Source organism: Chiloscyllium punctatum, chromosome 24 (genome assembly GCF_047496795.1).
Source record: "Chiloscyllium punctatum isolate Juve2018m chromosome 24, sChiPun1.3, whole genome shotgun sequence".
In the NCBI taxonomy this organism is placed as follows: domain Eukaryota; kingdom Metazoa; phylum Chordata; class Chondrichthyes; order Orectolobiformes; family Hemiscylliidae; genus Chiloscyllium; species Chiloscyllium punctatum.
Genome location: NC_092762.1, coordinates 35,968,866 through 36,113,044, shown reverse-complemented (window position 1 = coordinate 36,113,044; position 144,179 = coordinate 35,968,866).

Here is a 144,179-nt window from a genome sequence, read left to right as displayed (position 1 = left end):
TACAGTATAGGTGATTTTGTTCTGCTCTGCGTGGTTCCTCTGTCTTGCAGTATGTGTTGGATTATTGAAATAAAGTTCTAATGCAGCTTTGTTTGTGGGTGTTGGGATGATTGATTTTGTAGTTCAATATTAGGTCCATATGTGTTGTTTTTCTGTGGACGCTGGTTTGAAGTACCCCATTGGCTGTTCGCTCTACTATGACATCTAGGAATGGCAGCTTGTTGTTGTTTTCCTCCTCTTTAGTGAATTTTATGCCAGTAAATAATACCCTTGCTGGCAATAACCTACCATTCCTAGATGTCACAGTAGAGTGAATAGCCAATGGGGATCTTCAAACCTACGTCCATAGAAAACCAACAGATACGAATCAAATATTGAACTACAGAAGCAATCATCCCAACACCCACAAAAGAAGCATCAGAACACTATTTCAAAGAGACAACATACACTGCAGCACAGAGGAACGACAGCAGTGGAAAATCACCAATATTGTGTATTCAAAAAGAATGGGTACCCAATGAACACAGTCCACAGATTTCTCAGCAAACAAACCCAAACAAGCAGACAAAACACATCCAGGAACACTAGCCACTCTCCCCACATCAAAGGTATCTCGGAAATGACTGCCAGACTACTCCGACCCCTTGGCATCACGGTAGCTCACAAACCCACCAACACACTAAAACAGCAAATAATGAACTTGAAAGACCCTATACAGACAATGAGCACAACTAACATTATTTACAAAATACCATGTAAGGACAGTAACAAACACTACATTGGACAAACAGGCAGAAAATTAGCCACCATGATACATTAACACCAACTAGCCACAAAATATATGACCTTCTCTCACTAGTATCCTCACATACAGCGAAGGAAGGACACTACTTCGACTGGGACAACATATCCATCCTAGGACAAGCCAACAAATACATGCACAAGAATGCCTAGAAACATGGCATTCCAACCGGAACTCTATCAACAACACATCAAGTTCGACCCCATCTACCACCCACTGAGAAATGGAACAGGAAGTGAGTTCACCATAGAAAATAACATCACCACAGGAAATGACATCACCAATCCAAAGAAACACAAACCTATAAATAGAAAGCAGGAATTTTCAGCATTGTTTCACCTGAGGCCCACTGAAGATGTGTCCTAGTAGGGTACCAAAATGTCTGGAAATGAACCTTGCAGCTCAGCAAGCAAACCTACATCTAAAACCTCAACCTGAGCTACAAATCTTCTCAAAACTCACTAAAAACTGGTAGCCTTACCAAATCAGCTCATAGACCATTTCTTTTGGTTTGAGGAGCAGGATGGATGGGATGCATTTCAGGTAAAGCAACCATCCAAATATATCACCTCACTTACTCAGCAGTCCCATGTCTCATCCTGCTCTGCATGTGCTCCGTTTATGCATGCGGTAAATTTTCAAACCACCTCAAGGTGATGAGAATAATCAGGGAATGGCTCGTACCCATTAGGGACCATGGTGGCAATGTGTGTGCCAAGACAGTGGGCAGTGAGAAAGTGTCAAACCAGAACTTCAAATTGGGCTTCATCTGGGAAAAGGGTACAGAATTCTATAATATGGATAGTAATCATCTTGTTTGACAAAGGGATTGAGGACATATTGAAGTTTTTGTCAGGCCTAAATGGAGATAAATCTGGAAGTCCAAATGAGATCCAGCCAAGGCTGATGTACAATATGAAAAAAGTAATCATTCGGTCCCTGACCCAAATTTCTTATTCCTTTCTGACCAGAGGAAAAGTGTCAAAGGACTGGAGGAGAGCAAATGCGTTTCTAATTTTCAAAAATATAGTACAGATAGACCAGAGAGCTCTAGATTAGATTTCCTACAGTGTGGAAACAGGCCCTTCGGCCCAACAAGTCCACATCGACCCTCCAAAGAGTAATCCACCCAGACCCATTTGCCTCTGACTAATGCACCTAACACTATGGGCAATTTAGCATGGCCAATTCACCTGACCTACGCATCTTTGGATTGTGAGAGGAAACCGGAGCGTCCAGAGGAAACCCATGCAGACACGGGGAGAATGTGTAAACTCTACACAGACAGTTGCCCAAGGCTGGAATTGAACCTGTGACCCTGGTGCTGTGAGGCAGCAGTGCTAACCACTGAGCCACCATGCCACCCCCAGTGAATCTCACATCAGTGGGACTGAAACAATTTGAGAAAATCCTGAAGTAGAATATACACTTCAAATGTGAATGTGTGACCAGGGATAATCAGCATGATTGTATGAGAGGGAGGTAATGCCTACTAAATTTAATTGAATATTTCAAGGAGATGGTCTGGTGTGTTGCTTAGGTACTGCAGTTAATTCAGTTTGTATGGATTCCACACAGCCATTGACAGACTCCCACATGAGAAACTAAGAAAGAAGTTGAAAAATGCACTTGATCCAAAATTGGCTTAATGGTAGAAAACGGAGGGTGTTGACTGAAGGCTGTTTGTGACTGGATGCATGAAAGCATCCTCAGGCCTTGGAGTTGGGTAACTTATTGTCTTTTAGATATAGAAATGATCTCTATAAGAAGGTGGTGGGGGCTGGAGATGTTTGGGGGAAGGGATAGTAAATAGGTTTGTAGATGGCGCGGGCCATGTTGACAGATTCGACACAAGATTGATAATGTGAAAGAAGGTGTTAGGTTATATGAGGATATAAATAGAGTCGTCGGGGATACATCACTGATGGATGGAATTGAGACCTGATAAGTGTGATCGATGCATTTTGGAAGAAATAACCATGACACAAGAAATGTTGTGTATTTTAGGAAACTAAGAAGTTCAGAGGAAAATAAAGATCTTGGCCTACTTACCCACAAAACACTGAAGGTGGCAGAACGGGTTCGTGGAGCAGTTCAAAGATTTGTAGGGCACCTGCATAACTCAGTCGAGGCAGATGTGATTGCAGCAGGGAGGCTATTTTGCAGTTGATAGTAGTTTTGTTTGACCAGAGCTGGAATACTGTATGCAGTTCTCATCACTGCATTACCTGAAGGATTTATAGTTGGGCATGTAGATACATTTTAACAGGACATTGCCTGTGCTGGCGTGTTTTCACACTGAAGAGAATCCCAATAAGTCCAGGCTGTTTTCTTTGGAGCAGAGATTGAGGGTGGGGCTGAACTGAGAGAAGTGTCCAAAGGATGTGTGAAGAAAAAACAGCTGTTCCCTTTCGTTGAAGTTCGATCATTGAGATGGCAGATTTTAAGCCAAAAGCCAGGTTTTTAGAGACAATTTGAGTATTTTTTTCACTGACAGGGTGCGGACTGATCTGGAATGCACTGCCTGGGAAGGTAATTGAGACATTAAAACTCACAACTTTCAAATAACTATAGGTACTTCGATGAATGTTTGAAATGTCAGAATATTGAATGCTATAGTGTTAGTCCTGGAAAGTGGGACCAATGTAGATTTAGCATTGTTTTGCCATTACAGACTTAATGGGCAGAAGAACCTCTTCAAAACTGTACACTTGCGTGATTCTATGACTAATGTGCGGTTGTATTCATTTTGCACTCTTACATTGGACTCATATATGTTTTGCTGTGCACTGAGTACCCAATGGATCAGATGCATTATTCAAATTAAAGATTCTTGAAATGTGAAAGTTTTTGAAAAGAGCAACATTCGTCTCCATTCCTCTTTTTTCCCTCTGTAGCCAGATTCATACCATCACTCTGTCCGGTGGACACAATCATGCCCACACTGTGAACTAAGCTGTTTCTGATGTTCATACATTGTTTGCTGCTGCATCGGCAGCCGTGCCTATGGCTCCAGATACATGTTCACAATCTGAAGCTGAGCATTATCTCATTTTCTGATCATCTTATGAATAGAAGTGATTGTCTTTGTTATTGCCTCTCCCATCTGCTCGAGTGTGTTTATACTGTCCTGTTGAATATGAAGCTACTCATTCAGTGGACCATTCACTGGGAGCTGTTTTGGGAGAAACCTAATGAAGTAGTAGCATTTAAAAGGCTTGTGATTTTGAATAAATTTGTTTTACTGCAACCAAGTTTGTGTGACTTCTGACTTGTTACACTCCCAGACCAATGCCAGCATCTCCACATCATGCTTATCCTCAGTCCCCCGGGACTGTGTGTTTGTGTGTAAATGAATGACAGGAGATGGGACAGTTTATAATAATTGTCTCGCTCTCTCTGTCTCTGCATTATCCAGTGTTTCAGTTCCCAAATCAAATATCCCCGGGAACAGGAGGTGGAAGGACTGAGAGAGAAATGAAAATTTTTTCTTTCAAACTCCTGCACCAAAAGCACAGCAAGATCCCACTACTCGCTGCCTCCACAATCTACAGTCTCCTCCCAACACAGCCTCTGATATTAAACCCAGGGACCAGGAACGGGAAGGTTACTCAGACTGCCTCAGGACTGTCGCAGTGTTTCTGTTTGAGGGGAACAGGGACAGAAATATTTATTGTCTCTCAGCCCCAAACTCCCCCTCCCCACACACTACCCCCATTCCCACTGCCAGAGTCTGTCTCTCCCTCAGTGTCCAAGGTTCAGTCTCTCAGAAATCCCCCCAGGAGAGAGATGGAAATCGATCAGATCAAAGCTAAAATGTTCTGAAACAAAACTGAGGAGAAACAAACGAGATACCATCACTGACTGACTTCCAAAGTCTCTATGTTTAATCAACACCTCTCCCTGATCTTAAACCCAGAGAATAGGAACAGATTTCAAATGTGATCAGGGGTAAATGCTTTCTGACTGCCCCAGGGTTTATTTTCTGAGGGGCTGGGCAATGACTCAGTGGTGGAGAGTCACTCACCACAACTTGTGTCCCTCTCCCCCTTTTCCCGCCAGCCCCCACCATCCATTGGGTTTAATCTGCCCCGTCCAGCTGGTTCTCTGACACTCCAGGGGGTACGAGAAGCACAAAAAACAAGACCAATGTTCCCCTGACCCACTCCCATTCAAAGGGCATCACCCCCGTGCCCACTCCATCCGGGATTGGTGCAGTTTCTACATGAAATATTAATGAGGAACCTTCCCCTGGTACAGGTACCTCTCTATCTGTGTGTCCCTGTCTCTCTCTTTCACTCCTCTCTCCCTCTGTCTGACACTATCCACTTGTCCATCTCTGTTCAGCTTTCTCCTCCTGCTCTCGCAAATCGATCAATGTCTTTCCTTCTCTGTCCCTTTCTCCCTCTTCCTCTTTCACTGTCCCACCCACACCTCCATCGCTGGTCAGATTTCCCTTTCCTCTCGATAATCTCTTTGTCTATCTCTCTCTCTCTCTCTCTCTCCATTCCACACATGTTTTGATTGAAATGCCCTCTCCTGCCTCACGTTTGCCTTGTGCTCCAATCTCTGTGCCATGTCTCGGAGGGTGTGGGGATGACGAGAGGTGGTGGGAGTGTCAGAGCTATGGGGGAAATGGAGGGATGGTGCACCCTAACCACTATCAGACCATCAGTGACCTCAGCCTGGGGCCCTATGGATAGGCTAGCGTAACATGTGAGGGTGAGCTGCAGGCCGAGGGAGTGCACAGCAAGACGATATTCCTTCAACAACCTGTCAGAGCCCACCTCTGCTTACCATCACTCCACCTCCCCAGTGCCCCTACAGAGAGGGGCTGATATTGGAGTGAAGGGTATTCTGCACAGCTGGATCCCACCAGCTGTCCCCAGTTTCCCCCACTCCACGTTGAATGAAACTGAAGGTTTCTGTACCTTCACCACCCACGTTCAGAACCCCTTGACCTCACCTCCTGAATTTCCTGAATGTGAAAACTGTTGCTCCCTGCTACTGTAAAGGAAATGGCTGCAGTCTATCCCTGCACAGCAAGATCCCACAGGCTGTAATGTGAAAACAACAGCCCCCCCACCCCTCCATCCCCACTAAGTCATCAGCAAATACTAAACTCTCCCGTTTCAACCTGGAGCTGGGCTGGGTGTGAACACTGGAGTAAACTCTCACCCCCTCCCTCCAGATCCGGTACCTAGCCCCCCACCACCCCATCCCTCTTTCCCTCCAACAACCCCATCTTTACCCCCTGCCCCCACACTCCCTGCTGTGCGGGATCCCACAAGAAACAAAATGTGAAAATGGCCAATCATTGATGGAGTGGGTTAATATCATCCCGAATGTTGGCCAGAAGGGAGTGTGGGAGGGGTTCAGATCCTGCATTTCTTGCCCCTTTGCAATGCTGAGGATCCTCCTCAGTCCCAGAGCCTACTCCAAAATCCCAACCCCTCACCAACCCCCATCCCCCAACCCCAGAGACAATAATAAGATCCCAGTCAATGGCAACAATTCCTTCTGTTCATCCCCAAAACCTAACAGTTAGACTGAGAAGGGTAGGAGGAGGGAGTGGGACATGTTGTGGGGGAGATGGGGGGGTGTTGGGATCCCACTCCCTTCCCACACCACTCACCCACCTCCCCATTAAAATGGCGACAAGTCCCAGTGGAGCTTCTCCCAGATATTCCGAGAGGAAATACAGAAAAGAAAATGGCTGGGTGGAGAGACAGGAAATCCAACCCTCCCTTCCCACCCATCCCCCATTTGCCTCAGCTGACCAATAAACTACACTTGAGTGGCACCTGCAACTTCCATTTAGCACTGTCTGAAGTAAAAAACAATCCTTCCACAATGACTGAAAAAAAGCTGCAGAGGCTCAGGACTCCACCCTCACCCCCAACCCCCCCCCCCCACCACCCAACACTTCCATCCTTACCACCCCCACCCCCGCCACACACTTACCTCCACCCCCCCACAACGCCTCCATCCTCACTGCCCCAACTCCCAACACACACGCACCCACACCCTCACCCCCCCAACGCCTCCATCCTCACCGCCCCCACCCCTGCCACACACACACACATCCACCATCACTCTCCCATCCCCACACAAATACACACAACCCCCAGATGAGGGGAATGTTTGAATCCATAAGACCATACGAATGAGGAGCAGGAAATCGCTGTCTGGCCCTTTGAGCCTCCTGAGTCATTCAGTATGATCGCAGCTGGTCTTTTTGTGGGATCAGCTCCACATACCCACCCTCTCACCTTCACCCTTAATTCCTTTCCTGTTCAAAAATCTATCTCTCTTAACTTTAAATTCATTCACTGAGGAAGCCTCAACTACTTCACTGGGCAGGGATTTCCACAGATTCACAACCCTCTGGGTGAAGAACTTCCTTCTCAATTCAGCCCTAATCTGTTCCTTCTTATTTTGAGGCTATGCCCACTTGTCTCAGTTTCACCGGCCAGTGGAAACACTTTCTTTACTTCTATCTTATCTATTCCCTTCAGAAATTTCATATGGTTCTGAGATCCACTCCCACCCCACCATCCCCACTATTCTAGGAAATTCCAATGAATATAATCCCAGTCTGCTCAGTCTCTCCTCATAAGCCACCCCCCGAACTCCGGAATCAACCTAGTGAACCTTGTCCTCTGCACCACCTCCAGTGCCAGTACATCCTTTCCCAAGTACGGAAACAAAACCTGCACACAGTTCTCCAGGTGTGGTCTCCCCAGCACCCTATACAGCTGCAACGTAACATTCCTGCTTTTAACCACAATCCCTTTAGCGATGAAAGACTTTTCTTTTGAATTACTTGTTGCACCTGCAGACTAACATTCTCTGATCCATGCACAAGGACCCCCAGGTCTCTCTGCACAGCATCATGCTGCAAGTTTCTTTCACCATTCAGAAATAGTCCTTCTCACAGTTATTCCAAATTGGATGATTTCACATTTATTCACATTGTACTCCATCTACCAGACCTTTGCCCACTCACTTGAACTATTGATGTCCCTTTGGAAACTTTCAGAGTGCTCTGCACACTTTATTCTACCACTCACCTTCGTGTCATTGGCACTAAATGTGATCCCCCAACTCCAAATCTTCTCTGTAAATTGTGAATAATTGTGGTCCTGATGCTAATCACTGAGGCAAATACTCGTCACTGATCACCAACCAGAAATGCACTCATTTATCCCCACTCTTTGCTTCCTGTCAATTAACCCATCCTGTATCCATGCTAATACATGGCCCGTATATTTAGCTTATGCCAGAACCTTTTGTGCAACATCTTGTCAAATGAAGGAAGATCCCATACGCAGTCTCACTACATTTCAACAAAAGCACATCACGCACACAGTTCGAAACCAGACACTGTCACCTCCTCCCCTCATGTTTGTGTATCTGTCCAACTTCTCTCTGCCTCATTCTTTCTATCCCAGGATATCATCTTCAATCATATGCTGGGAACTATTTCTCCTGCAATTTCAGTGCTCAGTGACAGGAGATTATCACCACCCCCAACTCAGCCCTTGTACCTATTCCTTGCCCCTCACATCCCCACCACCAAAACCCTCCAGGCTGATTCCCATCCCTGCCTTTCCACAACCTCCCTCTCACTGCATCCCCATCCACCTCCTCAGTGGAATCGATGGTCTTGTGGTATTGTCACTTGACTATTAATCCAGAAACTCAGAATAATGCTGTGGGGACCTGGGTTCAAATTCTGCCATGGCAGATGATGGAGTTTGAATTCAATTTTAAAAATATCTGGAATTAAGGGTTAACTCTTGTCAATTGTCGGAAAAATCTATCTGGTTCATTAATGCCTTTTAGGGAAGGAAATCTGCCATCCTTACCTGGTCTGGCCTCCATGTGAGTCCAGAGCCACAGCAATGTGGTTGATTCTCCACTGCCCTCTGAAATGGCCTCACAAGCCACTCAGTCGTATCAATCGCTAGAAACTCACAACAAAGAAATGAAACCCTGGATCATCTGGCATCGTCCTTGGAACCAGAAAAAACAATGGCCCTGTCCTCTATACTGGAATCTGGGAGCTAGTGCCAAAATTGAGAGAACTGTCTCACAGACGAGTGAAGCAACAGCCTGACATAGTCATTCTTATTAGATCATACCTTACATACCAAGACACCACCATTACCATCCCTGGATATGTCCGGTCCCACTGGCAGGACAGACCCAGCCGAGATGTCCGCACAGTGGCATACAGTCAGGAGGAAGTTGCCCTGGGAGTCCTTGACATCGACTCTGGACCTCATGAGGTCTCATGGCTTCAAGTTAAACAGAAGCAAGGAAACCTCTTACTGCTTATCACCTATCATCGTCCTTCAGCTGATGAATCAGTGCCCCTCCATGTTGAACAACACTTGGAGGAAGCACTGAGGGTGGCAAAAAGTACATTGGGTAGGGGATTTCAATGTCCACCACCAAGAGTGGCTCAGCAGCAGCAGTATTACTGATTGGGTTGGTTGGGTCCTAAAGGATATAACTGCTACACTGGGTCTCTGGCAGGTGGTGAAGGAACCAACAAGAGCAGAAAATGTACTTGACCTCACCCTTACTAATCTGCCAGTTGCAATCCCCTCTGTCCATGACAGTATAGATAAAAGTGACCACTGCACTGTCCTCATGGAGACAAAGTCCTGTCTTCACATTGAGAATACCCTCCATCTTGTTGTGTGGTGCTATCACTGTGCTAACTGGGACAGACTTCGAACCAATCTAGCAGCTCAATACTGGGCATCCATGAAACTCTGTGGATCATCAACAGCAGCAGAACTGTACTCCAGCACAATCTGTAACCTCATGGCCTGGTACATCCCCCACTCAACCATTACCATCAAGCCAGGGGATCAACCCTGGTTCAATGGAGAGTTCAGGACAGCATGCCAGGAGCAGCATCAGGCAGACCGAAAGATGAGGTGTCAACCTGGTGAAGGTACTAAACAGGAGTACTTGCCAAATGGCATAACCAGGAAGTGATAGACAGAGCTAAGTGATCCCACACATCAGATCTAAGCTCTGCAGTCCTTCCACATCAAGTCGTGAATGCTGGTGGACAATTTAACAACTCACTGGAGGAGATGCTCCACAAATATCCCCATCCTCAATGATGGAGGAGCCCAGCACATCAGTGTAAAAGATAAGGCTGATGCATTCGCAACAATCTTCAGTCAGATGTGCTAAGTAGATGATCCATCTCAGGCTTCTCCAGTGGTCCCCAACATCACAGATACCAGTCTCCAGACAATTCGATTCACTCCCCGTGAATAGTGAAAAGGCAACCGGCCCTGAGATCATTCTGGCAATGGTCCTGAAGAAGCGCTGTCCAGTACTTACCACTCCCCTAGCCAAGCTCTTCCAGTACATTTACAACATTGGCATCTCCCTGACAATGTGGAAAATTGCCCAGGTATTTCCTGTACATAAAAAGCATGACCAGTCCAACCTGGCTAATTACCACCCAATTAGATTAGATTAGATTACTTACAGTGTGGAAACAGGCCCTTCGGCCCAACAAGTCCACACCGCCCCGCCGAAGCGTAACCCACCCATACCCCTACATCTACATCTACCCCTTACCTAACACTACGGGCAATTTAGCATGACCAATTCACCTGACCTGCACATCTTTGGACTGTGGGAGGAAACCGGAGCACCCGGAGGAAACCCACGCAGACACGGGGAGAACGTGCAAACTCCACACAGTCAGTCGCCTGAGGCGGGAATTGAACTCGGGTCTCTGGCGCTGTGAGGCAGCAGTGCTAACCACTGTGCCACCGTGCCACCCAATCTGCCGACTCTCCATCAACAGGGCTATCAAACAGAGTGATGCTGGAAAAGCACAGCAGGATCTGAATGCTCGGATGCTGCCTGACCTGCTGTGCTTTTCCAACACCACTCTAATCTAAACTCGGGTTTCCAGCATCTGCAGTCCTCACTTTTATCGAGGGCTATCAAACAGCACCTGCCCAGCAATAACCTGCTCAGTGACGCCCAGTTTGGGTTTCGCCAAAGTCATTCAGCTCCTGATCTCATTGCAGCCTCAGTTCAAACATGGACAAAAGAGCTGAATTCCAGAGGTGAGGTGTGAGTGACAGCCCTTGACATCAAGGCTACATTTGAATGGGTATGGCATCAAGGAGCCCTGTCAGAAATGGAATCAATAGGTATTGGGGGCAAATACTCCACTGGGTAGAGTCATACCTGGCACAATGGAAGATGATTGTGGTTGTAGAGGGTCAGACATCTCAGCTCCAGGACATCTCTGCAGGAGCCACTCAGGGTAGTGTCCTAGGCCCAATGATCTTCAGCTGTTTCATTAATTACCTTCCCTCTGTCTTAAGGTCAGAAGTGGCGATGTTCGCTGATGTTTGCACAGTTTTCAGCACCTTTCATGACTCCTTAGATACTGAAACAATCTGTGCTCAAATGCAACAAGATCTGGACAATATCCAGGCCACACAAATCTGTACAATATCCAGGTAACATTCACGCCACACAAATGCCAGACCATGACCATCACCAATAAAAGACACTTTAATCACCACTCCTTGACATTCAACGGTGTTACCGTCACTGAATCCCCCACTGTCAACATCCTTGGAGTTACCATTGACTGGAAACTCACTGGATGCACCACATGAACATAATGGTTACAAGAGCAGGTCAGAGACTAGGGATACTGTGGTGAGTAATTCACCTCCTGACTCCCCAAATTCTATCCACTGTCTACAAGGTACAAGTCAGGAATGTGATGGAATACTCCCCACTTGCCTGGATGGGTGCAGCTCCGACAACACTCAAGGAGCTTGACACCATCCAGGACAAAACAACCCACTTGATTGGCACCATATCGACAAATATTCAATCCCTCTACCACCGGTGCCCAGTGGCAGCTATCTACAAGATGCACTGCAGAAATCCACCAAAGATCCTTCAAAAGCACCTTCCAAATCCACGACCACATCCATCTCGAAGAACAAGGGCAGCAGGTACTTGGGAACACCACCACCTGCAAGTTCCCCTCCAAGCCACACACCACCCTGACTTGGAAATATATCACCATTCCTTCACAATTGTTGGGTGAAAATCTTGGCATTCCCTCCCTACCGGCATTGTGGGTCAACTCACAGCAAGGGGACTGCAGTGATTCAAGAAGGCAGCTCACCACCACCTTCTCAAGGGCAAGTAAGGATGGGCTGTCAATGTTAGCCAGCCAGTGACGCCCAAGTCCCACAAAAGAATATTTAAAAAATGTTTCTGAGATTGAAACCTCTGTCTCTGAAATGTTGGAGTTCCTGTCATTTTGTAAACCTGACTCGAAACATTAGAGCATTGATGGATTAACATGATGGGACGATCTGGAGAGTTTGATGGGGAGGCGGGGGAAGGGGACAGACAGAGGAATTGTGATGGAGAATCAGAAAGGGAGGGTGTGTGTGTGCGTGTGTGTGTGTGTGTGTGTTTGTGTGTGTGTGTGTGTGGAGTGGAGAAGAAAGAGCCAGACGATGGAGAGAGAGAAATGAAGGAAGACCCAAGACTGAGGGAGGTCAGACAGAAGGAAATGGACACAGCGGGACAGAGAGTGAGGAAAAAATGTAAAATCACAGTCTCTGCAAATGACATTTTGACTCTGAGCCACTTGTTGCAATATAGGACATTGTCGGAGAATCGTCCAATTATAAATAGAGGCCACACACTGATCTTGTGAAATTGACAAACATTAGTTTATTTCTCAATATATGGTGGCAAAGAGAAATTGGCAATTCTCATAGAAAACGGACACTTTGCCCAGTGAATTCATGGATTCTTTTCCCCAAGCTGCAGATACAGACAATTTTATACTGTTACAGTGGTGTTACAGTACTGTAATGTTAATTACTAGACAAGATTGGTCAGAGTATTGAGTACAGGTGTTGGGAGGTCATGTTGCGGCTGTACAGGACATTGGTTAGGCCATTGTTGGAATATTGCGTGCAATTCTGGTCTCCTTCCTATTGGAAAGATGTTGTGAAACTTGAAAGGGTTCAGAAAAGATTTACAAGGATGTTGCCAGGGTTGGAGGATCTGAGCTACAGGGAGAGGCTGAACAGGCTGGGGCTGTTTTCCCTGGAGCGTCGGAGGTTGAGAGGTGACCTTATAGAGGTTTACAAAATTTTGAGGGACATGGATAGGATAAATAGGCAAAGTCTTTTCCCTGGGGTCAGGGAGTCCAGAACTAGGGGGCACAGGTTTAGGGTGAGAGGGGAAAGATATAAAAGAGACCTAAGGGGCAACTTTTTCACGCAGAGGGTGGTGCATATATGGAATGAGCTGCCTGAGGATGTGGTGGAGGCTGGTACAATTGCAACATTTGGATGGATATATGAATAGGAAGGGTTTGGAGGGATATGGGCCGGGTGCTGGCAGGTGGGACTAGATTGGGTTGGGATATCTGGTCAGCATGGACAGGTTGGACCGAAGGGTCTGTTTCCATGCTGTACATCTCTATGACTCTATGACTCTATGAATTTTAATACATTCAATGGAATACAATCGGCTGGCCGGTCGGAGCAATCAGGTAATAACTGTAACAGGAGGTTCCATTCCTCTGCGAGAGCAGGTGCTAATGTCCAGTATCCTGGTTCCAATGGGCCTGCAGGGTGGTGCGTATTCTTGTCAGGTATCTGGGTGCCACTCAGTCTAGGGAGGCATTGTAGGGCTTCAGTACCTGAGGGCACTGTGGATGCCCTCGGGGCTGCAGGAGCGGTGATGCTATTGTGAGGTAGGAAGTCTGTTATCAGATCATCTGAGGAGTGTATTCCTTCAGTCTGGAAGCTGTTTAGGTAATGTCTTAGTTCCTGAGCTGGTTGTAGTCAAGCTGAGGGATTATGGTATGCTCCGTTCACCTAAGAACACACATGGTTTCTGTGAACAAGTTAGTGGGCAGGCAGAATGGTTTATTTTTTATCCTACCATTCCCCTTTTTTTCTTTTTGTCAGGGAAGCATTGAGTTAGGGGTAGAGGCAAAGGGGGTGATGTAGCCAGAGCCAGGGGGAGGGTTGGAATCAGTGGGGTAGTATTCAGAGTCCGAGTCTGAAACCACATATTCCGTGTCGGGGGCAAAGCTCTTATCCCAGTGGACCTTCACTAGTTGAGTGGAAACATCAGGGAAGGGGGGTTAGCAGCATTGAGCACAAGCTCAGACAGCACATTTTAATAGCCATAACAAGAACTGCAATAATGACAATGATAGGAATGAGGACTATGAGACCCTGGAGCAAGGCCGTGCCCCAGGAACCCAGCCAGGAGCTTGCCTAATTCCATGGGTCCCATTGTGCTTTTTGGTTGTGAATTACGGCAGCAGCCTGTAGAATATGTCGGGCTGAGTGCATAATGTTCCCACTAGGGCCGGGTATGTAACTGCAGCAATCAGAGCCGATGAGGGCACATGTGCCACCTTTTTCCACCATTTTAGGATGATATTTGGGACTACAGAATTGATTAGGAGAAAGTGAGGATTGCAGATGCTGGAGATCAGAGCTGTAAAATGTGTTGCTGGAAAAGCGCAGCAGGTCAGGCAGCTTCCAAGAAGCAGGAGAAGCGACGTTTCGGGAATAAGTCCTTCTTCAGGAATTCCTGAAGAAGGGCTTATGCCTGAAACGTCGATTCTTCTGCTCCTTGGATGCTGCCTGACCTGCTGCGCTTTTCCAGAAACACATTTTTCAGCTCACTACAGAATTGATGGTAACAAGACATTTGATGAGATAGTATTTGGTAGATGGTGGCAAAATATTTGTAGGAGGGAATGCAACATCTGAGAGAGGGTGATATTCTTTTGGGGTGACTCAAGATTTTGGGAAGGGACATATTATTGTGAGGCTTGGGCAAAGTTGTGGGGTAAACACAAGGGCAAAAGTGGGAGGTAGTGAAACGTGTTGAGAGAATATCTGGGGGGGGGGGGCAGAAAAGAGAAGGCCAAGGTGTGAAATAGGGGTCGTATTGGATCTCAAGATTGGATGGCACAAAGTTCGAGAGGTCACATTTGGCAGGGAGTCACATTCAGCATTTTGGATGGAGAAAAAATTTGGGGGAGGGGCAGGAAAAATGTCGAGAGAGGGAAGGGCAGAAAGGTGCAGACAGGGGACAGAAAAAATGCAGACAGAGACGGAGGGGGACACAGCTGGAGGGAATGGACAGACAGAGGGAGAATGAAATAAAAAGTTGAGAGTGTGACAGACAGAGACACAGGAGTGAAAGGCAGAATGACCAAAAGACAAAAAGGAGGAAAGACTTTGAGAGAAAGATACAGGGACACAAAGTGAGAAACAAAGAGATGTAAAGTGACAATGTGAGAAAGAGACGGGAAATCAGCCAGAGACAGGCGGGAGTTCAGGAAAGACACAGTCTGAAAAGGTGATGCTCACCATTACTGTGGGTCCCAGCTCTCTCTCTCTCGCTGATTTCTCACACTCCCTCGCTCCCATGAGGGATAGGCACTGCCCCTGGGGTTCACTTCAGACAGGGTCTGTTTCATGGACAGGTTGGTAAAGGTTCAAAACTGGAACTGAGCTTCCAGCAGTACCCTCACACACACACACACGCCCCAGACCTGAAATCCACACTGAGACAAAGCTGCAGTTTCAAACCAGCTACAAAATGCTTTTATTCAGACAAGGGAACAGTCTTCTGCAGCCAAGGAACACAGATTTATCCCACAGGGGAACATCGTATTTTCACACTGACAAACACAAGGTGTGAGTGGGATGAACTTAACCAGTAAAGTTAGTGAGATTCTGAGAGTGAACATCAAACTATTTCACAGATGGGCACAAAGGGACTAATGGATCTATTGTACCAGCTCTCTCATTGTTCATTGTACAAATGATTATGAGTTTGTTGGACACATTTACCCCCTCCCTGACAATAGCTGAGGGACATCACAGCACTGTCTCACTCTCATATTGATGTTTCGTCAGGAAAAGCTGGGAATTATCTGATTGACTCAAACGTTTTTAAAAATGGTTAAACCCAGGCAAGTGTCATTTACTGCAAACACAGTCTCTGTGTGTATATGTTTCTGTGTGTCTGTGTGAGCATGTTTCTGTGTATCTGTGTGGATGTGTGAGTCAGTGTGTCTATGTGTGTACATGTTTCTGTGTGCGTTTATGTGTGTCGGTGTGTGTGTTTCTGTATATCTGTATGTATGTCTGTGTCAGTGCATCTGGATGTGACAATGCTGTCACTTTAACAAGCTGATTTTATCCTTCATATTTTTAAAAAACTATAAGTCATAAAATCAGAAATAAGGCCATTCAGCCCATCGAACCTTCTCCACTATTCAATCATCGCTGCTACGTTTCTCATCCCTATTCTCCCTGTAACACTTGATCCCCTTGACAGTTAAGAAATTATCTCTCTCCATCTTAAATATATTCCAAGTCCTGACCTCCACAACCTTCTGAGACAGTGAATTCCATAGATGCATCACTATTTGGCTGAAGACGTTTCTCCTTGACTCCATCTAAAAAGGTCTTCCCTTTACCCTACAGCTGTGCCCTCAGTCCGAGTCTTTCCTACCAATGGAAGCATCTTCCCAACATCCATTCTGTCCAGGACATTCAGTATTCCAGGTTTCCATTAGATTCCCCCTCATTCTTCTGAACCCCACTCAGAGTCCTGAAACATTCCTCGTATGTTAAGCTTTTCATTCCTGGGGCCATTCTCACGAACATTCTCTGAACAGACTCCAGGGCCAGTAGATCCAGGGGTGTCAGAAATAAGAGTGATGAACTGACAGCGTGGATCAGTACTTGGGATTATGATGTTAAGGCCAGAATGGAGACGTGGGTTTCACAGGGGCAGGGATGGTTGCTAGATGTTCCAGCGTTTAGAACATTTAAAAAGAACAGGGAGGATGGAAAAAGAGGAGGGGGTATGACATTGCTAATCAGAGAGTGCATCACAGCTACAGGAAGGAAGGCTGTTGTGGAAGGTTTGTCTACTGAGTCAGTATGAACAGCAAGGGAGCATCCACCTCACCGGGGGCTTCCTGCAGACACCCTCAAAGCAGGAGAGAGATCAAAGAACTCATAGGCGAGCAGAGTTTGGAAAAATGCAGATCTCACAGGGTTGTTGTTATGTGTGACTTCAACTTTCCCAATATTGACTGGAACCTCCTTAGTTCAGATGGTTTGGATGGAGCTGTTATTGTCAGGTGTGTTCAGGAGGGTTTCCTTCCTCAGTATGAAGACAGGTCGATGAGGGGAGAGGCCATTTTGGATTTGGTGCTTGGCAATGAGCCAGGACAGATGTCAGATCTCGTGGTGGGAGAGCACTTTGGTGACAGTGATCACAACTACCTCACATTTACCAGAGTCTTGGAGAGGAAAAAGAGCAGTTACCAAGAGAAGATATTTAATTGGGAAAGAGGAAATTATGATGCTATCAGACAGGAGTTGGGAAGTACAGATTGGGAGCAATTGTTCCACAGAAAGGGTATAACAGACATATGGAGAGTATTTAAGGAGCAGTTGTTGCGAGTGATGCACATATTTGTCCACAGACACAGGCAAGAAGGGATAAGATTAAGGAACCTTGGATGACGAGAACAGAGGAACTTGTTGTCAAAAGGAAGAAGGCAGCTTATGTGAGGTGGAGGAAGCAAGGATCTAGCACAGCTTTCGAGGATTACAGACTTACTAGAAAGGAGCTCAGAAATGGACTGAGGAGAGCCTGGAGGGGGGCATGAAAAAGGGTTGGCAGGTAAGATTAGGGAGAACCCAAAGGCATTTTACTCATATGTGAGGAATAAGAGATTGTAGGGTCAGTCAGGATTAGGGAACTTGTGTGTGGAATCTGAGGAGATAGGGGAAGCACGAAATGATTTTTTTGCTTCAGTTTTCACTGAGGAAAGGGACCTTGTTGTGAATGAGAACTTTGAGGAGCTGGGAAACAGGCTGGAACAGATCAAGATTGATAAAGTTGATGTCTTTGGTGATGGCCACCACACTGAGCTCTGTCCCTACTCTCTCTTGATTTTTTTGGGATATTAATCATATCTTCCACAATAAAGACTGACACAGAATAATTATTTAATTCTTCAGCCATTTCCTTTTCCCCACCACTATCTTTCCGTGTCATTTGCCAGCGGCCCAATGTCCACTTCTTCATCTCATTTGCCCTTTATCTGTCGAAAGAAACTCTTACGGTATTGCTTGATATGACTGGCTAGCTTCCTGTCATATTTCATCATGACTGTTCTTATTTCTTTTGTTGTTGCTCTCTATTGGTCTTTCCAAGTTCCTAATGCTTTGATTTCTCATTACCCTTCCCCAAATGATCCGTTTTCTCTTTTACTTTTATGCTATCCCTGAATTCCCTAGTCAGCCATGGTTGCCTCATCCTCCCTGTACCATGCTTCTTTTCCCTTGGGATGAATCTCTGTTGTGTCTCCTGAGTTACTCCCAGAACCTCCTGCCATTGCTGTTCCACTGTCTTTCCTGATACACTCCTCTCCCAGTCAATTCTACCCAGCTCCTCTCTCATGCCTCTGTAGTTGCCTTTATTCAGCTGTAATACTATTACCTTTGATTCTATCATCTCCCTCTCAAATTGCAGAGTAATTTCAGACATATTATGATCACTCCCTGCTGAGGATTCCTTCACCTTAAGCTCCGACCAAGTCTGCTTCATTCTACATCACTAAATCCAGTGTTGCCTGTTCCCTACTGGCCACAACTGGCCAACTTCCACCACAAGTTGGTCCAAAAAGCCATCTCATAGACATTCCACAAATTCACTTTCTTGCGAACTCTTCCCAACCTGATTTTCCCAGTCCACCTGCATATTGAAATCCCCAATGATCAATCTAACTTTGCATTTCCTACAAATCTTTTGTATTTCCGGCTGTATCTTGTCCCCCATTTCCTGACGACTGTTTGGAGGCCTGTACATAACTCCAACTATGGTATTGTTTATACCTGTGCAGTTCCTCAATTCCACCAACATGGTTGTAAAGGCAGAGGTGCCGAAGGGGCTTGAAAGAGCCGAGGTTAACAATGGCAGGGGAGTGGCCAGTGCGCGCACGCGCGTGTGTGTGTGTGTGTGTGTGTGTGTGTGTGTGTGTAAGTGCATCTGTGTGCGTGTGTGCTTGTATCTGTGTGCGTGTGTGTGTGCATCTGTGTGCATGTGCGTGTGTATGTATGTGTGTGCGCGCACATGTGTGTATTTGTGTGTGTATATCTGTGTGCATCTGTGTGTATGTGTGTGCGTGTGTGTACCTGTGTGTGTGCGCGCGTCTATCTGTGTGTATACATGTGTGTGTATCTGTGTGTGTATATATGTGTATGTGTGTATGTATGCATGTGCATTTGTGTGTGCGCGCACATGTGTATCTGTGTGCGTGTGTGTGTATATCTGTGTGCGTCTAATTGTGTACGTGTGAGTCTGTGTATGTGTCTGTGTGTGTATGTATGTGTGTGTGTATGTGTGTGTCTGTGTGTCTGTTTGTGGGTGCGTGTCTGTCTGCATGTCTCCGCGTGTGTGTGTGTGTGTGTGTGTCTGTGTGTATGTGTGTGTGTTTGTGTGTGTGTCTGTGTGTGCATCTGTTTGTGTGTGTGTCTGTGTTGTGCATATATGTGCGTCTGTGTGTGTGTGCCTGTTTGTGTGTGTGTGTCTGTGTGTATGTGTGTGTGTGTGTTTCTGTTTGTGTGTGTGTGTCTGTGTGTTGTCTGTGTATGAGTCTGTGAGTCTGCTTGCATGTGTATGTGTCTGTGTGTGTGAGTGCATGCATGTGTGTGTGTGTATGTATGTGTGTGTGTGTGTCTGTGTATGTGTCTGTGTGTGTGTGTCCGTGTCTGTGTGTGTGTGTGTCTGTGTGTGTGTGTCCGTGTCTGTGTGTGTGTGTGCATGTCTGTGTGTGTGTGTGTGTCTGTGTGTGTGTGTCCGTGTCTGTGTGTGTGTGTGCATGTGTGTGTGTATGTGTGTCTGCGTGTGTATGTCTTTGTGTGTTTGAGTGTGTGTGTGCTTGTGTATGTATGTGTCTGTGTGTCTGTGTGTGTGTCTATCTGTGTGTGTCTGTGTGTGCATCTGTGTGTTTGTGTGTGTATATATGTGTGTCTCTGTTTGTCTGTGTCTGTTTGTGTGTGTATGTGTGTCTATGTGTGTGTGCATGTATGTGTGCCTGTGTGTGTGTGTGCGTGTATGTATGTGTGTGTATGTATGGTGTGTGCCTATGTGTGTGTCTGTGTCTCTGTGTGTGTGTGTATGTGTGTCTGTCTGTGTGTGTCTGTGTCTGTGTGTGTATGTGTCTGTGTGTGTGTATGTATGTGTCTGTGTCTGTGTGTGTGTGTGTGTGTGTGTGGGGGAGTCAGGCCTCCATTTTGCCAGAACGTCGAGGAGAGAAGGAGGCGTGAAGCGAGGGCTGCTGGGAAGGTATGGGCTTAATTTATATTTGGGCAGTTGCTAAACATGTGTCGTATCTCCCTCCCACACCCCCCTCCTCTAACTGGAAGAAAAAGACCCACTCAGGTAAGGTTTTTATTTCTTATCGTTTTTTTCCATTTATTTAAGTGCATTGTTTGATTTCAGTTGGTTGATATAAAGCTAAGCTTACAATGGCAGGGGGCCTCAAACCTATGGCATGTGCCTCTTGCTTGAGGTGGGAGTTTAGGAACGTGTCTGATGTTCCTGACTCTTACACTTGCATGAAGTGTGTCCAGCTGCAGCTCTTGTTTGACCACATGACGGCTCTGGAGCTGTGGATGGACTCACTGTGGAGCATCTGTGATGCTGAGGAGATCATGGATAGCACGTTTAGTGAACTGGTCACACCACAGGTTAGGATTGCTGAGGGAGACAGTGAATGGGTGACCAAAAGACAGAAAAAGAGTAGGAAGGCAGTGCATGTGTCCCCTGTGGTAATCTCCCTCCAAACCAGGTATACCGTTTTGGATATTGTTGGGGGAGATGGTTTACCTGGGGAGGGCAGCAGTTACCAGGATCATGGCACCGTGGTGGGCACTGCTGTTTAGAAAGGCAGGAAAAGGACTCATAGGACCATAGTCATAGAGGATTCTATTGTAAGAGGAGTAGATGGGCGAGTCTGTGGCCAAAAACAGGACTCCCGGATGGTATGTTGCCTCCCAGGTGCTCAGGTCAGGGATGTCACTGATCGGCTGCAGAGCATTCTAAAAGGGGAGGGTGAACAGCCCGTTGTCTTGGTGTATACAGGCACCAACGATATAAGTAGGAAACAAGATGAGGTCCTGAAAGAAGAATTCAGTGAGCTCGGAGAGAAGTTAAAGAGGAGGACCTCAAAGGTAGGGATCTTAGAATTACTAACAGTGCCACGTGCTAGCCAGTGTAGAAATGAAAAAACAGGCAGGATGAACACACGGCTTGAGAGATGGTGTAGGAGGGAGGAGTTCAGATTTGATGGACATTGGGACTGGTTCTGGGGAAGGTGGGACTATTACAAAAGGGATGGTCTACATCTGAACCAGACCGGAACCAATGCCCTTGGGGGAGTTTTTGCTACCGCTGTTGGGGAGTTGTTGGGGAGGTTTTAAACTAATGTGACAGGGGACTGGGAACCAGAGAGAAAACAAGTAGGCAGTGAGGTGGAGACTGCAGACTGTAAGAATTATGAAGATAGCATTAATAAAGGGAAGAATAGGCAGAGAGCAGGTGAGAGCAAAAGAACTGGTGTCCTGGAATGCATCTACTTTAATACAAGGAGTATCGTGGGTAAGGCAGATGAACTTAGGGCTTGGATTGGTGCCTGGGAGTATGACATTATTGCCATCACAGAGACTTGGTTGAAGGAAGGGCATGATGATTGGCAACTAAATGTTCCAGGATCTAGACACTTCAGACAGGACAGGGAGGGAAGTAAAAGAGGGGGTGGAGTTGGATTGCTGGTCAGGGACGATATCACGGCTGTGCTAAAGGAGGACACTACGGCGGTCTTGGGTAGTGAGGCATTATGGGTGGAGCTGAGAAATAAGAAGGGTGCAGTTACATTGTTGGGGCTGTACACAGGCCTCCCGACAGTGAACGTGAGGTAGAAGAACAAATAGGTAAACAGATTATGGAAAGATGTAAAAGCAATACAGTAGTAGTGATGGGAGATTTTAATTTACCCAACATTGATTGGGATACACTTAGCGTCAGAGATCTGGATGGAGTAGAATTTGTACGAAGTGTCCAGGAGAGTTTTCTAGAGCAGCTTGTCAATAGTCCGACGAGGGAAGGGACCATATTGGACCTGGTACTGGGGAAAGAGCCAAGACAGGTGGTAGAAGTTGCGGTGGGGGATTTCTTTGGGAACAGTGACCACAATTCTGTAAGTTTTAGAATACTCATAGATAAAGATGAGAGTTGTCCTAAGGGAAGAGTACTAAACTGGGCCAAGGCCAATTTTTTCGAAATTAGGCAGGAGCTGGGAAATGTGGATTGGACACAGCTATTTGAAGGGAAGTCCACATTTGAGATGTGGGAGGCTTTCAAAGATTGGTTAAGGATAGGCATGTCCCATTGAAGGCAAGGGATAGGAAAGGCAAGATTCATGAACCGTGGATGACAGGAGAAATTGTACGGCTAGCCAAATGGAAAAGGGAAGCAGACATAAGGTCTAGGCAGCTAAGAACAGAACGGGCCCTGGAGGAATATCGGAAGAGAAGGACCAGTCTTAATTAAGGAATGAAGCAGGCTAAAAGGGGTCATGAAATAGCTTTAGTGAGCAGAATTAAGTTAAATCCCAAAGCATTTCATCCTTATATAAGAAGCAAGTGGGTAACTCGAGAAAAGATCGGTCCACAGAAAGATAATGAAAGAAGGCTGTGTGCCGAACCTGAGAGAATGGGTGAGATTCTGAATGATTACTTTGCATCAGTGTTCACGGAGGAGAGGAACATGATGAATCTTGAGATTCGAGACAGAAGTTTGATTAGTCTGGATCACGTTGGTATAAGTAGGGAAGATGTGTTGGGTGTGTTAGAGGTTATTAAGGTGGACAAATCCCCAGGATCGGATGGGATCTATCCCAGGTTGCTGAGGGAAGTGAGAGAGGAAATAGTTGGGGCCCTGACAGATATCTTTGTGGCATCCTTAAATACAGGTGAGGTGCCGGAGGACTGGAAGGTTGGCTCATGTCCCCCTGTACAAGAATGGTAGTAGGGATATTCCAGGTAACTACAGACCAGTGAGTCTGATGTCAGTGGTGGGCAGGTTGCTGGGGAAGATACTGAGGGATAGCATCTATTTATATTTAGAAAATAATGGGCTGATCAGTGATAGGCAACATGGTTTTGTGCGGGGTAGATCATGCCTTACCAACTTAATAGAGTTCTTTGAGCAAGTTGTTGGATGAAGATAGGGCTACTGATGTCATATAGTAAGGCATTTGATAAGGTTCCCCATTGTAGACTAATGGAGAAAGTGAAGTCACATGGTGTGCAGGGTGTTCTCACTAGGTGGATAAAGAACTGGTTGAGCAACAGGAGACAGAGAGTAATAGTTGAAGGAAGTTTCTCGAAATGGAGCAAGGTGACCAGTGGTGGTCCACAGGGGTCAGTACTGGGGCCACTGTTGTTTGTAATATACATAAATGATCTGGAAGAGGGCACTGTTAGTATGATCAGCAAATTTGCAGATGACACAAAGATTGGTGGAGTAGCAGAAAGCATAAGGGACTGTCAGAGAATACAGGAGGATATAGATAAACTGGAGAGTTGGGCAGGAAAAGTGGCAGATGGCTTTCAACCTAGACAAATGTGAGGTGATGCAAGTCTAATTCTAGAGCGAATTATAGAATGAATGGAATGGAAGAACCTTGGGAAAAGTTGATGGGCAGAGAGACCTGGGAGTGCAGGCCCATTGTACCCTGAAGGTTGCTGCACAGGTGGATAGAGTGGTCAAGAAGGCATGTAGTATGCTTGCCTGCACTGGACGAGGTATTGAGTATAAGAGCTGGTAAGTTATGTTAAAATTGTACAAGACATTGGTTCGGCTGCATTTAGTATATTGTGTACAGTCCTGGTCGCCACATTTTCAAAAGGATGTGGGTGCTTTGGAGAGGGTGCAGAGAAGGTTTATGAGGATATTGCTTGGTATGGAAGGTGCTAGCTATGAAGAGAGGGTGAGTAGGTTAGGTTTATTTTCACTAGAAAAAAGGAGATTGAGGGGGACCTGATTGAGGTTTACAAAATCATGAAGGGTGTAGACAGGGTGGATAGAGACAAACTTTTTCCCAGGGTGAAAGATTCAGTAATGAGAGGTCAAGCTTTCAAGGTGAGAGGTGGAATGTTTAAGGGGGATACTTCACACAGAAGTTGGTGGGCATTTGGAAAGCATTGCCAGCAGAGGTGGTAGAGGCAGGCACGGTGGATTCATTTAAGATGCGTCTGGACAGATGCATGAGTTGGTGGGGAGCAGAGGGACACAGATGCTTAGGAATTGACCGACAGGTTCAGACAGTACATTTGGATCGGCTCAGGCTTGGAGGGCCAAAGGGCATGTTCCTGGGATGTAAATTTTCTTTGTTCTGTGTGTGTCTGTGTGTGTGTGTCCATGTCTGTGTGTGTGTCTGTGTGTGTGTGTGCATGTGCGTGTGTATGTGTGTCTGTGTGTGTCTGTGTGTGTGTATATATGTGTGTCTCTGTTTGTCTGTGTCTGTTTGTGTGTGTATGTGTGTCTATGTGTGTGTGCATGTATGTGTGTCTGTGAGTGTGCTTGTGTGTCCATGTGCCTGTGTGTGTGTGCGTGTATGTATGTGTGTGTGTATGTATGTGTGTGTGTCTATGTATGTGTCTGTGTCTCTGTGTGTGTGTGTATGTGTGTCTGTCTGTGTGTGTATGTGTCTGTGTGTGTGTATGTGTGTGTCTGTGTGTGTGTGTGTGTATGTGTGTGTGTGCGTGTATGTGTGTCTGTCTGTGTGTGTCTGTGTCTGTGTGTGTGTATGTATGTTTCTGTGTATATATGTGTGTGTGTGCGTGTGTGTGTGTGTGTGTGTGTGTGGGGGGGGGGAGTCAGGCCTCCATTTTGCCAGAGCGTCGAGGAGAGAAGGAGGAGTGAAGCGAGGGCTGCTGGGAAGGTATGGGCTTAATTTATATTTGGGCAGTGGCTGAGCATGTGTCGTATCTCCCTCCCGCAGCCCCCTCCTCTAACCGGAAGAAAAAGACCCACTCAGGTAAGGCTTTTATTTCTTATCGTTCTTTTCCATTTATTTAAGTGCATTGTTTGATTTCAGTTGGTTGATATAAAGCTAAGCTTACAATGGCAGGGGACCTCAGACCCATGGCATGTGCCTCTTGCTTGAGGTGGGAGTTTAGGAACGTGTCTGATGTTCCTGACTCTTACACTTGCAGGAAGTGTGTCCAGCTGCAGCTCTTGTTTGACCACATGACGGCTCTGGAGCTGTGGATGGACTCACTGTGGAGCATCTGTGATGCTGAGGAGATCATGAATAGCACGTTTAGTGAACTGGTCACACCACAGGTTAGGATTGCTGAGGGAGACAGTGAATGGGTGACCAAAAGACAGAAAAAGAGTAGGAAGGCAGTGCATGTGTCCCCTGTGGTAATCTCCCTCCAAACCAGGTATACCGTTTTGGATATTGTTGGGGGAGATGGCTCACCGGGGGAGGGCAGCAGTTGTCAAGATCATGGCACCGTGGTGGGCACTGCTGTTCGGAAAGGTGGGAAAAAGACTCCTAGGGTCATAGTCATAGAGGTTTCTATTGTGAGGGGAGTAGATGGGCGAGTCTGTGGCCAAAAACAGGACTCCCGGATGGTATGTTGCCTCCCAGGTGCTCGGGTCAGGGATGTCACTGATCGGCTGCAGAGCATTCTAAAAGGGGAGGGTGAACAGCCAGTTGTCTTGGTGTATACAGGCACCAACGATATAAGTAGGAAACAAGATGAGGTCCTGAAAGAAGAATTCAGGGAGCTAGGAGGGAAGTTAAAGAGGAGGACCTCAAATGTAGGGATCTTAGAATTACTAACAGTGCCACGTGCTAGCCAGTGTAGAAATGAAAAAATAAGCAGGATGAACACATGACTTGAGAGATGGTGTAGGAGGGAGGGGTTCAGATTTGATGGACATTGGGACTGGTTCTGGGGAAGGTGGGACTATTACAAAAGGGATGGTCTACATCTGAACCAGACCAGAACCAATGTCCTTGGGGGAGTTTTTGCTCCCGCTGTTGGGGAGGTTTTAAACTAATGTGACAGGGGACTGGAAACCAGAAGAGAAAACAAGTAGGCAGAGAGGTGGAGACTGGAGACTGTAAGAATTATGAAGATAGCATTAATAAAGGGAAGAATAGGCAGAGAGCAGGTGAGAGCAAAAGAACTGGTGTCCTGAAATGCATCTACTTTAATACAAGGAGTATCGTGGGTAAGGCAGATAAACTTAGGGCTTGGATTGGTGCCTGGGAGTATGACATTATTGCCATCACAGAGACATGGGTGAAGGAAGGGCATGATGATTGGCAATTAAATGTTCCAGGATATAGACACTTCAGACAGGACAGGGAGGGAAGTAAAAGAGGGGGTGGAGTTGGATTGCTGGTCAGGGATGGTGGTACGGTTTTGGAACTGGTCCTCCTGGGTGCAGATACGGCGGAGATGAAGGAATTGGGAATATGGGATGGCGTTTTTACAGGGGGCAGGGTGGGAGGAGGTGTAGTCTAGGTAGCTGGGGGAGTCGGTTGGTTTATAATAAATGTCCGTGTCGATTCGGTCACCCGAGATGGAAATGGAAAGGTCTAGGAAGGGGAGGGAGGAGTCTGAGATGGTCCAGGTGAATTTGAGGTCGGGCTGGAAAGTGTTGGTAAAGTGGATGAAGTGTTCAACTTCCTCGTGGGAGCACAAGGCAGCTCCGATACAATCATCGATGTAGCGGAGGAAAAGGTGGGGGGTGGTGCCAGTGTAGCTGCGGAAGATGGACTGTTCCACATATCCTACGAAGAGGCAGGCATAGCTGGGGCCCATGCGGGTGCCCATGGCTACTCCTTTGGTTTGGAGGAAGTGGGAGGATTGGAAAGAGAAGTTGTTCAGGGTGTGGATCCTGTCACATGGTTTTTGAGCAGGCTGTCAAAGCAATTTGACAGAATGTCTCATCACCAAACCTTTCTGAAAAGCAGGAGAAAATGAGGACTTCAGATGCTGGAGATCAGAGTCGAGAGTATGGTGCTGGAAAAGCACAGTGGGTCAGGCAGCATCCGAGGGGCAGGAGAATCGAGATTATGCCTGATCTGCTGTGTTTTTCCAGCACCACACTCTTTCTAACAGGCACCAAGCCATCGTTTTGGCTGGTGGTGTGAAGGACACTATCTGTGAGATTCTTTATATCTGCCTGGTCAGTCTGTGTTACCACAAGCTGCTCTTGAAGGATGAGACTGTCACACATCTCCCTCCGAGATGTGCTTTCGCAAAAGAAATCTGAAGAGAGATGTCATGGATTTGTCGACATTTGTCCTGAGCAGCTCCGTGACACAGGACTCTGTGCTCTGTGGTGTGTTCCCTCAGATACATGTAAACAGGCCCCAGTACCCAACATTGTTCAGAAATGCAGTTAGATTCATTGTAACTACCAAGAGGTCAAGCCCCAGTGTCATTTTCTTCTTTGTCTGCAAAACCTGTTGAGATCTGAATTTCTTTCGTACCTTATGTACGTAAAAATTTGCTTTTTTTTGTACAAAGTATATTTTTGCAAAATAGGAATTCTAAACAACAGTTCTAAATCAATTTACATTTAATTTTATTACTGGGACATGAGCAAGGTGAGAGAGCAGCATTCACAGCTGTGCTGCTGTGAGAGTTCTCCCACAGCACTGTTCATTGAGGATTGACAGGATTGTCAGACAGCAGCTGTCAAGAAACAGCAACATGTGTCCACAAGAGGGCAGTGTGTGTCTGGGAGGGGATTCTACACGTGATTTCCCCCCATACTCAGTGATCTTGACCTTCTTGGGAGAGGATCTGTCACTGTTATTCCTGTGATGTGGAGAGAGGAAGCAGTCTTATTGAGTATTCCACTGCTCTCACTGTCTTTTCCCATTGAGGGCCCAGGTTCCCCTGCCCTGACGGACATTCGTGAACTAGTTGAGTTTTTATGACAGTCCAATCAGTTTTCATGATCACTATTTCTGAGAGTCTTTCACACAAATTACCAAATTCAATTAACTCCATTTCACGACCTCCTTTACCCTTAAACAGTCCTCTTTCTCATACTCACCTTTTCTTTATTTAAATTTGATTTCCAGAGAATGAGAGAGGTATGTTTATCAACAAGGATTCCAAACAGACACCCCATCAAGATCTGAGAGTGAGACAATTCATCAGGATTTCAACGTTTGCCTATTTTGGGGTTGGAAAGGAATTCAAACATCAGTGTGACTGGAAATACACCGAGACACAGACACCCAATGAGTGTTCCAGTGAACTGACTGTGGACAGGTCTTGACCCAGTTCCACAGCCTGACTAACATCACAACATTAACGGTGGGCAGAAACTGTATCCTTGTCCTGTGTATGGCTGAGGAATCAGCTGGTCCTCCCATATGGAGAGGTATGAGGACCCCTGCTCCATGGAGTAACAATAGAAATGTAGGGACTGCTAAGTCTTTCAAATACCCATACCTACTGGAAATTCATCAACACAGTCACACTGGAGAGAGGATGTACACTGGCTCGGTGTGTGGTAAGGGATTTACTCACTCATCTGACTATCTGAGTCATGAACTCACTCACACCGGGGAGAGTGCCCTGATTGTGAAAAAGGATTCAGTGACTCATTCAGTGGCACACCAGCAAGTTCACACTGGGGAGAAACCATTTGCTGCTCTGAGTGAGGCAGGGCATTCTCCCAGTTTTCCCGCCTCAGGGCACACCAACTAGTTCACACTAATGAGAGACCTTTCAAATGTTCACACTCTGTGAACAGCTGTAAAAGCAGATGTGCAGTGCTCATGTGCCAATGCATTCACACTGGGGGAGAGGTCATTCCCCTGCTCTGCTTGTAGGAAATGATTTGTTCCTTTAAAAACCCCGTGAGACACCAGCCAATACGCACTGGGGCGAAAGGATTGGAACAGTGATTGGAACAGATTCTACTTCTGTTCAGAGGTAGCTTTTTAAAAGGTCAGCATCTTTTCACTGATGTTCTCCCCGATATCTCGACATATGAATTTCAAGGTTCCATCTGTTTTGCTCACTGCTGTCTTATTGTATCCTGCCATCTGTATGGGTCCCTCTGTCTCAGCCAGAAGATCTGGTTTCGAATCCCACCTGCTATGGAGCTGTGCCAGAGGTGTGTGAATTTTTTGTTAGTTCTTAATCGATGATTGAACCATATGCATTGGGGTCTGTTTCCGCTGAAGATAATGAACTCCAGCTCAGTTAAAGGGACCATCGAGGGAAGGGGGTGTGTGGTGGGGAATGGAATAATAAACTCATTAATTTATATACTAAGTCTGTACAATCACCATTCGTGTAAAATTGATTGATTCATTTATAGAATTCTCAAACACATAAAAAGTAAGTTTGCTGACTTGTTCGTTTCAGTTCCATGCATACCTTGTGTTGATCTGTGTGAAAATCCTGTGGTCTCTCCTGAAATAAATTTGTGTCAATTAGTTGTGAAGCCTGTGTTCCGTTGTCTAAATGAATGTGTGTTATGGCTGCTGCTGGTTTGAAACTGCAGCTCAGTCTCTGTGTGGATATTAAGTCTGGGCCAGTGTGTGAGGTGAGGAAGTGGAGAAGGAGAGAGACAGGCAGAAGCAGGTTAAAGTAGTAAGCTGCTATTTTCTCGCGTATCAAATATGCCTCTTGGATTGCTCCATATATGGAGGAACTGTGCTCCAGGTACAGAGCTGGGAGCTAACTGGAAAAGCTGGGATTTGGCCAGAAAATGGTCTTGGTGACAGACCTGATTTTTTTTTAAGTAGGTTCTGGCAGCCACAGTTTGTTCTGCTACTCACCGAGTGCTGCAGACCACTAGGTGAGTAGCAGAGAGCTTATCTCTGTCTCTGTGTGTGAGAAAGAGAGTGGGTACTATAGGAGTCTTTTGTTCTTTTAACCTCCACCCATTGCATCCCCCGCCCAATTCTTGAATCATTCAGACTGACACAAACTCCAGGTACAGAGTCTGTCCCTCATGAGAGCAAAGGAGTGTGAAAAACTATCAAGGAAGTTCGGACCACTGGAATGGTAAGTATCCCCTCCTCAGTCTCTCCATGACTCTCAATAACTTCTGTTTGTCTCTTTCTTCTTTTTCCCTTTCCTCACTCTGTTTCTGCCTGACCCTCTTTCTCCACCCCTCTGTCTCCCTTTCAGGATACGTCTCTCTGTCAACCCCTCTCTTGGACTCTGTGTCTCTCTCTAGATCTCTCTGCTTTTCTTTCTGTCTCTCTCTCTCTCTCTCTCTCTTTCTCTCTAACTCTCCTTCATTCTATCTCTTACATTCTGTCTCTTTCTCTCTGTTTCTTTCCTTTTTTTTGTATTTCTGACTTACCTCTTTTTACATTTTTTCTTTTGCTGTCTCTTTTGACTTCTGTCTTTTCTGCCCCTCCTCCCCAGTCTCTCTGACTCATTTTTTGCCCCATCTCTATTTTTTGCCTGGTGTCTATTCAGACCCCCCCCCCCAGGTTTTGCAGCCCCTCCACAACTTACGCACCCTGAACATTTTTCTGATCTTCCTCCCAAGTTTTGTGCTCCTACCAAATTTTGCAACATTCCCCAACATTGCTCCTTTGCTCAAAATGTGTGCCCCAAATTTTTTCCACAGCTCTAAGTTTAGTGCCTCCCCCAGTTTCTGTGGCCCCTTTCAATTTGCTTGCCCCTCCCAATAATGTAGACTCCCCACATTTTCCATCCCCCATTATTCATCCCAGTAAAATTATGCTCCCCCCTCAGATATTTCATTCCCCAATGTTTTGAAGTGCAGCCCCCAAACTTTCTCCTCCCCAAATGTTGTGCTCAACCCAGCATGTTTTCAACTGTCCACAACTGAACAACCCCTGATGTTGCAGTGTCCTGAGTCCAATTTTGCATCCCCCAATTTTTCTGTGTCACCCAAATTGAGCACCCGTCCCTAAGTTTTGCACACCCAAAGTTTTGTGCCCCTTGCCAAATATTGCACCTCCAAATGTTCCTCCTCCAAGCTCTTTCACTCCCTGATTTGCAGCATCCCCCAAAAATCATACAGCCCTCCACAACATCCTCGCACCAATTTTCTGCCTTCCATTCGTGACTCACCCTCGGTTTTGTGGCTCTTCCTCAAATTAACATCGCAAATGTTGCATCTGCCCCAATTTTGCACCCTTCAATAATTTTCTGTCTCACACAATTTGTAGTCCCCTCAATAGTCTGCAAGCCCTGAAGTTCTTCCTATTTTTATGCCTACAAAAATTGCACCTCCACAAATATTTCTCCCCCACCTCAGACCTTTTTAGCCCAAAATTCTTACAACACCACTCTTAGAAATACAGCACTCACCCTTCCAATTTTTTTTAGAATTCCTACAGTGTGGAAACAAGCCCTTCAGCCCAACAAGTCCACACCAACCCTCTGAAGAGTAACAGACTCATTTTCCCAAACCTATATTTACTCCTCACTAATACATCTAACACACACATCCCTGAACACTATGGGCAATTTAGTGTGGCCCGTGTACCTAACCTGCACATCTTTGGATTGTGGAAGCACCTGGAAGAAACCCACTCAAACAAGGGGAGAATGTGCAAACTCCATACAGGCAGTCGCCCGAGGCCTGAGTCAAACCCAGGTCCCTGGCGCACTGAGGCAGTAGTGCTAACCACTGAGTCACTGTGCTGCTCCAATTTTTGAACTCTGTAAATTGTTCCTTCTCCATTTTCATGCCTGTTCCCAATGTACACCCACCTCCCATTTTGAACAGCCACTCTCCCATTTTGAACAGCCACTCTCCCATTTTGAGCACACACTATTTTTGCCCCCCACCAATTACATGCCCCCAAACTTTGCAATTCTCTACCCCAGAGTCTGGAGTAGTTTTGTCATTGAGTATGTGGAAAGTGGTCATTGAAAAGTTTCTAAATTCCAATGATAGTGATCTGGAGACCATCTGGGAGAAGCCATTACAGTGGAGGAACAGTGATTGTATCAAATGGTACAGCAGGCCCGCTGGGCCGAGTGGCTACTGCCTGGGCTGAATACAATGTTTAAGATTTGATCGGATCATGAGATGGTGATTTTTTTTTAAAGCAATATCCCAACCTCAAGTTGGGAATCTCTGTAATGAACATGGATTTCTGCCTGACCTAACTAGTTATGAGGGCATTTTTCTCATTTACTGATGACACACTGTAGAAAACTTCTGAAGGCTGTAAAAAAGATCAGAATCGGGAAACAAATGCGAGAGCTTCCTCTGAGAATAAATGTGGAAACCTTTCTGGCAAAATGTGATAACTACTGAGGCAGTGAAACTGTTGATGGGTTGTCAATACAGATTGTTCATACTAAAATTTGTGAATGGATTTTAAAGATTGTCCTGCTGTCTGCTCAACTGCATCCATCTCATGGATGTGTTCCAGCTTACTCTGGACCTCACACAATTAATTTTCTCTTCTTGTCCTTCTGTGTAAAGCCTATTGATGATGTATTTGTAATCCCCATTTCAGTCTTCTCCAATCCCTGGCCTCCATCGCCCCCTGCTGTTTCTTCTCTCAAACTATCAGTGATTTCCTGGAGTATGTCACTGGCACTGCCCACTCCTGGCCTCACTCACAAACTTCTTCATCTGGCTTTACCTCGGGGTTGATTTTCAAGCCAATGACTTCCACCACTCTGATCCCAGACAACTTACGGGATTTACATCTGCGAGTCACAGACACCCCAAAAACAAAACAGTCAACTCATCCTGTTTAAGAAAGGTAGTAAGGACAAGCCAGGGAACAATAGACCAGTGAGCCTGAGGGACAGGATATACATGTATTTGGAAAGGCAAGGACTGATTAGGTATATCACTCATGCTGCCCCCACGTCATCTCTGCCCCCACGTCCATCTCCGCCCCCATGATCAACTCCGCCCCCATTCCCAGCTTCAGCCCCACACCAGGTACCAGTTCCCAGGTCCTAGCTCCTAGCCCTGCTGTATTTTCACTATCCCTCCAGACCTCCCCCTCTCTGAGGATGAACGATCAGTCCTCAGCAGAGGCCACACCTTCATCCCCCTTCGCTCCCGGATCAATGAGTTCGACACGCGGCTCGATATCGAGCATTTCTTCCGCCGCCTTCACCTTCACGCCTACTTCTTCAACCAGGACTCTCACCCACCCTCTGACGACCCTTTCTCCCGCCTCCAACACACCCCATCCACCTGGACACCCCGTGCTGGCCTCTTACCCGCCCTCGAATTCTTCGTATCCAACTGCTGCAACGACATTGACCACCTCAACCTGTCCACCCTTCTCACCCACCCAAACCTCTCACCCTCACAACACGTAGCCCTCCACTCCCTCCACTCCAACCCCAACCTCACCATCAAACCGGGAGAAAGTGAGGACTGCAGATGCTGGAGATCAGAGCTGAAAAATGTGTTGCTGGAAAAGTGCAGCAGGTCAGGCAAGCCTGAAGAAGGGCTTATGCCCGAAACGTGGATTCTCCTGATACTTCGATGCTGCCTGACCTGCTGCACTTTTCCAGCAACACATTTTTAAGCTCACCATCAAACCGGCAGACAAGGGAGGTGCAGTGGTAGTTTGGCGCACCAATCTTTACACCGCTGAAGCTAGACACCAACTCGCGGACACCTACTGCCCCCTTGACCATGACCCCATCTCACACCACCAAACCATCATCTCCCAGACCATCCATAAGCTCATCACCTCAGGAGATCTCCTATCCACTGCCTACAACCTCAGTCCCACAACCCCGCACCGCCCGTTTCTACCTCCTGCCCAAAATCCACAAACTGACTGCCCCGGCCGACCCATTTTCTCAGCCTGGTCCTGCCCCACCAAACTCATCTCTGCATATCTCGACACTGTCCTGTTCCCCTTAGTCCAAGAACTCCCCACCGACGTTTGGGACACCACCCACGCCCTCCACCTCCTCCATGATTTTCAGTTCCCTGGCCCCCAACGCCTTATCTTCACCATGGACATCCAATCCCTGTACTCCTCCATCGCCCATCACGAAGGCCTCAAAGCCCTCTGCTTCTTCCTCTCCTGCCGACCCAACCAGTATCCTCTGTCACCCTCCTTAGACTGACTGAACTGGTCCTCACTCTGAACAACTTTTCTTTCCAATCCTCCCACTTCCTCCAAACCAAAGGAGTAGCCATGGGCACCCGCATGGGCCCCAGCTATGCCTTCCTCTTCGTCAGATATGTGGAACAGTCCATCTTCCGCAGCTACACTGGCACCACCCCCTACCTTTTCCTCCGCTACATCGATGATTGTATCGGTGCTACCTCATGCTCCCACGAGGAGGTTAAACAGTTCATCCACTTTACTAACACCTTCCACCCCGACCTCAAATTTACCTGGACCGTCTCAGACTCCTCCCTCCCCTTCCTAGACCTCTCCATTTCTACCTCGGGCGACCGACTCAACACAGACATTTACTATAAACCAACCGACTCCCACAGCTGCCTAGATTTCACCTCCTTCCACCCTGCCCCCAGTAAAAATGCCATCCCATATTCCCAATTCCTTCACCTCCGCTGCATCTGCTCCCAGGAGGACCGATCCCAAGACCGAACAACCCAGATGGCCTCCTTCTTCAAAGACCGCAATTTCCCTTCAGATGTGGTTGACGATGCTCTCCACCGCATCTCCTCCACTTTCCACTCCTCTGCCCTTGAACCCTGCCCCTCCAATCGCCACCAGGACAGAACCCCACTGGTCCTCACCTACCACCCCACCAACCTCCAGATACATCGTATCATCCTTCATCATTTCTGCCACCTCCAAACAGACCCCACCACCAAGGATATATTTCCCTCCCCATCCCTATCAGCGTTCCGGAAAGACCACTTCCTCCGCAACTGGGAGCAGCGGCCGAGTAAAAGCGAACCCGGGAGACATTTCACCGCAGAGAGCGGCGCGAGCTGGACGGAAGTGAGGTTGGAGCGCAGAGCTGGTCGGGAAGGTAAGTGATTAGTATTTGAGTGAGTGTGTTCTCGACCCCAGGCCCTACTTCGTAGGGCCTCCCTCCCACCCTCCTCCTCTAACCTAACTTTAAAGTCCACAGGTAAGCGACTCAGTGTTATTGACTCAGTGTTCTTGTTTTGGAGACAAAGTGTACAGTCATGGCAGCGCAGGCGGTGGAATGTTCCTCCTGCAGGATGTTTTGACTTAGTCTGCAGGAAATGCAGTCAGATCCTGATCCTCACCGAACGAGTTAGGGAACTGGAACTGGAGTTGGATGAACTGAGGATTATTTGAGAGGCTGAGAGGGTGATTGATAGAAGCTACAGGGACATAGTTACACCAGAGAACAGAGGTAGCTGGGTAACAGTTAGAGGTGGGAAGGGGAAGAAGCAGGCAGTTCAGGGTTCCCCTAAATAATAAGTATACAGCTTTGGAAACTGTTGGGGGGGACAGCCTTGCAGGTGTAAGCTGCAGTGAAGGGGTCTGTGGCGTGAGGTCTGGCTCTGAGACTCAGAAGGGAAAGGGGGAGAGGAGGAGACCGCTAGTTATAGGAGACTCTCTCGTTCGAGGGACGGACAGGCGGTTCTGTGGACATGGGCGAGACTCTCGGATGGTTTGTTGCCTCCCGGGTGCCAGGGTCCGAGACGTCTCGGACCGTGTCTTCAGAATCCTTAAGGGGGAGGGTGTGCAGCCAGAAGTCGTGGTACACATTGGCACCAACGACATAGGTAGGAAGAGGGGTGGGGAGGTCATTCAAGAGCTCAGGGAGTTAGGCTGGAAGCTAAAAGCTAGGACATACAGAGTCGTCATCTCTGGGTTGTTGCCAGTGCCACGTGACAGTGAGGCAAGGAATAGGGAGAGAGTGCAGTTGAACACGTGGCTGCAAGGATGGTGTAGGAGGGAGGGCTTCAGGTATTTGGACAATTGGACTGCATTCTGGGGAAGGTGGGACCTGTACAAACAGGACGGGTTGCACCTGAACCAGAAGGGCACCAATATCCTGGGGGGTAGGTTTGCTAGCACTCTTCGGGGGGGGTTTAAACTAATTTGGCAGGGGGATGGGATACGGACTTGTACTCCAGCAAGGAAGCTAGCTGTGTGTCAGGATGTCCAAGACTGTAGGGAGGCTGTGGAGAGGTAGCACTGACAGGGAATACTTGCGGACACAGAGATGGGCTCAAGTGCGTATACTTCAACGCAAGGAGTATTAGAAATAAGGTGGGTGAACTTAAGGCGTGGATCGGTACCTGGGACTACGATGTTGTGTCCATCACGGAAACGTGGATAGATGAGGGACAGAAATGGCTGTTGGAGGTTCCTGGTTACAGATGTTTCAGTAAGATTAGGGAGGGTGGTAAAAAAGGAGGGGGGCTGGCATTGCTAATTAGAAATGGTATAACGGCTGCAGAAAGGAAGTTTGAGGGGGATCTGCCTTTGGAGGTAGTATGGGCTGAAGTCAGAAATAGGAAAGGTGCAGTCACCTTGTTGGGTGTTTACTATAGGCCCCCCAATAGCAGCAGAGATATGGAGAAACAGATTGGGAAACAGATTTTGGAAAGGTGCAGAAGCCACAGGGTCGTAGTCATGGGCGACTTCAACTTCCCAAATATTGATTGGAAGCTCTTTAGATCAACTAGATTGGATGGGGTGGTGTTTGTGCAGTGTGTCCAGGAAGCTTTTCTAACTCAGTATGTAGATTGTCCAACCAGAGGGGAGGCCATGGTACTCGGTAATGAACCGGGACAAGTGATGGGCTTGTTAGTGGGTGAACATTTTGGTGATGGTGACCACAATTCTGTGACTTTCACCTTGGTTATGGAGTGGGATAGGTGCGCACAACAAGGTAGATTTTACAATTGGGGGAAGGGAAATTACGATGCTGTAAGACAGGATTTGAGGAGCATAAGTTGGGAGCATAGGCTGTCAGGGAAGGATGTGGTGGAAATGTGGAACATTTTCAAGGAGCAGATACGACGTGTCCTTGATATGTATGTACCTATCAGGCAGGAAAGAAATGGTCGTGTGAGGGAGCCTTGGTTGACGAGGGAGGTTGAATGTCTAGTAAAGAGGAAGAAGGAGGCTTACATAAGGTTGAGGAAACAGGGTTCAGACAGAGCAGTGGAGGGATACAGGATAGCCAGAAGGGACCTGAAGAAAGGGATTAGGAGAGCTAAGAGAGGGCATGAAAAATCCTTGGCGGGTAGGGTCAAGGATAACCCCAAGGCATTTTATGCATATGTGAGAAACCTGAGAATGACGAGAACGAGGGTAGGTCCGATCAAGGACAGTAGTGGGAGATTGTGTATTGAGTCGGAAGAGATAGGAGAGGTCTTGAACAAGTACTTCTCTTCAGTATTTACGAACGAGAGGGACCGTATTGTTGAAGAGGAGAGTGTGAAACGGACTGGTAAGCTAGAAGAGATACTTGTTAGGAAGGAAGATGTGTTGGGCATTTTGAACAACTTGAGGATAGACAAGTCCCCCGGGCCTGACGGGATATATCCTAGGATTATGTGGGAAGCAAGAGAGGAAATTGCAGTACCGTTGGCAATGATCTTCTCGTCTTCACTGTCAACGGGGGTGGTACCAGGGGACTGGAGAGTAGCGAATGTTGTGCCCCTGTTCAAAAAAGGGAATTGGGATAACCCCGGGAATTACAGACCAGTTAGTCTTACTTCTGTGGTAGGCAAAGTAATGGAAAGGGTACTGAGGGATAGGATTTACGAGTATCTGGAACGGCACTGCTTGATTAGGGACAGCCAGCACGGATTTGTGAAGGGTAGGTCTTGCCTTACAAGTCTTCTTGAATTCTTCGAGGAGGTGACCAAGCATGTGGATGAGGGTAGAGCAGTGGATGTAGTGTACATGGATTTTAGTAAGGCATTTGATAAGGTTCCCCATGGTAGGCTTATATGGAAAGTCAGGAGGCATGGGATAGTGGGAAATTTGGCCAGTTGGATAAAGAACTGGCTAACCGGTCGAAGTCAGAGAATGGTGGTAGATGGTAAATATTCAGCCTGGAGCCCAGTTACAAGTGGAGTTCCGCAGGGATCAGTTCTGGGTCCTCTGCTGTTTGTAATTTTTATTAATGACCTGGATGAGGGAGTCGAAGGGTGGGTCAGTAAATTCGCAGATGATACGAAGATAGGTGGAGTTGTGGACAGTGAGGAGGGCATTTGTCGTTTGCAAAGGGACTTAGATACGATGCAGAGCTGGGCTGAGGAGTGGCAGATGGAGTTCAACCCTGTCAAGTGTGAGGTTGTCCATTTTGGAAGAGCAAATAAGAATGCGGAATACAGGGTTAATGGTAGGGTTCTTAGTCAGGTGGAGGAACAGAGGGATCTTGGGGTCTTTGTACATAGATCTTTGAAGGTTGCCACTCAGGTGGATAGAGTTTGTAAGAAGGCCTATGGTGTATTATCGTTCATTAGCAGAGGGATTGAATTCAAGAGTCGTGAAGTGATGTTGCAGCTGTACAGGATTTTGGTTAGGCCACATTTGGAGTACTGTGTGCAGTTCTGGTCGCCTCACTTTAGGAAAGATGTGGAAGCTTTGGAGAGGGTGCAGAGAAGATTTACCAGGATGTCGCCTGGAATGGAGAATAGGTCGTACGAGGATAGGTTGAGAGTTCTCGGCCTTTTCTCGTTGGAACGGCGAAGGATGAGGGGTGACTTGATAGAGGTTTATAAGATGATCAGAGGAATAGATAGAGTAGACAGTCAGAAACTTTTTCCCCGGGTACAACAGAGTGTTACAAGGGGACATAAATTTAAGGTGAAGGGTGGAAGGTATAGGGGGTTGTCAGGGGTAGGTTCTTTAGATTAGATTAGATTAGATTAGATTACTTACAGTGTGGAAACAGGCCCTTCGGCCCAACAAGTCCACACCGCCCCACCGAAGCATAACCCACCCATACCCCTACATCTATATCTATATCTACCCCTTACCTAACCCTACGGACAATTTAGCATGGCCAATTTACCTGACCTGCACATCTTTGGAGTGTGGGTGGAAACCGGAGCACCCGGAGGAAACCCACGCAGACACAGGGAGAACGTGCAAACTCCACACAGTCAGTCGCCTGAGGCGGGAATTGAACCCGGGTCTCTGGCGCTGTGAGGCAGCAGTGCTAACCACTGTGCCACCGTGCAGCCCAGAGAGTGGTGGGGGCATGGAATGCGCTGCCCGTGGGAGTGGTAGAGTCAGAATCATTGGCGACCTTTAAGCGGCATTTGGATAGGTACATGGATGGGTGCTTAATCTAGGATAGAAGTTCGGCACAACATCGTGGGCCGAAGGGCCTGTTGTGCGCTGTATTGTTCTATGTTCTATGTTCTATGTTTAACTCCCACGTCAGATCCACACCCCCCACCAACCCAACCTCCACTCCCAGCACCTTCCCCTGCAAATGCAAGAAATGCAAAACTTGCGCCCACCTCCCCCCTCACTTCCTTCCAAGGCCCCAAGGGATCCCTCCATATTCATCACAAATTCACCTGCACCTCCACGTACATCATTTACTGCATCCGCTGCACCCGATGTGGCCTCCGATACATAGGAACGTTTCAGAGAACATCTCTGGGACACCCGCAACAACCAACCCAACTGCCCCATGGCTGAACACTTTAATTCCCCCTCCCACTCCGCCAAGGACATTCAGGTCCTTGGCCTCCTCCATCACCAGACCATGGCAACATGATGCCTGGAGGAAGAGCGCCTCATCTTCTGCCTAGGAACCCTCCAACCACAAGGGATGAATGCAGATTTCTCCAGCTTTCTCATTTCCCCTCACCCCCACCTTATCCCAATCCCAACCCTCGGACTCAGCACCGCCTTTTTGACCTGCAATCTTCTTCCTGACCTCTCCGCCCCCACCCCCTCTCCGGCCTATCACCCTCACCTTAACCTCCTTCCACCTATTGCATTCCCAACGCCCCTCCCCCAAGTCCCTCCTCCCTACCTTTTATCTTAGCCTGCTTGGCACACCCTCCTCATTCCTGAAGAAGGGCTTATGCCCGAAACGTCGATTCTTCTGCTCCTTGGATGCTGCCTGACCTGCTGCACTTTTCCAGCAACACATTTTTCAGCTCTGATCTCCAGTATCTGCAGTCCTCACATTCTCCATATCTCACTTTATACAAACATAGATAATAGGAGCCTGAGGCGACTGTTTGATCCCTTGAGCCATGATTCAATATGATCATGGCTGATCATCGAGCTCAATACATTAAATCCACCCTTCCCCAATCTCCCTTGAACCACATGATCTATATCTATTTCCTTCTTTAAAACACACTGTTTGGCCTCAACTGCTTTCTGTGGTGTGAATTCCACAGGCTCACCACTCTCTGGGTGAAGACACTTCTCCTCATCTCAGCTCTAAAAGATTTACCCCTAAACCTTAAACTGTGTCCCATGGCTCTCGACACGCCCCCATCAGGAATATCCTTCTTACATTTAACCTGGCTGGCCCCAGCAGAATTTTATAGGTTTCTATGAGATCCCTCATTCTAAATTCCGATGAATACAATCCTTACCTCAATCTCTCCTCATGTGTCAATCCTGTCAACTCAGGATTCAATCTGGTAACTCTTCACTGCACTCCCTCGATCACAAGAACATTCTTTCCCAAACAAGGATACCAAAACTGCACCCGGTATTTCAGAGGTGGCCTCACCAATGCCCTGTTTAATCACAGTGAGACATGTTATTCCTTTCCTCTTGCTATGAATGCCAACATGTAGTTAGCCTTCTTCACTGCCTACTGCACTAACACACTTCCTTTCAGTGACTGATGCACAAAAACACCCTTCTCCCAATTTACAGCCATTAAAATAACCTGCCTTTCTGGTTTTGTTACCAAAGTGGAAAACTTCACATTTATCCACACAAAACTGTATCTGTCACGCCAATTGCCCACTAACGCAGCCAATCCAATTAGCTTTACATCCTCCTCAAAGCTGACCATTTAACATACCTTTGTGTTATCTGCAAATTTTGAAACATTACATTTTGATCTGTTATCTGCATTGTTGACATATCTTGTGAATAGCTGGGGTCCCAGTCCCAATTTCTGCAGTACTCCAGTCATTAGTCATCACAAAACATTGATCTAATCCTCCCTCACTCACATACAGAATGGCAGATGTTAGTCTGATTTTCAAAACTGACTGTATGGAGATTCAATTAGCAATTGTGATTCACCAAGTTATAAAAGCACAGAAACAGGCCAGTGGGCCCATTGTGTCCAAGCTTTCTGACCATGTGCCATTCTCTTACATTGTTAATCATCAATTAATCATCTCGTGCCCTTGATTGACTCTGCCAAAACCACTGTTCCATGTAATGTCTTCCAGATCTAATTACTCGCTGAGTGAAGTTTCTTTCTCACATCCATTTCCTTCTCTTGCAATGTATTTGCAATCGACCCTCTTATTCTCAATGTTTCTACTACTGGGAGGGATTTGGTTGAGCCCAGTTGTCTGGGTCAATGGTTTGCAGAGCAGTATGATGTCAACAGTGGGTTTAATACCCATTGCCAGTTTCAGGTTCCCATGAAGGGCTTTCCTTCTCAACCTCTTCCCTTGCCTGAGGTTTGCTGACCCTCAGATTAAATCATCACCACTTGCTTCTCTCTTGAATGAGGAAGCAGCCCCTTATGGTCTGGTAAGACTATGGCACCATGACATACTAGTCAGCATGGTGTCACATTATCTACTCTGGGTAGGCTGTGCATGATTTTGAAAACTTCTTTCAAATCTTCTGCCAGCCTTCTCCAATCTAACTTTCTGACTGAAATTTCTTCCAGCTGGAACCATTTATGTGAAGATGGTTTCTCCAAACCACCCAGTACTCCTTCAATTCCTGCTCTTCAGCTGAAAGTAAATTAACCCAAGAACAGTCTCATGGTCCATTCTGGTGCCTGGGTCTCTTCACTCTGATAAACTAACTCCAGTTAAACACCAAGAAGAATGAAGCCGCTGTTACCAGTCCCTGCTCCAATTTTCATTCCTGATCTACTGCCTCGATCCCTCTCTCCTGTAACTCATTGTGATTCACAACTTGGTGCTGCATTTGATTCTGAGAGGAGCTGCTGATCTCAGACCAAAGAGAAAAGAACATAGAAAAATACAGCACTGGAACAGGCCCTTCGGCCCTCCAAGCCTGCACCGATCTAGATCCTCTACCTAAACTTGTCACCTATTTTTTAAGGATCTGTATCCTCCTGCCCCTTGCCCATTCATGTATCTGTCTAGATACATCTTAAATGACGCTATCGTGCCTGACTCTACCAGCTCTACCAGCTGGCAATTTGGTTCCAGGAACCCACCACCTTCTGTGTAAAGAACTTTCCACTGGTAATTCCCTTAATTGTTTCCACTCTTACTTTGAACTTGTGACCTCTATTAATTGAAACCCCCACTCTGGGAAAAAGCTTCTTGCTATCTACCTTGTCCATACCTCTCATGATTTTGTAGACCTCAATCAGGTGCCCCCTCAACATTCATCTTTCCAATGGAAATAATCCTAATCTACTCAACCTGTCTTCACAGCTAGCGTCCTCCATACAAGGCAGCATCCCAGTCAATCTCCTCTGCACCCTCTCCAAAGCATCCACATCCTTTCAGTAATGTGGCAAACAGAACTGTATGCTGTACTCTAAATGTGGCCAAACCAAAGTCTAATACAACTCTAACATGACCTGCCAACTCTTGTACTCAATACCCTGTCTGATGAAGGAAAGCATGCCGTATGCCTTCTCGACCACTCTACTGATCTACGTCGCCACCTTCAGGATACAATGGACCTGAACACCCAGATCTCTCTGTACATCAATTTTCCCCTGGACTTTTCCATTTATCGCTCTTGAACTGGATCTTCCAAAGTGCATCACCTCGCATTTTCCCAGATTGAACTCCATCTGCCATTTTTCTGCTCAACTCTCCAATCTATCTACATTCTGCTACAATCTCTGACCGTCCCCTTCAGTATTTGCTACTCCACCAATCTTAGTGTCATCTGCAAACTTGCTAATCAGACCATCTACACTTTCTTCCAGATCATTTATGTAAACCATTAACAGCAGTGGTCCCAGCACAGAGCCTTGTGGAACACCACTGGTCACAGTTCTCCATTTTGAGAAACACGTTTCCACTACTACTCTTTGTCTCCTGTTGCCCAGCCAGTTCTCTATTCATCAGGCTAGTATACCCTGGACCCCATGTGACTTCACTTTCTCTATCAGCCTACCGTGGGTAGCCTTATCAAATACCTTACTGAAGTCAATGTCTTTGACATCTGCAGCCACTTAAATCAAATTTGTCACTTTCTCAATGAACTCTATTAAACTGGTAAGACATGACCTTCTTTGCACAAAACCATGTTGCCTCTCATTCATCAACCCATTTTCTTTCAAAAGCATCCTATCCCTCAGTACCTTCTCCAGCAGCTTACTTATCACTGACGTCAGGCTCACCAGTCAATAATTACCTGGATTACTCTTGCTACCCTTCTTAAAAAAGGGGACAACATTAGCAATTATCCAGTCCTCCAGTACCTAACACATGTTCAAGGATGCTGCATAGATATCTGTTAATGCTCAGCTATTTCCTCTTTCACTTCTCTCAGTAACCTGGGATAGACCCCATCCAGACCTGGGGACTTGTCCGCCTGAATGCCTTTTATAATACCCAACATTTCCTCTCTCCTTATGCTGACTTGACCTAGAGTAATCAAACATCTATGCCAAACCTAAACATCCATCATGTCCCTCTCCTCGGTGAATACTGATGCAAAGTACTCATTAAGAATCTTACTCATTTTCTCTCACTCCACACATATCTTTCCTGCTTTGCCCTTGAGTAGGCCAACCCTTTCTCTTGTTACTCTCTTGATTGTTATATATGAATAAAATGCTTTGGGATTTACCTTAACCTTGTTTGCGAAAGCTATTTCATGAGTTCTTTTAGCCCTCTTAATTCCATGTTTCAGATTGGTCCTCCTTTCCCAATATTCTTCCAAAGCTTTGTCTGTCTTCAGTCGTCTAGACCTTATGTATATTTCCTTTTTTCTCTTAGCTAGACTCACAATTTCCCCTGTCATCCATAGTTCCCTAATCATGCCTTTTTTAATCCCTTGTTTTCACAGGGATATGTCTGCCATGCACTCCAATCAATCTTTCTTTAAAAGCCTGCCACATATCAAATGTGGATTTACCCTCAAACAGCTGTTCCCAAACTACATTCCCCAGCTCCTGTCGAATTTTGGTACGGTTGGCCTTCCCCAAATTTAGTTTTCTTCACTCTTGTCTTTGTCCATGAGTATTTTAAGAATCACAGAACTGTGATCAGTATTCCCTAAGTAATCCCCTATTGGAACTTCAACCACCTGGTTGAGCTTATTCCCCAACACCAGGTCCAGTATGGCCTCTTCCCAAGGTGGACTATTTACATACAGCTCTAAGATGTTTGTACCGACACAGGGTAAACCTTTCTGCTAATTTCAACCAGACACGGAGAGAATCTCACCTCACGCCGTAACCTGTTACATTTCTGCTGCACGAATTTCTGATGGACAGGTACCTTTCAAAGAGCTATTCTGCAGGCAGTTGTTGGTGCTTGGCTGCTGTTTGCTGTTCTCCACAGCTGTTTGAAATACTCGATTTTATATACCCTTAGGCATCAGACCAGCTCATTGGTTTGATGTCATCCAAAATTGTAAAATACAAACTCGATTGGATTTTGGTATCTGGGGCAGAATTTAAACTGAATTTGAATTTGTTGTGTACAATGGCAATGCATCTCCAGCTATTTGTTGCACAACCAAATGTTACATTTTTGAATTTTTCAGCACACTTTGTGCCAGCCAGAAGTTTCAGCTCCCTTAAAGGTACAGTACACGTCTACAACTTCATAACAATGCTCTTTACAAACTCTGCTACATCTAAACCTCGAACACTAATTAAATGCCAGTCAATATTGGGAAAAGTTAAAATCTCCTATCACCACCACCATATTGCTCCTACATCTTTCTATAATCTGTTTACATATTTGTAACTCTATCTCACCTTCGCTGTTGGGAGGCCTATCGTACAGCCCCAACATTGTTACCGCACCATTCCTGTTTCTGAGCTCTGCCCAATTGCCTCACTGCACGGGTTCTGCATACTGCTCTCCTTCAACACAGCTGTGACATTTTCTCTGACGTTTCATGCAACTCTTTCTTTTACTCGCCTCTCTGTCCTGCCTGAATATCCTGGGATAGTTGCCAATCTTGCCCTTTCCTCAACCAAGTCTCAGTAATAGCAATAACATCATATCCCCAGGAACTAATCCAAGCCCTAAGTTCATCTGTGCATTCTTTCATTTCTACTCTGACTAGTACATGGCACTGGTAGCAATCCTGAGATTACTAACTCTTAGGTTCTACTTTTTAACTTGGCTCCTAACTCCCGAAATTCTGCTGGTGGGACCTCATTTGATTTTTTTATCTATATCATTGATGCCTATATGCACCACTAAGAATCTGAAACCTGAATACAGGCTGAAGTAACTGGTTGTTGTCAGGGGAAACCACTTAACAGAGGCTCTTAATGACTTCAGCTTCAAGAGGGCTTCTCGATGCAAACATGGCAAAATGTCTGAGGCTGCAAACTGACAATTCTACTAAAGCTGCATAAAAAGACTTTTCAGTTACTAACTGCTAATTCTGCAAGAGCTGCATAACTGACTAACCACAGTCTAGTCAATAGAGATTAGCAGACAATGCACTCTTTAAAACACAGAAATAACTTGACAAGATAAGACATTACTGGCCATTCTGAGAGACTTTCAGATGCAGGTGCAATGGCTCGATTAGTGAGATAAGGGTGGCCTGAGAGTTGGAAAATAAAGTTAGTTCCCAGGAAATATCATTGGACTAAATAGCTGTCAAATAAAGCAGTATCGTGTATTAATTGGTAATTGTTTGAACGTACTATGCGATATTGGCCTGTACCCTTCCTTAAGAAAGGTATAAAAATATCTTTGGTTTAAGAATGTGTGCAGGCCCTCCGAGGAACGTGGAACTGCATAATCTCTGTATTTCTGGATACTCTGTGCCTGGCCATATGAAAAGTAAAGATTGAAGTCTAAACAGCCAGACTGATTGTGAATGTTTATTGACAGATCATGGAACCGAGAGGCACAGCTGGGGGTCCAGATCTTCATCTGGTGCTGTGACTCGGACTCGGTATGGATGGATTGTGAGAAGCGTTGTTAGAGCCTTGAGTCCTCTAGTATTGAGTGCAGAGGAATCGGCCGGCCAGACGTGAGTATTTTATTCCGTTTGGTTTTCCTAACATTCAAATCGCGGTTGACTCAACCCCTCACTGTCTATCGTATAAGTCCAGCACGAAAAGGATCGGTCCTGGTAAGAATTTATTGTGAAAAAAAGGACTCCATTAACAGGTCAGGGACCTGCTGATCGGGCATCCAAAATAAAGTTGGGACTCTTAAAAAAGGAGTCAGAGACTCCCAGTCACAGGTTGGGGACCTGCAAATGGGGATCCGAAGTAGAGTCAGGGACTCTTATAAAAAGGAGTCCGGGAGTATTTCAATGAGGAAGTATTTCGAATGAGTTGGGGACTCAGATTGGGTCGAATTGATGTTATCTGAATTGAGTTCCAAACTGTTGTGTGAAAGACGAGATAAGCAAGTATTGTGATACATTGTAACAAGACTGCTGGCGGTTTTGGAAAGGTGAGAAGAGTTTGTGAAAGTCATTAGTTTTGTTGTTTGTTGTCGGGTTGTTGAATAGTGAAGGCCTTAAATCGGGACTATAAAAGGAAGGTTGGTTTAATATGGGTAATAATATAGATAAGACAGAAGATCTGTCTTCGTCATTGGTGAAACTATGTGAAAAGTATCCGGACAAGTCTGAAAGCCTGCAAACACTTTCAGGCCCTTAAATAAGACATTGGGTGATGAGCAGTGGCCACTGGACAGCCCTAAAGGTCCTCAATTGGTTAAATCAACCCAACAACTGATTTGTCGCTGAAAACTAGGCTCAGAAATGAAAGAATTGATTGGATTGTGGCAGCTAGTGGATACTGCCACCAAATTTGGAATTGAATTGAATAATAATCATATCATGAAATCAACCGACATCCTCAAAAATGAACGTTCTCGTGTCAAACGTCAACAGAAACAAAAATAAAAGTCACCGTTGACTGATAAACAAAAAGAACTGTGCAGTTTGATGGTTGGCCTTGATTTGGGTGAGGGAGACAACAAAAATTCAGATTTCAATGATTGGTGTTCCTAAATGCATCTTGCACCACCACCTCCCTATCCCCACCTAACCCACAAGCGAATCTTAAATCAACCCCAGCTATTCCAGCCCCTGCCGCATCAACAAGTCAAGCACCCCCTGCCCTAACCCCTTTCGCACAGATTATTCAACCTCCTGTTTACCAAACTGTTATTGCATCTAATTCACAAATCCCTGTTGTTCCCCTGCCACTGGCCCCTGTCATTCTCCCACCTGGACTCACCCTTGCTATCGCCGCATCTTCTCATGCTCCTCAGATTCCCATTAGTTCGGCAGCTGCAGCTCATCCTCGGACATATGCTGCTGCTGTAGCTATGCCTCTCCCTCTGCCCCCTTCTCAGTTTATCGACTCTGTTGCTTGGAATACTTGCAGTCAACTAAAGTCGAGATCTCACCAGTCTTCTAAAAAGTCTTACCGTGTCTTGCCACAACTCGTCCAGTGATCAGAAACCTCGCTGAGTTCCTTTTCTGAGGATTTGGGAGATGACATGCTTGCTCTGGGCTTGTTCCCAAGGAGACAACTGCCAAATCCACAGGCTAGCGTTGCTGGTCAAAACTCCACTATCCCTGAATGGAATTATGTCCATTCTCTCTGTAATGCTCCGGACCGCCACAAGGCTTCCAACAGTTTGTTGATTTCCCGAGCACGACAATTAAAGTTTATGACAGCACTGCACAAGAGCTGGGCAGAGAAGTGGCAGATGGAGTTTAATTCAGATAAATGCGAGGTGCTGCATTTTGGGAAAGCAAATCTTAACAGGACTTATACACTTAATGGTAAGGTCCTAGGGTGTGTTGCTGAACAAAGAGACCTTGGAGTGTAGGTTCATAGCTTCTTGAAAGTGGAGTCGCAGGTAGATAGGATAGTGAAGAATGCGTTTGGTATGCTTTTCTTTATTGGTCAGAGTATTGAGTACAGGAGTTGGGAGGTCATGTTGCGGCTGTACAGGATATTGGTTAGTCCACTGTTGGAAGATTGTGTGCAATTCTGGTCTCCTTCCTATCGGAAAGTTGTTGTGAAACGTTTCTGAGGACTTGGGAGATGGACTTGGGAAAAGTTTTTTCCCTGAGGTGGGGGAGTGCCAGAACTAGAGGGCGTAGGTTTAGGGTGAGAGGGGAAAGATATAAAAGAGACCTAAGGGGCAACTTTTTCACGCAGAGGGTGGTACATGTATGGAATGAGCTGCCAGAGGACGTGGTGGAGGCTGGTACAATTGCAACATTTAAGAGGCATTTGGATGGGCATATGAATAGGAAGGGATTGGAGGGTTATGGGCCGGTAGCTAGCAGGTGGGACGAGATTAGGTTGGGATATCTGGTCGGCATGGACAGGTTGGACCGAAGGGTCTGTCTCCATGCTGCACATCTCTATGACTCTATGGCCTTTGGGCCCTTATTCAACAGATCCTTATCTGCAATGAATATGCCTGTTCCACTGAACGCGTTGGTTAAAATGATTTTGCTGCCCTCGCCAACGTCATGGTTCAGGGTCAGCAGCGACAGGATGATATCCTTGCTGCTGCATCCACCATACTGATGAAACCTATTGACCTACTCATATCCTCGAACCTCACTCTAAAAGTTAGGAGTCTGCTGAATACTTTGCTGAATGCTTCCGAGAATGTTATGAATCCTATTCTGGGGATCGAGTTTTGAATTTCCATGTTTTCAATGCTAAATATAACTCTGTTATTGAACTGTCTGCCACCCTCTGTCACCATCGCAGTCAAGACAAATAACCTGGACTGGGTCGACACTAATCCCAATCAACTCCATTGTTCCATTAATGCTTTATGGCAACATCAGAGTAAAGACAAGGCGTCGACCCACGTAAAGTCGGAATTTGTTGTCCACGAAGAGACTTCTCAATAACTACCTATGCGTTGTAGTATTCGTCCTTCTCCCTTTTGAGGCCATGGACGTGGCTGGGGGTCCCTCCCAGACAACGGCCTCAGAGCCGTTTTAATCATGGTGACCCATATCACTGTGCTTATGCCTGCCGACGTGTGGCTGTTTCAATTGTGGCCAACCTTTTCATTGGGTTTCTAATTGTTCCAAAGGGGCAACAAGGGGGAGTCAAGGAGGTAGATATGGAAATTACCCCCAGGACCCTTACGATGAGGGAAGCTCCCTAGTAATAATCACCCTTTGATGCAAGCGAGAGGCAGAGGATGACTCACTAATTTTTCACAAAAAACCCCTTTTCCCAATGACTAAGTAACTTTCCTTTGAAGTCTGTGTCTTGCAAGCAGGAACCTACAGTCTTACTTCAAGTTGAAAACAGAAGGTATCCCTTTCTGATTGACACAGGAGCCCCAATGTCCTCAGTGAAATCTGACAAGAACTCTCCAATCTCTAAGAAGACCCAAATATTATCTGGCTTTCGAGGAGAAACCCATCGTTATCCAGTTTCTGATCCAGTTCCTGTCTATTTCCAAGGCTATTCCCTGGACCACCGCCTTGTGATTACTACCACATTATCCTGAAATCTAATGGGATGAGATCTCCTGTGTGCCTTTCAAGTCACATTTGCCTGTTCCCCTGCTGGTGTCCAATTTGATTCTGACTCAGGTGAATGCCAACTGGACATGTCCACTAAACCCCAATGGTGGTCACTTGACCCCCAAAGCTCTGGAAGTCATGTCACCCTTGCTTACAATCGGACAGTCCAAGATTTTTTTCAGGGATTTCATTGGTACTGAATGGACTATACCAATTCTGGCCAGATGGTGAAGCAAATTATGTTCAAATACTCACTCACCTATGGAAACAGTCCCTCACATCACCGGAAGGCCAATCTGCCTCTTCACACTAAAGACCTGGGCTCTTTGATCCACCGTGCAATCACCAGGGCTGATCCACACTGCTATCATCTGCAAACACTCCAAGGAGGGATAACTATCCTCTACTATCCAAATCCTACCTCTCACCGGACCACACTCCTGCACCATGAAAGTCGGGATGTCCTTGATTTGGTCCACCCTGATGTATGGGCTGAAACATCATCTCATGTTAGACTGACGGACCGCTCTAAAACCAAATGTTACTCTACCATCCATCTGCCAATGCCCGCTGAACCAACAGGCAATACCGAGCCTCACTGCTGTAATTGATGACTTTCTCCACCAAGACCACCTGGTCCCTTGCCAATCACCCTGTAACATTCCAATTACGGCTGTCCCAAAACCTGGCAAGCCAGACCAGTATAGACTGGTTCAAGACTTAAGAGCTACCAACACTTCATACCCTGGTTCCAAATCTAGCCTCGGTACCATCAGACACTACATTTTTCACTGCTGTTGACCTGCAACATGCTTTTTTCTCTCTGCCTCTTCACGAAGACAGTCAGTACCTATTTGCCTTTACTTTTAATGGCCAGCAGTTGATGTGGACTTGACTACCTCTAGCTTCATACATTCTCCAACCCTTTTCTCTCAGGCCTTATGGAAACAATTTCGGTCTGTCACCCTAACAGGTGGGTTGCACTGATCCAATATGTAGATGACCTCCTTGTTGCCAGTCTGAATGAAGAATCTAACTGCTCTGATGTCATCCTCCTCCTCAACTATCTGAAATGTCTGGGACATGTTGTCTCTCCCAAAAAGGTCTCAATTGCACAACGCCAAGTAACGTTTCTAGGTTTCATCTTGTCAGCTGACTCACGCTCTCTTGAACAGATCCGCATCACTACTATTGTCAACTTCCCGGTCCCGACAACTGCGAAACAGGTACGCCAGTGGCTGGGCATGATCAATTTCTGCTGACAATGGATCCGTAACACTGCCCTCCTTGTTAAGATATTGACCCCTTTTACTTCCTATGAAGATACCTTCGAGCTCTCCTCAGAGGCAAAGCAAGATTTCGACGCTCCAGCTTTGGGAAAGCCCCTCTATGACACACCTTTCCAACTTCACTGCACTATTCTGGATGACTGCACTTCCTCAGTTCTCACTCAGCTACATGAAGATCGACACCACCCGGTTGCCTATTTCTCCACTAAACTTGACTCTGTTGCCTTAGGACATCCCCATTGTACTCAGATCCTTACCGCTTTTTATCGTTGTTTGCAGTCCGCAGAAAACCTCACACTTCAGCAGGACATTGTCGTCTTCAGTTCTTATGCAGCGATCAATCTGTTGGGACAATTGTAACTCAATATTTGACTGCTGCTCACCAAAACCGTGATGAGGTTTACCTCCTCAACCCCCCAGCTGACCTTTAAGTACAGTACCATCATTAATCCTGCCGATTTCCTTGCGCATCCCCCATCACTTTTATCCACTCCAGATCATGACTGTTTTCTCCTCATCAATGAGGAAATCCAAATTCATCCAGATCTTTCCAACAGCCCTATTCCAGACCCTGACATCAATATGTTCACTGATGGTCGTTCTTCTGCTGACCATGCAGGGACTCACCTCTCAGGCTATGTGATAGTTGATTACCATGGTTCTGTCCTGGAATCAGCTTCTTTTGAGACTCCCTTTTCTGCCCAACAAGCTGAACTTTTTGCCCTGATTCATGCCTGTGTCCTCGGGACAGGCCTTCGTGTTAACATTTATACTGTCTCCCACTATACCTTCAGGGTTGTGCATGATTTTAGTCAGCTCTGGAAGAATCGTGGGCTTTTGATATCTTCAGTTCCTCTCATTTCTCCCCACCAGCTCTTCTCAGAGCTTTTAACCACACTTCTGCTCCCAAAGTAGGCTTCTGTTATCAAATGTGCTGCCTATACCACTGGCCAATCCCCTGTCGACACTGGTAATTGTGCTGCAGATGAAGTCGCAAAAGGTGTCCCTTGTGGCTATCTTATGATTGTGCTTAAAATGATGAGCCAGACTGAAAGCTCTGACAAGGGTGAGTTGAACTCTGACAAACTGATGCCAACCATTTAAAATGATGTTAGCTTACAGGGGGATGCCTCTGTCTCTGAAAAGCTGTTGTGGTCCAAGGCTGTTATTGTAATCTTGTTACTAAACTCTGGACCACTCCGGCTGGTCATATTCGTATATCTGATGCTGTTGCCTTATGGGTCATTAACTGTCACCACAATGCTACTCTTTGTGGTGCTCACTCGACATCTGACCTCCTCTTGACCATCTGGCGGCACTCTCGTCTCCAGCAGATGGCCCAAAGTGTCAGTGCTCGATGCCTCCTCTGCCAAGAACACAACCCGGGTAAGGGTGTGCCTTGCCCACTGGGCAGATACCCCTCCCTGAAGGACCCTTCCAAACTCTTCAGCTTGACTTTATTGAGTTGCAAAGATGTCAGCACCATAAGTACGTTTTGGTTATTGTTGATGCTTTTTTCTAGATGGGTTGAACCTTACCTCACCTCCCACACTGCTGCCAAAACCTTTGTAAATATTTTGCTCAAAGAGATTATTCCTCACTTTGGTGTTCCTTTTTGCCAGTCCTCTGACAATGGCCCCCATTTTATTGGTGATATTAATGAGGAATTATGCTCTCATTTTGGGATCCACCTCCAACTTCATTGTGCTTATTGCCCACAGGCTGCAGGGCGATAAAAATTGACTTCTGAGACAGGTCTTTTCTGGGTGAGGTTATTGTCTCTGGTACCGTTCCACCAAGGATGCACTCCTGTGGGTAAAATCCGCTTGTCCCCAGCCAAAACCATCTACAGTCAAGCTTTCTGCACACCTTGGAATGATGCCTCCTCCCCTATTAACTTCCATCACATGACTGAGGACATGTCCTCATTTGTTCCTTCTTTGACTAAACTTTTGTGAGGTCTTCACTCCCAAGTCTGTGCTGCCCATGAAAAGCTCCCCTCCCTCAGCAGCGTTCTGACCTGTTGAACCAGGCTCCTTTGTTCTCATCAAGAGGTGGACAGGCTGCGGTGGGAGGGGCCCTTCCAGGTTCCTCCTCACCACCCCGATTGCTGTTAAGGTCACCGGACGCTCCGCCTAGGTTCATCTCCATCATTGCAAGGTCATCGCACAGCCCCTTCCAAGGGGGGAGATGATGGAGATGGACACAATGGGGAACTGAGAGAGGAACCAGAGTCAAACCAGACCAAAGGAGATGTATGACAGTCTCGTTTCCTCCGCAGCTGCTTTGAGGGCAGTGTGCGGTGTGGTAGAGAGTCCAGGCGTGCACAAAGGATCTCACAGGCAGAGCCCTTCTCACCACGAGCCAAGCCATGTCTTGGTGCTTGTTGGAAAGTTCTGATGATGAGGCATTCTACCAAATGATTTTGACAGTCTGCCCAGAGAACCTCTCAACAGGTTCTGTCCTCTCCTTTTCCTGAAAGGTCTCAAGGTCACTATATGCTGACCACTTCCTGATGGACTTTTGGTCAAAGGTGTTTTTCTTCACTAATTCCTCTACGAAGGACAGGTGACAGGGAACGGTCCAACTACTCGGAGCGTTCCGCGGCAGCGAGGTCAGGCCCATCCTTTGCAATACCGGGGACAGGTAGAACCTCAGTATGTAGTGACAATTTGTGCTTGCGTACCGGGGATCCACACACAGTCTGATGCAGCGACACACAAATGTGGCCATCAAGGTGAGGGTGGCATTTGGTGTATTGTTTTCCCCCCATTGCCCAGAGCTTTGTACATTGAGTCCCTTCGGACCCTGGCCATCTTTGATCTCCATATAAAATGGAAGATGGCGCGAGTGATTGCGACTGCACAGGGAATAGGCCAGATCTGCGCCACATATAACAACACTGACAGTGCCTCACACCTGATGGTTTTTCCCCGCGATGGAGAGTGACCATAGCTTCCATCTGCCCGGTTTCTCCCTCACTTTCTTGATATGCTCCCCCCAAGACTTGGCACATGCTCCAGCCCCTTCGAACCAAATACCCAGCACCTTCAGGTGGTCAGTCCTGACAGTGAAGGGGATGAAGGATTGGTTGGCCCAGTTCCTGAAGAGCATGGCTTCACAATTGCCTCGGTTGACCTTGGCCCCCGAGGCCCGTTTGAACTGGTCACATATGCACAAGGGTCTGTGCATGGACAGAAAATGGCAACTTCATCCATGTACAGGGAGGCCTTAACTTGCAGACCCCCGCTGACAGGAATAGTCACCCCTCTCAGGCTCGCATCCTTCCTGATGGACTCGGGAAATGGCTCTATGCAGCACACAAACAAGGCAGGAGAGAGAGGGCAGCCCTGCCTGACTCCAGATCTGACTGGGAAGCTATCTGATTCCCACCCATTGATGGAGACTGCACTGAAAATGTTGGTGTAGAGCAGTCTGATCCAATTACAGGTTCCCTCCCCAAAGCTCATTTTGGAGAGAACATCTCTCATATACGTATGTGATATCCTGTCAAAGGCTTTCTCCTGGTCCAGGCTGATGAGGCAGGGATCCAACCCTCTGTCCTGCACATAGGCGATCGTATCCCTGAGGAGTGTGAGACTCCCAGAGATCTTTCTGCCTGGTACAGCACAGGTTTGGTCAAGGTGGATCACCAGTCCCAGAGCAGACCTGACCCGGTTGGCGATGACCTTTGCCAAGATTTTGTAGTCTGCATTCAATAGTGAGATTAGTCTCCAATTTCTGATTTCCTCCCTCTCCCCCTTTCGCTTGTAGATGAGGGTGATGATGCCTTTCCTCATGGATTCACTCATGGTACCTGCCCGAAGCATACTGACATACACCTCCAGCAGGTCCTGGCCAATCAAGTCCCACAGAGCGGAATAGAGCTTGACCGGTAAGCCGTCGCTTCCGGGAGTTTTATTCTTTTTGAAGGACTCGAGGGCCTTGGTCAGCTCATCCAGAGATAATGGCTGGTCCAGCCTCTCCCATGTTCTGTCGTCTTAAGACCTCCACGATAAAGGACAGGAACGACTGGGAGGCTGCACTTCGAGTCATACAGACTGGTATAGAAGGATTTGCTGATTCTTATGACGTCAGCCTGAGATGACGTTATCGAGCCATTTTCTTCCTTCAGGCTGCTGAGCACGGAGCTCTCTTTGTGCACCTTCTGGAAGAAGAAACGTGAGCACATCTCGTCCTGCTCCACCGAGCGGACCCTGGACCGGAAGGTTATCTTGGAGGCCTCCGAGGCAAAGAGCGAGGCTTGCTGGCCCTTCACTTCCTGGACATCAACCCCGTTGACCATTGCAGAAATCATTTTTGGTAACATTCCATGCATCAAAGGAATCCGTCTCTTGGCACACAAGGACATCATTGTGGCGTAAATGGTACACAATCTCTGGCTGCTCTGAATCTCACAGATAAACAGTCCCTTTTTGAGCACCAATGCCGGCGATGATGAGTCCACATAACAGGGTAAGCTTGATCTTCATCATATTGGTCATTTCTGGATCAAGGATTAGGATATCTAAAACAGGAGAAGAATTACCAATCAAAACATGCAGGTCTGCCAGCGCCTCAGCTAAATATATGCATTGTAAATGTACAGACCTGTCTATATGAATGATTACTCGATCTCTGTATACAAAGAAATGGAATGTTTATTTATGCATGGCATGACCAGTTGTACAGATCATCAAAATATTTTGTATGAATAAAGTATATTTTTGAAATAAAATAACTCAAGAAGATCAGACAGTTCATTTACAGAACAAGTCTCAATGGTCTTTACCCTGTCGAGGTGTTTTGTGCCAGTTTGATTTCAGTTGTGCTATTGTTGGTCCTGGTAAGCCTTGCCTTTATTCAAACGGGTCTAAATCAGCACATCGCAAAAGACAAAAGGGGGAAATGACATCCCCCTCAGCTTGACTACAACCAGCTCAGGAACTAAACAGCAAAATAAGACATTATCTAAACAGCTTCCAGACTGAAGGAATACACTCCTCAGATGATCTGATAACAGACTTCCTACCTCACAATAGCATCATCGCTCCTGCAGCCCCGAGGGCATCCACAGTGCCCTCAGGTACTGAAGCCCCACAAAGCCTCCCTAGACTGAGTGACACCCAGATACCTGACAAGAATACGCACCACCCTGCAGGCCCATTGGAACCAGGATACTGGACATTAGCACCTGCTCTCACAGAGGAACGGAACCTCCTGTTACAGTTATTACCTGATTGCTCCGACCGGCCAGCCGATTGTATTCCATTAAATGTAATTTAATTCATCTTGTCTTGTAATTAACACTGCACTACTGTAACACTATAAAAACTGTATCTGCAGGTTGGGGAAGAGAATCCTTGACTGGGCAAAGTGTCTGTTTCATATCAGTCTGGTCAATTTCTCTTTCCCACATTATCGAGAAATAAACTCGTGTTCGTCAATTTCACAAGATCGGTGTGTGGCCTCTATTTGTAATTGGACGATTCTCCGACAATGTCCTATATTGCAACAAGTGGCTCAGAGTCAAAATGTCATTTGCAGAGGCTGTGATTTTACATTTTCTTCCTCACTCTCTGTCCCGCTGTGTCCATTTCCTTCTGTCTGACCTCCCTCAGTCTTGGGTCTTCCTCCCCTTCTCTCTCAGCAAAGTGAGGACTGCAGATGATGGAGATTAGAGTCCAGATTAGAGTGATGCTGTGAATGCACAGCCAGTGAGGCAGCATCCGAGGAGCAGGCAAATCAATGCTTCGGGCAGGAACCCTTCATCCTGATTTCCCTCTTCCTCGGATGCTCCCTTTCTCTCTGTCCATCGTCTGGCCGTTTCTTTCTCTCTTCATTTCTCTCTCTATCTCTCTCTCTTCCTTTCTGCCTCTCCATCACAATTCCTCTGTCTGTCATCTTCACCGCCCCCCCACCCCCTCCTCCCCCATCAAACTCTCCAGACCATCCGATCATTATAAACCGTCAATGCTGTCATGTTTCAGGTCAGGTTTACAAAATGTCAGGAGCTCCCACATTTCAGAGACAGAGGTTTAAATCGGAGACAGTTTGATTTTCATTTGTGGGACTTGGGCGGTCACTGGCTGGCTAACATTGATTGCCCATCCCTATTTGCCCTTGAGAAAGTGGTGGTGAGATGCCATCTTGGATCGCTGCAGTCCCCATGCTATGAGTTGACCCACCATGCCTGGAGGGAGGGAATTCCAAGATTGTTACCCAACAATTGTGAAGGACTGGCGGTATATTTCCAAGTCAGGGTGTGAGTGGCTTGGAGGGGAACTTGAAGGTGGTGATGTTCCCAAGTACCTGCTACCCTTGTCCTTCTACATGGATGTGGTCGTGGATTTGGAAGGTGCTGTCGAAGGATCTTTGGTGAATTTCTGCAGTGCATCTTGTATATAGCACACACTGCAGCCACTGGGCGCTGGTGTTGGAGGGATTGAATGTTTGTAGATGTGGTGCCAATCAAGTGGGTTGCTTTGTCCTGGATGGTGTCAAGCTTCTTGAGTGTTGTTGGACCTTTGACCACTCACTTAATCCATCTTTGTCCCTTTGGAAACTTTCAAAGTGCTTGCACAGTTAGCTCTGCCACTCACCTTCATGTCATCCGCAAACATTGACGCTAAATGTCGTCCCCAACTCCAAATCATCTCTGTAAATTGTGAATAATTGTGGTCCTAATGGTAATCACTGAGGCAAACACTCGTCACTGATCAACAACTGGAAATGCACTCATTTATCCCCACTCTTTGCTTCCTGTCAGTTAACCTATCCTGTATCCATGCTAATACATGGCCTGGATGTTTAGCTTCTGCCAGAACCTTTTGTGCGACATCTTGTCGAATGAAGGAAGATCCCACACACAGTCTCACTGCATTCTAACAGAAGCACATCACACACACAGTTAGAAACCAGAGGCTGCAAGGATTGAGACACTGTCACCTCCTCCCCTCACATTTGTGTATCTGTCCAACTTCTCTCTGTCTCATTCTCTCTATCCCAGGATACCATCTTCACTCATGTGCTGGGAACTATTTCTCTTGCAATTTCAGTGCTCAGTGACTGGAGATTATCACTACCCACCCCCCCCCCACCAACCTAGCCCTTGTATCTATCCCCTGCCCCCCACATCCCTACCACCACAGCCCTCCAGACTGACTCCCATCCCTGCCTTTCCACACCCTTCCTCTCACTGCATCCCCATCCACCTGCACAGTGGAACTGATGGTCTACTGGTATTGTTGCTTGACTATTAATCCAGAAGCTCAGAGTAATGTTCTGGGGGCGTGGGTTCAAATCCTGCCATGGCAGATAGTGGAGTCTGAATTCAGTTTTTTAAAAATCTGGAATTAAGGGTTGACCATGAAACCATTGTCAATTGTTGGAAAAAAACTGATTCATTAATGTCCTTTAGGGAAGCAAATCTGCCATCCTTACCGGGTCTGGCCTCCATGTGACTCCAGAGCCTCAGCAATGTGGTTGATTCTCCACTGCCCTCTGAAATGGCCTCACAAGCCACTCAGTCATATCAATCGCTTGAAGGTCACAACCAAGAAATGAAACCCTGGACCATCTGGCATCATCCTTGGAACCGGAAAATACAACGGCAAAAACAAAAACAGCTCTGTTGACCATGAAAATCCTTCTTACTGACATTTGGGGGCTCATGCCAAAATTTGGAGACTAGCCTCACAGACTAGTCAAGCAACAGCCTGATATAGTTAATCTTATAGAATCATGCAATACAGATAACTCCCCAGACACTACCATTACCATCCCTGAATATGTCCTGTTGCACTGGAAGGTCAGACCAGCCGAGGTGGCGGCAGGGTGGCAAACAGTCGGGAGGGAGTTACCCTGGGAGTCCTTGACATCAACTCTGGACCCCATGAGGTCTCATGCCTTCAGGCTAAACATGGGGAAGGAAACCTCTTACTGGTTATCACGGATCATCCTCCTTCAGCTGATGAATCAGTGCTCCTCCATGTTGAACAACACTTGGAGGTAACACTGAGGGTGGTAGGGGCACAAAATGTACTCTGGATAGGGTTTTCAATGTCCACCACTAAGAGTGTCAAAGCAGCAGCATTAGTGATTGGGTTGGTTGGGTCCTAAAGGATATAACTGCTACACTGGGTCTGTGGCAGGTGGTGAAGGAATCAACAAAAGGAAAAAAAGATACTGGACATCATCCTTACTAACCTGCCACCTGCAGAACATCTGTCCATGACAGTATAGATAATAGTGACCACCGCACTGTCCTTACGGAGACAAAGTCCCACCTTCACATTGAGAATACCCTCCATCTTGTTGTGTGGTGCTATCACTGTGTTAAATGGGACAGACTTCGAACCGATTTAGCAGCTCAATATTGGGTATCCATGAAGCTCTGTGGGTCATCAACAACAGCAGATCTGTACTCCAGCACAATCTGTAACCTCATGGCCCAGCATATTCCCCACTCCAACATTACCATCAAGCCAGGGGGATCAATCTTGGTTCAATGGAGAGTTCAGAGTGCGTTTCTGGTTGGTGATCAGTGACGAGTGTTTGCCTCAGTGATTAGCATTAGGACCACAATTATTCACAATTTACAGAGATGGTTTGGAGTTGGGAACCACATTTAGCGTCAATATTTGCAGATGACATGAAGGTGAGTGGCAGAGCTAACTGTGCAAGCACTTTGAAAGTTTCCAAAGGGACAAAGATAGATTAAGTGAATAGTCAAAGGTTTGGGAGATGGAGTGCAATGTGAATAAATGTGAAATCATCCAATTTGGAATAACTGTGAGAAGGACTATTTCTGAATGGTGAAAGAAACTTGCAGCATGATGCTGTGCAGAGGGACCTGGGGGTCCTTGCGCATGGATCAGAGAATGTTAGTCTGCAGGTGCAACAAGTAATTCAAAAGGAAAGTGGAAGTTTGTCTTTCATCGCTAAAGGGATTGTGGTTAAAAGCAGGAATGTTACGTTGCAGCTGTATAGGGTGCTGGGGAGAACACACCTGGAGGACTGTGTGCAGGTTTTTTTTCCTGACTTGGGAAAGGATGTACTGGCACTGGAGGTGGTGCAGGAGACAAGGTTCACGAGGTTGATTCCAGAGTTCAGGGTGGTGGCTTATGAGGAGAGACTGAGCAGACTGGGACGATATTCCTTGGAATTGCCGAGAATAGTGGGGATAGTGGGGTAGGAGTGGATCTCATATGATCATATGAAATTATGAAGGGAATAGATTTTAAAAAAAGTAAAGAGGATGTTTCCACTGGCAGGTGAAACTGGGACAAGTGGGCATAGCCTCAAAATAAGAAGGAGCCGATTAGGGCTGAATTGAGAAGGAAGTTCTTCACCCAGAGGGTTGTGAATCTGTGGAAATCCCTGCCCAGTGAAGTAGTTGAGGCTTCCTCAGTGAATGAGTTTAAAGCTAAGAGAGATAGAGTTGTATTATTACTTCAGACAGTGCTAAATGGCAGTTGCAGGTGCCACTCAAATGTGGTTTATTGGTCAGCTGAGGCTAATGGGGGAAGGAAAGGGAGGGTTGGATTTTTCTGTCTCTCTACCCAGCCGTTTTCTTTATTTCCTCTCGGAATATCTGGGAGAGGCTCACTGGGATTTGTTGCCATTTTAATGGGGAGGTGGGTGAGTGGTCAGAGGGCATCATAGTGTGGGAAGGGAATGGGATCCCAACCCGCACCCCCCCAACCTCCCCCACAACATGTCCCACTCTCTCCTCCTACCCTTCTCAGTCTATCTGTGAGGATTGGGGGATGAACAGAAGGAATTGTTGCCATTGACTGGGACCTTATTACTGTTGGGGGGTTGGGGGATGGGGTTTGTTGAGAGGGTGGGGTTTTGGAGTAGGCTCTGGGATTGAGGAGGATCCTCAGCATTGCAAAGGGGCAAGAAATGCAGGATCCGACCCCCCCCCCCGCCCCCACCGACTCCCTTTTGGCCAATATTCAGGATGATATTAACCCACTCCGTCAGCAATTGGCCATTTTCACATTTTGCTTCTTGTGGGATCCCGCACAGCAGGGAGTGTGGGGGCGGGGGGTGAAGATGGGGTTGTTGGAGGGAAAGAGGGTTGAGGTGGTGGGGGGCTGGATCTGGAGGGAGGGTGTGAGGGTTTACTCCAGTGTTCACACCCAGCCCAGCTCCATGTTGAAACGGGAGAGTTTAGTATTTGCTGATGGCTTAGTGGGGATGGAGGGGTGGGGGGGCTGATGTTTTCACATTACAGCCTGTGGGATCTTGCTGTGTGGGGATAGACTACATCCATTTCCTTTACAGTAGTAGGGAGCAACAGTTTTCACATTCAGGCAATTCAGGAGGTGAGGGCAAGGGGTTCTGAACGTGGGTGGTGAAGGTACAGGAACCTTCAGTTTCATTCAACATGGAACCGAGGAAATTGGGGACAGCTGGTGGGATCCAGCTGTGCAGAATACCCTTCACTCCAATATCAGCCCCTCTCTGTGGGGGCATTGGGGAGGTGGGGGATGGTGGTGAATGGAGGTGGGCTCTGACAGGTTGTTGAAGGAATATCATGGCGCTCCGCATACAGCTACCTGTGGGATCTTGCTGTGCACTCCCTCGGCCTGCAGCTCACCCTCACATGTTACGCTAGCCTATCCATAGGGCCCCAGGCTGAGGTCACTGATGGTCTGATAGTGGTTAGGGTACACCGTCCCTCCATTTCGCCCATAGCTCTGACCCTCCCACCACCTCTCGTCATCCCCTCACCCTCCGAGACATGGCACAGAGATTGGAGCACAAGGCAAACGTGAGGCAGGAGAGGGCATTTCAATCAAAACGTGTGGAATGGAGAGAGAGAGAGAGAGAGATAAAGAGATTATTGAAATGAAAGGGGAATCTGACCAGAGATGAAGGTGTGGGTGGGACAGTGAAAGAGGAAGAGGGAGAAAGAGACAGAGAAAGAAAGACATTGATCGATTTGCGAGAGCAGGAGGAGAAAGCTGAACAGAGATGGACAAGTGGATAGTGTCAGACAGAGGGAGAGAGGAGTGAAAGAGAGAGACAGGGACACACAGATAGAGAGGTGCCTGTACCAGGGGAAGGTTCCTCATTAATATTTCATGTAGAAACTGCACCAATCCCGGATGGAGTGGGCACGGGGGTGATGCCCTTTGAATGGGAGTGGGTCAGGGGAACATTGGACTTGTTTTTTGTGCTTTTCTTACCCCCTGGAGTGTCAGAGAACCAGCTGGACGGGGCAGATTAAACCCAAGGGATGGTGGGGGCTGAGGTGGGGGGCGCGGGTGGTGGGAAAAGGGGGAGAGGGACACAAGTTGTGGTGAGTGACTCTCCACCACTGAGTCATTGCCCAGCCCCTCAGAAAATAAACCCTGGGGCAGTCAGAAAGCATTTGCCCCTGATCCCATTTGAAATCTGTTCCTATTCTCTGGGTTTAAGATCAGGGAGAGGTGCTGATTAAACATAGAGACTTTGGAAGTCAGTCAGTGATGGGATCTCGTTTACTTCTCCTCAGTTTTGTTTCAGAACATTTTAGCTTTGATCTGATCGATTTCCATCTCTCTCCTGGGGGGGATTTCTGAGAGACTGAACCTTGGACACTGAGGGAGAGACAGACTCTGGCAGTGGGAATGGGGGTGGGGTGTGGGGAGGAGGAGTTTGGGGCTGAGAGACAATAAATATTTCTGTCCCTGTTCCCCTCAAACAGAAACACTGCGACAGTTCTGAGGCAGTCTGAGTAACCTTCCCGTTCCTGGTCCCTGGGTTTAATATCAGGGGCTGTGTTGGGAGGAACCTGTCAGATTGTGGAGGCAGCGAGTGGTGGGATCTTGCTGTGCTTTTGGTGCAGGAGTTTGAAAAAAACGAATTAATTTTCATTTCTCTCTCAGTCCTTCCACCTCCCGTCTCTGAGGAGATTTGATTCGGGAGCTGAAACACGGGATAATGCAAAACAGAGAGAGAGAGACAATTATTATAAACTGTCCCATCTCCTGTCATTTATTTACACACAAACACACACTCCCGGGGGAGAACAATTGTGGGGCTCAGGCAGTCTCTGGGGTTTGTACCACAAGGGGGTGAGCTCTGGGGGGTAGAGGGTGTGGGAAGACAGAGGGGCAAAAAGGGAGCTGCTGCACAGTCTGATCCCACAGATTTCACTACCTCCCTCTCTCTCTGCCTCCATATTCCCAGCTGCCTGTCCCTCACACAGCTTTCTATAAATTCCCCTCTCTGCTATATCCTTCACATCTACCCCTGCCCACTCTCTTACCCTGTCCACAGGTTTTTCAGGAATTGATCTGTCGTTCAGTATTTCCGATCTTTGGCCTTTCCCACCAACCTCTCTCTGCCCTCTGTGATCTTGCTATTGCTCCCTGAGGGTCATTTGAGCCACATCCCCCTCATTCTCTGTCCCTCTCCATCGCTCATGCTCAATGGTATCTCTGTTTACCTTTCTCCCCACCGACTTCTTTCTTTCCTTGGGTTTCCATAGATTCCCCACAGGATGGAAGCAGGCCATTCAGCCCATTGATTCCACAGACTCCCCAAACCTTTCCCAGCTCTGTAACCCTACACTTCCCATGGCTTGTCCACTTAATCTGCTCATCTTTTGACTGTGGGACGAAACCAAAGCACCCAGAGGAAACCCAGGCAGACACAAGGAGAATGTACAAACTCCACACACACAGTCATTCAAGGCTGGATTCGAAACTGGGTCCCTGGCACTGAGGCAGCAGTGTTTACCACTGAGCCACCATGCATCTCTGTCTCTCTCTCTCTCTGTCTCTCTGGCCATTCGGTTTTTCTAGAACCTTCTTTTTTGGTGATGGCCATCATAATCAGCTCTGCCCTGAGACTCTCTTGAATTTATTTGATATTACTCGTACTTTCCACCATGAAGTCAGACACAAAATAATTATTCAATTCCTCAGCCATTTCCTTTTCCCCACAACTATCTTTCCAGCGTATTTTCCAGCGATCCAATATCCACTTTTGCCTCTCTTTTGCCCTTTATGTATCTGAAGAAACTCTTACAGTATTAGAACATAGAACATAGAACAGTACAGCACAGAACAGACCCTTCAGCCCACGATGTTGTGCTGACCACTGATCCTCATGTATGCACCCTCAAATTTCTGTGACCACATGCATGTCCAGTAGTCTCTTAAATGACCCCAATGACCCTGCCTCCACAACTGCTGCTGGAAACGCATTCCATGCTCTCACAACTCTCTGTGTAAAGAACTCGCCTCTGACATCCCTTCTATATTTTCCTCCAACCAGCTTAAAACTATGACCCCTCGTGTTTGCCATTTCTGCCCTGGGAAATAGTCTCTGGCTATCGACTCTATCTATGCCTCTCATTATCTTGTACACCTCAAGTAGGTCTCCTCTCCTCCTCCTTTTCTCCAATGAAAGAAGTCCGAGCTCAGTCAATCTCTCTTCATAAGATAAGCCCTCCAGTCCAGGCATTATCCTAGTAAACCTCCTCTGAACCTTCTCCAAAGCATCCACATCTTTCCTATAATAGGGCGACCAGGACTGGACGCAGTATTCCAAGTGCGGTCTAACCAAAGTTTTATTCATTGATATGTCTGGCTAGCTTACCCTCATATTTCATCGTGACCCTCCTTATATCTTTTGTTGTTGCCCTCTATTGGTCTTTGCAAGTTCCCAATCCTTTGGTCTCCCACTGCCCTTCCCCAAATGATCTGCTTTCTCTTTTACTTTTATGCTATCCCTGCCTTCCCTCATCAGCCATGGTTGCCTCATCCTCCCTGTACCATGCTTCTTTTCCCTTGGGATGAATCTCTGCTGTGTCTCCTGAGTTACTCCCAGAACCTCCTGCCATTGCTGATCCACTGTCTTTCCTGATACACTCCTCTCCCAGTCAATTCTACCCACCTCCTCTCTCATGCCTCTGTAGTTGCCTTTATTCAGCTATAATACTGTTACCTTTGATTCTATTGTCTCTCTCTCAAATTGCAGAGTAATTTCAGTCATATTATGATCATTGACTGCTGAGGATTCCTTCACCTTAAGCTCCCTGACCAAGTCTGCCTCTTGCCTGTAAGAATCTGTCTTCCAGTTTATATTATAGAACATAGAACATTACAGCGCAGTCCAGGCCCTTCGGCCCTCAATGTTGCTCCAACCTGTGAAGCCCATCTGAAGCCCATCTAACCTACACTATTCCATATGTCTATCCAATGACCATTTAAATGTCCTTAAGGTGACTCTACAATTGTTGTAGGTAGTGCATTCCATGTCCCTCTGAGTGAAAAAACCTACCTCTGACATCTGTCCTATATCCATCACCCCTCAATTTAAAGTATGTCCCCTTGTGCGAGCCATCACCATCCGAGGAAAATGTTCGCACTGTCCACCCTATCTAAACTCTTAAATTATTTTATATGTCTCAATTAAGTCACCTCTCAACCTTCTTCTCTCTAATGAAAACAGCCTTTCCTCCATACCAGGCAACATCTTAGTGAATCTCCTTTGAACTCTTTCCAAAGCTTCCACATCATTCCTATAATGCGGTGACCTGAACTGTATACAATGCTCCAACTGCGGCCGCACCAGAGTTTTGTACAATGGCAGCATGACGTCATGGCTCTGAAACTCAGTCCCTCATCTCATAAAAGCTAACACACCATATGCATTCTTAACAACCCTATCAAACTGGGTGACAACTTTCAGGGATATATGTACATGGACACCAAGATCTCTCTGCTCATCGACACTACCAAGAATCTTACCATGAGCCCAGTGCTCTGTATTTCTGTTGCTCCTTCCAAAGTGAATCACCTCACACTTTTCTGCATTAACTCCATTTGCCACCTCTCAGCCCAGCTCTGCAGCTTACCTGTATCACTTTGTAACCTACAACATCCTTCGGCACTACCCACAACTCTACCGACCTTAGTGTCTTCCACAAATTTACTAACCCATCCTTTGACAACCTCATCCAGATCATTTATAAAAATGACAAACAGCAGTGGACCCAAAACAGATCCCTGCGGTGCACCACTAGTAACTGTACTCCAAGATGAACATTTCCCATCAAACACTGTCTTCTTTCAGCTAGCCAATGTCTGATCGAAACTGCTAAATCACCCTCAATCTCATGCCTCCGTAGTTTGTGCAATAACCTATCATGGGGAACCTTATCAAACATCTTACTGAAATCCATATACACCACATCAACTGCTTAACCCTTCTCAAAACCCTGGTCACCTTCTCAAAGAACTCAATAATGCTGTGAGGCACAACCTATCCTTCACAAAACCATGTTGACTATCTCTAATCCAATTATTCCTTTGGAGATGATCATAAATCCTATCTCTTATAACATTTTTCAATACTTTATCCACAACTGAAATAAGGCTCACAGGTCTATAATTGCCTTCTTTAACAAGGGGACAATATTTGTTGTTATCTCTGGTTTGTTACCTGTGCCACGTGACAGTGAAGCATGGAATAGGGAAAGACATCAGCTGATCTTGTAGCTACAAGGATGGTGCAGGAGGGATGGTTTAAGGTATTTCGATAATTGGGGCTCATTCTGGGGAAGGTGGGACCTATACAAACAGAACAGACTTCACTTGAACCAGAGGGGTACTAATCTCCTGGGTGGGAAATTTGCTGGTGCAATTCGGGTGGGTTTAAACTAGCTCAGCAGGGGGATGGGAACCTGAGGTGTAATTGCAGTGCACAGGAGGATGAGAGTAGGGAGGACAGGATTTCAGGGTCACAGAAATGTGCTGGCAGACAGCAAGCTGATTTGAAGTGTGTCTACGTCAAGGCCAGAAGTAGCCAACATAAGGTAGGTGAGCTTGCAGCATGGATAAGTATCTGGGACTTGGATGTTGTGGCCATTTTGGAGACATGGATAGAATAGGGTGAGGAATATCTTCCAGGGGTTTAGATCTTTCATTAAGAACAGGCAAAGTGGTAAAAGAGGGGAAGGTGTGGCCATGTTAGTCAAGGATAGTATAATGGGAGCTGAAGGAACTTTTGATGAGGACTCGTCTACTGAGGTAGTGTGGGCTGAGGTTAGAAACAGGAGAGGAGAGGTCACACTGCTTGGAGTTTTTTATCGCCTCCGCAGAGTTCCAGGGAGGTGGAAGAGAGGATTGGCAAAATTATTCTGGGTAGGAGTGAAAGGAACAGGGTGGTCAGTATGGTGTCTTTAACTTCCCCAACATTGACTGGAACTGTGATATCTCTAGTACCTCGGATGGATCAGTGTTTGCCCAATGTGTACAGGAGGGTTTCCTGACCCAGTATGTCGAAGGGCTGACAAGAGGGGAGACCACACTGGATCTGGTGCTTGGTAATGAACCAGGCCAGGTATTTGATTTAGTTGGAGGTGAGTACCTTGGGGAGAGTGACCATAATTCAGTTATGTTTAGTTTAGCGATGGAACTGGATAGGTACATGCCACAGGTCAAGAGTCATTGATGGGGTAAGGGCAGTAATAATGCGATTAGGCAAGAATTAGGATGCAAAGAATGGGGTAACAAAATGCAGGGGATGCAGACAATGGAAATGTGGAGCTGGTTTAAGGAACAGATATTGTGTGTCCTTGATAGGTATGTCCCTGTCAGGCAGGGAGGAAGTGATAAGGTAACTGAACCGTGGTTTACTTCAGAAATTGCATCTCTTGTTAAGCAGAAGAAGGAGGTTTATGTGTTGATGAGGCAAAATGGTTCAGATGAGGCGATGAAGAGATACGGATCAGTTGGGAAGGATTTAAGAAGAGCAAAGAGAGGACACGAGCAGTCTTTAGCAAATAGAATAAAGGAGAACCCTAAAGCTTTCTATAGGTATGTGAGGAATAAAAGGATGATTAGGGTAGGAATAGGGCCAATCAAAGACAGAAATGGGAAGTTGAGTGTGGACCCTGTGGAGATCGGAGAGATCCTAAATGAACATTTCTCATTGGTTGTCACTCAGGAAATGGAAAATATTGGAGAGGAGAAGAATGAGGTATGAGATATTAGACTAGAAATGATCGAGGATAGTTACGAAAAGGTGTTATCAGTACTAAAAGGATGGGATTTATCTGAAGATTCTCTGGGAGCTGTGGAGGAGATTGCAGAGCCTTTGGCTTTGATATTTGAGTCATCATTGTCTACAGGTTTAGTACCTGAGGACTGGAGGATTGCAAATGTTGTGCCCTTGTTCAAGAAGGACAGTAGAGATGACCCAGGTAATTATAGACCAGTGAACCTTACTTCTGTTGTAGGAAAGGTTTTGGAAAGGATTATGAGAGATAAGATTTATAATCATCTCGCAAGCAACAATTTGAGATCAGATAATCAACGTGGTTTCGTCAAGGGCAGGTCGTGCCTCTCAAACCTCATTGAGTTTTTTTTGAGAAGGTGAACAAGTATGTAGATGAGGGCAGGGCAGTTGACGTGGTGTACATGAACTTCAGTAAAGCCTTTGATAAGGTTCCACACGGTAGGCTGATGGAGAAAGTGCAGAGGCATGGGGTTGGGGGTGATTTAAGAGTTTGGATTAGAAACTGGCTTTCTGAAAGAAGGCAGTGAGTGGTGGTTGATGGAAAATATTCAGCCTGGAGTCAGGTTACTTGTAGTGTGCCAGAAGGATCTGGTTTGGGATCACTGCTGTTTGTCATTTTTATAAATAAGTTAGACGCAGGTATAGATAAATTTGCAGATGACACTAATGTTGGTGGAGTAGTGGACAGTTTGGAAGAATGTTACAGGTTGCAGGGGGCCTTGGATAAACTGCAGAATTGGGCTGAGAGGTGGCAAATGGAGTTCAATGCAGCTAAATGTGAGGAGCTGCACTTTGGGAAGAATAACAGGAAGGCAGAGTACTGGATCAATTGATAGATTCTTGGTAGTGTGGATGTGTAGAGGGATCTTGGAGTGCATGTACATAGATCCCTGAAAATTGCCATCCAGGCTGTTAGTGCTTTTAAGAAGGCATATGGTGTGTTAGGTTCTATTGGTAGAGGGATTGAGGTCTGGAGCTGCAATATTATGCTGCAACTGTACAAAACGCTGGTGCGTCCACATCTGTGTACAGTTCTGGTCGCCATATTTCAGGAAGGATGTGGAAGCATTGGAAAAGGTGCAGGGAGATTTACCAGGATGTTGCCTGGTTGGGAGAGAAGGTCTTGTGAGGAAAGGATGAGAGGCTTGGGTCTGGTCTCATTGGAAAGAAGGCTAAGGGGGGATTTGATAGAGACATACAAGGTGATAGAGGATTAGATAGGGTAGGCAGTGAGAGTCTTTTTCCGAGGACAATGATGTCAGCTTGTACGAGGGGGCATAACTACAAATTGAGGGGTGATAGATTTAAGTCAGATGTCAGAGGCAGGTTCTTTACTCAGAGAGTGGGAAGGGTGTGGAATGCCCTCCCTGCCAATGTAGTTCAATCAGCCACATAAGGGAGATTTAAGCAATCATTGGATAAGCACATGAATGATGATGGGATAGTGTAGGGGGTCGAGCTGAGAATAGTTCAACATCGAGGGCCGAAGGGCCTGTTCTGCGCTGTATTGTTCTATGTTCTATGTTCCATTTGCTATCCTCCAGCCTTCTGGCACTATTCCTATAGACAATGGTGGCATCAAGATCAAAGCCAAAGGCTCGGCAATCTCCTCCCTGATTTCCCAGAGAATTCAAAGATAAGTCCCATCTAGTCCAGGGGACTTATCTATTCTCCAACTTTCAGGAATTGCTAACACCTCCTCCTTGTGAACCTCAATCACCTCGAGTCTTGGAGCCTTATCTCAGTACTCTCCTCGACAACATTGTCTTGTTCCAGCGTAAATACTGACAAATATTCATTTCAAGCTTCCCTATTTCCTCGGACTCCATGCACAACTTCCCACTACTATCCTTGATTGGCCCTAATCTTACTCTAGTCATTCTTTTATTCCTGATATACCTATTGGATGTGTTATGGGATGTTACTGCATTGGAATAGTGCCTGAATGAAGTTGCTGTATCTGGTCAGTTATGTTTTCCAATTGTTACGTTATTCTAAATTCCGTTTTGATTTGTTAAACTCTCATGTTTAAGTAAACTCTGTTTTGCTAAAAGTTGAGTAGCCTGACCAGCTGCATTACATCTGGAATAGAGATATAGAATCAAAGAGATGTACAGCATGGAAACAGACCCTTCAGTCCAACCCGTCAATGCTGACCAGATATCCCAACCCAATCTAGTCCCACCTGCCAGCACCCATCCCATATCCCTCCAAATCCTTCCTATTTGTATACCCATCCACATGCATTTTAAATATTGCAACTGTACCAGCCTCCACCACATCCTCTGGCAGCTCGTTCCATACATGTACCACCCTCTGCATGAAAAAGTTGCCCCTTAGGTCTCTTTTATATCTTTCCCCTCTCACCCTAAATCTATGCCCCCTAGTTCTGGACTCCCCAACCCCAGGGAAAAGACTTTGTCTGATTATCCTATCCATGCCCCTCATAATTTTGTAAACCTCCATAAGGTCACCCCTCAGCCTCCGACGCTCCAGGGAAAACAGCCCCAGCCTGTTAAGCCTCTCCGTGTAGCTCAAATCCTCTAACCCTGGCAACATCCTTGTAAATCATTTCTGAACCCTTTCAAGTTTCACAACTTTCCGATAGGAAGGAGACCAGAACTGCACGCAATATTCCAACAGTGGCCTAACCAACATGACCTCCCAATTCCTGTACTCAATACTCTGACCAATAAAGGAAAGCATACCAAACACCACCTTCACTATCCTATCTACCTGTGACTCCACTTTCAAGGAGCGATGAACCTGCACTCCAAGGTCTCTTTGTTCAGGAACAATCCCGAGGACCTTACCCTTAACTGTATAAGAATATCGATTTCACATCTGTCTTTAAAAGAATAAAATGCTAGGGTCTAAGCTACTGCCTTCAAATATTTGGAGGTGGTCTGGCCTGGCCCATAACAACATGTTTCTGTGTGTTTAGCTGTGTCTGTGTCAAGGCCTGTTGCATATCTGCACCTCAGTCTGTGTCTGTTTCTGTCTTTGTATGTGTATGAATCTATATCGGTCTGTATGTTTGTGTGTATAAATGTGCCTGTATGTGTCTGTATGGGATTCTCTCTCGAACTGTGTGTGTCTATCTCAGTCGAACTATCTCTGAGTGCTTGTAGTTATAAGTGTGTGAGGTAGTGTATATGGATGTGTGTATTAGTGTGTGTCTCCGTATCTGTGTGTGTGTGTGTGTGTGTGTGTCTATGTCAACCGAACTGTGTAATGTATCTGTGTGCACATACAATGGTCCTGTTGATGTTTATCTCCAAAAATGTGTCTGCATGTGTTTGTGCCTGTGAGTCTATCTCTGTCTGCAATGGGACTGGAGGAGCCTTTGAACGAATGAATGAATTAAAAAGTGATAAATTAAAGGCTGAGTCTCTCTTGCTCCCTTCCTGTGTTTAATGTGATACAATGCCACCCTCTGGTGGCCTTGACATGCCACTACAAAAGTGGCCGATCTTTTTCTTCGAAGCTTGTGAATCTCTCAGGTTGCTGGTGTCTCGTTCCTCAAACAATGTCTTTGGCGACACAGAGCAGTTTTGTCCGACTGATGTTGCATCATTGATGTGAGCAATAGGAGACAACAATGAGTGGAGGAGAGAGAGAGAGAGGGAGACATTGTGAGAGTGAGAGTTGTAAATGGAGGCTGAGGGAACAAGGGAGAGAGATGAATCCTGCTGAGGCCAGGTCAGAGAGAGTGATCCTGAGGTGAAAGTAAAGGACAGAGTGACTGAACCCCAACTCCTGAGCTCGGCCCCGGTTCCCTCCCCTTCCCTAAGGACCAGGACTTGGGGCCGAGTCTGTCTCTCACCAGCTCAGCTTATTCAACACAAAGATAAACAGTAAAATAGTTTGTTCTACTGTTTGGCACTTCTTAATGAACATTTTCATTATTTACAAATTGAAGTTATAGTTACAGTCAGGAAATGGTGCCTTTTCTCACAGGCCCCCAAGTTGTGAGAAACATTGAAATTTGTGGGTGGCACGGTGGCACAGTGGTTAGCACTGCTGCCTCACAGCGCCAGAGACCCGCCTCAGGCGACTGACTGTGTGGAGTTTGCACATTCTCCCTGTGTCTGCCTGGGTTTCCTCCGGGTGCTCCGGTTTCCTCCCACAGTCCAAAGATGTGCAGGTCAGGTGAATTGGCCATCCTAAATTACCCGTAGTGTTAGGGGTATGGGTGGGTAAGATTGCACAAACCAGCACTACAGTAGCGACATGCTGCTTCATTGCTGAAACAATGAACTGTAATGAGACAATCCTTGATGGATTGATTGATTAATAAGTGAATTTGATTGTTTGATGAATTTGGGTAAAGGGATATTTCAGCACATTCTTCAGCTGCTGTCTGAACTTAGTCTGGGTCACAGCGTAAATCGCGGTGTTTGTGCAGCAACTGAGGAGCTGCAGCATGAAGCCCAATTCCCGCACATAGGTATGTAGATACATAGGGGCATATGCCAATTTAGACATTCGGTTCCATATCGAATACAGCATTAACATTGACCATAACAGGATGAAATTGGCCGAGATCACAAACAACAAAACAATAGATTTTTTTCGGTTTCTCATTTGTGTATCATGGTGAGAGTCCCCATTGGTGTGAGTCCGGAGTCTCCTGCGGGCTCTGCTGGTCACTAAAATGTGTCTGACGGTGAAAACATTGAGCAACAGAATCAAGAGAAATGGGACACACGGGGTTAGAATGTGGTGGAGGAACTCGATTGTGATCCAGACACGAGAAGATAGAACACCGTTCCTTATGTAACAGAACCAGGGGGAGTTCGCCAACCGATAATGATCTGTGAGCATGAAATACCAGAAAATGTTCTTTAAACAACTCAGCACAGTCACTGTTCCCAGAACCACAGCCGCCGTTTTCTCACTGCAATATTTATTTTTAAGCTTCTGGCAACAAATGGCCACAAACCGATCAAAGGTGAAAGTGACAGTGAACCAGACAGAACAGTCAGTGGCTGCATAAAGCAGGACGGCGTGGATATTACACACGGGGATGTCCCACAGGAAATAAAACTGCTCCCGATAAATAATGGGAATGTGTCTCAATATCAGATCGAGGATAATGATCAGGAGATCCGCCACTGCCATTGCCCCCAGGTAACGGCTGACACATGGAGACAATCCACAATCTTTATAAAGCAGGACGAAGATCGTCATGCAGTTAACTGTGAGGAAGAAAAACCAACAATTTATACATCAGCCTGATGGACATTTTCCAAATGATTGAGATCAGAGTGAGATTTTCAAAATGAACTGTTCAGACATATACTGATGCAATTTGTGCTGGAATAATACATGGTAAATTCCGAATTACTAACAGAAATGTGATGTAATACAGAAGAAACCCTCCCTCCCTAAACACACAGACATGTATCCATAAGAATAGATGTTTTCTAGAACATTCCCAAAGACTTGGTCACTGCTTAACCATTCCTAATACAGAGGGTAAACATTGCCGTCCTGAAGGATTCTCTCCCAGTTCGCTGGAAATTTCTGTCTTTTAGTTTAAATTGTGTTCAATTCTCCGATGTGAAGAAATGTAAACACAGGGGAAACCCCTTCAACTGCCTGAGGAGACTTCAAAACAGTGATTCTTTCTCCATGGGACGGGGTCATTTCCCTTGGGATCTTATGGTCTTTCAAGTAGATGTCATCTGGCTGTTGCTCATAGAATATTCTGGAGAATGTCAGTTGTAGATTATTCAATGAAATGTCCTGGAGAATCCCAGTTATGAATTTACCACGGAATGTAAGTGATAGAATTTTCCAAGAAATGTCAGTTATAGATTGTTCCGGTGAAGATCGCTTGTAGAATGTTCGAAAAATGTTGGTTACGGAATGTTCCAGGGAATGTTGGTTATAGAATGTTCCAGAGAATGTCAGGAAGAGAATGTTCCTGGAATGTTAGTTAGAGAATGTTCTGGACAATATTGGTTGGAGAAGGTGATAGGGTCATAAAAAGCCACATCACTGTCCATTAAGTTTGGTGAAATCCACTCGGCCTCACAGTGAAAATCTCTCTCCAAACCTGACTCAACTGGCACTTTGTGCACAGAAACAATAAGATTAAGCTAAAAACTTGATCATTTGATGTAAGATGATCTGTTTACAATCATACAGATGTCATCCTTTATTTGGAGATCCACTCCACCTCCTTTTATATTTTGTAGAACTCTCCCAAATATAAACGGTCCTGGCTGTTCAGTTCCAAATAACAGTCACCCTGTAGTGAGGTCTCTCTCATGTCATTAAATTGTATCTATTTACCTCAATGTACGGATTGAATTCCTCAATCATTTTTGAGAATGCAAAATATATTCAGATAGAGTGCCTTTCATTCAGGTTTTTAAACCATTATTCCCTGCTCCATTGTCACCTTTATTCCTCAGTTTGACTGTTCAGGAAACAGTCTGACATTGTCATTACACACAGAATCAAACTTGATGGGCAATGTTTGTGTGTGTACATTTGTGTAAATGTGTGCGTTTGTGCGTATGTTCGTGTGTGTATGTGGTGGAGGGCAAATGGGAAAGACATTCAGAAATAATATGCTCGGTGGAAATCAGTTTAAATATGAACATCTGGCAGGTAATTGGGTAATTGGCAGAGGGAGATTGAGAGGTGTTTAATGGACAAATGTGGTGAAGATTTTGAGAATGTTAAAATAAAGATATTTTAAGACCCAGTAACAATACAGATCAATCCACACAGGGGTGATGGTTGGTTGGGATTTTGGTGTATGATTGAATAAGGACCATGGTGTGTAACTCAGATTTGCAGGTTTGAAGTTGGGAATGTCAGCAGGAGATTATTAACATCATTAAAACTGTATTTCATAGCTCAAGGTTCAAGTAGCAGATGGAATGAGCCAGTAACGTATATTCTAGAGGTATGAGTAGTTAAAATTAGAAATGGTCAAGGTATTGGGTCAGGAATCAGCTCATGGCTGAAGGGATCAACACAGTTGTGATTCATTTGTTTCAGCCTCAGATATTGGCCAGGGATGGGATGGAGTCAGAGGAAGGAAATGGAGTTTGTAACCAGAGGAGAAGGCAGTGATCTCATGTTCCCAATATTTAGATAACAAGAGCAGTGATACAATGAATTATGGCTCAATCTGAAACAGAGTAGGTCAACATAGAGACCCATGAGGGACACTGCCAGGAGCAAAGAGGGACCGAGTGAATGAAAAAGACTTGCAGAGTGAATATCTGGAGTTAGAGTCTCAGCAGGACACAATAACAGCAGCAAGGATAAACCTCTCTCCAGAGATGCAACATCCCAGTCTAATGTTCTCAGACTCTCCATTGTTATAATATTCCAGTCTGTTGTTCTCAGATTCTGATCGCTCATTCCCCTCTCTCGGGAGCTGTGGATCCATGTTAGTGCTGTTGGTGATGATCTGCCCAAACCATGGGATAGCACATTGAACGGAGCCAATTTCTCAGAAAAGGATGGAAACCCTCCACTGGGATAATTAGCATCGATGGCTATTGACGTTAATCACAGTCACTGAACAAACAGGTTCAGCTAGCCCACTCCTTACATCACTTTCCGTATCACAATAAAAAGGGAATATTTACTTGGTTGAGGTGGAATGGATAAAGATTTCTGAGGGATGGAATATAAATCTTTCAATCTTTTTAATCTTTCTTCCTTGTATGTGGAGTAGTGTCTGTTACAGTGGAACAACAGGAGGGTAATCAGACCCTCTAAAGAGTCATAGAGTCATAGAGATGTACAGCATGAAAACAGACCCTTCCATTGTATAGGTCCATGCTGAACAGATATCCTAAATTAATCTAGTCCTACTTTTCTGCACATGGTCCATAACACTCCCAATCTTCTTATTCATATCCCCATCCAGAAACATTTTCAATGTTCTAATTGTAACTGCCTCCACCACTTCCTTTGGCAGCTCATTCCATTCATGCACCCCTCTCTGTTTGAAACAGCTGCCCCCTGAGGTACCTTCTAAAACTTACCTCTCTCACCCTAAACCTATGCCCTCTAGTTCTGGACTCACCCACCCCATGGAAAAGATCTTGTCTATTTATCCGATCAATCCCCCTCATGATTTTATAAACCTCTATAAGGTCACCCCTCAGCCTCTGATGCTCCAGGGAAAACAGCCCCAGCCTAATCAGTCTCTCTCTCTATAGCTCAAACCCTTCAAACCTGGAAATCTCCTTGTAAATATTTTCTGAACTCTTTCAAGTTTCACAACATCCTTCCAATAGGAGGGAGAACAGAATTACTCACAATATTCCAAAAGTGGCTGAACTAATGTCATGTTCAGCCGCAATATGCCCCCTAACTCCTACCGTTAATACTCTGACCAATAAAGGGAAGCATACAAAATGCCTTCTTCACTATCCTATCTATATGTGACTCCATTTTCAAGGAACTATGAACCCTGAACATTCCCCATGACCATACCATTAAGTGTATAAGTCCTGCCCTGATTTGCCTTTCCTAACTGTGGTACCTCATTTTTATATCAATTAACCTCCATCTTCCACTCCTTGGCCCATTGGCCCAGCAGATCAGGATCCCATTGTACTCTGAAGTAACCTTCTTCGCTAACTACTACACCTCCAATTTTGATATCATCTGCAAACTTATTTACTCTTCCTTCTATGTTTGCATCCAAATTATTTATATAAATGATGAATATCAGTGGACCCAGCACTGATCCTGTGACACACCACGGGTCATAGGTCTCCATCTGAATGACAACCCTCTATCACTGCCCTCTGACTTCTACCTTCAAGCCAGTTCAGGATCCAAATAGTTCGTTCTCCCTCTAGTCATGGGATCTAACCTTGTTCAAAAGTCAAGCATCAGGAATCTTGTCGAAAATCTTCCTGAAGTCCATACAGATCATATCCACCAATCCTCTTCATAACTTCTTCAAAAAAACTCAATCAAGTTAGTGAAACATGATTTCCCATGCACAAAGACAAGTTGACTATCCTTAATCAGTCCTTGCCTTTCCAAACACAGATGAATCCTATTCATCAGGATTTGATAGATAGTGCTTTCTAAGAGATTTCTTTGAGAGCAGTGCTAGCCCTTTTAGATGACGTGCTCTCATGTTCAATGGGATTTGCTCTGACTACTTTTTAAAATGTCCTTCCTTTTAAAACACCAAGACTTGTGTCCAATGTTGTCAATACAATTAAATACAAATTCAATTGGTTTTTGGTATCCTGGACATAACTTAAATTAATTGGTTAAATTTAAATCCAGTTTCATTAACACAAAAACACAACTCGAAGCCTTTGGTTACATTTTCTCAATCCTCAGCACTCTCTGCACCTGTCACCTAGTCACAGGCACAAGGGCTATGAAACTCTCTCAGCTCAGAAATACACCCTCTTTCTTGTAGTGACCAAACACTCTTTCAAATTCTTAACATCAATCCTTGCAGTTTATTCCCCTCTTACTCCTGGGCTCTAACCTTCTTCACTTACCTGTGAGCAAACATCACAAATTCTTCTGAAAATTGAAATATTCCAGTTCCACTGTTCTCATTTGTCAATGTCAGAAACAACATTCTCCACAAACGCCAGCAGATTTATCAAAGATAATTTCCCTTTTGTGAATCTGGGCCGACTCTGCTAAGTTATACCATTATTTGCCAATTATCCAGTTATCACATACCTTACAAAACATGCTAATACTTTCCTCAAAACTGATGTCAAGTTATCCACAATTTTGTTTTCTGTTTTCCCTCTGCACCATGTTTGAAATATTTACAGCCACAGCAGCTACTCACTACTGTGCAGGATCTTTCCCAGAATCGGAAAAACTTTGAAGAACTTTGACTTCCCTCAATACTCAGGGAAGTGCCTCATAGAACCAAGGAATTTATAGGACCAAAAGAGGCCATTGACCCATCATCTCTATACTGGCTCTCAGCATGCTCTTGTCTGCAGCCCCATCTCCACAGTCCTCATAATTCATTACTCATTTGACAATAGACAATAGGTGCAGGAGTAGGCCATTCTGCCCTTTGAGCCTGCACCACCATTCAATATGATCGTGGCTGATCATCCTTAATCAGTATCCTATTCCTGCCTTATCTCCATAACCCTTGATTCCACAATCCTTGAGAGCTCTATCCAACTCTTTCTTAAATGAATCCAGAGACTGGGCCTCCACTGCCCTCTGGGGCAGAGCATTCCACACAGTCACCACTCTCTGGGTGAAGAAGTTTCTCCTCATCTCTGTCCTAAATGGTCTACCCTATATTTTTAAGCTGTGTCGTCTGGTTCGGCACTCACCCATCAGCGGAAACATGTTTCCTGCCTCCAGAGTGTCCAATCCTTTAATAATCTTATATGTCTCAATCATATCCCATCACAGTCTTCTCAACTCAAGGGTATACAAGCCCAGTCGCTCCAGTCTTTCAGTGTAAGGTAATCCCACTATTCCAGGAATTGACCTCGTGAACCTATGCTGCACTCCCTCAATAGCCAGAATGTCTTTCCTCAAATTTGGAGACCAGAACTGCACACAGTTCTCCAGGTGTGGTCTCACCAGGGCCCTGTACAGCTGCAGAAGAACCTCTTTGCTTCTATACTCAATCCCTCTTGTTATGAAGGCCAGCATGCTATTAGCCTTCTTCACTCCCTGCTGTACGTGCATGCTTACCTTCATTGACTGGTGTACAAGAACACCCAGATCTCTCTGTACTGCCCCTTTACCTAAAGTGATTCCATTTAGGTCATAATCTGCCTTCCTGTTCTTGCCACTAAAGTGGATAACCATACATTTATCCACATTAAACTGCATCTGCCATGCATCTGAACACTCACCTAACTTATCCAGGTCACCCTGTAATCTCCTAACATCCTCCGCACATTTCACCCTGCCACCCAGCTTAGTATCATCAGCAAATTTGCTAATGGCATTACTAATACCATCTTCTATATCATTAACATAAATTGTAAAAAGCTGCGGTACCAGTACTGATCTCTGCGGTACCGCACTGGTCACTGCCTGCCATTCCAAAATGGAGCCGTTTATCACTACTCTTTGTCTCCTATCAGCCAACCAACTTTCAATCCAAATTAGTACTTTTGCCCCCAATACCATGCACCCTAATTTTGCTCACTAACCTCCTATGTGAGACTTTATCAAAAGCTTTCTGAAAGTCCAGGTACACTACATCTACTGGATCTCCCTCGTCTATCTTCAGAGTTACATCCTCAAAAAATTCCAGAAGATTAGTCAAGCATGATTTCCCCTTCATAAATCCATGCTGACTCTGACCTATCCTGTTACTACTATCCAGATGTGTCGTAATTTCATCCATTATAATAGACTCCAGCATCTTTCCCACCACGGAGGTCAGACTAACTGGTCTATAATTTCCTGCTTTCTCTCTCCAACCTTTCTTAAAAAGTGGCATAACATTAGCCACCCTCCAATCTGTAGGAACTGATCCCGAATCTATTGAAGTCTGGAAAATAATCACCAACGCATCCACGATTTCTCGAGCCATCTCCTTCAGTACCCTGGGATGTAGACCATCAGGCCCCGGGGATTTATCAACCTTCAGACCTAACAGTCTCTCCAATATCAATTCCTGGCTAATATAAATTCCCTTCAGTTCAGGTCCTTCGGCCACTTTTACCTCAGGGAGATTGCTTGTGTCTTCCCCAGTGAACACAGATCTGAAGTACCAATTCAATTCTTCTGCCATTTCTTTGTTCCCCGTAATATAGTCCCCTGTTCTTGTCTTCAAGGGCCAGTCTTAACCATTTTTTTGCCTTTCACATACCTAAAAGAACGTTTACTATCCTCCTTTATATTATTGGCCAGTTTACCTTCGTGTCTCATTTTTTCTCTGCGTATTTCCTTCTTAGTAATCCTCTGTTGCTCTTTAAAAGCTTCCCAGTCCTCCATTTTCCCTATCTTTGCTATGTTATACTTTTTCTCTTTTAACCTTATATGTTTCTTAACTTCCCTCGTCAGCAACGGCCACCCATGCCTCCTCCTTGTATCTTTCTTCCTATTTGGAATGACCTGATCCTGCAACTTCTGCATTATACACAGAAATATCTGCCATTGTTCCTCCATTGTCATCCCTGCTAAGGTATTGCTCCATTGAACTTTGGCCAGCTCCTCCCTCATTGCTCCATAGTTCCCTTTATTCAACTGAAAATTAGTCACTTCTGATTGTACCCTCTACCTCTCTATTTGCAGATTGAAGCTTATTGTATTATGGTCACTGCTTCCCAATGGCTCCTTCACTTTGAGGTCCCTGACCAATTCTGGTTCGTTGCACAATACCAGATCCAGAATTGCCTTCGCCCTGATGAGCTCCAGCACCAGCTGTTCTAAGAATCCACCTCTGAGGCACTCCACAAAGTCACTTTCTTGAGGTCCAATACCATCTTAATTCTCCCAGTCTACCTGCATGTTGAAATCCCCCATAACAACTGTCGTAACATCTTTGCGACAGGCCAATTTCAGCTCCTGATTTAAATTACATCCGACATCCAGGCTACTGTTTGGGGGCCTGTAGATAACTTCCAAGAGGGTCTTTTTACCCTTAGTATTTCTCAACTCTATCCACACTGACTCTACATCCCCTGATTCTAGGTCCCCCTGCGCAATGGACCGAATATCATCCCTTACCAACATGGCCACCCCACCCCCTCTGCCTGTCAGTCTGTTCTTACGGTAGTACGTGTAGCCTTGAATATTCATTTCCCAGGCCCTGTCCACTTGAAGCCACGTCTCAGTTATCCCCACAATATCATTTCTCCAATTTCCAAGAGAGCCTCAAGCTCATCCATCTTATTTCTAACGCTTCGTGCATTCATGTATAGTATTTTTAATTTGTTACTGCCCTCACCCTTCCCATCAACTCCTATTTCACTCAACCTTACAGCATGATCCCTTACTGAGTTTTCTGCCTCATTTGTACAGTTGTCTTTCTTGACTTCCCTTGTTCTAACTTTCCCTCCAATTTCCTTCTTAAACATCCAGTTTGTCCCCCCGGCTACTTAGTTTAAACGTAGCTGTGTTGCAGTAGCAAACAGTTAAATGCGTGGCTACAGGGATGGTGCAGGAGGGAGGGATTCCGGTATTTGGATAACTGAGGTTCTTTCTGGGGAAGGTGGGACCTCTATAAACAGGATGGTCTGCACCTGAACCTGAGGGGCACCAGTATCCTTGGGGGGAGGTTTGCTAGTGCTCTTGGGGGGGGTTTAAACGAACTCTGCAGGGGCATGGGAACCCAGACTGTAGCTTTAGGGTGCAGGACCTGGAGTGTAGGGAGGTTAGGAATATGGCATCAATCTTAAAGGAGGGTGCCTGTAAACAGAAGAGTGGCTTGAAGTGTGTATACTTTAATGCCAGAAGTATACGAAATAAGGTAGGTGAACTTGCAGCGTGGGTTGGTACCTGGGACTTCGATGTTGTGGCTATTACGGAGACATGGCTAGATCAGGGACAGGATTGGCTGTTGCAGGTTCCAGGGTTTAAATGTTTTAGTAGGGTCAGAGGTGGGGGTAAAAGAGGGGGGTGTGTGGCTTTGCTTGTCAAAGATAGTATTACAGCGGTGGAAAGGACGATGGACGAAGATTTGCCATCTGAGGTAGTTTGGGTTGAGGTTAGGAATAGGAGGGGTGAGGTCACCCTGTTAGGAGTCTTTTATAGGCCTCCTAATAGTCCTAGAATCGTTGAAGAAAGGATTGCGAAGATGATTCAGGAGAAGAGTGACAGTAATAGGGTGGTTGTTATGGGGGACTTTAACTTTACTGATATTGATTGGGAAAGCTATAGCTCAAGTTCGTTAGATGGGTCAGTGTTTGTCCAATGTGTGCAGGAGAGTTTCCTGACACAATATGTAGATAAGCCAACAAGAGGTGAGGCCATACTGGATTTGGTTCTGGGTAACGAACCAGGCCAGGTATTAGAACTAGAGGTGGGTGAGCACTTTGGGGACAGTGACCACAATTCGGTGATTTTTACTCTAGTGATGGAGAGGGATAAGTGTGTACTACAGGGCAAGAGTTATAGCTGGGGACAGGGAAATTATGATGTGGTGAGGCATGACTTAGGATGTGTGGATTGGAAAAGTAGATTCCAAGGCAAGAGCGTAATTGATATGTGGAACTTGTTCAGGGAGCAACTATTGAGTGTCCTTGATAAGTACGTACCTATCAGGCAGGGAGGAAAGGGTCGTGTGAGGGAGCCGTGGTTTAATAAAGAATTGGAATCCCTTGTTAAATGGAAGAGGGCGGCCTTTGTAAAGATGAGGTGTGAAGGTTCAATAGGGGCGATTGAGAGTTATAAGGTAGCCCGGAAGGACCTGAAGAGAGAGCTAAGAGCAGCAAGGAGGGGACATGAAAGGTCCTTAGTTGGTAGGATTAGGGAAAACCCTAAGGCTTTCTATAGGTATGTTAGGAATAAAAGAATGACTAGGGTAGGAATAGGTCCAATCAAGGATAGTAATGGGAAGTTGCGTGTGGAGGCTGAAGAGATTGGGGAGGCACTGAATGAATACATTTCGTCAGTATTCACTCAGGAACAGGACATTGTTGTCGATATGAATACTGAGGCACGAATAAGTAGAATGGATGGCTTTGAGATATGTAGAGAAGAGGTGTTGGAAATTCTGGCAAGGGTGAAAATAGATAAGTCCCCTGGGCCTGATGGCATTTATCGTGGGATTCTCTGGGAAGCAAGGGAGGAGATTGCAGAGCCATTGGCCTTGATTTTTGTGTCCTCTTTGTCTACAGGAGTAGTGCCAGAGGACTGGAGGCTAGCAAACGTGGTTCCCTTGTTCAAGAAGGGGAGTAGGGATAATCCTAGTAACTATAGGCCAGTGAGTCTCACTTCTGTTGTGGGCAAAGTCTTAGAGAGAATTGTAAGGGATAGGATTTATGCACATCTGGATAAGAATAATGTGATCAAGGATAGTCAGCATGGTTTTGTGAAGGGCAGGTCGTGCCTCACAAACCTTATTGAATTCTTTGAGAAGGAGACTAAGGAGGTAGATGAGGGGAAAGCGGTAGATGTGGTATATATGGATTTTAGTAAGGCGTTTGATAAGGTCCCCCATGGTAGGCTACTGCAGAAAATACCGAGATATGGCATTGAGGGTGAGTTGGAGGTTTGGATTAGGAATTGGCTGGCTGGAAGAAGACAGAGGGTAGTAGTTGATGGCAAAGGTTCATCTTGGAGTGCCGTCACTCGCGGTGTTCCGCAAGGATCTGTTTTGGGACCATTGCTATTTGTCATTTTTATAAATGACCTGGAGGAAGGGTGAGCAAGTTTGCGGATGATACGAAAGTCGGAGGAGTTGTAGACAGTGAGGAAGGATGTGGCAGGTTACAGCGGGATATAGAGAAGCTGCAGAGCTGGGCAGAAAGGTGGCAAATGGAGTTCAATGTAGCTAAGTGTGAGGTGATTCACTTTGGTAAGAGTAACAAAAAGATGGGGTACTGGGCTAATGGTCGGATACTTGGTAGTGTGGAAGAGCAGAGGGATCTTGGTGTCCATGTACACAGATCTCTGAAAGTTGCCACCCAGGTAAATAGTGCAGTGAAGAAGGCATATGGCGTACTGGCTTTTATTGGTAGAGGAATTGAGTTCCGGAGTCCTGAGGTCATGCTGCAGTTGTTTAAGACTCTGGTGCGGCCGCATCTGGAATATTGTGTGCAGTTTTGGTCGCCATACTATAGGAAGGATGTGGAGGCACTGGAACGGGTGCAGAGGAAGTTTACCAGGATGTTGCCTGGTATGGTAGGAAGATCCTATGAGGAAAGGCTGAGACACTTGGGGTTGTTTTCATTGGAGAAAAGAAGGTTTAGGGGTGACTTGATAGAGGTGTACAAGATGATTAGGGGGTTAGATAGGGTTGACAGTGAGAACCATTTTCCACGTATGGAGTCAGCTATTACAAGGGGGCATAGCTTTTAATTAAGTGGGGGTAGATATAGGACTGATGTTAGGGGTAGGTTCTTCACTCAGCGAGTCGTAAGTTCATGGAATGCCCTGCCAGTAGCAGTGGTGGACTCTCCCCCTTTATGGGTATTTAAGCGGGCATTGGATAGGTATATGGAGGATAGTGGGTTAGTGTAGGTTAGGTGGGCTTTGATCGGCGCAACATCGAGGGCCGAAGGGCCTGGACTGCGCTGTATTCTTCTATGTTCTATGTTCTATGTTCTATAAACCAGCCTGCCAGAATGCTGGTCCCTAACCTAGTAAGGTGCAAACCGTCTCTCTTGTAGAATTTATGCTTACCACAAAACATACTCCAGTGATCCAAGAATTTAAATCCTTGCTTCCTGCACCAGTTCCCCAGCCACACGTTCAAGTCCATTATCTCCCTGTTTCTGGCCTCACCAGCCCGAGGAACTGGAAGCAAACCGGAGATAACCACCTTGGACGTCCTGCTTTTCAGCCTTCTTCCTAGTTCTCTGAAGTCCCGCTGTAGTATGTTCTTCCTCTTCTTCCTGACATCATTTGTGCTGACATGTACCACTAGCTCTGGCTCTTCACCTTCAGCCTTGAGGATTTCCTGCACTCTGTCTGTGATGTCTTTAACCCTGGCACCAGGAAGGCAACACACCATCCTTAAGTCCCGTCTGCTGCCACAAAAACCCCGGTCAGTTCCTCTCACTATGGAGTCCCCTATTACCACGGCTCTGTGCGATGTCCAACTCTTCCGCTCTGTCTCCACTCCAACTTTTGATTGACAGACCTGGACGCCTCGTGGACTGGCAGTGTCATCCGTCTCTACTGTTTCCAAAAGATTCAACTTGTTCCTGACAGGTACTTCCCTCGGGGTCTCTTGTCCCTGTCTCCTCTCTGCCTTCCTCATCGTCTGCTCTCTTCTGCTCTCTTCTGGTACGATTGGTGTAATAACCTCGCTGAAGGTCTTGTCCAGAAAGATCTCGTTCTCTCGGATGAGCCTAAGTTCCTCGAGTTCTTTCATCAGTGCTGCAATATGCTCTGTCAGTAGCTGAACGTGCACACACTTTCCCCCCTTATACGAACCAGACACACCAGAGCCGTTGACCTCCCACATCAAAGCACGTAGCACACTGAACCAGCTTGGCAGTCATGTCTTCACCCTCTTCAACTGTGGCATAATCACTTCACTCAACCTCCTTGTCAAAGACTCCTGAGCTAAAGCCTCACTCTTCAATCCACAGGAATTTGGTGCAACAACTTACCAACTTTCGATGATATCAGTTTTTCAAGTAATTGCTCTTAAATAATTCTAATTTCCTGCACTTCCTCATCTTCATCAGTCACCCCAATAGTCAGAGGGAAATTGAGAAACAAACTTGTGAGGAGATCTCAGCTATCTGTAAGAATAATAGGGTGGTTATGGTAGGGGATTTTAACTTTCCAAACATCAACTGGGACTGCCATAGTGGTTTAGATGGAGAGGAATTTCTTAAGTGTGTACAAGACAATTTTCTGATTCAATATGTGGATGAACCTACTAGAGAAGGTGCAAAACTTCACCTATTCTTGGGAAATAAGGCAGGGCAGGTGTCAGTGGGGGAGCACTTTGGGGCCAGCGACCATAATTCTATTCGTTTTAAAATAGTGATGGAAAAGGATAGACTGGATGTAAAAGTTGAAGTTCTAAATTGGAGGAGGGCCAATTTTGACGGTATTAGGCAAGAAGTTTCAAAAGCTGATTGGAGGCAGATGTTCGCAGGTTAAGGCACAGCTGGAAAATGGAAAGCCTTCAGAAATGAGATAACAAGAATCCAGAGAAAGTATATTCCTGTTAGGGTGAAAGGAAAGGCTGGAAGGTAAAGGGAATGCTGGATGACTAAGGAAATTGAGGGTTTGGTTAAGAAAAAGATGGAAGCTTTTATCAGATATAGACAGGATAGATTGTGTGAATCCTTAGAAGAGTATAAAGAAAGTAAGAGTATACTTAAGAGGGAAATCAGGAGGGCAAAACGGGGACATGAGATAGCTTTGGCAAATAGAATTAAGGAGAATCCAAAGGGTTTTTACAAATATATTCAGGACAAAAGGGTAACTAGGAGGAGAATAGGGCCCCTCCAAGATCAGCAAGGTGGCCTTTGTGTGGAGAAAATGGGGCAGATACTAAATGAGTATTTTGCATCAGTATTTAATGTGGAAAAGGATATGGAAGATACAGACTGTAGGGAAATAGATGGTGACATCTTGCAAAATGTCCATATTACAGAGGAGGAAGTGCTGGATGTCTTGAAACAGTTAAAAGTGGATAAATCCCCAGGACCTGATCAGGTGTACCCGAGAACTCTGTGGGAAGCTAGAGAAGTGATTGCTGGGCCTCTCGCTGAGATATTTGTATCATCGATATTCACAGGGGAGGTGCCAGAAGACTGGAGGTTGGCAAACGTGGTGCCACTGTTTAAGAAGGGCGGTAAAGACAAGCGAGGGAACTATAGACCAGTGAGCCTGACCTCAGTGGTGGGCAAGTTGTTGGAGGGAATCCTGAGGGACAGGATGTACATGTATTTGGAAAGGCAAGGACTGATTAGGGATAGTCAACATGGCTTTGTGCATGGGAAATCATGTCAGACATACTTGATTGAATTTTTTGAAGAAGTAACAAAGAAGATTGATGAGGGCAGAGCAGTAGATGTGATCTATATGGACTTCAGTAAGGCGTTCGACAAGGTTCCCCATGGGAGACTGATTAGCAAGGTTAGATCTCATGGAATACAGGGAGAACTAGCCATTTGGATACAGAACTGGCTCAAAGGTTGAAGACAGAGGATGGAGGTGGTGGGTTGTTTATCAGACTGGAGGCCTCTGACCAGTGGAGTGCCACAAGGATCGGTGCTGGGTCCTCTACTTTTCGTCATTTACATAAATGAATTGGATGCGAGCATAAGAGGTACAGTTAGTAAGTTTGCAGATGACACCAAAATTGGAGGTATAGTGGACAGCGAAGAGGGTTACCTCAGATTACAACAGGATCTGGACCAGATGGGCCAATGGGCTGAGAAGTGGCAGATGGAGTTTAATTCAGATAAATGTGAGGTGCTGTATTTTGCGAAAGCAAATTTTAGCAGGACTTATACACTTAATGGTAAGGTCCGAGGGAGTGTTGCTGAACAAAGAGACCTTGGAGTGCAGGTTCATAGCTCCTTGAAAATGGAGTTGCAGGTAGATAGGATAGTGAAGAAGGTTTCCTTTATTGGTCAGAGTATTGAGTACAGGAGTTGGGAGGTCATGTTGCAGATTTACAGGACATTGATTAGGCCACTGTTGCAATATTGCATGCAATTCTGGTCTTCTTCCTATCGGAAAGATGTTGTGTAACTTGAAAGGGTTCAGAAAAGATTTACAAGGATGTTGCCAGGGTTGGAGGGTCTGAGCTACAGGGAGAGGCTGAACAGGCTGGGGCTGTTTTCCCTGGAGCGTCGGAGGCTGAGGGGTGACCTTATAGAGGTTTACAAAATTATGAGGGGCATGGATAGGATAAATAGGCAAAGTCTTTTCCCTGGGATCGGGGAGTGCAGAACTAGAAGGCATAGTTTTAGGTTGAGAGGGGAAAGATATGAAACAGACCAAATGGGCAACTTTTTCACGCAGAGGGTGGTACATGTATGGAATGAGCTGCCAGACGAAGTGGTACAATTGCAACATTTAAAAGGCATCTGGATGGGTATATGAATAGGAAGGGTTTGGAGGGATATGGGCTGGGTGCTGGCAGGTGGGACTAGATTGGATTGGGATATCTGGTCGGCATGGACGGGCTGGACCGAAGGGTCTGTTTCCATGCTGTACATCTCTATGATCTGTGGAGACAGAACCAACATATTCACCTCACGGGACATAGATACCGTATGTCACCTCGTGAATACCTCAGAAATGGTACTATGGCACCTGAGGGATATGACACCTATTCTTTTAGAATTAGAGTCCCTACACTGTGGAAACAGGCCCTTTGGCCCAACAAGTCCACACAGACTCTCCAAAGAGTTACCCAACCAGAACCATTCAGCTATCCTATATTTACCCCTCACAAAGAACCTATGCAACAGATAATTTAGCAAGGCCAATTCACCTATGTTGCACATTTTTGGATTGAAACTTCCAGAATCAAACCAACTTCATGGTCAGTATCTGCACAGACCTCTCCCTGGTGTGAGGCTACAGGTTCTGCTGAAGCAAGCAACACAGCTCTGTGACCTCCTCATTGTCTAATCAAACTGGCTTCACACATTGCACCTGGAACAGGTATAGTATTGGAAAATATTCCTGGAAATCCCAGAGAGGAGATTGTAGTGCCCTGCTCCCCACTGTTTAGAGAGCTTCCCTTCTGTGCAGTCTCTGCTCTATTTGTTAGCCGTGTTGAAGACCCCAATACACTGTGAATGCCCTGCCCACACCTTGTTCAGAGTGGGGTCACCAGACCCTCAGCTTTCTCTGAATGAAAGCAGCAGCTGATAAACAAACCTGAGGGAACCATTAATAGAACCTTCACTGATGTTCCAGTGACTGGAGCAGGTCAAATCCATGTATACATGGTACACCCACATTGTGTTGAAAATGCCTTCGTTTTCAGATTTTTGACAGTTGCTGATGCACTGTTACATCTCTGCTCAGTCCCAGTGACCCGAAATATTCGCAGTTCCACTCTCAGTATAAGTATTTGAGAATTGCTGTCACGATGACAACACCACTATTGCATGGGGAGGTGATTAGAGAAGACGGGGAGGTGATGGTCCAGCCTGTGGTCTATTAATCCAGGGACCCAGGTAATAACCGAGACCCCGGATTTGATCCCTCCACGGCAGATGGTGGAACTTTAATTCAATCAAACATCTCGAATCATGAATTAAATTAAACTATGAAACCATCGTTTGTTGTCAGGAAAACCCACCTGGCTCCCTAATGTCCTTCAGGGAAGGAAATTTACCACCTTCACCTGGTCTGGCCTACATGTGACTCCAGACTCTCAGCAACAGGGTTGACTCTCAGCTGCCCTTTGAAATAGCCAAGTCAGTCACTCAGCTGGATCAATTACTACAAAGTCTCAGAGAAATGAAACTGAATGGGCCGAGGCACCTGCAGTTGGTCAAGAAGGAAGCTCAGCAGCATCTTCTCAAGGGCAATTGGCAGGGGAAATAAATGCTGGCGAAGTCAGTGATAGGAGCAGGAGAATCAACGTTTCGGGCATGAGCCCTTCTTCTGGAATGGGCATGAGCTCTTCTTCTCCTGAAGAATGGCTCATGCCTGAAACATCGATTCTCCTACTCCATGGATACTGCCTGACCTGCTGCGCTTTTCCAGCAACCCATTTTCAGCTCTGATCTCCAGCATCTGCAGTCCTCACTTTCTCCCAGCACCCAGCCTATGATACCCATGTCCCATTAGTGAACATAAGGAGATGAGCACACTCTGGGAAGAGAGGCAGAGGGGACATAGCTCAGTTTAAACTGCCCTGACTTTGATTCAGGTAATAACCAAGACCCCAGATTGATCCCACCATGGCAGATGGTGGAATTTGAATTCAATCAAACATCTGGAATTATGACTCAAATAAAACTATGAAACCATCGTTTGTTGTCAGGAAAACCCACCTGGCTCCCTAATGTCCTTCAGGGAAGGAAATTTTACCACCTACACCTGGTCTGGCCTACATGTGACTCCAGACTCTCAGCAATAGGGTTGACTCTCAGCTGCCCTTTGAAATAGCCAAGTCAGCCACTCAGCTGGATCAATCAGTACAAAGTCTCAGAGAAATGAAACTGAATGGGCCGAGGCACCTGCAATTGGTCAAGAAGGCAGCTCAGCAGCATCTTCTCAAGGGCAATTGGCAGGGGAAAGAAATGCTGGCCCAGTCAGTGATACCCATGTCCCATTAGTGAATATAAGGAGATGAGCACACTCTGGGAAGAGAGGCAGAGGGGACATAACTCAGTTTAAACAGCCACTTGGAATGATTTTCAGGAGTATGGGAAAAGGCGAAAAATAAATCAGATTCATGCCACATTTTATTTCCATCCCAGCCGATCAACAATCCCTTTGTTTGCTTCTTTTTCTCTCCCTCTCCCTTTCTCTTTCTCCTTCTGTTCAACTCACTCCTTCTCCTCTTCATAACAAACAATTCTGTCACTAAAATAATCACAATATTTCCCAGCTGCTTTCAGTTCTCACGTATGGTCAGTGGACTCGAAATGTGAACTCTGTTTTTCTCTCGACAGAGGCGGGCAAACATCTTCATTTTCCCCAACACTTTTTTTTGTTTCAAAACGGCAGCATCTTCCTTTGTTTGATTTAACCCTTAATGTTTTTGATTCCATGGGAATGTCAGGATCACTGGTAAGGACAGCGTTTGATGACCAACACTGATTGACCTTGACCTGAGAAGCCATTCCACAAGGCAGATTGGAGCCAAACACATTACATAGCAACACAAAAGCAGACCCTTCAGTCCAACCAGTCCATGCTGAACATAATCCCAAATTAAACTTTTCCTCCCTCCCTGCTCCTTGCTCAAAACTCTCCAAATCTTCCCTATTCATGTACTTATCCAAATCTCTTTGGAATGTTGTAATTGTACCCACTTCTACCACTTCCTTAGGAAATTCATTCCACATGTGAACCACCTTCTGTGTAAAAGCTTTGCTCCTCATGTCTTTAACATCTCTCTCCATTCACTAGAAAATGGTGCCCCCCAGTCTTGAAATCCCCCATCGTAGAGAAAAAACAATGATCGATACCTCTCATCCTTTTATAAACTCCTGTCAGGTTGCCTCTCCACCTCCTGCACTCCTGTGAAAAAGGTCCCAGTCTATCTTCTACTATTTGGCCTCAGATTATAAATTTAATGACATGTTTTGGATCTGAAGTCATACTTAACCCAAATCAGATACGAATGTTAGATTTCTTTCCCAAACAACATCAGTGAAACAGCTCGGATTTCAGACAAAATCGTGAGGGTCTTATGGTTGTTATTAGTGAAACTCACTTTTATTTCAATTCTTGTCATTTGAACTTATGGTCTGTTTTCAGTAGTGATAGGATATGAAACAGTGTCTTTAGCATATTAGCTTGTGTCTCTGAATTATCCTTCCAGTGACATTAATACTCTGACACGGTGTTTCTGTCATGGAATTACTTTCGAGCCAAGAACAAGTTTGTAATTGAAGTATTTACAACTGAAAGTGTGACCAGGAGAAAGTTGGAAAAGTAAAGTCAGAATGTTGTCAAGGCTTAGATAATTGTTTATTCAGCAACAGTATTGAAATGTAGGTGGAATCTGGTGGTATTATGGAGTCGGCAATGGACAGGTTTGATGATGGACCCAATACCGAGACATAAATCGGTTCAGGGCAAAAAGGGGCCTCGGCATTGTGAGCAGTCTGAGTATCAGATGCTTGTGAGGGAGGGGTCTGAAATTTGTGGATAATGAATGGAGTGTTTAATTGAAACTGAAGTTAATAGTTTCTGTCCTTGTCAAATACAGACAACAGAAATAGCAATGGAGTTCAACATGGTTTAGGGAAACAAATGAATGGAGAAAGACATAAAGAGACTTACCAGGAACACCAACAATAGCGAGGATGGGACAGTAACCTGCCTTAATAATCAGCAGTACACCTTGTATCCGATAAGGTAATAAAGACCAGGAAATGAAGTTAAGACCCAAAGATAAGCTCCTGTCCATTGTTGGAACATTCCAGTCCATTGTCCTCAGAGTCTGATCTCTCCTTTCCCTGTCTCTGCAGCTGCCGTTAGTGGTGGATGTGATGCACCCTTACTAATAGGAGAGGGAAAGCCTCCAGTTACACAATTAGATTCCATGGAGATCGACGTTAATCACAGTCACTGAATAAACATTTCTAGTTAACCCCTTTTCAATACAACTTTTTCAGTACACATTGATAACGGGACTGGACTGGATGTTGATATCACTGGCTATTGTTCTTATCTCCCATTGCCAATTGTTCAAGTGAAGTCAGTGGGGAGGGAGAATGATGGATGTTTCTTTTTCGCAGGCTAGATGATCCTGTTGTGTTTTCCATGCACAATGCTGCATCCAACAGCCCTCCTCAAACAAAACAGTCAAGAGGTTGTTACTGTGCTGATCACTCGATCAACCACCAACCAACAGATTGTCACCATAATTACTCTGACCATATGCAGGGAGTATGGATATGCCTGAAGGTTCCTTTCACTGCTCTAATAAGGCAACTTTGTAACTTCACCACAAAGTGCTCTTCAGCAATTTTTTTAAAAATAGCAAATAGCAAATATCTTATTGCAGTTAATTTGGTTTAAATCAGCAATATTTATATTCTTTGACTTTAGACCAAAGCTAAATGTGACATGTACAATAATTTTGTTTATTAAAACATTCCTTATTAAGGGATCAGGGACAGAATGAATTTGACATTGCCTCGGAGATACAGGGGAATGGGGCCTTTGACTGTGGAGATTGGAGGGGAATACAATGATATCCTCCAGTCACCAGTATTCAAACATCACTCATTCTGACAGATGGAATGAAATATAATGCAGAGCAAGGAGACAGATTACATTTGGGAGATGGAATGTCAATCGATAATCTGAATAGAACAGGAAAATTATAAATGTAATTCAGGCAATGTATTTTACAGACACACTTTTTCATCTCAGGGTAACAGGTTGATTATTCACATCTGCACAGGATATTCAGAATTAAAACAGGCAGAGACAACAAAACGTACAGGGGTGCAGAGAGATTCCAGGATAATAACAGGAGATATATAACTCAGTCTGTGTCAGTGCAGAGATGGTGGGCTGAATGACCAATGTGCTTTGCTGTAATTAGTCTCTGATATGTATTAAAATCTTTCGGAGTCTGAGGAGACAAATTTGTTCAATGAAGGCCACAGAGTGTGGCATCATCAATCCTGTTGTTTCATGAAATGCAGCTTCCACAAAATGCTTTTTCAAATAAAACCGATTTCCTGAGATTTGCATATTTGGATGGATATGAACAAAAAGAGTTTTTTTGGAACATGAAGAAGAAACAAACTCCGATGTCACACAAGTGTCACTGGCACAGCAGCTCAAGTCATGGACCATATTGGGCAAATATAACCAAGTTCAACCTCGAGACCCGTCAGAAAAAGCAATGGAAACCTGAAATACAAACAGAAAACGGTAGAGACATGCAGCAGATGAGATTATATCTGAATAGAGAAACAGAGTAAACATATTGACTCTGACATAAAGCTGTTGTGTGTAAGTTATATTGGCCTCAAAATGTTAATTCTGTTTCTGTCTTTTCACCTGCTGAGTTTCTCTCCAGCAGTTCAATTTTTGTGTCTTCTTTCTGAACTGTGACAAATTGTCTGATGTGAACAGGAACAGCAAAGCTACCGTGTCAGAGGACTCACGAGTATTAAATAAGAAATTACGAAGTTTCCATAATAAATGTCCCTATATCAATGAGGTGGTGCAATTTTATAACTTGTGATGTAAATGTTGATCTCAAAGGCATTGACATCACACGATCAAGCCTCTGACTGTTTGAAAACGAAGGGAATTGTTACCTCAATGTCATGTCGTGCTCCTGACGTTACTGGTGTCGCACTCATACAGCAAGGTCTTCCCTTTCTGAGACTTCAGAACAAACTGTGAAAACATAAAATATCTTGGTATTTTAAAACATCGGTTCATGGGTTTTGGAAGGCACTAGCAAGGGCAGAGTTTATTTGTTATTCCCAACAGCTCTGGAGAAGGTAACAGGGAGCTGCCTTCCGGAACCTCTTCTATCCAAGAGGTGCAGTCGTACACACAGAGCTGTTTGGAAGGGGATTCCAAAATTTTTAACAAACGATAGTGAAGGACCAGTAAATTAGTCCCTAGTCAGGATTTTAAGTGACTTGGAAGACAACTGACAGAGATTGGATTTCCCGTTTTCAGTCGAGGACATTGCCAGTGCAGAATTTTCTCCAATTCCCTTTAATCACAGTTTTGCTCAAGGTCCTTGATGTCACACTCAGTCAACTCAGATGAGGAGGAGGCATGATGGACACTTGACAGTGCTCAAGGGTGCCCTCATAAGAACAGGCTACAATGCTCAACTCATCGACTGCCAGTTCTGTTGTGCCATGGTGAGAAAGCGTAGTGACCTCCTCAGGAGACAGCCACAGTCTACAACAGACAGTGTACACTTCATTGTACAGTCCTTCCCTGGAGCCAAATGACTACGGCACGTTCTTTGCAGCCTGCAACACATTATCGATGAGGATGAGCACCTCGTCAACACCTTTCCTGTGTCTCCACTTGGAAAATAAACCTCCCTTATCAAACATTCCAGAACAGGTATGTACATGTTTAATTACAATGTACATCTCTCTCTACACTAGGCCCTTTCAAATCCCCAGGCTGTGTTCAACATGGAATTAGATATTCATTAAATCACGCTACATACTGTCTCCTGTTGAAGGGCTTATGCCCAAAACATTGATTCTTCTGTCCCTTGGATGCTGCCTGACCTGCTGTGTTTTTCCAGCAGCACACTCTCGACTCTGATCTCCAGTATCTGCAGTCCTCACTTTCTCCACATACTGTCTCCATCAGACACCTTGGAATAGGTTTGGCACAGGGTAGATAGAAATTAAATCCGACTCTAGTCTTTTACAATGAAAGTTCAGCTGCCTCATCATTGTCATTAAACAATCCAACGACAGAGACAACAACGGCTTCGACTCAATGTGGGGTTCCCTCTACTGCTTTGAACCGAAAGTAAAATTAAAAGTCTCACCTTATTGGGTCCATCGAAAATATCCCCTTGACAGGGACATACAGTCACAGAGTCATAGAGTCCGACAGGCTCTTTGGGCCAAACTGGTCTGTCTATTCCACTGCAATCCTTAAGGTGCTCCCATTCACCATGAACCTCCTAACTTGATTTGACTTTCCAAAATGCAAGACTTCACACTTATCTATATTAAACTCTATTTGCCATTTCTCAGCCCACTTCCCCAGCTGATCAAGGTCCTGCTGTAATTTCTGATAACCTTTCCCACTATCCAGAATGCCATCTATTTTAGTGTCATCTGAAAACTTACGAATCATGTCTCGTACATTCTCATTCAAATCATTGATACAGATAATAAACAGCAATGGGTCCAGCACCGACCCTTCATGCAGTCCACGAACCACAGGACTCCCAGCCCTCCAGTTTTTTGTGATTCACGCACAAAGACTCTATCATCGTTCCTTTCCCATCTTTTCTGCTAATCTGCATTCTCAGTCCACACCAGCCAACTCTTTGTTTATCACTGTCTAGTTAGCCTGATCTAAGTTTAGCACAATTGTTCCTAAAGTAAGTTTCGCATTCTCAAACTGAATCTTAATTCTACCTTCTTATGGGCACTATTTCCTCGGGAATCTTTTATCTGAGATCTTTAAATCAACCCGATCCAAAATATCCTGATTCCTAGTTGGATCCACGTACACTCTTCATGGCTACCTCTGCCAGTTTGATTTCTTCAATATACGTGAAGATTAAAATCACTCACGACTGATGTAATGTCTTATTTACATGCCTTTGTTATCTTCTAAGTTATTCTGTAGTGTACAGAATAGCTGCTATTATGGGGCCTGTAGTCTACGCCGACCAATAAATTCTTCCCTTGTTATTTTTTAGTTCCACTCATTTTGGATCTGCTAATCCAGATAATTTCTTATGATTGTATTTAAACAAAGCTACCTCACCTCTTCCAGCTTGTAGTTTTGAAATAAACCTGCATTTTTAGATCCTAGATTTGATTTCCTTGAAACTGTCTTTGTAATCGCAGCAAGAACATACCCATTACTTGATACTTGTGTCGTTAATTCATTTATATATTCTTTAGAATGTAATGCACATTTAAGAGCAATCAATTTTGCTGCCTCACCATATTCCCCTTTGACCCTATTTACTGCTTTCTTAAAAGCTTGTACACTCTATCCCTTCCTGTTGCACTCTGGGTGTTGTTATCTTAGTTATTCTGCAATGCCACCATATCTTTATGCTTTGTAAGCTGGGGATGTCCCTTCTCAAACACACAATACCCCCTCTAATTAGTGTGAACACCTCTACTTTGTCCCTAAAGCATTCCAGTGACCTGTTGTTAACTGTATTCTAAGGTGCCAGACTCCAGGCCAAAATAATAAAAATAACCAGTGATTAAGGAAGTGTGAAAACACAACATTTGTGGCTCATGGAAGAGAGAACTCTTCCAGTAGAGTCACCGGACTCGAAACATTAACTCTGCTTTCTCTCTACAGATACTGCCAGATCTGCTGAGTTTCTCTAGCAGTTTCTGTTTTTTCTTCAGATCTCCAGCATCTACAATTCTCTGTTTTTGTTTCTTTCAAACTTCCTATTTGCTAGTTTGTTAAATGATAAACGTTCCAGTTATAGAGTCACAAAGTTGTACAGCACTGAAATAACGTGTCCATGTTAAATTTTAAATTAATCTAGTCCCATTTGCCAGTATCTGGCCCTTTCTATCCAGGTGCCTACCTAGATGCCCCCCAAACGTTGTAATTGTACAGGCGTCTGTCAGCTCGGTCCACACATGCACCACCCTCCGCGTGAGAAAAGTCCCCCCAAATACTTCTCCTGTCTCCCCAAACCCGTGCCCCCACCCCAGGGAAAAAAACACTGTCCACCCATCCCATCCATACCCCTCATGATTCTACAAACCTCTGCAAGGTCACCCCCTAGCCCCCGACGCCCCAGGGAAAACAACCCCAGCCTATTCAGCCTCCCCTATAGCTCAAACCCTCCAACCCTGGCAACATCCTGTAAACCCTTTCTGAATCTTTTCAAGTTTAGCAACATCTGTCCAACAGCAGCGAGACTAGAATTGGACGCAGTTTTACAAAAGTAGCCTTACCTAGTTCCCACTTGTTAGATTTTACAAAGGTCATTCAAGCTGGACCAGGTTGGATGATTCAGTAAGCCTGTTCTGCATTCAGTTAGATCATGGCTGATCACAGATTATATGTAATCTCCACACTTTCTTATTTTATCCCCAAATTCCTCCATGCTTGTAGTCTCCAATAAAGGATCCTTTAGATACAACCAGCGAAACTAACATCATTTACAAAATATCATGCAAGAACTGTGGAAAACAAAATACATTGGACAAGCAAGCAGGAAACTTGCCACCAGAATACATGAACACCAACTGATCACAAAAAGACATGACCCACTATCACCAGTTTCTATACATACAGACAAAGAAGGATACCACGTTAGCTAGGACAACACACACACATGCACGCATTCTAACCAGAATTCCTTCAATTATCGCATCGATTTAGATCCCATCTACCTTCCCTTGGAAAAAAAGAACCGGAAATGACATCACCCACCTTAAGAAACCAAGACCTGTAAATAGAGAGGCGGGACATACCACCAGCACTTCACCAGAGACTCTCGCTGGTGATGCTCCCTAGCCATGGTGACAAAACATCTGAAAACAAACCTTCAAGCTCAGTGAGCTAACTTACATACTTATCATCAGCCTGAGCTACAAATCTTCTCAAAAATTGCTATGGATCTCAGTCTTGGCTGTACACAATTTAGTGAGCACCAGTCTGTCTTGAATCCAAACTACAAAACAGAATGCTGCAGAAATGGGATTTGTTGGTGGTGTTATTGAAATGAGGAGTTAAATAATGCTTATCAGACCCTGTACTGAGAAAGTGTCTTTGTTCTATATCTCATAGAGTAACACTGAGCGACTGAGTCAGTTGATCGACCTGATCGCAACATTCTTTGCTCCAGTGAGACACCCCTAGCACCCTCAAACTGTCCTCATGAGATCTGCCCTCCAGTCTCTGTAGCATCCTGGTAAATCTCCTCTACACCCTCTCCAAAGCTTCCACATCATTCCTGTAATGAGGCGACCAGAACTGAATACCATATTCCAAGTGTGGTCTAACAAGCGCTCTACGGAGCTGTAGCATAACCTCACAGCTCTGAAACTTGATCCCCTGGTGAATGAAAGCCAACACACCATATGCATTCTTAACAACCGATCAGCATGGGTAGAAACTTTAAGGGATGTATGGACCTGGACACCAGCATCCCTCTGTTCCTCCACACTGTCAAGAGTCCTGCCTTTAACCCTGTGTTCTGCATTCAAATTAGACCTTCTAGGCCAAAAACTCACTTGTGATTCTTTATTAATCGTCCTGAACCCCTCCATTAGATTGCAGTCAGTGCTTCACTCTTGTGTATCTGGTATTCTGTATCTTAAACCACTGCAGTTCGCCTCTGACTCGAGTCTCTAACTCCCTCTGGAATATCTGTAATTCTACTTAAAAGCCACCCCTCATCCTGTAGATTAAATTCTAGTTTGTAACTCACAACCAGTATCTATTATTCCACCTGTCAACCACGCTGAACTGCCTCAATTAGGTTCCAATCTGTAACTCACTCCTGGCTATCTGTGACTCCAGCCATAAATCCCCCCAAACCGCTCGATGAGATTCTGTGCATTAACTCACTCTTGATGGTCTGTTCTGAAATCAAGAAATGCTGGAAATCAGGCAGCATCCATAAAGAGATAGAAAGCTAACATTTCGAGTCGAGATGCCTCTTGATCAGAGCTAATGTGAAGAGTGGATCATGTAGGTTTTATACAGTCGTGTGGGGCTGGGGTGCTGTGGGAGGAAGGGTGTTAAAAATGCAGATTAAGTGATCAGAATCTGAGAATGGTGGAACAATGGTGTGTCTAACTTCCAAACTTGAAAGAACAAATGATCCCGGGGTGGAAGAGAGGGCACAGTGACAGAGAATGTAACAACTAAAGCTAAAAGGAAGGTCAGGAATGGGAGTGGGTTCACACTGAGGGTGTTGAACTCAGTATTAAATCCAGATGGTTGTAAAATGCCTAATCTGTAGGTGAGATGTTGTTCCTCCAGATTGCACTGTAGTTTGCTGGAGCATTACACCCACTATCACATGTATGCTGCCCCCTCTCTACTTCGCGTTAGCTTGCTCTCTCTCCATGCAGGCTGCCTGACCCACTGTGATCTCCAGCTGCTTTTTGTTTCGTGTTCCTGTGGAACATGAACAGTGTGACCAGGAAAGCTGAACACAATGTCAGTGACACTGAGTCTCAGCAGATCCCAGAGTCTGAGTCAGAGTTGTCTGCACCAGGGAGGGAGAGACAAGCAGCTAGAGGCCCCGGGGGGAGCACGATCAATTATTGAAGACCGTGGGTCAGTGAGCTGGAATTTGCTCTCTCTCTATCTCCAGAGATACTTTTTGTGATGCTGAGGATTTATAGCATTTTCACTTTCAGATTTCCCAGTGCCACACATTTTTCGTCACTGTTGTTGGGATTGCTCCCAGAACCCAGTCTCGAATTATTGTCGACCATTTGAAAAGCTGCTTTCCATCTGGATGTTGGATGTGGAAGCCTGTCCCTGGCCTCCTGCACAGGTCAGTTTTTTTTAGATTCGATTCCTTACAGTGCAGAAACAGGCCCTTTGGCCCAACAAGACCAAAGAGCAACCCACCCCCTACATTTACCACTGACTAATCCACCTAACACTACAGGCAATTTAGCATGGCCAGTTCACTTAACCTGCACATCTTTGACTGTGGGAGGAAACCGGAGCACCCGGAAGAAACCCACGCAGACACGGGGAGAATGTGCAAACTGCCCACAAACAGTTGCCAGAGGCAGGAATTGAACACGGGTCTCTGGCACTGTGAGGCAGCAGTGCTAACCACTGAGCCACCATCCTGTTTTTGTTTTTTTATCTCCATGGAGTGGAGAGTGAGGGGAAGCTGCTGGGTTTAACCCCCAATACTGCTGAGACTGACTGGCTCCAATAACTTCCAATGGGAGGCTGTCATGAGATGTATTCCCTGGGGTTAGTTGTGAAACTGAAAGGGTCTATTCAAAGTTCAGGAATTTGTTTCAGGAGGAGACTAACATAGACTGTGTTTGCAAGGACTGCATATGTAAAACTCTGGATGGGGAGGGGGAGAGCATGAAGAATTTCCACAAAGTTCCCCTCATCCTGATGGCCACATTTGTGTATGGCTGCATCGAGCTGTGTGTACACCCTCAGTACCCTAACACCAAGTGTCATGTGGACTGAGGCTCTATCTGGAGGAGAAAGTGAGGACTGCAGATGCTGGAGATCAGAGCTGAAAATGGGTTGCTGGAAAAACACAGCAGGTCAGGCAGCATCCAAGGAACAGGAGAATCGACGTTTCAGGCATCAGCCCTTCTTCAGGAATGAGGAAAGTGTGTCCAGCAGGCTAAGATAAAAGGTAGGGAGGAGGGACTTGGGGGAGGGGCATTGGAAATGCAATAGGTGGAAGGAGGTCAAGGCTGGAGTGGGGTGGGGGCGGAGAGGTCAAGAAGAAGATTGCAGGTTAGGAAGGCGGTGCTGAGTTCGAGGGATTTGACTGAGACAAGGTGGGGTGAGGGGAAATGAGGAAACTGGAGAAATCTGAGTTCATCCCTTGTGGTTGGAGGGTTCCCAGGCGGAAGATGAGACGCTCTTCCTCCAACCGTCGTGTTGCTATGGTCTGGCAATGGAGGAGTCCAAGGACCTGCATGTCCTTGGTGGAGGGGGAGGGGGAGTTGAAGTGTTGGGCTACGGGGTGGTTGGGTTGATTGGTCCGGGTGTCCCAGAGGTGTTCTCTGAAACGTTCCGTAAGTAGGCAGCCTGTCTCCCCAATATAGAGGAGGCCACATCGGGTGCAGCGGATGCAATAGAAAATGTGTGTGGAGGTGCAGGTGAATTTGTGGCAGATATGGGAGTGTCCCTTGGGTCCTTGGAGGGAGGTAAGGGGGGAGGTGTGGGCACAAGTTTTGCATTTCTTGCGGTTGCAGGGGAAGGTGCCGGGAGTGGAGTTTGGGTTGGTGGGGGTGCAGACCTGATGAGGGAGTCACGGAGGGAGTGGTCTTTTCGGAACGCTGATAGGGGAGGGGAGGGAAATATGTCCCTGGTGGTGGGGTCCGTTTGGAGGTGGCGGAACTGATGGCGGATGATACGTTGGACATGGAGGTTGGTGGGGTGGTAGGCGAGGACCAGTGGGGTTCTGTCCTCGTGGTGGTTGGAGGGGCGGGGCTCAAGGGCGGAGGAGCGAGAAGTGGAAGAGATGCGGTGGAGGGCATCGTCAACTATGTCTGGGGGGAAATTGCGGTCCTTGAAGAAGGAGGCCATCTGGGTGGTACGGTTTTGGAACTGGTCCTCCTGGGAGCAGATGCGGCGGAGATGAAGGAATTGGGAATATAGGATGGCGTTTTTACAGGGGGTAGGGTGGGAGGAGGTGTAGTCTAGGTAGCTGTGGGAGTCGGTTGGTTTATAATAAATGTCCATGTCGATTCGGTCACCCGACATGGAAATGGAAAGGTCTAGGAAGGGGACGGAGGAGTCTGAGATGGTCCAGATGAATTTGAGGTCGGGGGAAAGTGTTGGTAAAGTGGATGAACTGTTCAACCTCCTCGTGGGAGCACGAGGCAGTGCCGATACAGTCATCGATGTAGCAGAGGGAAAGGTGGGGGGGGGTTGGTGGTGCCAGTGTAGCTGCGGAAGATGGACTGTTCCACATATCCTACGAAGAGGCAGGCATAGCTGGGGCCCATGCGGGTGCCCATGGCTACTCCTTTGGTTTGGAGGAAGTGGGAGGATTGGAAAGAGAAGTTGTTCAGGGTGTGGATCCTGTCACATGGTTTTTGAGCAGGCTGTCAAAGCAATTTGACAGAATGCCTCATCACCAAACCTTTCTGAAAAGCAGGAGAAAATGAGGACTGCAGATGCTGGAGATCAGAGTCGAGAGTATGGTGCTGGAAAAGCACAGTGGGTCAGGCAGCATCCGAGGGGCAGGAGAATCAAGATTATGCCTGATCTGCTGTGTTTTTCCAGCACCACACTCTTTTTCTAACAGGCACCAAGCCATCGTTTTGGCTGGTGGTGTGAAGGACACTATCTGTGAGATTCTTTATATCTGCCTGGTCAGTCTGTGTTACCACAAGCTGCTCTTGAAGTGACCTCAGGAGGATAAGACTGTCACACATCTCCCTCCGAGATGTGCTTTCGCAAAGGAAATCTGAAGAGAGATGTCATGGATTTGTCGACATTTGTCCTGAGCAGCTCCGTGACACAGGACTCTGTGCTCTGTGGTGTGTTCCCTCAGATACATGTAAACCGGCCCCAGTACCCAACATTGTTCAGAAATGCAGTTATAGATTCATTGTAACTACCAAGAGGTCAAGCCCCAGTGTCATTTTCTTCTTTGTCTGCAAAACCTGTTGAGATCTGAACTTCTTTCGTAACTTATGTACGGAAAGATTTGCTTTTTTTGTACAAAGTATATTTTTGCAAATAGAAATTCTCAACAACAGTTCTAAATCAATTTACATTTAATTTTATTACTGGGACATGAGCAAGGTGAGAGAGCAGCATTCACAGCTGTGCTGCTGTGAGAGTTCTCCCACAGCACTGTTCATTGAGGATTGACAGGATTGTCAGACAGCAGCTGTCAAGAAACAGCAACATGTGTCCACAAGAGGGCAGTGTGTGTCTGGGAGGGGATTCTACACGTGATTTCCCCCCATACTCAGTGATCTTGACCTTCTTGGGAGAGGATCTGTCACTGTTATTCCTGTGATGTGGAGAGAGGAAGCAGTCTTATTGAGTATTCCACTGCTCTCACTGTCTTTTCCCATTGAGGGCCCAGGTTCCCCTACCCTGACGGACATTCGTGAACTAGTTGAATTTTTATGACAGTCCAATCAGTTTTCATGATCACTATTTCTGAGAGTCTTTCACACAAATTACCAAATTCAATTAACTCCATTTCACGACCTCCTTTACCCTTAAATAGTTCTCTTTCTCATACTCACCTTTTCTTTATTTAAATTTGATTTCCAGAGAATGAGAGAGGTATGTTTATCAACAAGGATTCCAAACAGACACCCCATCAAGATCTGAGAGTGAGACAATTCATCAGGATTTCAACGTTTGCCTATTTTGGGGTTGGAAAGGAATTCAAACATCAGTGTGACTGGAAATGCACCGAGACACAGACACCCAATGAGTGTCCCAGTGAACTGACTGTGGACAGGTCTTAGAACATAGAACATAGAAAATTACAGCGCAGTACAGGCCCTTCGGCCCTCGATGTTGCGCCGACCGCAGCTTACCTAACCTACACTAGCCCAATAACCTCCATATGCTTGTCCAATGCCCGCTTAAATGACCATAAAGAGGGAGAGTCCACCACTGCTACTGGCAGGGCATTCCATGAACTCACAACCCGCTGAGTAAAGAATCTACCCCTAACATCTGTCCTATATCTACCACCCCTTAATTTAAAGCTGTGTCCCCTCGTAACATCTGACTTCATTAGCGGAAAAAGGTTCTCACTGTCAACCCTATCTAAACCCCTAATCATCTTGTACACCTCTATCAAATCTCCCCTAAACCTTCTTTTCTCCAATGAGAAAAGCCCCAAGTGCCTAAGCCTTTCCTCATAGGATCTTCCTACCATACCAGGCAACATCCTAGTAAACCTCCTCTGCACTCGTTCCAATGCCTCCACATCCTTCCTATAGTATGGCGACCAAAACTGCACACAATACTCCAGATGAAGCCGCACCAGAGTCTTATACAACTGCAACATGACCTCAGGACTCCGGAACTCAATTCCTCTACCAATAAAGCCCAGTACACCATATGCCTTCTTCACTGCACTATTTACCTGGGTGGCAACTTTCAAAGATCTGTGTACATGGACACCAAGATCCCTCTGCTCATCCACACTACCAAGTAGTCTACCATTAGCCCAGTAATCCATCTTCTTGTTACTCCTACCAAAGTGAATGACTTCACACTTAGCTACATTGAATTCCATTTGCCACCTTACTGCCCAGCTCTGCAACCTATCTATATCTCGCTGTAACCTGCCACATCCTTCTTCGCTATCCACAACTCCACCGACTTTCGTGTCATCCGCAAACTTGCTCACCCAGCCTTCAAGCCCCTCCTCCAGGTCATTTATAAAAATGACAAACAGCAATGGTCCCAAAACAGATCCTTGTGGAAAACCGCTAGTAACTGCGCTCCAAGATGAACCTATACCATCAACTACTACGCTCTGTCTCCTTCCAGCCAGCCAATTCCTAATCCAAACCTCTAATGCACCCTCAATGCCATACCTCCGTAGTTTTTGCATTAGCCTGCCATGGGGTACCTTATCGAACGCCTTGCTAAAATCCATATACACCACATCTACTGCTTTACCCTCGTCCATTTCCTTGGTCACCTTCTCAAAGAATTCAAGAAGGTTTGTGAGGCACGACCTGCCCTTCACAAAACCATGCTGACTATCCTTGATCACATTATTCCTATCCAGATGTTCATAAATCCTATCCCTTACAATTCTCTCTAAGACTTTGCCCACAACAGAAGTGAGACTCACTGGCCTATAGTTACTCGGGCTATCCCTGCTCCCCTTCTTGAACAAGGGGACCACATTCGCTATCCTCCAGTCTTCTGGCACTATTCCCGTAGACAACGACGACATAAAAATCAAGGCCAATGGCTCCGCTATCTCCTCCCTAGCTTCCCAGAGAATCCTAGGATAAATGCCATCAGGCCCAGGGGACTTATCTATTTTCATCCTTTCCAGAATTTCCAACACCGCTTCCCTACATACCTCAAAGCCGTCCATTCTAATTAATTGTGACTCAGTATTCACATCGGCAACAATGTCCTGTTCCTGAGTGAATACTGACGAGAAGTATTGATTTAGTGTCTCACCAATCTCCTCCTCTTGACCCAGTTCCACAGCCTGACTAACATCACAACATTCACGGTGGGCAGAAAGAATATCCTTGTCCTGTGTATGGCTGAGGAATCAGCTGGTCCTCCCATATGGAGAGATATGAGGACCCCTGCTCCATGGAGTAACAATAGAAATGTAGGGACTGCTAAGTCTTTCAAATACCCATACCTACTGGAAATACATCAACACAGTCACACTGGAGAGAGGATGTACATTGGCTCTGTGTGTGGTAAGGGATTTACTCAGTCATCTGACTATCTGAGACATGAACTCACTCACACTGGGGAGAGTGCCCTGATTGTGAAAAAGGATTCAGTGACTCATTCAGTGGCACACCAGCAAGTTCACACTGGGGAGAAACCATTTTGCTGTTCTGAGTGAGGCAGGGCATTCTCCCAGTTTTCCCGCCTCAGGGCACACCAACTAGTTCACACTAATGAGAGAGCTTTCAAATGTTCACACTCTGTGAACAGCTGTAAAAGCAGATGTGCAGTGCTCATGTGCCAATGCATTCACACTGGGGGAGAGGTCATTCCCCTGCTCTGCTTGTAGGAAATGATTTGTTCCTTTAAAAACCCCGTGAGACACCAGCCAATACGCACTGGTGCGAAAGGATTGGAACAGTGATTGGAACAGATTCTACTTCTGTTCTGAGGTAGCTTTTTAAAAAGTCAGCATCTTTTCACTGATGTTCTCCCTGATATCACGACATATGAATTTCAAGGTTCCATCTGTTTTGCTCACTGCTGTCTTATTGTATCCTGCCATCTGTATGGGTCCCTTTGTCTCAGCCAGAAGATCTGGTTTCAAATCCCACCTGCTATGGAGCTGTGCCAGAGGTGTGTGAATTTTTTGTTAGTTCTTAATCGATGATTGAACCATATCCATTGGGGTCTGTTTCCGCTGAAGATAATGAACTCCAGCTCAGTTAAAGGGACCATCGAGGGAAGGGGGTGTGTGGTGGGGAATGGAATAATAAACTCATTAATTTATATACTAAGTCTGTACAATCACCATTCGTGTAAAATTGATTGATTCATTTACAGAATTCTCAAACACATAAAAAGTAAGTTTGCTGACTTGTTCGTGTCAGTTCCACGCATACCTTGTGTTGATCTGTGTGAAAATCCTGTGGTCTCTCCTGAAATAAATTTGTGTCAATTAGTTGTGAAGCCTGTGTTCCGTTGTCAAAATGAATGTGTGTTATGGCTGCTGCTGGTTTGAAACTGCAGCTCAGTCTCTGTGTGGATATTAAGTCTGGGCCAGTGTGTGAGGTGAGGAAGTGGAGAAGGAGAGAGACAGGCAGAAGCAGGTTAAAGTAGTAAGCTGCTATTTTCTCGCATATCAAATATGCCTCTTGGATTGCTCCATATATGGAGGAACTGTGCTCCAGGTACACAGCTGGGAGCTGACTGGAAAAGCTGGGATTTGGACAGAAAATGGTCATGGTGACAGACTTGATTTTTTTTTTAAGTAGGTTCTGGCAGCCACAGTTTGTTTTGCTACTCACCTAGTGCTGCAGACCACTAGGTGAGTAGCAGAGAGCTTATCTCTGTGTGTGTGAGAAAGAGAGTGGGTACTATTGGAGTCTTTTGTTCTTTTAACCTCCACCCACTGCATTCCCCCGCCCAATTCTTGAATCATTCAGACTGACACAAACTCCACGTATAGAGTCTGTCCCTCATGAGAGCAAAGGAGTGTGAAAAACTATCAAGGAAGTTCGGACCACTGGAATGGTAAGTATCCCCTCCTCAGTCTCTCCATGACTCTCAATAACTTCTGTTTGTCTCTTTCTTCTTTTTCCCTTTCCTCACTCTGTTTCTGCCTGACCCTCTTTCTCCACCCCTCTGTCTCCCTTTCAGGATACGTCTCTCTGTCAACCCCTCTCTTGGACTCTGTGTCTCTCTCTAGATCTCTCTGCTTTTCTTTCTGTCTGTCTGTCTCTCTCTCTCTCTCTCTTTCTCTCTAACTCTCCTTCATTCTATCTCTTACATTCTGTCTCTTTCTCTCTGTTTCTTTCCTTTTTTTTTGTATTTCTGACTTACCTCTTTTTACATTTTTTCTTTTGTTGTCTCTTTTGACTTCCGTCTTTTCTGCCCCTCCTCCCCAGTCTCTCTGACTCATTTTTTGCCCCATCTCTATTTTTTGCCTGGTGTCTATTCAGATCCCCACCCCCCCCCCCCCAGGTTTTGCAGCCCCTCCACAACTTACACACCCTGAACATTTTTCTGATCTTCCTCCCAAGTTTTGTGCTCCTACCAAATTTTGCAACATTCCCAACATTGCTCCTTCGCTCAAAATGTGTGCCCCAAATTTTCTCCACAGCTCTAAGTTTGGTGCCTCCCCCAGTTTCTGTGGCCCCTTTCAATTTGCTTGCCCCTCCCAATAATGTAGACTCCCCACATTTTGCATCCCCCATTATTCATCCCAGTAAAATTATGCTCCCCCCTCAGATATTTCATTCCCCAATGTTTTGAAGTGCAGCCCCCAAACTTTCTCCTCCCCAAATGTTGTGCTCAACCCAGCATGTTTTCAACTGTCCACAACTGAACAACCCCTGATGTTGCAGTGTCCTGAGTCCAATTTTGCATCCCCCAATTTTTCTGTGTCACCCACATTGAGCACCCTTCCCTAAGTTTTGCACACCCAAAGTTTTGTGCCCTCTGCCAAATATTGCACCTCCAAATGTTCCTCCTCCAAGCTCTTTCACTCCCTGATTTGCAGTATCCCCCAAAAATCATACAGCCCTCCACAACATCCTCGCACCAATTTTCTGCCTTCCATTCGTGACTCACCCTCGGTTTTGTGGCTTTTCCTCAAATTAACATCGCAAATGTTGCATCTGCCCCAATTTTGCACCCAACAATAATTTTCTGCCTTATACAATTTGTAGTCCCCTCAAATGTCTGCCAGTCCTGAAGTTCTTCCTATTTTTATGCCTACAAAAATTGCACCTCCACAAATATTTCCCCCCCACCTCAGACCCTTTTAGCCCAAATTCTTACAACACCACTCTTAGAAATACGGCACTCACCCTTCCAATTTTTTTTAGAATTCCTACAGTGTGGAAACAAGCCCTTCAACCCAACAAGTCCACACCAACCCTCTGAAGAGTAACAGACTCATTCTCCCAAACCTATATTTACTCCTCACTAATACATCTAACACACACATCCCTGAACACTATGGGCAATTTAGTGTGGCCAGTGTACCTAATCTTTGGATTGTGGAAGCACCTGGAAGAAACCCACTCAAACACGCGGAGAATGTGCAAACTCCATACAGGCAGTCGCCCGAGTCCTGAGTCAAACCCAGGTCCCTGGCGCACTGAGGCAGTAGTGCTAACCACTGACTCACTGTGCTGCTCCAATTTTGGAACTCTGTAAATTGTTCCTTCTCCATTTTCATGCCTGTTCCCAATGTACACCCACCTCACATTTTGAACAGCCACTCTCCCATTTTGAGCACACACTATTTTTGCCCCCCACCAATTACATGCCCCCAAATTTTGCAATTCTCTACCCCAGAGTCTGGAGTAGTTTTGTCATTGAGTATGTGGAAAGTGGTCATTGAAAAGTTTCTAAATTCCAATGATATTGATCTGGAGACCATCTGGGAGAAGCCATTACAGTGGAGGAACAGTGATTGTATCAAATGGTACAGCAGGCCCGATGGGCCGAGTGGCTACTGCCTGCGCTGAATACAATGTTTAAGATTTGATCGGATCATGAGATGGTGATTTTTTTTTAAAGCAATATCCCAACTTCAAGTTGGGAATCTCCGTAATGAACATGGATTTCTGCCTGACCTAACTAGTTATGAGGGCATTTTTCTCATTTACTGATGACACACTGTAGAAAACTTCTGAAGGCTGTAAAAAAGATCAGAATCGGGAAGCAAATGCGAGAGCTTCATCTGAGAATAAATGTGGAAACCTTTCTGGCAAAATGTGATAACTACTGACTAAGTGAAACTGTTGATGGGTTGTCAATACAGATTGTTCATACTAAAATTTGTGAATGGATTTTAAAGATTGTCCTGCTGTCTGCTCAACTGCATCCATCTCATGGATGTGTTCCAGCTTACTCTGGAGCTCACACAATTAATTTTCTCTTCTTGTCCTTCTGTGTAAAGCCTATTGATGATGTATTTGTAATCCCCATTTCAGTCTTCTCCAATCCCTGGCCTCCATCGCCCCCTGCTGTTTCTTCTCTCAAACTATCAGTGATTTCCTGGAGTATGTCACTGGCACTGCCCACTCCTGGCCTCACTCACAAACTTCTTCATCTGGCTTTACCTCGGGATTGATTTTCAAGCCAATGACTTCCACCACTCTGATCCCAGACAACTTACGGGATTTACATCTGCGAGTCACAGTCACCCCAAAAACAAAACAGTCAACTCGTCCTGTTTAAGAAAGGTGGTAAGGACAAGCCAGGGAACAATAGACCAGTGACCCTGAGGGACAGGATATTCATGTATTTGGAAAGGCAAGGACTGATTAGGTATATCACTCACGCTGCCCCCAGGTCATCTCTGCCCCCACGTCCATCTCCGCCCCCATGATCAACTCCGCCCCCATTCCCAGCTTCAGCCCCACACCAGGTACCAGTTCCCATGTCCTAGCTCCTAGCCCTGCTGTATTTTCACTATCCCTCCAGACCTCCCCCTCTCTGAGGATGAACGATCAGTCCTCAGCAGAGGCCACACCTTCATCCCCCTTCGCTCCCGGATCAATGAGTTCGACACGCGGCTAGATATCGAGCATTTCTTCTGCCGCCTTCACCTTCACGCCTCCTTTTTCAACCAGGACTCTCGCCCACCCTCTGACGACCCTGTCTCCCACCTCCAACACACCCCATCCACCTGGACACCCCGTGCTGGCCTCTTACCCGCCCTCGAACTCTTCGTATCCAACTGCTGCAATGACATTGACCACCTCAACCTGTCCACCCCCTCACCCACTCCAACCTCTCACCCTCACAACACGTAGCCCCCCACTCCCTCCGCTCCAACCCCAACCTCACCATCAAACCGGGAGAAAGTGAGGACTGCAGATGCTGGAGATCAGAGCTGAAAAATGTGTTGCTGGAAAAGTGCTGCAGGTCAGGCAAGCCTGAAGAAGGGCTTATGCCTGAAACGTGGATTCTCCTGATACTTCGATGCTGCCTGACCTGCTGCACTTTTCCAGCAACACATTTTTAAGCTCACTATCAAACCGGCAGACAAGGGTGGCGCAGTGGTAGTTTGGCGCACCAATCTTTACACCGCTGAAGCTAGACACCAACTCACGGACACCTACTGCCCCCTTGACCATGACCCCATCTCACACCACCAAACCACCATCCCCAGACCATCCATAACCTCATCACCTCAGGAGATCTCCTATCCACTGCCTACAACCTCAGTCCCACAACCCCGCACCGCCCGTTTGAACCTCCTGCCCAAAATCCACAAACCCGACTGCCCCGGCCGACCCATTTTCTCAGCCTGGTCCTGCCCCACCAAACTCATCTCTGCATATCTCGACACTGTCCTGTCCCCCTTAGTCCAAGAACTCCCCACCTACGTTCGGGACACCACCCACGCCCTCCACCTCCTCCATGATTTTCAGTTCCCCGGACCCCAACGCCTTATCTTCACCATGGACATCCAGTCCCTGTACTCCTCCATCGCCCATCACGAAGGCCTCCAAGCCCTCTGCTTCTTCCTCTCCTGCCGACCCACTGAACTGGTCCTCACTCTGAACAACTTTTCTTTCCAATCCTCCCACTTCCTCCAAACCAAAGGAGTAGCCATGGGCACCAGCATGGGCCCCAGCTATGCCTGCCTCTTCGTAGGATATGTGGAACAGTCCATCTTCCGTAGCTACACTGGCACCACCCCCTACCTTTTCCTCCGCTACATCGATGATTGTATCGGTGCTACCTCGTGCTCCCACGAGGAGGTTAAACAGTTCATCCACTTTACTAACACCTTTCACCCCGACCTCAAATTTACCTGGACCGTCTCAGACTCCTCCCTCCCCTTCCTAGACCTCTCCATTTCTACCTCGGGCGACCGACTCAACACAGACATTTACTATAAACCGACCGACTCCCACAGCTACCTAGATTACACTTCCTCCCACCCTGCCCCCAGTAAAAATGCCATCCCATATTCCCAATTCCTTCGCCTCTGCTGCATCTGCTCCCAGGAGGACCGTTTCCAAGACCGAACAACCCAGATGGCCTCCTTCTTCAAAGACCGCAATTTCCCTTCAGACGTGGTTGACGATGCTCTCCACCACATCTCCTCCACTTTCCACTCCTCCGCCCTTGAACCCTGCCCCTCCAATCGCCACCAAGACAGAACCCCACTGGTCCTCACCTACCACCCCACCAACCTCCAGATATATCGTATCATCCTTCATCATTTCTGCCACCTACAAACAGACCCCACCACCAAGGATATATTTCCCTCCCCATCCCTATCAGCGTTCCGGAAGGACCACTTCCTCCGCAACTCCCACGTCAGATCCACACCCCCCACCAACCCAACCTCCACTCCCAGCACCTTCCCCTGCAAATGCAAGAAATGCAAAACTTGCGCCCACACCTCCCCCCTCACTTCCTTCCAAGGCCCCAAGGGATCCTTCCATATCCGTCACAAATTCACCTGCACCTCCACATACATCATTTACTGCATCCGCTGCACTCGATGTGGCCTCCTATACATCGGAACGTTTCAGAGAACACCTCTGGGACACCCGCAACAACCAACCCAACTGCCCCGTGGCTGAACACTTTAATTCCCCCTCCCACTCCACCAAGGACATTCAGGTCCTTGGCCTCCTCCATCACCAGACCATGGCAACACGATGCCTGGAGGAAGAGTGCCTCATCTTCTGCCTAGGAACCCTCCAACCACAAGGGATGAATGCAGATTTCTCCAGCTTTCTCATTTCCCCTCCCCCCATCTTATCTCAATCCCAACCCTTGGACTCAGCACCGCCTTTTTCACCTGCAATCTTCTTCCCGACCTCTCCGCCCCCACCCCCTCTCCGGCCTATCACCCTCACCTTAACCTCCTTCCACCTATTGCATTCCCAACGCCCCTCCCCCAAGTCCCTCCTCCCTACCTTTTATCTTAGCCTGCTTGGCACACCCTCCTCATTCCGGAAGAAGGGCTTATGCCCGAAACGTCGATTCTTCTGCTCCTTGGATGCTGCCTGACCTGCTGCACTTTTCCAGCAACACATTTTTCAGCTCTGATCTCCAGTATCTGCAGTCCTCACTTTCTCCATATCTCACTTTATACAAACATAGATAATAGGAGTCTGAGGCGACTGTTTGATCCCTTGAGCCATGATTCAATATGATCATGGCTGATCATCGAGCTCAATACATTAAATCCACCCTCACCAATGCCCTGTTTAATCGCAGTGAGACATGTTATTCCTTTCCTCTTGCTATGAATGCCAACATGTAGTTAGCCTTCTTCACTGCCTACTGCACCAACACACTTCCTTTCAGTGACTGATGCAAAAAAACACCCTTCTCCCAATTTACAGCCATTAAAATAACCTGCCTTTCTGGTTTTGCTACCAAAGTGGAAAACTTCACATTTATCCACACAAAACTGTATCTGTCACGCAAATTGCCCACTAACGCAGCCAATCCAATTAGCTTTACATCCTCCTCAAAGCTGACCATTTAACATACCTTTGTGTTATCTGCAAATTTTGAAACATTACATTTTGATCTGTTATCTGCATTGTTGACATATCTTGTGAATAGCTGGGGTCCCAGTCCCAATCTCTGCAGTACTCCAGTCATTAGTCATCACAAAACATTGATCTAATCCTCCCTCACTCACATACAGAATGGCAGATGTTAGTCTGATTTTCAAAACTGACTGTATGGAGATTCAATTAGCAATTGTGAGTCACCAAATTATAAAAGCACAGAAACAGGCCAGTTGGCCCATTGTGTCCAAGCTTTCTGACCATGTGCCATTCTCTTACATTGTTTATCATCAATTAATCATCTAGTGCCCTTGATTGACTCTGCCAAAACCACTGTTCCATGTAATATCTTCCAGATCTAATTACTCACTGAGTGAAGTTTCTTTCTCACATCCATTTCCTTCTCTTGCAATGTATTTGCAATCGACCCTCTTATTCTCAATGCTTCTACTACTGGGAGGGAGTTGGTTGAGCCCAGTCGTCTGGGTCAATGGTTTGCAGAGCAGTGTGATGTCAACAGTGGGTTTAATACCCATTGCCAGTTTCAGGTTCCCATGAAGGGCTTTCCTTCTCAACCTCTTCCCTTGCCTGAGGTTTGCTGACCCTCAGATTAAATCATCACCAGTTGCTTCTCTCTCAAATGAGACAGCAGCCCCTTATGGTCTGGTAAGACTATGGCACCATGACATACTAGTCAGCATGGCGTCACATTATCTACTCTGGGTAGGCTGTGCATGATTTTGAAAACTTCTTTCAAATCTTCTGCCAGCCTTCTCCAATCTAACTTTCTGACTGAAATTTCTTCCAGCTGGAACCATTTATGTGAAGGTGGTTTCTCTAAACCACCCAGTACTCCTTCCAATCCTGCTCTTCAGCTGAAAGTAAATTAACCCAAGAACAGTCTCATGGTCCATTCTGGTGCCTGGGTCTCTTCACTCTGATAAACTAACTCCAGTTAAACACCAAGAAGAATGAAGCCGCTGTTACCAGTCCCTGCTCCAATTTTCATTCCTGATCGACTGCCTCGATCCCTCTCTCCTTTAACTCATTGTGATTCACAACTTGGTGCTGCATTTGATTCTGAGAGGAGTTGCTGATCTCAGACCAAAGAGAAAAGAACGTAGAAAAATACAGCACAGGAACAGGCCCTTCGGTCCTCCAAGCCTGCACCGATCTAGATCCTCTACCTAAACTTGTCACCTATTTTTTAAGGATCTGTATCCTCCTGCCCCTTGCCCATTCATGTATCTGTCTAGATACATCTTAAATGACACTATCGTGCCTGACTCTGCCAGCTCTGCTGGCAATTTGGTTCCAGGAACCCACCACCTTCTGTGTAAAGAACTTTCCACTGGTATTTCCCTTAAATGTTTCCACTCTTACCTTGAACTTGTGACCTCTATTAATTGAATCCCCCACTCTGGAAAAAGCTTCTTGCTATCTACCATGTCCATACCTCTCATGATTTTGTAGACCTCAATCAGGTGCCCCCTCAACATTCATCTTTCCAATGGAAATAATCCTTATCTACTCAACCTGTCTTCACAGCTAGCGTCCTCCATACTAGGCAGCATCCCAGTCAATCTCCTCTGCACCCTCTCCAAAGCATCCACATCCTTTCAGTAATGTGGCAAACAGAACTGTATGCTGTACTCTAAATGTGGCCAAACCAAAGTCTAATACAACTCTAACACGACCTGCCAACTCTTGTACTCAATACCCTGTCTGATGAAGGAAAGCATGCCGTATGCCTTCTAGACCACTCTACTGATCTACATTGCCACCTTCAGAATACAATGGACCTGAACAACCAGATCTCTCTATACATCAATTTACCCCTGGACTTTTCCATTTATCGCTCTTGAACTGGATCTTCCAAAATGCATCACCTCGCATTTTCCCAGATTGAACTCCATCTGCCATTTTTCTGCTCAACTCTCCAATCTATCTACATTCTGCTTCAATCTCTGACCGTCCCCTTCAGTATTTGCTACTCCACCAATCTTAGTGTCATCTGCAAACTTGCTAATCAGACCATCTACACTTTCTTCCAGATCATTTATGTAAACCATTAACAGCAGTGGTCCCAGCACAGAGCCTTGTGGAACACCACTGGTCACAGTTCTCCATTTTGAGAAACACGTTTCCACTACTACTCTTTGTCTCCTGTTGCCCAGCCAGTTCTCTATTCATCAGGCTAGTATACCCTGGACCCCATGTGACTTCACTTTCTCCATCAGCCTACCGTGGGTAGCCTTATCAAATACCTTACTGAAGTCAATGACTTTGACATCTGCAGCCACTTAAATCAAATTTGTCACTTTCTCAATGAACTCTATTAAACTGGTAAGACGTGACCTTCTTTGCACAAAACCATGTTGCCTATCATTCATCAACCCATTTTCTTTCAAAAGCATCCTATCCCTCAGTACCTTCTCCAGCAGCTTACTTATCACTGACGTCAGGCTCACCAGTCAATAATTATCTGGATAATTCTTGCTACCCTTCTTAAAAAAGGGGACAACATTAGCAATTATCCAGTCCTCCAGTACCTAACACATGTTCAAGGATGCTGCATAGATATCTGTTAATGCTCAGCTATTTCCTCTTTCACTTCTCTCAGTAACCTGGGATAGACCCCATCCAGACCTGGGGACTTGTCCGCCTTAACGCCTTTTAGAATACCCAACATTTCCTCTCTCCTTATGCTGACTTGACCTAGAGTAATCAAACATCTATGCCAAACCTAAACATCCATCATGTCCCTCTCCTCGGTGAATACTGATGCAAAGTACTCATTAAGAATCTTACTCATTTTCTCTCACTCCACACATATCTTTCCTGCTTTGCCCTTGAGTAGGCCAACCCTTTCTCTTGTTACTCTCTTGATTGTTATATATGAATAAAATGCTTTGGGATTTTCCTTAACCTTGTTTGCTAAAGCTATTTCATGAGTTCTTTTAGCCCTTAATTCCATGTTTCGGATTGGTCCTCCTTTCCCAATATTCTTCCAAAGCTTTGTCTGTCTTCAGTCGTCTAGACCTTATGTATGTTTCCTTTTTTCTCTTAGCTAGACTCACAATTTCCCCTGTCATCCATAGTTCCCTAATCATGCCTTTTTTAATCCCTTGTTTTCACAGGGATATGTCTGCCATGCACTCCAATCAATCTTTCTTTAAAAGCCTGCCACATATCAAATGTGGATTTACCCTCAAACAGCTGTTCCCAAACTACATTCCCCAGCTCCTGTCGAATTTTGGTCCAGTTGGCCTTCCCCAAATTTAGTTTTCTTCACTCTTGTCTTCGTCCATGAGTATTTTAAAACTCACAGACTGTGATCAGTATTCACTAAGTAATCCCCGATTGGAACTTCAACCACCTGGTTGAGCTTATTCCCCAACACCAGGTCCAGTATGGCCTCTTCCCAAGGTGGACTATTTACATACAGCTCTAAAAAAGCCCTGCTGGATGTTTGTACCGACACAGGGTAAACCTTTCTGCTAATTTAAACCAGACACGTAGAGAATCTCACCTCACGCCATAATCTGTTACATTTCTGCTGCACGAATTTCTGATGGACAGGTAACTTTCAAAGAGCTATTCTGCAGGCAGTTGTTGGTGCTTGGCTGCTGTTTGCTGTTCTCCACAGCTGTTTGAAATACTCGATTTTATATACCCTAAGACATCAGACCAGCTCATTGGTTTGATGTCATCCAAAACTGTAAAATACAAACTCGATTGGATTTTGGTATCTGGGGCAGAATTTAAACTGAATTTGAATTTGTTGTGTACAATGGCAATGCAGCTTCAGCTATTTGTTGCACAATCAAATGTTACATTTTTGAATTTTTCAGCACACTTTGTGCCAGCCAGAAGTTTCAGCTCCCTTAAAGGTACAGTACACGTCCGCAACTTCATAACAATGCTCTTTACAAACTCTGCTACATCGAAACCTCGAACACTAATTAAATGCCAGTCAATATTGGGAAAAGTTAAAATCTCCTATCACCACCACCATATTACTCCTACATCTTTCTATAATCTGTTTACATATTTGTAACATATCTCACCCTCGCTGTTGGGAGGCCTATCGGACAGCCCCAACATTGTTACCGCACCATTCCTGTTTCTGAGCTCTGCCCAATTGCCTCACTGCACGGGTTCTGCATACTGCTCTCCTTCAACACAGCTGTGACATTTTCTCTGACGTTTCATGCAACTCTTTCTTTTACTCCCCTCTCTGTCCTGCCTGAATATCCTGGGATAGTTGCCAATCTTGCCCTTTCCTCAACCAAGTCTCAGTGATAGCAATAACATCATATCCCCAGGAACTAATCCAAGCCCTAAGTTCACCTGTGCATTCTTTCATTTCTACTCTGACTAGTACACGGCACTGGTAGCAATCCTGAGATTACTACCTCTTAGGTTCTACTTTTTAACTTGGCTCCTAACTCCCGAAATTCTGCTGGCAGGACCTCATTTGATTTTTTTAATCTATATCATTGATGCCTATATGCACCACTAAGGATCTGAAACCTGAATACAGGCTGAAGTAACTGGTTGTTGTCAGGGGAAACCACTTAACAGAGGCTCTTAATGACTTCAGCAGCAACAAGAGGGCTTTCTCGATGCAAACAACATGGCAAAATGTCTCTGAGGCTGCAAACTGACAATTCTGCTAAAGCTGCATAAAAAGACTTTTCAGTTACTAACTGCTAATTCTGCAATAGCTGCATAACTGACTAACCACAGTCTAGTCAATAGAGATTAGCAGACAATGCACCCTTTAAAACACAGAAAAAATTTGACAAGACATTACTGGCCATTCTGAGAGACTTTCAGATGCAGGTGCAATGGCTCGATTAGTGAGATAAGGGTGGCCTGAGAGTTGGAAAATAAAGTTAGTTCCCAGGAAATATCATTGGACTAAATAGCTGTCAAATAAAGCAGTATCGTGTATTAATTGGTAATTGTTTGAATGTACTATGCGATATTGGCCTGTACCCTTCCTTAAGAAAGGTATAAAAATATCTTTGGTTTAAGAATGCGTGCAGGCCCTCCGAGGAACGTGGAACTGCATAATCTCTGTATTTCTGGATACTCTGTGCCTGGCCATATGAAAAATAAAGAGTGAAGTCTAAACAGCCAGACTGATTGTGAATGTTTATTGACAAATCATGGAACCGAGAGGCACAGCTGGGGGTCCAGATCTTCATCTGGTGCTGTGACTCGGACTCGGTATGGATGGATTGTGAGAAGCGTTGTAAGAGCCTTGAGTCCTCTAGTATTGAGTGCAGAGGAATCGGCCGGCCAGACGTGAGTATGTTTCTCCGTTTGGTTTTCCTAACATTCAAATCGCGGTTGACTCAACCCCTCACTGTCTATCTTATAAGTCCAGCACGAAAAGGATCGGTCCTGGTAAGAATTTATTGTGAAAAAAAGGACTCCATTAACAGGTCAGGGACCTGCTGATCGGGCATCCAAAATAAAGTTGGGACTCTTAAAAAAGGAGTCAGAGACTCCCAGTAACAGGTTGGGGACCTGCAAATGGGGATCCGAGGTAGAGTCAGGGACTCTTATAAAAAGGGAGTCCGGGAGTATTTCAATGAGGAAGTATTTCAAATGAGTTGGGGACTCAGATTGGGTCGAATTGATGTTATCTGAATTGAGTTCCAAACTGTTCTGTGAAAGACGAGATAAGCAAGTATTGTGATACATTGTAACAAGACTGCTGGCTGTTTTGGAAAGGTGAGAAGAGTTTGTGAAAGTCATTAGTTTTGTTGTTTGTTGTCGGGTTGTTGAATAGTGAAGGCCTTAAATCGGGACTATAAAAGGAAGGTTGGTTTAATATGGGTAATAATATAGATAAGACAGAAGATCTGTCTTCGTCATTGGTGAAACTATGTGAAAAGTATCCGGACAAGTCTGAAAGCCCGCAAACACTTTCAGGCCCTTAAATAAGACATTGGGTGATGAGCAGTGGCCACTGGACAGCCCTAAAGGTACTCAATTGGTTAAATCAACCCAACAACTGATTTGTCGCTGAAACCTAGGCTCAGAAATGATAGAATTGATTGGATTGTGGCAGATAGTGGATACTGCCACCAAATTTGGAATTGAATTGAATAATAATATCATGAAATCAACTGACGTCCACAAAAATGAATGTTCTTGTGTCAAACGTCAACAGAAACAAAAATAAAAGTCACTGTTGACTGATAAACAAAAAGAACTGTGCAGTTTAATGGTTGGCCTTGATTTGGGTGCAGGAGACAACAAAAATTCAGATTTCAATGATTGGTGTTCCGAAATGCATCTTGCACCACCACCTCCCTACTCCCACCTAACCCGCAAGCGAATCTTAAATCAACCCCAGCTATTCCAGCCCCTGCCGCATCAACAAGTCAAGCACCCCCTGCCCTAACCCCTCTCGCACAGATTATTCAACCTCCTGTTTACCAAACTGTTATTGCATCTAATTCACAAATCGCTGTTGTTCCCCTGCCACTGGCCCCTGTCATTCTCCCACCTGGACTCACCCTTGCTATCACCGCATCTTCTCATGCTCCTCAGATTCCCATTAGTTCGGCAGCTGCAGCTCATCCTCGGACATATGCTGCTGCTGTAGCTATGCCTCTCCCTCTGGCCCCTTCTCAGTTTATCGACTCTGTTGCTTGGAATACTCGCAGTCAACTAAAGTCGAGATCTCACCAGTCTTCTAAAAGGTCTTACCGTGTCTTGCCACAACTCGTCCAGTGATCAGAAACTTCGCTGAGTTCCTTTTCTGAGGATTTGGGAGATGACATGCTTGCTCTGAGCTTGTTCCCAAGGAGACAACTGCCAAATCCACGGGCTAGCGCTGCTGGTCAAAACTCCAGTATCCCTTGAAACCCCATTCCATGTCCATTCTCTCTGTAATGCTCCGGACCGCCACAAGGCTCCCAACAGTTTGTTGATTTCCCTAGCACGACAATTAAAGTTTATGACAGCACTGCACAATGCGAGGTGCTGCATTTTGGGAAAGCAAATCTTAACAGGACTTATACACTTAATGGTTAGGTCCTAGGGAGTGTTGCTGAACAAAGAGACCTTGGAGTGTAGGTTCATAGCTTCCTGAAAGTGGAGTCGCAGGTAGATAGGATAGTGAAGAATGCGTTTGGTATGCTTTTCTTTATTGGTCAGAGTATTGAGTACAGGAGTTGGGAGGTCATGTTGCGGCTGTACAGGATATTGGTTAGGCCACTGTTGGAATATTGTGTGCAATTCTGGTCTTCTTCCTATCGGAAAGTTGTTGTGAAACTTTTCTGAGGACTTGGGAGATGGACTTGGGAAAAGTCTTTTCCCTGAGGTGGGGGAGTCCAGAACTAGAGGGCGTAGGTTAGGGTGAGAGGGGAAAGATATAAAAGAGACCTAAGGGACAACTTTTTCACGCAGAGGGTGGTACATGTATGGAATGAGCTGCCAGAGGACGTGGTGGAGGCTGGTACATTTGCAACATTTAAGAGGTATTTGGATGGGCGTATGAATAGGAAGGGTTTGGAGGGTTATGGGCCGGTAGCTAGCAGGTGGGACTAGATTAGGTTGGGATATCTGGTCGGCATGGACAGGTTGGACCGAAGGGTCTGTTTCCATGCTGCACATCTCGATGACTCTATGACCTTTGGGCCCTTATTCAACAGATCCTTATCTGCAATGATTAGGCCTGTTCCACTGAATGCATTGGTTAAAATGATTTTGCTGCCCTCGCCAATGTCATGGTTCAGGGTCAGCAGCAAACGGATGATATCCTTGCTGCTGCATCCACCTTACTGATGAAAACTATTGACCTACTCATATCCTCGAACCTCACTCTAAAAGTTAGGAGTCTGCTGAATACTTTGCTGAATGCTTCCGAGAATGTTATGAATCCTATTCTGGGGATCGAGTTTTGAATTTCCATGTTGTCAATGCTAAATATAACTCTATGTTATTGAACTGTCTGCCACCCTCTGTCACCTTTGCAGTCAAGACAAATAACCTGGACTGGGTCGATGCTAATCCCAATCAACTCCATTATTCCATTAATGCTTTGTGGCAACATCAGAGTAAAGACAAGGTGTCAACCCACGTAAAGTCGGAATTTGTTGTCCACGAAGAGACTTCTCAATAACTACCTATGCGTTGTAGTATTAGTCCTTCACCCTTTTGAGGCCATGGACGTGGCTGGGGGTCCCTCCCAGACAACGGCCTCAGAGCTGTTTTAATCATGGTGACCCATATCACTGCTTGTGCTTGCCGACATGTGGCTGTTTCAGTTGTGGCCAACCTTTTCATTGGGTTTCTAATTGTTCCAAAGGGGCAACAAGGGGGAGTCAAGGAGGTAGATATGGAAATTACCCCCAGGACCCTTACAATGAGGGAAGCTCCCTAATAATAATCACCCTTTGATGCAAGCGAGAGGCAGAGGATGACTCACTAATTTTTCACAAAAAAACCCTTTTCCCAATGACTAAGTAACTTTCCTTTGAAGTCTGTGTCTTGCAAGCAGGAGCCTACAGTCTTACTTCAAGTTGAAAACAGAAGGTATCCCTTTCTGATTGACACAGGAGCCCCAATGTCCTCAGTGAAATCTGACAAGAACTCTCCAATCTCTAAGAAGACCCAAATATTATCTGGCTTTCGAGGAGAAACCCATCGTTATCCAGTTTCTGATCCAGTTCCTGTCTATTTCCAAGGCTATTCCCTGGACCACCGCCTTGTGATTACTACCACATTATCCTGAAATCTAATGGGATGAGATCTCCTGTGTGCCTTTCAAGTCAAATTTGCCTGTTCCCCTGCTGGTGGCCAATTTGATTCTGACTCAGGTGAATGCCAACTGTACATGTCCACTAAACCCCAATGGTGGTCACTTGACCCCCAAAGCTCTGGAAGTCATGTCACCCTTGCTTACAATCGGACAGTTCAAGACCAATCCCTTGAAGATTTTTTTCAGGGATTTCATTGGTACTGAATGGACTATACCAATTCTGGCCAGATGGTGAAGCAAATTATGTTCAAATACCCACTCACCTATGGAAACAGTCCCTCACATCACCCGGAAGGTCAATCCGCCTCATCACAGTAAAGACCTGGGCTCTTTGATCCACCGTGCAATCACCAGGGCTGATCCACACTGCTATCATCTGCAAACACTCCAAGGAGGGATAACTATCCTCTACTATCCAAATCCTACCTCTCTCCGGACCACACTCCTGCACCATGAAAGTCAGGATGTCCTTGATTTGGTCCACCCTGATGTATGGGCTGAAACATCATCTCATGTTAGACGGACGGACCGCTCTAAAACCAAATGTTACTCTACCATCCATCTGCCAATGCCCGCTGAAACAACAGGCAATACCGAGCCTCACTGCTGTAATTGATGACTTTCTCCACCAAGGCATCCTGGTCCCTTGCCAATCACCCTGTAACATTCCAATTACGGCTGTCCCAAAACCTGGCAAGCCAGACCAGTATTTTTTTTTTTATTTCAAAAATATACTTTATTCATAAATGATTTGATGGTCTGTACATTGGATCATGCCATACATATGTCCATATTTACAAACACAGATTCGACTTTACTCTTGTCCTTTACAATCCTGTGCATTTTTTCAATCTTGTATATATACATATATTTGGCTGAGGCATCAGCAGAGCCCAAAAAAACGTCTGTATGGGCCCCCTGTTCTTCTTTCGGCAGGCCGATCTTACACAGTGGTCTTTCCCCACCGCGCCTTGGCGGCAGCTGCCCCAAGCTTCAGCGCGTCCCTCAACACGTAGTCTTGGACCTTGGAATGTGCCAGTCTGCAACACTCGGTCGGGGTCAACTCCTTCAGCTGGAAGATCAACAGGTTTCGGACCGCCCAGAGAACGTCCTTCACCGAGTTGATGATCCTCCAGGCGCAGTTAATGTTCGTCTCGGTGTGAGTCCCGGGGAACAGGCCGTAGAGCACGGAGTCCCGCGTCACGGCGCTGCTCGGGACGAACCTCGACAAGCACCACTGCATTCCTCTCCAGACTTCCTCTGCATAGGCACATTCCAGAAGGAGGTGTGTGACAGTCTCGTCCCCCCCGCAGCCACTTCGAGGGCAGCGTGCGGTGCGGCAGAGAGTCCGGGCGTGCATAAAGGATCTCACAGGCAGAGCCCTTCTCACCACCAGCCAAGCCACGTCTTGGTGCTTGTTGGAAAGTTCTGGCGATGAGGCATTCTGCCAAATGGCTTTGACAGTCTGCTCAGGGAACCGCTCGACAGGATCCGCCCTCTCCTTTTCCCGAAGGGTCTCAAGGACGCTACGTGCTGACCACTTCCTGATGGACTTGTGGTCAAAGGTGTTTTTCCTCATAAATATCTCCACGAAGGACAGGTGATACGGAACGGTCCAACTACTCGGAGCGTTCCGCGGCAGCGAGGCCAGGCCCATCCTTCGCAACACCGGGGACAGGTAGAACCTCAGTACGTAGTGACACTTGGTGTTTGCGTACCGGGGATCCACGCACAGCTTGATGCAGCCACACACAAAGGTGGCCATCAGGGTGAGGGTGGCATTGGGCGTGTTTTTTCCCCCATTGCACCGGTCTTTGTACATTGAGTCTCTTCGGACCCGGTCCATCTTTGATCTCCAAATGAATTGGAAGATGGCCCGGGTGACTGCGGCGGCACAGGTCCTGGGGGTAGGCCAGACCAGTGCCACATATAGCAATACTGAGAGTACCTCACACCTGATGACCAGGTTTTTTCCCGCGATGGAGAGCGACCGTTGCCCCCATCTGCCTAGTTTCTGTCTCATCTTCCTGATCCGCTCCTCCCAGGTCTTGGCGCACGCCCCAGCCCCCCCGAACCAAATACCCAGCACCTTCAGGTGGTCAGTCCTGACGGTGAAGGGGATAGAGGATTGGTCGGCCCAGTTCCCGAAGAGCATGGCCTCGCTCTTGCCTCGGTTTACCTTGGCCCCCGAGGCCCGTTCGAACTGGTCGCAGATGCACACGAGTCTGTGCACGGACAGCGGATCCGAGCAGAAAACAGCGACGTCATCCATGTACAGGGAGGCCTTAACCTGCAGGCCCCCGCTGCCAGGAATAGTCACCCCCCTCAGGCTCGCATCCTTCCTGATGGATTCGGCAAATGGCTCTATGCAACACACAAACAAGGCGGGTGAGAGGGGGCATCCCTGCCTGACTCCAGATCTTACAGGGAAGCTATCTGATTCCCACCCATTGATTGAGACTGCACTGACAATGTTGGTGTAGAGCAGTCTGATCCAATTTCCGAAGCCAGACCAGTATAGACTGGTTCAAGACTTAAGAGCTACCAACACTTCATACCCTGGTTCCAAATCTAGCCTCGGTACCATCAGACACTACATTTTTCACTGCTGTTGACCTGCAACATGCTTTTTTCTCTCTGCCTCTTCACGAAGACAGTCAGTACCTATTTGCCTTTACTTTTAATGGCCAGCAGTTGATGTGGACTTGACTACCTCTCGCTTCATACATTCTCCAACCCTTTTCTCTCAGGCCTTATGGAAACAATTTCGGTCTGTCACCCTAACAGGTGGGTTGCACTGATCCAATATGTAGATGACCTCCTTGTTGCCAGTCTAAATGAAGAATCTAACCGCTCTGATGTCATCCTCCTCCTCAACTATCTGAAATGTCTGGGACATGTTGTCTCTCCCAAAAAGGTCTCAATTGCACAACGCCAAGTAAAGTTTCTAGGTTTCATCTTGTCAGCTGACTCACGCTCTCTTGAACAGAGCCACATCACTACTATTGTCAACTTCCCGGTCCCGACAACTGCGAAACAGGTACGCCAGTGGCTGGGCATGATCAATTTCTGCTGACAATGGATCCGTAACACTGCCCTCCTTGTTAAGATGTTGACCCCTTTTACTTCCTATGAAGATACCTTCGAGCTCTCCTCAGAGGCAAAGCAAGATTTCGACGCTCCAGCTTTGGGAAAGCCCCTCTATGACACACCTTTCCAACTTCACTGCACTATTCTGGATGACTGCACTTCTTCAGTTCTCACTCAGCTACATGGAGATCGACACCACCCGGTTGCCTATTTCTCCACTAAACTTGACTCTGTTGCCTTAGGACATCCCCATTGTACTCAGATCCTGACCGCTATTTATCTTTGTTTGCAGTCCACAGAAAACCTCACACTTCAGCAGGACATTGTCGTCTTCAGTTCTTATGCAGCGATCAATCTGTTGGGACAATTGTAACTCAATATTTGACTGCTGCTCACCAAAACCGTGATGAGGTTTACCTCCTCAACCCCCAGCTGACCTTTAAGTACTGTACCATCATTAATCCTGCCGATTTCCTTGCACATCCCCCATCACTTTTATCCACTCCAGATCATGACTGTTTTCTCCTCATCAATGAGGAAATCCAAATTCATCCAGATCTTTCCAACAGCCCTATTCCAGACCCTGACATCAATATGTTCACTGATGGTAGTTCTTCTGCTGACCATGCAGGTACTCACCTCTCAGGCTATGTGATAGTTGATTACCATGGTTCTGTCCTGGAATCAGCTTCTTTTGAGACTCCCTTTTCTGCCCAACAAGCTGAACTTTTTGCCCTGATTCATGCCTGTGTCCTTGGGACAAGCCTTCGTGTTAACATTTATACTGTCTCCCACTATACCTTCAGGGTTGTGCATGATTTTGGTCAGCTCTGGAAGAATCGTGGGCTTTTGATATCTTCAGTTACTCCCATTTCTCACCACCAGCTCTTCTCAGAGCTTTTAACCACACTTCTGCTCCCAAAGTAGGCTTCTGTTATCAAATGTGCTGCCTATACCACTGGCCAATCCCCTGTCGACACTGGTAATTGTGCTGCTGATGAAGTCGCAAAAGGTGCCTCTTGTGGCTATCTTATGATTGTGCTTAAAATGATGAGCCAGACTGAAAGCTCTGACAAGGGTGAGTCGAACTCTGACAAACTGATGCCAACCATTTAAAATGGTGTTCGCTTACAGGGGGATGCCTCTGTCTCTGAAAAGTTGTTGTGGTCCAAGGCTGTTATTGTAATCTTGTTCCTAAACTCTGGACCACTCCGGCTGGTCTTATTCGTATATCTGATGCTGTTGCCTTATGGGTCATTAACTGTCTCCACAATGCTACTCATTGTGGTGCTCACTCGACACCTGACCTCCTCTTGACCATCTGGTGGCACTCTCGTCTCCAACAGATGGCCCAAAGTGTCAGTGCTCGATGCCTCCTCTGCCAAGAACACAACCCGGGTAAGGGTGTGCCTTGCCCACTGGGCAGGTACCCCTCCCTGAAGGACCCTTCCAAACTCTTCAGCTTGACTTTATTGAGTTGCAAAGGTGTAAGCACCATAAGTACGTTTTGGTTATTGTTGATGCTTTATTCTAGATGGGTTGAACCTTACCTCACCTCCCACACTGCTGCCAAAACCTTTGTAAATATTTTGCTCAAAGAGATTATTCCTCACTTTGGTATTCCTTTTTGCCAGTCCTCTGACAATGGCCCCCATTTCATTGGTGATATCAATGAGGAATTATGCTCTCATTTTGGGATCCACCTCCAACTTCATTGTGCTTATTGCCCACAGGCTGCAGGGCGATAAAAATTGACTTCTGAGACAGGTCTTTTCTGGGTTAGGTTATTGTCTCTGGTACCGTTCCACCAAGGATGCACTCCTGTGGGTAAAATCCGCTTGTCCCCAGCCAAAACCATCTACAGTCAAGCTTTCTGCACACCTTGGAATGATGCCTCCTCCCCTATTAACTTCCATCACATGACTGAGGACATGTCCTCATTTGTTCCTTCCTTGACTAAACTTTTGTGAGGTCTTCACTCCCAAGTCTGTGCTGCCCATGAAAAGCTCCCCTCCCTCAGCAGTGTTCCGACCTGTTGAACCAGGCTCCTTTGTTCTCATCAACTGTTGGACAGGCTGCGGTGGGAGGGGCCCTTCCAGGTTCCTCCTCACCACCCCGATTGCTGTTAAGGTCACCGGACGCTCCGCCTAGGTTCATCTCCATCATTGCAAGGTCATCGCACCAGCCCCTTCCAAGGGGGGAGATGATGGAGATGGACACAATGGGGAACTGAGAGAGGAACCAGAGTCAAGCCAGACCAAAGGAGATGTATGACAGTCTCGTTTCCTCCGCAGCTGCTTTGAGGGCAGTGTGCGGTGTGGTAGAGAGTCCAGGCGTGCACAAAGGATCTCACAGGCAGAGCCCTTCTCACCACGAGCCAAGCCATGTCTTGGTGCTTGTTGGAAAGTTCTGATGATGAGGCATTCTACCAAATGATTTTGACAGTCTGCCCAGAGAACCTCTCAACAGGATCTGTCCTCTCCTTTTCCTGAAAGGTCTCAAGGTCACTATATGCTGACCACTTCCTGATGGACTTTTGGTCAAAGGTGTTTTTCTTCATTAATTCCTCTACGAAGGACAGGTGACAGGGAACGGTCCAACTACTCGGAGCATTCCGCGGCAGCGAGGTCAGGCCCATTCTTTGCAATACCGGGGACAGGTAGAACCTCAGTATGTAGTGACAATTTGTGCTTGCGTACCGGGGATCCACACACAGTCTGATGCAGCGACACACAAATGTGGCCATCAAGGTGAGGTGGCATTTGGTGTATTGTTTTCCCCCCATTGCCCAGAGCTTTGTACATCGAGTCCCTTCGGACCCTGGCCATCTTTGATCTCCATATAAAATGGAAGATGGCGCGAGTGATTGCGACTGCACAGGGAATAGGCCAGATCTGCGCCACATATAACAACACTGACAGTGCCTCACACCTGATGATCAGGTTTTTTCCCGCGATGGAGAGTGACCATAGCTTCCATCTGCCCGGTTTCTCCCTCACTTTCTTGATATGCTCCCCCCAAGACTTGGCACATGCTCCAGCCCCTCCGAACCAAATACCCAGCACCTTCAGGTGGTCAGTCCTGACAGTGAAGGGGATGAAGGATTGGTTGGCCCAGTTCCTGAAGAGCATGGCTTCACAATTGCCTCAGTTGACCTTGGTCCCCGAGGCCTGTTTGAACTGGTCACATATGCACAAGGGTCTGTGCATGGACAGAAAACGGCAACTTCATCCATGTACAGGGAGGCCTTAACTTGCAGACCCCCGCTGACAGGAATAGTCACCCCTCTCAGGCTCGCATCCTTCCTGATGGACTCGGCAAATGGCTCTATGCAGCACACAAACAAGGCAGGAGAGAGAGGGCAGCCCTGCCTGACTCCGGATCTGACTGGGAAGCTATCTGATTCCCACCCATTGATGGAGACTGCACTGAAAATGTTGGTGTAGAGCAGTCTGATCCAATTACAGGTTCCCTCCCCAAAGCTCATTTTGGAGAGAACATCTCTCCTATACGTATGTGATATCCTGTCAAAGGCTTTCTCCTGGTCCAGGCTGATGAGGCAGGGATCCAACCCTCTGCCCTGCACGTAGGCGATCGTATCCCTGAGGAGTGTGAGACTCCCAGAGATCTTCCTGCCCGGTACAGCACAGGTTTGGTCAAGGTGGATCACCAGTCCCAGAGCAGACCTGACCCGGTTGGCGATGACCTTTGCCAAGATTTTGTAATCTGCATTCAATCGTGAGATTAGTCTCCAATTTCTGATTTCCTCCCTCTCCCCCTTTCGCTTGTAGATGAGGGTGATGATGCCTTTCCTCATGGATTCACTCATGGTACCTGCCTGAAGCATACTGACATACACCTCCAGCATGTCCTGGCCAATCCAGTCCCACAGAGCAGAATAGAGCTTGACCGGTAAGCCGTCGCTTCCGGGAGTTTTATTCTTTTCGAAGGACTTGAGGGCCTTGGTCAGCTCGTCCAGAGATAATGGCTGGTCCAGCCTCTCCCATGTTCTGTCGTCTTAAGACCTCCACGATAAAGGACAGGAACAACTGGGAGGCTGCACTTCAAGTCATACAGACTGGTATAGACGGATTTGCTGATCCTTATGACGTCAGCCTGAGATGACGTTATCGAGCCATTTTCTTCCTTCAGGCTGCTGAGCACGGAGCTCTCTTTGTGCACCTTCTGGAAGAAGAAACGTGAGCACATCTCGTCCTGCTCCACCGAGCGGACCCTGGACCGGAAGATTATCTTGGAGGCCTCCGAGGCAAAGAGCGAGGCTTGCTGGCCCTTCACTTCCTGGACATCAACCCCGTTGACCATTGCAGAAATCATTTTTGGTAACATTCCATGCATCGAAGGAATCCGTCTCTTGGCACACAAGGACATCATTGTGGCGTAAATGGTACACAATCTCTGGCTGCTCTGAATCTCACAGATAAACAGTCCCTTTTTGAGCACTAATGCCGGCGATGATGAGTCCACATAACAGGGTAAGCTTGATCTTCATCATATTGGTCATTTCTGGATCAAGGATTCGGATATCAAAAACAGAAGAAGTATTCCCAATCAAAACATGCAGGTCTGCCAGCGCCTCAGCTAAATGTATGCATTGTAAATGTACAGACCTGTATATATGAATGATTACTCGATCTCTGTATACAAAGAAATGGAATGTTTATGTATGTATGGCATGACCAATTGTACAGATCATCAAAATATTTTGTATGAATAAAGTATATTTTTGAAATAAAATAACTCAAGAAGATCAGACAGTTCATTTACAGAACAAGTCTCAATGGTCTTTACCCTGTCGAGGTGTTTTGTGCCAGTTTGATTTCAGTTGTGCTATTGCTGGTCCTGGTAAGCCTTGCCTTTATTCAAACGGGTCTAAATCAGCACATCGCAAAAGACAAAAGGGGGAAATGACATCCCCCTCAGCTTGACTACAACCAGCTCAGGAACTAAACAGCAAAATAAGACATGATCTAAACAGCTTCCAGACTGAAGGAATACATTCCTCAGATGATCTGATAACAGACTTCCTACCTCACAATAGCATCATCGCTCCTGCAGCCCCGAGGGCATCCACAGTGCCCTCAGGTACTGAAGCCCCACAAAGCCTCCCTAGACTGAGTGACACCCAGATACCTGACAAGAATACGCACCACCCTGCAGGCCCATTGGAACCAGGATACTGGACATTAGCACCTGCTCTCACAGAGGAACGGAACCTCCTGTTCCAGTTATTACCTGATTGCTCCGACCGGCCAGCCGATTGTATTCCATTGAATGTAATTTAATTCATCTTGTCTTGTAATTAACACTGCACTACTGTAACACTATAAAAACTGTATCTGCAGGTTGGGGAAGAGAATCCTTGACTGGGCAAAGTGTCTGTTTCATATCAGTCTGGTCAATTTCTCTTTCCCACATTATCGAGAAATAAACTCGTGTTCGTCAATTTCACAAGATCGGTGTGTGGCCTCTATTTGTAATTGGACGATTCTCCGACAATGTCCTATATTGCAACAAGTGGCTCAGAGTCAAAATGTCATTTGCAGAGGCTGTGATTTTACATTTTCTTCCTCACTCTCTGTCCCGCTGTGTCCATTTCCTTCTGTCTGACCTCCCTCAGTCTTGGGTCTTCCTCCCCTTCTCTCTCAGCAAAGTGAGGACTGCAGATGATGGAGATTAGAGTCCAGATTAGAGTGATGCTGTGAATGCACAGCCAGTGAGGCAGCATCCGAGGAGCAGGCAAATCAATGCTTCGGGCAGGAACCCTTCATCCTGATTTCCCTCTTCCTCGGATGCTCCCTTTCTCTCTGTCCATCGTCTGGCCGTTTCTTTCTCTCTTCATTTCTCTCTCTATCTCTCTCTCTTCCTTTCTGCCTCTCCATCACAATTCCTCTGTCTGTCATCTTCACCGCCCCCCCACCCCCTCCTCCCCCATCAAACTCTCCAGACCATCCGATCATTATAAACCGTCAATGCTGTCATGTTTCAGGTCAGGTTTACAAAATGTCAGGAGCTCCCACATTTCAGAGACAGAGGTTTAAATCGGAGACAGTTTGATTTTCATTTGTGGGACTTGGGCGGTCACTGGCTGGCTAACATTGATTGCCCATCCCTATTTGCCCTTGAGAAAGTGGTGGTGAGATGCCATCTTGGATCACTGCAGTCCCCATGCTATGAGTTGACCCACCATGCCTGGAGGGAGGGAATTCCAAGATTGTTACCCAACAATTGTGAAGGACTGGCGGTATATTTCCAAGTCAGGGTGTGAGTGGCTTGGAGGGGAACTTGAAGGTGGTGATGTTCCCAAGTACCTGCTACCCTTGTCCTTCTACATGGATGTGGTCGTGGATTTGGAAGGTGCTGTCGAAGGATCTTTGGTGAATTTCTGCAGTGCATCTTGTAGATAGCACACACTGCAGCCACTGGGCGCTGGTGTTGGAGGGATTGAATGTTTGTAGATGTGGTGCCAATCAAGTGGGTTGCTTTGTCCTGGATGGTGTCAAGCTTCTTGAGTGTTGTTGGACCTTTGACCACTCACTTAATCTATCTTTGTCCCTTTGGAAACTTTCAAAGTGCTTGCACAGTTAGCTCTGCCACTCACCTTCATGTCATCTGCAAACATTGACGCTAAATGTGGTCCCCAACTCCAAATCATCTCTGTAAATTGTGAATAATTGTGGTCCTAATGGTAATCACTGAGGCAAACACTCGTCACTGATCAACAACTGGAAATGCACTCATTTATCCCCACTCTTTGCTTCCTGTCAGTTAACCTATCCTGTATCCATGCTAATACATGGCCTGGATGTTTAGCTTCTGCCAGAACCTTTTGTGCGACATCTTGTCGAATGAAGGAAGATCCCACACACAGTCTCACTGCATTCTAACAGAAGCACATCACACACACAGTTAGAAACCAGAGGCTGCAAGGATTGAGACACTGTCACCTCCTCCCCTCACATTTGTGTATCTGTCCAACTTCTCTCTGTCTCATTCTCTCTATCCCAGGATACCATCGTCACTCATGTGCTGGGAACTATTTCTCTTGCAATTTCAGTGCTCAGTGACTGGAGATTATCACTACCCCCCCCCCCCCCCCCAACCTAGCCCTTGTATCTATCCCCTGCCCCCCACATCCCTACCACCACAGCCCTCCAGACTGACTCCCATCCCTGCCTTTCCACACCCTTCCTCTCACTGCATCCCCATCCACCTGCACAGTGGAACTGATGGTCTACTGGTATTGTTGCTTGGCTATTAATCCAGAAACTCAGAGTAATGTTCTGGGGGCATAGGTTCAAATCCTGCCATGGCAGATAGTGGAGTCTGAATTCAGTTTTTTAAAAATCTGGAATTAAGGGTTGACCATGAAACCATTGTCAATTGTTGGAAAAAAACTGATTCATTAATGTCCTTTAGGGAAGCAAATCTGCCATCCTTACCGGGTCTGGCCTCCATGTGACTCCAGAGCCACAGCAATGTGGTTGATTCTCCACTGCCCTCTGAAATGGCCTCACAAGCCACTCAGTCGTATCAATCGCTTGAAGGTCACAACCAAGAAATGAAACCCTGGACCATCTGGCATTGTCCTTGGAACCGGAAAATACAACGGCAAAAACAAAAACAGCTCTGTTGACCATGAAAATCCTTCTTACTGACATTTGGGGGCTCATGCCAAAATTTGGAGACTAGCCTCACAGACTAGTCAAGCAACAGCCTGATATAGTTAATCTTATAGAATCATGCAATACAGATAACTCCCCAGACACTACCATTACCATCCCTGAATATGTCCTGTTGCACTGGAAGGTCAGACCAGCCGAGGTGGCGGCAGGAGGGAGTTACCCTGGGAGTCCTTGACATCAACTCTGGACCCCATGAGGTCTCATGCCTTCAGGCTAAACATGGGGAAGGAAACCTCTTACTGGTTATCACGGATCATCCTCCTTCAGCTGATGAATCAGTGCTCCTCCATGTTGAACAACGCTTGGAGGTAACACTGAGGGTGGTAGGGGCACAAAATGTACTCTGGATAGGGTTTTCAATGTCCACCACTAAGAGTGTCAAAGCAGCAGCATTAGTGATTGGGTTGGTTGGGTCCTAAAGGATATAACTGCTACACTGGGTCTGTGGCAGGTGGTGAAGGAATCAACAAAAGGAAAAAAAGATACTGGACATCATCCTTACTAACCTGCCACCTGCAGAACATCTGTCCATGACAGTATAGATAATAGTGACCACCGCACTGTCCTTACGGAGACAAAGTCCCACCTTCACATTGAGAATACCCTCCATCTTGTTGTGTGGTGCTATCACTGTGTTAAATGGGACAGACTTCGAACCGATTTAGCAGCTCAATATTGGGTATCCATGAAGCTCTGTGGGTCATCAACAACAGCAGATCTGTACTCCAGCACAATCTGTAACCTCTTGGCCCAGCATATTCCCCACTCCAACATTACCATCAAGCCAGGGGGATCAATCTTGGTTCAATGGAGAGTTCAGAGTGCGTTTCTGGTTGGTGATCAGTGACGAGTGTTTGCCTCAGTGATTAGCATTAGGACCACAATTATTCACAATTTACAGAGATGGTTTGGAGTTGGGAACCACATTTAGCGTCAATATTTGCAGATGACATGAAGGTGAGTGGCAGAGCTAACTGTGCAAGCACTTTGAAAGTTTCCAAAGGGACAAAGATAGATTAAGTGAATAGTCAAAGGTTTGGGAGATGGAGTGCAATGTGAATAAATGTGAAATCATCCAATTTGGAATAACTGTGAGAAGGACTATTTCTGAATGGTGAAAGAAACTTGCAGCATGATGTTGTGCAGAGGGACCTGGGGGTCCTTGCGCATGGATCAGAGAATGTTAGTCTGCAGGTGCAACAAGTAATTCAAAAGGAAAGTGGAAGTTTGTCTTTCATCGCTAAAGGGATTGTGGTTAAAAGCAGGAATGTTACGTTGCAGCTGTATAGGGTGCTGGGGAGAACACACCTGGAGGACTGTGTGCAGGTTTTTTTTCCTGACTTGGGAAAGGATGTACTGGCACTGGAGGTGGTGCAGGAGACAAGGTTCACGAGGTTGATTCCAGAGTTCAGGGTGGTGGCTTATGAGGAGAGACTGAGCAGACTGGGACGGTATTCCTTGGAATTGCCGAGAATAGTGGGGATAGTGGGGTAGGAGTGGATCTCATATGATCATATGAAATTATGAAGGGAATAGATTTTAAAAAAAGTAAAGAGGATGTTTCCACTGGCAGGTGAAACTGGGACAAGTGGGCATAGCCTCAAAATAAGAAGGAGCCGATTAGGGCTGAATTGAGAAGGAAGTTCTTCACCCAGAGGGTTGTGAATCTGTGGAAATCCCTGCCCAGTGAAGTAGTTGAGGCTTCCTCAGTGAATGAGTTTAAAGCTAAGAGAGATAGAGTTGTATTATTACTTCAGACAGTGCTAAATGGCAGTTGCAGGTGCCACTCAAATGTGGTTTATTGGTCAGCTGAGGCTAATGGGGGAAGGAAAGGGAGGGTTGGATTTTTCTGTCTCTCTACCCAGCCGTTTTCTGTATTTCCTCTCGGAATATCTGGGAGAGGCTCACTGGGATTTGTTGCCATTTTAATGGGGAGGTGGGTGAGTGGTCAGAGGGCATCATAGTGTGGGAAGGGAATGGGATCCCAACCCGCACCCCCCCAACCTCCCCCACAACATGTCCCACTCTCTCCTCCTACCCTTCTCAGTCTATCTGTGAGGATTGGGGGATGAACAGAAGGAATTGTTGCCATTGACTGGGACCTTATTACTGTTGGGGGGTTGGGGGATGGGGTTTGTTGAGAGGGTGGGGTTTTGGAGTAGGCTCTGGGATTGAGGAGGATCCTCAGCATTGCAAAGGGGCAAGAAATGCAGGATCTGACCCCCCCCACCCCACCCCCACCGACTCCCTTTTGGCCAATATTCAGGATGATATTAACCCACTCTGTCAGCAATTGGCCATTTTCACATTTTGCTTCTTGTGGGATCCCGCACAGCAGGGAGTGTGGGGGCAGGGGGTGAAGATGGGGTTGTTGGAGGGAAAGAGGGTTGGGGTGGTGGGGGGCTGGATCTGGAGGGAGGGTGTGAGAGTTTACTCCAGTGTTCACACCCAGCCCAGCTCCAGGTTGAAACGGGAGAGTTTAGTATTTGCTGATGGCTTAGTGGGGATGGAGGGGTGGGGGGGCTGATGTTTTCACATTACAGCCTGTGGGATCTTGCTGTGCGGGGATAGACTACAGCCATTTCCTTTACAGTAGTAGGGAGCAACAGTTTTCACATTCAGGCAATTCAGGAGGTGAGGGCAAGGGGTTCTGAACGTGGGTGGTGAAGGTACATGAACCTTCAGTTTCATTCAACATGGAACCGAGGAAATTGGGGACAGCTGGTGGGATCCAGCTGTGCAGAATACCCTTCACTCCAATATCAGCCCCTCTCTGTGGGGGCATTGGGGAGGTGGGGGATGGTGGTGAATGGAGGTGGGCTCTGACAGGTTGTTGAAGGAATATCATGGCGCTCCGCATACAGCTACCTGTGGGATCTTGCTGTGCACTCCCTCGGCCTGCAGCTCACCCTCACATGTTACGCTAGCCTATCCATAGGGCCCCAGGCTGAGGTCACTGATGGTCTGATAGTGGTTAGGGTACACCGTCCCTCCATTTCGCCCATAGCTCTGACCCTCCCACCACCTCTCGTCATCCCCTCACCCTCCGAGACATGGCACAGAGATTGGAGCACAAGGCAAACGTGAGGCAGGAGAGGGCATTTCAATCAAAACGTGTGGAATGGAGAGAGAGAGAGAGAGAGATAAAGAGATTATTGAAATGAAAGGGGAATCTGACCAGAGATGAAGGTGTGGGTGGGACAGTGAAAGAGGAAGAGGGAGAAAGAGACAGAGAAAGAAAGACATTGATCGATTTGCGAGAGCAGGAGGAGAAAGCTGAACAGAGATGGACAAGTGGATAGTGTCAGACAGAGGGAGAGAGGAGTGAAAGAGAGAGACAGGGACACACAGACAGAGAGGTGCCTGTACCAGGGGAAGGTTCCTCATTAATATTTCATGTAGAAACTGCACCAATCCCGGATGGAGTGGGCACGGGGGTGATGCCCTTTGAATGGGAGTGGGTCAGGGGAACATTGGTCTTGTTTTTTGTGCTTTTCTTACCCCCTGGAGTGTCAGAGAACCAGCTGGACGGGGCAGATTAAACCCAAGGGATGGTGGGGGCTGAGGTGGGGGGCGCGGGTGGTGGGAAAAGGGGGAGAGGGACACAAGTTGTGGTGAGTGACTCTCCACCACTGAGTCATTGCCCAGCCCCTCAGAAAATAAACCCTGGGGCAGTCAGAAAGCATTTGCCCCTGATCCCATTTGAAATCTGTTCCTATTCTCTGGGTTTAAGATCAGGGAGAGGTGCTGATTAACCATAGAGACTTTAGAAGTCAGTCAGTGATGGGATCTCGTTTACTTCTCCTCAGTTTTGTTTCAGAACATTTTAGCTTTGATCTGATCGATTTCCATCTCTCTCCTGGGGGGGATTTCTGAGAGACTGAACCTTGGACACTGAGGGAGAGACAGACTCTGGCAGTGGGAATGGGGGTGGGGTGTGGGGAGGAGGAGTTTGGGGCTGAGAGACAATAAATATTTCTGTCCCTGCTTCCCTCAAACAGAAACACTGCGACAGTCCTGAGGCAGTCTGAGTAACCTTCCCGTTCCTGGTCCCTGGGTTTAATATCAGGGGCTGTGTTGGGAGGAACCTGTCAGATTGTGGAGGCAGCGAGTGGTGGGATCTTGCTGTGCTTTTGGTGCAGGAGTTTGAAAAAAACGAATTAATTTTCATTTCTCTCTCAGTCCTTCCACCTCCCGTCTCTGAGGAGATTTGATTCGGGAACTGAAACACGGGATAATGCAGAAACAGAGAGAGAGAGAGACAATTATTATAAACTGTCCCATCTCCTGTCATTCATTTACACACAAACACACACTCCCGGGGGAGAACAATTGTGGGGCTCAGGCAGTCTCTGGGGTTTGTACCACAAGGGGGTGAGCTCTGGGGGGTAGAGGATGTGGGAAGACAGAGGGGCAAAAAGGGAGCTGCTGCACAGTCTGATCCCACAGATTTCACTACCTCCCTCTCTCTCTGCCTTCATATTCCCAGCTGCCTGTCCCTCACACAGCTTTCTATAAATTCTCCTCTCTGCCATATCCTTCACATCTACCCCTGCCCACTCTCTCACCCTGTCCACAGGTTTTTCAGGAATTGATCCGTCGTTCAGTATTTCCGATCTTTGGCCTTTCCCACCAACCTCTCTCTGCCCTCTGTGATCTTGCTATTGCTCCCTGAGGGTCATTTGAGCCACATCCCCCTCATTCTCTGTCCCTCTCCATCGCTCATGCTCAATGGTATCTCTGTTTACCTTTCTCCCCACCGACTTCTTTCTTTCCTTGGCTTTCCATAGATTCCCCACAGGATGGAAGCAGGCCATTCAGCCCATTGATTCCACAGACTCCCCAAACCTTTCCCAGCTCTGTAACCCTACACTTCTCATGGCTTCTCCACTTAATCTGCTCATCTTTTGACTGTGGGACGAAACCAAAGCACCCAGAGGAAACCCAGGCAGACACAAGGAGAATGTACAAACTCCACACACACAGTCATTCAAGGCTGGATTCGAAACTGGGTCCCTGGCACTGAGGCAGCAGTGTTTACCACTGAGCCACCATGCATCTCTGTCTCTCTGTCTCTCTCTCTCTCTGTCTCTCTGGCCATTCGGTTTTTCTAGAACCTTCTTTTTTGGTGATGGCCATCATAATCAGCTCTGCCCTGAGACTCTCTTGAATTTATTTGATATTACTCGTACTTTCCACCATGAAGTCAGACACAAAATAATTATTCAATTCCTCAGCCATTTCCTTTTCCCCACAACTATCTTTCCAGCGTCATTTTCCAGCGATCCAATATCCACTTTTGCCTCTCTTTTGCCCTTTATGTATCTGAAGAAACTCTTCCAGTGTTAGAACATAGAACATAGAACAGTACAGCACAGAACAGACCGTTCAGCCCACGATGTTGTGCTGACCACTGATCCTCATGTTTGCACCCTCCAATTTCTGTGACCACATGCATGTCCAGTAGTCTCTTAAATGTCCCCAATGACCCTGCCTCCACAACTGCTGCTGGAAACGCATTCCATGCTCTCACAACTCTCTGTGTAAAGAACTCGCCTCTGACATCCCTTCTATATTTTCCTCCAACCAGCTTAAAACTATGACCCCTCGTGTTTGCCATTTCTGCCCTGGGAAATAGTCTCTGGCTATCGACTCTATCTATGCCTCTCATTATCTTGTACACCTCAATTAGGTCTCCTCTCCTCCTCCTTTTCTCCAATGAAAGAAGTCCGAGCTCAGTCAATCTCTCTTCATAAGATAAGCCCTCCAGTCCAGGCATTATCCTAGTAAACCTCCTCTGAACCTTCTCCAAAGCATCCACATCTTTCCTATAATAGGGCGACCAGGACTGGACGCAGTATTCCAAGTGCGGTCTAACCAAAGTTTTATTCATTGATATGTCTGGCTAGCTTACCCTCATATTTCATCGTGACCCTCCTTATATCTTTTGTTGTTGCCCTCTATTGGTCTTTGCAAATTCCCAATCCTTTGGTCTCCCACTGCCCTTCCCCAAATGATCTGCTTTCTCTTTTACTTTTATGCTATCCCTGCCTTCCCTCATCAGCCATGGTTGCCTCATCCTCCCTTTACCATGCTTCTTTTCCCTTGGGATGAATCTCTGCTGTGTCTCCTGAGTTACTCCCAGAACCTCCTGCCATTGCTGATCCACTGTCTTTCCTGATACACTCCTCTCCCAGTCAATTCTACCCACCTCCTCTCTCATGCCTCTGTAGTTGCCTTTATTCAGCTATAATACTGTTACCTTTGATTCTATTGTCTCTCTCTCAAATTGCAGAGTAATTTCAGTCATATTATGATCATTGACTGCTGAGGATTCCTTCACCTTAAGCTCCCTGACCAAGTCTGCCTCTTGCCTGTAAGAATCTGTCTTCCAGTTTATATTATAGAACATAGAACATTACAGCGCAGTGCAGGCCCTTCGGCCCTCAATGTTGCTCCAACCTGTGAAGCCCATCTGAAGCCCATCTAACCTACACTATTCCATATGTCTATCCAATGACCATTTAAATGTCCTTAAGGTGACTCTACAATTGTTGTAGGTAGTGCATTCCATGTCCCTCTGAGTGAAAAAACCTACCTCTGACATCTGTCCTATATCCATCACCCCTCAATTTAAAGTATGTCCCCTTGTGCGAGCCATCACCATCCGAGGAAAATGTTCGCACTGTCCACCCTATCTAAACTCTTAAATTATTTTATATGTCTCAATTAAGTCACCTCTCAACCTTCTTCTCTCTAATGAAAACAGCCTTTCCTCCATACCAGGCAACATCTTAGTGAATCTCCTTTGAACTCTTTCCAAAGCTTCCACATCATTCCTATAATGCGGTGACCTGAACTGTATACAATGCTCCAACTGCGGCCGCACCAGAGTTTTGTACAATGGCAGCATGACGTCATGGCTCTGAAACTCAGTCCCTCATCTCATAAAAGCTAACACACCATATGCATTCTTAACAACCCTATCAAACTGGGTGACAACTTTCAGGGATATATGTACATGGACAGCAAGATCTCTCTGCTCATCGACACTACCAAGAATCTTACCATGAGCCCAGTGCTCTGTATTTCTGTTGCTCCTTCCAAAGTGAATCACCTCACACTTTTCTGCATTAACTCCATTTGCCACCTCTCAGCCCAGCTCTGCAGCTTACCTGTATCACTTTGTAACCTACAACATCCTTCGGCACTACCCACAACTCTACCGACCTTAGTGTCTTCCACAAATTTACTAACCCATCCTTTGACAACCTCATCCAGATCATTTATAAAAATGACAAACAGCAGTGGACCCAAAACAGATCCCTGCGGTGCACCACTAGTAACTGTACTCCAAGATGAACATTTCCCATCAAACACTGTCTTCTTTCAGCTAGCCAATGTCTGATCGAAACTGCTAAATCACCCTCAATCTCATGCCTCCGTAGTTTGTGCGATAACCTATCATGGGGAACCTTATCAAACATCTTACTGAAATCCATATACACCACATCAACTGCTTAACCCTTCTCAAAACCCTGGTCACCTTCTCAAAGAACTCAATAATGCTGTGAGGCACAACCTATCCTTCACAAAACCATGTTGACTATCTCTAATCCAATTATTCCTTTGGAGATGATCATAAATCCTATCTCTTATAACATTTTTCAATACTTTATCCACAACTGAAATAAGGCTCACAGGTCTATAATTGCCTTCTTTAACAAGGGGACAATATTTGTTGTTATCTCTGGTTTGTTACCTGTGCCACGTGACAGTGAAGCATGGAATAGGGAAAGACATCAGCTGATCTTGTAGCTACAAGGATGGTGCAGGAGGGATGGTTTAAGGTATTTCGATAATTGGGGCTCATTCTGGGGAAGGTGGGACCTATACAAACAGAACAGACTTCACTTGAACCAGAGGGGTACTAATCTCCTGGGTGGGAAATTTGCTGGTGCAATTCGGGTGGGTTTAAACTAGCTCAGCAGGGGGATGGGAACCTGAGGTGTAATTGCAGTGCACAGGAGGATGAGAGTAGGGAGGACAGGATTTCAGGGTCACAGAAATGTGCTGGCAGACAGCAAGCTGATTTGAAGTGTGTCTACGTCAAGGCCAGAAGTAGCCAACATAAGGTAGGTGAGCTTGCAGCATGGATAAGTATCTGGGACTTGGATGTTGTGGCCATTTTGGAGACATGGATAGAATAGGGTGAGGAATATCTTCCAGGGGTTTAGATCTTTCATTAAGAACAGGCAAAGTGGTAAAAGAGGGGAAGGTGTGGCCATGTTAGTCAAGGATAGTATAATGGGAGCTGAAGGAACTTTTGATGAGGACTCGTCTACTGAGGTAGTGTGGGCTGAGGTTAGAAACAGGAGAGGAGAGGTCACACTGCTTGGAGTTTTTTATCGCCTCCGCAGAGTTCCAGGGAGGTGGAAGAGAGGATTGGCAAAATTATTCTGGGTAGGAGTGAAAGGAACAGGGTGGTCAGTATGGTGTCTTTAACTTCCCCAACATTGACTGGAACTGCGATATCTCTAGTACCTCGGATGGATCAGTGTTTGCCCAATGTGTACAGGAGGGTTTCCTGACCCAGTATGTCGAAGGGCTGACAAGAGGGGAGACCACACTGGATCTGGTGCTTGGTAATGAACCAGGCCAGGTATTTGATTTAGTTGGAGGTGAGTACCTTGGGGAGAGTGACCATAATTCAGTTATGTTTAGTTTAGCGATGGAACTGGATAGGTACATGCCACAGGTCAAGAGTCATTGATGGGGTAAGGGCAGTAATAATGCGATTAGGCAAGAATTAGGATGCAAAGAATGGGGTAACAAAATGCAGGGGATGCAGACAATGGAAATGTGGAGCTGGTTTAAGGAACAGATATTGTGTGTCCTTGATAGGTATGTCCCTGTCAGGCAGGGAGGAAGTGATAAGGTAACTGAACCGTGGTTTACTTCAGAAATTGCATCTCTTGTTAAGCAGAAGAAGGAGGTTTATGTGTTGATGAGGCAAAATGGTTCAGATGAGGCGATGAAGAGATACGGATCAGTTGGGAAGGATTTAAGAAGAGCAAAGAGAGGACACGAGCAGTCTTTAGCAAATAGAATAAAGGAGAACCCTAAAGCTTTCTATAGGTATGTGAGGAATAAAAGGATGATTAGGGTAGGAATAGGGCCAATCAAAGACAGAAATGGGAAGTGGAGTGTGGACCCTGTGGAGATCGGAGAGATCCTAAATGAACATTTCTCATTGGTTGTCACTCAGGAAATGGAAAATATTGGAGAGGAGAAGAATGAGGTATGAGATATTAGACTAGAAATGATCGAGGATAGTTACGAAAAGGTGTTATCAGTACTAAAAGGATGGGATTTATCTGAAGATTCTCTGGGAGCTGTGGAGGAGATTGCAGAGCCTTTGGCTTTGATATTTGAGTCATCATTGTCTACAGGTTTAGTACCTGAGGACTGGAGGATTGCAAATGTTGTGCCCTTGTTCAAGAAGGGCAGTAGAGATGACCCAGGTAATTATAGACCAGTGAGCCTTACTTCGGTTGGAGGAAAGGTTTTGGAAAGGATTATGAGAGATAAGATTTATAATCATCTCGCAAGCAACAATTTGAGATCAGATAATCAACGTGGTTTCGTCAAGGGCAGGTCATGCCTCTCAAACCTCATTGAGTTTTTTTTGAGAAGGTGAACAAGTATGTAGATGAGGGCAGGGCAGTTGACGTGGTGTACATGAACTTCAGTAAAGCCTTTGATAAGGTTCCACACGGTAGGCTGATGGAGAAAGTGCAGAGGCATGGGGTTGGGGGTGATTTAAGAGTTTGGATTAGAAACTGGCTTTCTGAAAGAAGGCAGTGAGTGGTGGTTGATGGAAAATATTCAGCCTGGAGTCAGGTTACTTGTAGTGTGCCAGAAGGATCTGGTTTGGGATCACTGCTGTTTGTCATTTTTATAAATAAGTTAGACGCAGGTATAGATAAATTTGCAGATGACACTAATGTTGGTGGAGTAGTGGACAGTTTGGAAGAATGTTACAGGTTGCAGGGGGCCTTGGATAAACTGCAGAATTGGGCTGAGAGGTGGCAAATGGAGTTCAATGCAGCTAAATGTGAGGAGCTGCACTTTGGGAAGAATAACAGGAAGGCAGAGTACTGGATCAATTGATAGATTCTTGGTAGTGTGGATGTGTAGAGGGATCTTGGAGTGCATGTACATAGATCCCTGAAAATTGCCACCCAGGCTGTTAGTGCTTTTAAGAAGGCATATGGTGTGTTAGGTTCTATTGGTAGAGGGATTGAGGTCTGGAGCTGCAATATTATGCTGCAACTGTACAAAACGCTGGTGCGTCCACATCTGTGTGCAGTTCTGGTCGCCATATTTCAGGAAGGATGTGGAAGCATTGGAAAAGGTGCAGGGAGATTTACCAGGATGTTGCCTGGTTGGGAGAGAAGGTCTTGTGAGGAAAGGATGAAAGGCTTGGGTCTGGTCTCATTGGAAAGAAGGCTAAGGGGGGATTTGATAGAGACATACAAGGTGACAGAGGATTAGATAGGGTAGACAGTGAGAGTCTTTTTCCTAGGATAATGATGTCAGCTTGTACGAGGGGGCATAACTACAAATTGAGGGGTGATAGATTTAAGTCAGATGTCAGAGGCAGGTTCTTTACTCAGAGAGTGGGAAGGGTGTGGAATGCCCTCCCTGCCAATGTAGTTCAATCAGCCACATTAGGGAGATTTAAGCAATCATTGGATAAGCACATGAATGATGATGGGATAGTGTAGGGGGTCGAGCTGAGAATAGTTCAACATCGAGGGCCGAAGAGCCTGTTCTGCGCTGTATTGTTCTATGTTCTATGTTCCATTTGCTATCCTCCAGCCTTCTGGCACTATTCCTATAGACAATGGTGGCATCAAGATCAAAGCCAAAGGCTCGGCAATCTCCTCCCTGATTTCCCAGAGAATTCGAAGATAAGTCCCATCTAGTCCAGGGGACTTATCTATTCTCCAACTTTCAGGAATTGCTAACACCTCCTCCTTGTGAACCTCAATCACCTCGAGTCTTGGAGCCTTATCTCAGTACTCTCCTCGACAACATTGTCTTTTTCCAGCGTAAATACTGACAAATATTCATTTCAAGCTTCCCTATTTCCTCGGACTCCATGCACAACTTCCCACTACTATCCTTGATTGGCCCTAATCTTACTCTAGTCATTCTTTTATTCCTGATATACCTATTGGATGTGTTATGGGATGTTACTGCATTGGAATAGTGCCTGAATGAAGTTGCTGTATCTGGTCAGTTATGTTTTCCAATTGTTACGTTATTCTAAATTCCGTTTTGATTTGTTAAACTCTCATGTTTAAGTAAACTCTGTTTTGCTAAAAGTTGAGTAGCCTGACCAGCTGCATTACACCTGGAATAGAGATATAGAATCAAAGAGATGTACAGCATGGAAACAGACCCTTCAGTCCAACCCGTCAATGCTGACCAGATATCCCAACCCAATCTAGTCCCACCTGCCAGCACCCAGCCCATATCCCTCCAAATCCTTCCTATTTGTATACCCATCCACATGCATTTTAAATATTGCAACTGTACCAGCCTCCACCACATCCTCTGGCAGCTCGTTCCATACATGTACCACCCTCTGCATAAAAAAGTTGCCCCTTAGGTCTCTTTTATATCTTTCCCCTCTCACCCTAAATCTATGCCCCCTAGTTCTGGACTCCCCAACCCCAGGGAAAAGACTTTGTCTGATTATCCTATCCATGCCCCTCATAATTTTGTAAACCTCCATAAGGTCACCCCTCAGCCTCCGACGCTCCAGGGAAAACAGCCCCAGCCTGTTAAGCCTCTCCGTGTAGCTCAAATCCTCTAACCCTGGCAACATCCTTGTAAATCATTTCTGAACCCTTTCAAGTTTCACAACT